Source organism: Miscanthus floridulus, chromosome 1, assembly GCF_019320115.1.
Source record: "Miscanthus floridulus cultivar M001 chromosome 1, ASM1932011v1, whole genome shotgun sequence".
In the NCBI taxonomy this organism is placed as follows: Eukaryota; Viridiplantae; Streptophyta; class Magnoliopsida; order Poales; family Poaceae; genus Miscanthus; species Miscanthus floridulus.
In genome coordinates, this window is record NC_089580.1 from 104,842,051 (window position 1) to 104,986,229 (window position 144,179).

The 144,179-nt window shown below is 44.9% G+C and overlaps 3 protein-coding genes, 1 long non-coding RNA gene, 1 other non-coding gene and 2 pseudogenes across 5 annotated transcripts; 4 read left to right on the forward strand and 3 right to left on the reverse strand.

Annotated features, from left to right (window-relative positions):
• Positions 1–12,292: 12,292 nt before the first annotated feature.
• On the reverse strand, positions 12,293–13,283 carry LOC136538443 (uncharacterized). Its single transcript, XR_010779352.1, has 3 exons — positions 13,146–13,283; positions 12,859–13,038; positions 12,293–12,734 (listed from the first exon to the last, which is right to left on the reverse strand). It is a non-coding gene; the product is annotated as an uncharacterized lncRNA (long non-coding RNA).
• Positions 13,284–17,279: 3,996 nt separating this feature from the next.
• Positions 17,280–17,387, forward strand: LOC136511273 (small nucleolar RNA R71). Its single transcript, XR_010772673.1, has one exon. It is a non-coding gene; the product is annotated as a small nucleolar RNA R71 (small nucleolar RNA).
• A 13,502-nt stretch (positions 17,388–30,889) lies between these two features.
• On the reverse strand, positions 30,890–34,465 carry LOC136460937 (uncharacterized; annotated as a pseudogene).
• A 12,865-nt stretch (positions 34,466–47,330) lies between these two features.
• LOC136538432 (alcohol dehydrogenase-like 4) lies at positions 47,331–53,073 on the forward strand. Its single transcript, XM_066530407.1, has 10 exons — positions 47,331–47,500; positions 47,609–47,745; positions 47,894–47,943; positions 49,898–50,241; positions 50,449–50,531; positions 50,639–50,714; positions 51,893–51,954; positions 52,097–52,192; positions 52,392–52,550; positions 52,767–53,073. Exons 1-10 carry the CDS (start codon positions 47,443–47,445, stop codon positions 52,881–52,883), a joined length of 1,182 nt encoding a protein of 393 aa, XP_066386504.1. The 5' UTR covers positions 47,331–47,442; the 3' UTR covers positions 52,884–53,073.
• Positions 53,074–54,090: 1,017 nt separating this feature from the next.
• Positions 54,091–79,805, reverse strand: LOC136460947 (tropinone reductase homolog At5g06060-like; annotated as a pseudogene).
• A 7,801-nt stretch (positions 79,806–87,606) lies between these two features.
• On the forward strand, positions 87,607–88,556 carry LOC136460956 (uncharacterized). Its single transcript, XM_066460467.1, has 3 exons — positions 87,607–87,852; positions 88,000–88,354; positions 88,444–88,556. Exons 1-3 carry the CDS (start codon positions 87,607–87,609, stop codon positions 88,554–88,556), a joined length of 714 nt encoding a protein of 237 aa, XP_066316564.1.
• A 43,946-nt stretch (positions 88,557–132,502) lies between these two features.
• LOC136490414 (small heat shock protein, chloroplastic-like) lies at positions 132,503–133,542 on the forward strand. Its single transcript, XM_066486767.1, has 2 exons — positions 132,503–132,788; positions 132,933–133,542. The coding sequence occupies exons 1-2, from the start codon at positions 132,581–132,583 to the stop codon at positions 133,364–133,366; spliced, it is 642 nt and encodes a 213-aa protein (XP_066342864.1). The 5' UTR covers positions 132,503–132,580; the 3' UTR covers positions 133,367–133,542.
• Positions 133,543–144,179: the final 10,637 nt, after the last annotated feature.

Below are 144,179 nucleotides of genomic sequence, written 5' to 3' on the forward strand. Positions count from 1 at the left end.
GCATGGATACTGTGACTTAGCTGTTGGAGATGAGAGGTGGAGGTTTAAAGAGGAAGACATGGGGCTGCATCCATTGGACCGGACACTGGGGTCGTGCGTACGGTCACCTCCTAGTAGTGCGCCTGATTGCCCCAAGAGAGTGTCATTTGAAGGCTCCAAAGAGAATATTGAGGTACTTGAAGCATACATAAAATATTGGTTTGTGGTATCCCAAAGGAGCTAAGTTTGAGTTAGTTGGTTATTCCGACTCGGATTATGCGGGATGCAAAATTGAAAGAAAGAGCACATCAGGCACATGTCAACTATTGGAAAGATCACTTGTATCTTGGTCATCAAAGAAGCAAAATAGTGTTGCACTTTTAACCGCCGAAGCCGAATACATATCCACCGGTAGTTATTGTGTACATATTCTTTAGATGAAGGCCACCTTGAATGACTTTGGAATCAAGTTCAAGAAAGTGCCATTGCAATGTGACAATGAGAGTCCAATCAAGCTAACCAACAATTCAATTCAACATGCAAGAACAAAGCATGTTGATGGCCGCCATCACTTCATAAGAGATCATCAACAAAAAGGGGACATTTGCATTGAGTGTGTGGGCACCAAAGATCAACTTGCCAACATATTCACCAAGCCACCTTATGAGAATAGGTTTTGCAAGCTAAGGAATGAGTTGAACATATTAGATTTCTCAAATATGTGTTGATGCTCCCCCCACTTATATGACATGCCTCTCCTTCGAGCAAACTAAGGTAAATGTTGATTGGCATGGCATACATCCTTTGCTAAGGATATGTTTAGTGCATCTAATCATTCATCACATTTAATAGTCTCATTTATGAAAATCAAATGAATTTGATGATTGTATGGTACCACTATTGCTTCCAATAGGAGAAGGTTTGTTGGGACCGGACTTTGCCTCGGGAAGTGACTAGACCCTAACCCTGCGTCCAGTCAAGGTGCACTGTGAAGGTGTGGCTCTCGGCTTTTGACTGGACTCGGTGAAGAAAAGTGATCAAACTCGGGCTAAACTCTGTTCAACATCTAGTCCTACTGATGTGGCATGTTGAGAAAGATGCAGAGAGGAACGAACTTTGGCCTACATCTGGCCACCCTTGACCAGACATGCTAGGTCATGAAAATGTTGTTTGGGACCTCTCGGTGTAAAAATGGGCGAGACCGAATTCTACATTGTAGAGCGTCCGATCATCTCTAACAGCACGTCTGATCTTTGCGTTGGTGTCATGGGCGCACGTGTGAGCAGACGCTAGGCAGTTGCATCTGGTCCTACTCTAGCGCGTCCGGTCGTCACTTAACCGCATGGGCACTATGACTTAGCCGTTGGAGATCAGTGGTGGATGTTCAAAATGGGGGACACATGGCTACATCAAGTGGACCGGACGCTAGGGTCGTGCGTCCGATCACCTCCTAGCAGTGCATCTGGTCGCCCTGAGTTTCAGTGAAGTGGAGGGGCAACGACTCTATTTTGTTTGCCCCTCTATAAAAGGCATGTGGCCGGCTCTTACTCACTCTCTTGGCCATTTCTATTGAGAATACATCCTAGTGAGCGTAGCCAAAACTCTCTAACTTACCTTTCTTGATTGGGTCATCATCTAGTGAGATTTGAGAGCATCCAAGTGTATTGCTTTCAGTGATTGCATCTAGAGGCACTTGATGATTGTGTTTCGCTATGGGATTCTCTTGTTACTCTTGGTGGTTGCCACCACCTAGACGGCTTGGTGCAGCGAGGATCATCGAGCAGAGGAAGGTGAATGTCTTCGGCTCTGATCATGGTGATTGTGAGGGGTTCTTGACCTTTCCCCAGTGGAGAGCTAAAAGATACTCTAGTGGATTGCTCATAGCTTGTGGATCCCTATCTTGTGTTGGTTGTGCGGCATCCGATTGCGGGTTAGGCGTGTGATGCCTATTGGCGTGTGAACCTCCAAGTGGGTAAATTTGTACAACGAGGGTATAGCTTACCGGCAAGCAAGTGAACCTCGAGGATAAATCATTGTGCCATCATTATCTCCAGGTTTCTTTTGTGATTGATCGATTGTCTCTTGCCACGGCGGTATAAACTTCACTACCTCTCTTGTATTTACATTCCTAGTGTAGCTAAGCTCTTTAGTGTAACTAGTTTTGAGAGCTACCTTATGTCTTTGTCTAGTGATTAGTGAGGCTCTTTGGTTAGTCTTTGAGAACTCACTAACTTAGAGAGTAGTGACTTAGCCTTTTGTGTGAATTTGAGATCATAGCAACTAGAATTATGGATAGGAGGCTTGCATTTTTAGTAGGCTAGCGCAATACTCGCTTCGCCATTTAATTGACTAAGCACTTGGCTTAAGTATTGTTGTAGAATTTTTAATAGGATATTCACCCCCTCTAGCTATTAGGACCTTTCAAGTGGTATCAGAGCTGTGGTCACCATAATTTGAGGCTTAACAACCTACAGTGTGAAAATGGCTCAAATCAACAACACCAAGAAGCCACCCTAATTTGATGACTCAAATTATCCATATTGGAAGGCAAAGATGACCACCTATATCAAGTCAATCAATAAAAAGGTGTGGAAGGTGGTGGAGACCAAATTTGAGGTAGCCGATTCAGAGAATCCCACCGTGGCCGAAGAAGTATTACTCCAAAACAATGGCATTGCTCTTAGTGCTATTCATGATGCTTTGGATAAGAGAACATTTGAGCAAATCAAGAACATTGAGATAGCTCATGATGCATGGAAGAAGTTAGAGAAATCATTCAAGGGCTCTCAAGCGATGAAGGGTCCTAAAGCTTACATTCTCAAAGAGAAATTTGCTAGCTTCAAGATGAAGAAAGATGAAAGTGTGCCCAAGATGTTTCATAGGCTTCAAGTGCTTGTGAATGATCTCAAAGCACTTAGAGAGGAGCTGAAGGACAAGGACTTCTCCTATAAGTTCTTGAGATGCTTACCATCATAATTTAGCACATTGGTCACTATTCTAGTGAGGAGTGGTTTGGACACCATGACACCAAACCAAGTGTTGGGAGATGCGATGATCGATGACACATATAGAGATGATAATGAGAAGGAAAAGAAGAAGAATGACAAGAAAGATGAGAAGAGGAATGATGTGGCATTCAAGGCTTCATCCTCCTCCAAGGGCAAGGCAAAGCAAGAAACATCAAGTGAAGATGAATGCTCAAGCTTTGATGAACATGATGATGAGAAGATGGCTTTCTTTGTGAAGAGATTTGACAAATTCATGGTGAAGAAGGGCTATCATTCAAGGAGGAAGAAGTCATCATCCAAGAACAAAGATAAAGTGAGAAGGTGCTTCAAGTACAATAGCAAGGACTATCTAGTTGCCAAATGCCCATACAATAGTGACAATGATGATGACAACAAGAAGAGCAAGAAGAAGGACAAGAAGGAAAAGAAAGAGAAAAATGACAAGATGACATTCAAGAAGAAGAAGAAGGGTGGTTCATATGTGGTCACTTAAGATAGTGATGCTTCCTCAAGTGATGATGATGATAGTGATGATGACAAGACTACCAAGAAGAAGGCTCTTGCAAGCATTGCTATCAATGAGAAGCCCTCACTCTTTGACACTCCATCGACATGCTTCATGGCTAAGGCCACTAATGTACAATCCAATGTTGAGTGTGATGAGAAACATGATAAAAGTGAAAATGAAAATGAAGATGATGAACCAACTAAAGATGAACTATTTGACATGTGTAGAAGATGCTAAAGAACATTTTGACATTAAGAGAAGGGAATGCAAAAGTTTGCGTAAGGAACTAAAAGCCCTTAAGCAAGCCTTTGATGAGTTCAATGCATCTCATGAGAGTCTAAAGGAAGACCATGAGGAGCTTGGAAAGGCTCACAAAAAGCTTAAAAAGCTCATTCATCTCTACTTAATGAGCAAAATAAGAAGAAGCATGTTGTAACATGTGAAGTGGGCTTAACTTGTGACATAATTGAAGAATCATTCTATAAGTCCATTATTGTTGGTCCCACTAACCCTTGTTGTAGCACTTCCACTTCTAGCTCATCTAGTAGTGATGGTTTCACTTGTGATGCCTCACTAATAGTTGAGAATGAGACACTCAAGAAGGAGGTCAATGAGCTCACTCGCGCCTTAGACAAGGCCTATGGTGGTGAGGACCGCTTGCTTATGTGCTTGGGTAGCCAAAGAGCATCTCTCTACAAAGAGAGATTGGGCTATACTCCTAAGAAATATAAGGCAGCCTTTGCTCCTCACAAGACTATTTTTGTGAAGAACAATGATCGGTTTTGCACTAGTTGCAAGCAAGTTGGTCACAAAGAGCATGATTGCAAGAACAAGAAATCACATGGTAATATATCCTCAATCAAGTTTGATTCTTGTTATTTGCTTACTAAGGGTGCTAATGGTGTGAAGGATAAGTTTGTTGGTACATCCTTGTTGGGCCCAAAGAACAAGGCCATTTGGGCGCCAAATAGCTTGGTAACTAACCTTCAAGGATCCAAGCAAGTTTAGATACCTAAAAAATTGATCTTTTTTATAGGTCAATTACAAAGCTGGAGGAAGGCATTGGGTCCTTGATAGCGGGTGCATTCAACACATGACTGGTGATGCAAAAATGTTCAACTCAATCAACAACAATGATAGCAATGGTTATGATAGTATCACATTTGGTGACAATGGCAAAGGCAAGGTCATGGGACTTGGTAAGATTGAAATATCCAATGACTTAATCATATCCAATGTGTTGCTAGTAGAGAGCTTGAACTTCAATTTGCTATCCGTGGCTCAATTGTGTGATCTTGGATTTAAGTGCATATTTGGAGTAGATGATGTAGAGATCATAAGTGTAGATGGCTCTAATTTGATCTTCAAAGGCTTTAGATATGAGAATCTATACTTGGTTGATTTCAATGCTAGTAAAACTCAATTGTCAACATGCTTGTTCACTAAGTCTAGTATGGGTTGGTTATGGCATAGAAGGCTTGGTCATGTTGGAATGAAACAATTGAATAGATTGTTAAGCATGATCTAGTTAGAGGCTTCAAAGATGTAGTGTTTGAGAAGGAAAAACTTTGTAGCTCTTGTCAAACCATAAAACAAGTTGGTAACACCCATCCTAAGAAGAGCATGATGAGCATTAGTAAACCATTTGAGTTATTGCACATGGATTTGTTTGGGCCAACACAATACACTAGCATCTATGGAAACAAATATGGCTTTGTGATAGTGAATGATTATACTAGATACACATGGGCATTCTTTCTAGTGGACAAGAGTGATGTGTTTACAACTTTTAAATCATTTGTCAAAGGCATTCACAATGAGTTTGAAACAACCATCAATAGAGTTAGAAGTGACAATGGTAGTGAGTTTAAGAACACAAGAATTGATAAGTTGCATGATGATTTTGGAATTAGACATCTATTCTCGGCCAAGTACACTCTATAATCAAATGACCTTATTGAGAGGAAGAATAGAACACTTATTGATATGGCAAGGTATATGCTTGATGAGTGCAAGTGAGTCAATCCTTTTGAGCCAAAGCAATCAACATGACTTGCTATTGTAGCAACTGCTTATATTGTCACACATTGAAGGAGAAGACACCTTATGAGCTCTTGAATGGTAGAAAGCCCAACATTGCATATTTTTAGGTTTTTGGCTGCAAATGCTACATATTGAAGAAAGGCACTAGAGTGAGCAAGTTTGACAAGAAATGTTATGAAGGATTCTTGCTTGGATACTCAACCACTAGCAAAGCATATAGAGTTTGGAATTTGGCAAGTGGTATTCTTGAGGAGGTTCATGATGTTGAATTTGATAAAACCAAGGGTTCCCAAGATGAGAATGAAAATCTTGATGATGTTAGAGGTATTCAACTTTCAAATGCCATAAAGAACATGGATATTGGTGAATTGAGACCTAGACAAGTGATAGATGAAGAAGATGATCAAGTGCAAGTGCTCTCTAACTCAAATGTGCAAGATGATACAAATCAAGCTAGTTCATCATCTCAAGTGCAAGATCAACAAGTGGCTAGTACATCATCTTAATCAAATGATCAAGCAAGTGCAAGCAATCAAGTTCCAATACTCCAACCCACCAATATTGCAAGAGATCATCCATTGGACACTATAATTAGAGATATTTCTAGAGGTGTACAAATAAGATCAAGATGGGCACCATTTTGTGAGCATTTCGCATTTGTATCATTCATTGAACCAAAGAACATAGAAGAATCTTTGAAAGATGTTGATTGGGTAAATGCCATGCATGAAGAGCTAAACAACTTCACAACAAATCAAGTATAGAAATTAGTTGAGAGGCCAAAGGGATACAATGTGATTGGAATCAAATGGGTCTTTCACAACAAGCATGATCAAGATGGGATAGTAGTAAGGAACAAAGCAAGATTGGTAGCATAAGGTTACACTCAAGTAGAGAATCTTGACTTTGGTGAAACATATGCCCCGGTTGCAAGATCGGAAGCAATTGGAATCTTGTTAGCCTATGCTTGTGCCCACAGCATCAAGCTCTATCAAATGGATGTCAAGAGTGCATTTCTCAATAGCTACATCAATGAAGAAGTATATGTTGAGCAACCTTCCGATTTTGAAGATGATAAGAAGCCCAAGCATGTCTACAAGTTGAAGAAAGCATTGCATGGTTTGAAGCAAGCACCTAGAGTATGGTATGAGAGGTTGAGGGATTTCCTACTCTCTAAGGGGTTCATTATGGGCAAGGTTGACACCACTGTTTCACCAAAAAGATTGGCAAGGACTTGTTTGTGTTTCAAATATATGTGGATGACATTATCTTTGAATCAACCAATCAAGACTATTGTGAAGAGTTTGGAAAGATGATGGCTAATGAGTTTGAGATGTCCATGATTGGAGAGTTGAGTTACTTCCTTGGTCTTCAAATCAAGCAAACGAAGAATGGTACATTTGTGAGTCAAGGCAAGTACATCAAAGACATGCTCAAGAAGTTTAGCATAAATGAAGCAAAGACAATTAGTACACCAATGAGAACAAATAGCAATTTGGATAGTGATGCAAGTGGCAACATGGTGGATCAAAAGTTGTATCGCTCTATGATTGGAAGCCTACTCTATGTGACCGCATCAAGGCCGGATGTCATGTTTACTGTGTGCATATGTATAAGATTTCAAGCCTCACCAAGAGAGAGTCATTTGAAGGCTACACAGAGAATATTGAGGTACTTAAAGTATACACAAAATGTTGGTTTGTGGTATCCCAAAGGAGCTAAGTTTGAGCTAGTTGGTTATTCTGACTCGGATTATGTGGGATGCAAAATTGAAAGAAAGAGCACATCGGGCACATGTCAACTATTGGGAAGATCACTTGTATCTTGGTCATCAAAGAAGAAAAATAGTGTTGCACTTTCAATCGCCAAAGCCGAATACATATCCGCCGGTAGTTGTTGTGTATAAATTCTTTAGATGAAGGCCATCTTGAATGACTTTGGAATCAAGTTCAAGAAAGTTCCATTGCTATGTGACAATGAGAGTGCAATCAAGATAATCAACAATTCGATTCAACATGCAAGAACAAAGCACATTAATGGCCACCATCACTTCATAAGATATCATCAACAAAAAGGGGACATTTGCATTGAGAGTGTGGGCAACGAAGATCAACTTGCCGACATATTCACCAAGCCACCTGATGAGAAGAGGTTTTGCAAGCTAAGAATGAGTTGAACATATTAGATTTCTCAAATATGTGTTGATGCTCCCCCCACTTATAAGGCATTCCTCTCCTTCAAGCAAACCAAGGTAAACGTTGATTGGCATGTCATACATCCTTTGCTAAGGATATGTTTAGTGCATCTAATTATTCCTCACATTTAATAGGCTCATTCATGAAAATTAAATGAATTTGATGATTGTATGGTACCACTATTGCTTCTATGCTTGACTTGATCTAGTGGTAACATATGTCATGTTTGTGAGCTTGTGATCCTAGTGTTTGATCAAGAAAATGAGCTAAAAGTGTTTAACTCAACATGGTCAAGATAACCGTTGAAATGAGGTGTGAAGAAGCTTGTCCTTATTTCAAACTGAGTTAAATATCTTTGGCAAGTGTTCTAGATTGAACCTAATTTGGAAAAATGATCCTCACCCTATTGATTGACATTGATAATTTTAACCTATCTAAATTTGAATCTTTGTGGTCATTGATGACAAAGAGGGAGAGAAACAAAGATAAAAGAGATAGGGGGAGAACTTGGGATAGTAAAGGGATCATATAAAATTTGAGCACACAAGTAGGGGGAGCAAGCTCATGAACTTGTATGATGTATTTGAATGTGCATTTACATAAGCTTGCTTGCATTTGTCAAGGTTCTATTGAATATACATGCTTGTGTGGTGTATGCTAGTTGTAGGATTGAATGATGAAATGAAAATCTAGCATGCACAGGATGATAGTTAGGTATGCCTTGCATTTAAGTTTCAAGTGGTACTAGAGCCTTGCTTATAGTGTTGATCTCACGGGGCATCTAGTTCTTTGTGTCTTGCAAGCGGTATCTAACTACAATGGTGCTAAGGATGCTATTATTGGTGCACTCTGATTGGTATCCCACTTCAAAGGTCCATCTCTTACACCTTAGCATCATTTGGTAGACATTACTTCCCCACTTTTCCTATCCATGCATATGTGCAAGCTTCAATCCAAACTCTTAGCACATATGTAGGGGGAGCTAATGCTACCAATTCATGTTCATGAAACTTATCCAAATCCTTTACACATGGTAAAAATGCTTGGGCAAGCAACATGGATTCAAAATGATTTTATTTCATATCTTTGTGAAAGGGTTGTCATCAATTACCAAAAAGGGAGAGATTGAAAGCTCTAGTTTGGTTTTGGTGAATTGATGAAACCCTAAGTGCTAACCTATTACTCTAAGTGATCATGAGATAGGGTAGCACATACCAAGTGGTGCAGCAAATGGATGAAGATCATGATGATGGTGGTAATGGACATGGTGATGATTAAGTGCTCGGGCTTGGAAAATAAGAAAGTGAAAAACAAAAAGGCTCAAGGCAAAGGTATATTTGATAGGAGCTTTTTGTTTTGGCACTCAAGACACCAAGTGGGTGTGAGTGTATTTAGGATAGATAGTCGTACTATTAAGAGGGCTAAAACTCGTATCGAAATGTGGTTATCAAAGTGCCACTAGATGTTCTAATTCATTGCATATGCATTTAGATTCTAGTGAGTGCTAACACCCTTGAAAATATTTTTGAAAATATGCTAACACACGTGCACAAGGTGTTACACTTGGTGGTTGGCTCATTTGAGCAAGGGTGGTGAAGTTTGGGGTCAAAAGAGGAAGGTTTGTTGGGACCGAACTTTGCCTTAGGAAGTGACCGGACCCTAACCATGCGTCCGATCAAGGTGTGCAGTGAAGGCATGGCTCTCGGCCTTTGATTGGACTCGGTGAAGAAAAGTGATCGGACTCGGGCTAAACATTGTTCAGCGTTCGGTCCTGCTGAAGTGGCGCGTTGAGAAAGAGGCAGAGAGGAATGGACATTGGCCTACGTCCGGTCACCCTTTACCGGACGTGCCAAGTAGTGAAAACATCGTTTTGGACCTCTCGGTGTGAAAACGTTGTTTTGGGCGAGACCGGACTCTACGTTGTAGAGCGTCCGATCGTCTCTAACAGCGCATCCGATCTTTGCATTGGTGGCATGGGCGCGCGCGCGAGCGGACGCTGGGCGGTTGCGTCTGGTCCTGCTCTGGCGCGTCTGGTCGTCACTTAACCGCATGGACACTGTGACTTAGCTGTTGGAGATCAGCGGTGGAGGTTCAAAATAGGGGACTCGTGGCTGCATCCAATGGACCGAGCACTAGGGTCATGTGTCTGATCACCTCCTAACAGCGCGTCCGGTCACCCCGAGTTTCGTTGAAGTGGAGGGGCAACGGCTCTATTTCGTTTGCCCCTCTATAAAAGGCATGTGGCCAGCTCTTGCTCACTCTCTTGGCCATTTCTATTGAGAATACATCCTAGTGAGCGTAGCCAAAACTCTCTAACTCACCTTGCTTGATTGGATCATCATCTAGTGAGATTTGAGGGCATCCAAGTGCATTGCTTTGAGTGATTGCATCTAGAGGCACGTGGTGATTGTGTTTCGCTGCAGGATTCGCTTGTTACTCTTGGTGGTTGCCACCACCTAGATGGCTTGGTGCAGCGAGGATCATCGAGCAGAGGAAGGTGAATGTCTCCGGCTCTGATCATAGTGATTGTGAGGGGTTCTTGACCTTTCCTCGGTGGAGAGCCAAAAGGTACTCTAGTGGATTGCTCGTAGCTTATGGATCTCCATCTTGTGTTGGTTGTGCGGCATCTGATTGCGGGTTAAGCGTGTGGTGCCTATTGGCGCATGAACCTCCAAGTGGGTGAATCGCCACAATAGGGACGTAGCTTGCTGGCATGTAAGTGCACCTCAGGGATAAATCATTGTGCCATAATTGTCTCTGGGTTTCTTTTGTGATTGATCGATTGTCTTTTGCCACGATAGTATAAACATCACCACCTCTCTTGTATTTACATTCCTAGTGTAGTTAAGCTCTTTAGTGTAACTAGTTTTGAGAGCTAGCTTATGTCTTGTCTAGTGATTAGTGATGCTCTTTTGTTAGTCTTTGAGAGCTCACTAACTTAGAGAGTAGTGACTTAGCGTCTAGTGTGAATTAGAGATCATAGCAACTAGAATTATGGATAGGAGGCTTGTATTTTTAGTAGGCTGGCGCTTCGCCGTTTAATTGACTAACCACTTAGCTTAATTGTTGTTGTAGAATTTTTAATAGGCTATTCATCCACCCTCTAGCCATTAGGACCTTTCAAAATGGTCTCTGGACTTTATTCAAAGAAAGACCAATGATCTCTGGTGATAAGGATTATGAATGCCAATTCTTTGCCAATCGAAGAGGCACCTCACTAATTATTCTGTGCTCCTACTTCGTCACAGGACCTCAATATAAACTAATTATTCTGCACTCCTACAAGAAGCACCTCTTGGTGTGCGAGAGTCCTCAAAGGAAGGTGCTTCCATGATTCGGATTCCATGAGGGCGATGAGGAAGAAGCATGCTAGCCAGACGTTGCGTGCTATTCTGGCGGGAAGAGAACCACTACAGTATGGTCTGATCATGTAATGCTCCGCATTTTCACTACCAAGGTAAAAATGCTGACTTAGGGGTTATTACCCGAAAAAGCGATGCCTTCTCGAATAATGACCCTAATCAAAGTTAGGACAAATATAATAACTACTCCATCACGTTATACTAGAAACTATGTGTATATTATATTTCTCCCGTGACTTCTGTAGATCAAGCGCTTGGTACATCATATCATCACAAGCTGTCTCTTTTCATCTGAAAGGGGAGGGTTAATAGCAAGAGTGAGTACAACGTATTCAGCAAGCATATAATAAATCAAATGAAATGCATTCCTAGCCATTTTGTTGATCACTTCTCAATCATAGATCATTTATTAAAAGTTGCACATTTTAGAAAATAAGTTAACAAATCTATTATCAACCTATAAGTGAGACGGAGCCTCCTATAGGCTTCCGTAGCCTCCGGTCTAAGAGACATGACGTGAATTCACGGTTTAACCCTGCGCAGGTTTGTATCATGTTACAGATGATTATCTTGACCAATTTTCCATCACACTTCCTTAGGTATAACTCATGGTCAAGATACCAGACTTTCCCCACTTCCGAATATTATATACATCCACATCTATCCACGTGCGCTAATATATGCGCCTAGGTATACTTCATCAACACCTGAATGGGGATTTATTTCATCACCCTAAACCTCTTCTCACTTACCATAAGGAGTATATATTTCATCACCCCAAACCTCTCCTCACTTACCATAAGGAGTATATAACAACATTCATGGGTACCGGACTCAGTCCATCCCAAACGAGTTCACTTGTCGACACGGTTTCATACGGTCAACATAATGAGTGAGAAGGGTTTGGTGCTTATATATTCATAGTCGATGTAGAGAGGGTTTGACCCACCCTAGTTTATCATCACATTCCATGAACTCTCTACACCGAATAATCAATTATCATCAATTAACCCTTGATGTAACGACCCACCATTTTAGCTCATAGCTAATCATAGCTAAGTGCACAGTAAAAGAGAACATCATTTACAACAAACCGGACAGTTGGCACACTTTGATATTAAAAAACACAAATCAATCCTTAATCCTTCATGGTGTTTAGGTACACTTGTAGACCAAGTTCACTCCAAAAGAAAAGGGTTCAGAAAACCATTCTTTACATATATATAAGTACACTAGAGTACACAAGACTAGCTACAGTTTCACCACTTGGTACAAGCGAGGTGTAGCCATGCCCTTCTGGAAGGAGGCTAGCCAATCCAGTGGCAGCAACTAGGCAATCACACTGTTAAGTCTTATCCAGTCAAAAAAACCCACACGCAGGGATGGAGGAGAGTAGTAGTGTTAGGCACCCAGTAGAAGTGAAAGGAGTTACATCCCCATCGAAGTAGTAAACCAGCTCCTGACTCTCTCCAGTCCCCACTCAAGGTTGAGGCCTATCAAAAATACCTCTATCCAATCCTTCCTTGAGGAATTCATCAACCATACACACTAGTACACCATGGCGATATGAGCAATCAGAGAGATCGGCATGGGAGGAGAAAAGGGAGCTGGCCAGGGGAGGAGATCAAGTAGTCACAATCTGCAGGAAGGAGTGAGTTGTATGCGATAATCAAAGTATAAGAGCTGAAGTAAACATTATCAAGGTGAAGTTCACATGCCTAGCTTAAACATTTTGTTTCAGTAGAAGAGCACAGAGTACTCACCTAAAGTGAAGGGAGAGGAGCACTCACTGTCCAGATGTAGAGGTTGTAGCCAGAGCTCGAAACAACGCATAGCTTGTTCCTGCAGCAGTATCGGGGCTTCTTGGTCCCACTGCAGCACCACAGCCTCTGTGCACGGCATCATGGTGGAGCAGCCCGCTGCCGGCGCCCCAACCTGTAGTCCTGCACGCATAAGAGAGGGAGAAATCAAGGGGAGATCGAAGCGGAAAATCAGTGCATAGTAGCTAGAATCCACATAGATTTGTTTTGGAGTAGGAATCTTTGAAAACCTCAACCATGGTTGCCGATCTGGAGAAGGGGAAAGGAAGCAGAGAGAGACGTAGAGAGACAGGGAGAAAGGGGAGTGCGTGTGTGTGTTCGTCACTGCCACCGGGTCTGTTGACCCTGCTAGCTGCTACGGCCTACCTATCTTATATTTGAACAGTGGAGATAAAAAAATACAGTTTAGCAGGCTACCTCCCAGGCTACCTAAATTTATTGGCCCCAACAAATTTTCTCTCTCACTACTTACATGTGTTGGGCCAACAAAAGTGCATACCTATTTTTCTCTTCATCTTTTTTCTCCCCACGCGCTCGGAGTCCCCCGACACCACCCGTGCCTGTGCCATGCCCTCGCTTGCACCGGCCCTCCCCGCCAGCAGCCCTCCCCGATAGCGGCTCTCCCCGTCACGCGGCCCTACCCGGCGGCGCTACTCCCTGGCGGCGCTCCTTCCTGCACACGAGCTTTTCTCTCTCTCCATGGTGGCCGTCAAACCTCTAGCTGGTGGCGCTCCAACCTGCGGATCTCCAAGCGACACCCCTCGACCACCCCTCGGCCATCCCCACCGTCGGTCCTCCAGCACGGCTTCTCCCCACCGGTGCGACGCCCAAGTCCCCACCCGTGCGCCGCCCTTCTCCTAATCTAGCGGGCGGCCCGTGAGGCAGCGTCGCCCTTCTCCAATCCACAGCTGGCGGCGGGCCATCCAGCACTCCTACTGCAGATGGCCGTCCTGTCGGCGGCCCATCGCCTCCCTGCTACTGCTTTGGTAGAGTTCGTCAATGCCAAAAGAAGGAAGTAAGGGGGTGACATGTTGGCTCCACATGTCATTGGCTGTTAAATTGAATTTGAGAACCACAATTTAAGTAGTACTGCTAGAGTTAGAAGCAAAATTTAAGTAATATTAAAATAGATGGGTACATTTAGATAGTCTGTTTTAGAAGAGATGCTTTTGCAGGGTACTAGTACTAGCACTAGCACACAGGAGTGTTGATTCTTCTTAAGTGCTTTGGTTCAGCTCACGTGTAAACAAAGGGTAGATTACAAGTGTTTGCTAACGATTAATAATGAACTAACTGCACGTGACTCACTATGTATAAATCACAGCACAGGCATATTTGAGATTATGCACTAATGAGTATCCTGGCCGTAGGATACGACACACGGCTTCATAGATAGACTATTTAAGTTTATTTACATGTATCTTTTTTTACTAAATACCAATGTATAAATATTACAATTACAGGAGTCAAGCTAAAACATTAGAAAGATATCTTAAAAGGTGACATCAATTCTGTATAGTAGGGAGTTTGCGGGTTTGCTCTCCCGACAGACGAGCTCTTCAGATCATGGACCGTGGAAGGCAGTGTGGGAGGTGGAGGTCCCACCTAAGGAGAGGGTGTTTTGTGGAGGGTACACCCATGAGTTTTTTTTTGCCTCCATATGGTCCGACACTGCCCTCGCCACCACCGTCGGACCAAGCCTCACGGTCCGATGCCTAACCCTAGGTGTTGGAAAGTAGCACTTTTCCAGCAGGTGGTATGGAGGGAGCCTTCGCCCGAATGGATGCCCTAGGCGAAGGTAGAAGGAGATAGTTGGGAGCCTTTGCCCGGACGGATGCCCCAGACGAAGGTAGAAGGATGTAGGTAGGCCCCAACACAATTAGAGTTTCATAAATGCATTCACCACCCACAAACAAGCTTCAGCTCTCCCCTTTTATAGGGCGCTACTAATTCAATCACCGGGAGAATACCAAAGGACAATAGACAACCAATGTTTTTCTCCCAAGGTTCACGTGCTTGCCGGCATGCTAGTCCGCGTTGTGTCGACCAACACTTGGTGATTCGGTGGCTAAGAGGTGTTGCACGAACCTCGTCCACACAATTGGACACCACAAGGACCTACCCATAAGTGAGGTAACTCAATGACACGAGCAATCCACTAGAGTTATCTTTCGGTGCTCCGCCGGGAAAGGCACAAGACCCCTCACAATCACTGTGATCAGAGCCGGAGACAATCACCAACCTCCGGTCGACGATCCTCGCTGCTTCAAGCCGTCTAGGTGGCAGCAACCACCAAGAGTAACAAGTGAATCTCACAGCGAAACACGAACACCGAGTGCCTCTATATGCAATCACTCAAGCAATGCACTTAGATTCTCTTCCAATCTCACAAAGATTTTGAATCAATGATGGAGATGAGTGAGAGGGCTTTGGCTAAGCTCATAAGGTTGCTATGTCAATGCAAATGTCCAAGAGAGTGAGCTTGAGCCGTCCATAGGGCTTAAATAGAGAGCCCCATGAATAGACCCGTTGGGCTCACAGAGCACCCCACTGTGCACTGACTGGACGCGTAGGTCTAGGTGACCGAACACACACCTCCCAGCTTCCGATCGCGCGATGCGCGCCACGTGGCCCCTCGGTTTGACCTCGTCCATGTGATCTCAATAGCTAGTTAGCTTCACGCCATGTGTTAAGTTGCGACCGGACACGCTGCTCAAAGTGACCAGACGCTCCATCACTGGAGTCTGGTCGTTTCCAGTAAGGTTCTAGAGACGGTTTTTCACGATCAGACGCGTTTGGGTCACGCTCGACTAGACTCGCCCAGCATCCAGTCACTCACCCTCTTCTCTATATGCCACCATATCAGCAGGACCGGACGCTGAACAGTGTTCAGCCAGAGTTCGATCACCTGCTTTCGGTCTCAGGCCGAGAGTAGCCCGAGCACTCCACTGATTTTTATAAATGACCGGACGCTGCTCCCCCGAGTCCGGTCACTATTTTGCAGTGACAAACACCTCCTTTACTTCACTAACTTCTCCACCCTTGCTCAAATATGTCAACCACCAAGTATATCACCTTGTGAACGTGTGTTAGCATATTTTCACAAACATTTTTAAGGGTGTTAGCTTTTCGCTAGATCCTAAATGCATATGCAATGAGTTTGAGCATCTAGTGGCACTTTGATATCCGTATTTCGATATGAGTTTCACCCCTCTTAATAGTATGACTATCGATCCTAAATGTGATCACACTCGCTAAGTGTCTCGATCACTAAACCAAAAAGCTCCTATAAATTTCACCTTGCCTTGAGCTTTTTGTTTTTCTCATTCTTCTTTTCCAAGTCCAAGCACTTGATCATTATCATGGCATCACCATCATCATATCATGATCTTCATTTGCTTCACCACTTGGAATGTGCCACTTATCTCATAATTACTTTGATAAACTAGGTTAGCACTTAGAGTTTCATCAATTCAGTAAAACCAAACTAGAGCTTTCAGATGTGAGGTCCAATGGCAATGGGGATGACAGGACTCCCTGGATCGCTCTTCTTTTCTGGCAAGATATAATTTATCCACCTTTCTGTCGATGGCTCCGTGTAGTAGAAAGTTGCATTGTGAATATCGACAAGATTTGTAGTTTTTAGATCTTCCGGTTGTCGCAGAATCTTACCTTTATTAGATGGAGGAATAACAGCTGCCAGCTAAGCTATTTGTGATTCTACCATTTTATTAAAGCTATGCTGGTTCTTAATGGCAGAAGCAAAGCTATCCATTCAATTATTTATATTTTCTAGAATTTTATCATTGGTAGCTACCTTTCTAGATAATCCCTCCATACATTTAGATTGGCCAGCAATTAATTCTCTCAAAGATGGTTGATTGAAATTATTATAATAGTTATCTTGATAATTATCTTGGTAGTTTGGCCTCTGTTGCTGATTGCATCATTAATTCAGTTGAGGACGATAGTAGTTATTGTTGACGAAGTTCATATCCTTATGAATTTTAGGGCAACTGTTCCCTAAATGCCTAGTATTTCCACACTCTTCATATGTCATGTGAGAATCATGAATGTGCATGACTTCTTGTTTCTCATTGGCTTGGTCTTCGAGCTTCTTCATGAGCAGGTCCATCTTGGCAGACAACATGTCTACCTCCTTGAGTTGATACATACCTCCACCTCTCTTGTGGGTCTGAACTCGTTCTTCGTTCCAACCTTGGTTGGAGGCCTTCTTCTCCACAAGAGCTATCGCAACTGGGAGTGTGAGTGACAGAAATGCACCTCCAACAGAAGCATCCATAGTCTCATGGGTACTATTGGTCAACCCGTGGTATAAAGTCTACATGAGTAGCCAATTCTCCATCCCATGATGAGGGCATTCTGATATGTAGTCTTGAAAATGTTCCCATGCCTCAGGGACAGATTCATCATGTTGCTGCTGAAAACTTAAATTCTCTCATGTAGAGCATTGATCTTGCCTATTGAAAGGTCCTAATGGCTAGAGGGGGATGAATAGCCAAATAAAAAATTCTACAACAACACTAAACAAAAAGGTTAGATAATTATGAGACGAAGCAAGTGTTGCGCTAGCCTACTCAAAATGCAAGCCACCTACCACAATTCTAGTTTAGATAGAATCTATTCACACAATAGCTATGACACTACCCTATGTTAGTGTGCTCTCAAAGACTAACTAAAGAGCCACACTAACCAAGCAAGCAAGCTCTCACAACTAGCTATACTAAAGAGCTTGACAGCTAGTTTGCGGTAATGTAAAGAGAGTGATCAAGAAGGTTATACCGTCGTATAGATGAAGGAACCAATCAATCACAAGGATGAATAACAATGAAGACCAATCACCTCAGAATCAATGATGAACACAATGATTTTTACTGAGGTTCACTTGCTTACCGGCAAGTTAGTCCTCGTTGTGGTGACTTACTCACTTGGAGGTTCACGCACTAATTGGCTTCACATGCCAAACCGTCAATAGGGTGCCGCACAACCAACACAAGATGAGGATCACACAAGCCACGAGCAATACACTAGAGTACCTTTTGGCTCTTCGCCGGGAAAAGGTCAAGAACCCCTCACAATCACCACAATCAGAGCCAGAGACAATCACCACTCTCCGCTCAATGATCCTCGCTGCTCCAAGCCATCTAGATGGCGGCAACCATCAAGAGTAACAAGCGAAATCCACAGCGAACCACGAACACCAAGTGCCTCTAGATGCAAACACTCAAGCAATGCACTTTGATTCTCTCCCAATCTCACAAAGATGATGAATCAATGATAGAGATGAGTGGGAGGGCTTTGGCTAAGTTTATAAGGTTGCTATGTCAATGCAAATGGCCAAAAGAGTGAGCTTGAACCAGCTATGGGGCTTAAATAGAAGCCCCTATGAAATAAAGTAGTTATACCCCTTCACTAGGCATAACGCAGGCTGACCAGACGCTGAGCCCCCAGTGACCTGTCACTCGCAGCCAGCCACGTGTCCTAACTTCAACGGTCGTCAGTCTTGACCAGACACTGCGCCTGAGTTGATCGGACGCTGAACACCCAGCGTCCGGTCGTTTACAGTAAGGTTCCAAAACTGACTTTTGTCGACCGGACGCGTTCGATCATGCTCGACCGGACCCTACTAGCGTCCGGTCTCACTATAACTTCTTACTGTGCTGACCGACAACACGACCGGACGCAGCCCTTCAGCGTCCGGTCACTTAGCGACCTAGCGTCCGGTCAGTTGACCGGCGCCAGCATCATTGCGATCAACTCCATTTCACCTCTAACTTCTTCACCCTTGCTCAAATGTGCCAACCACCATATGTATTACCTTGTGCATATGTGTTAGCATATTTTCACAAATATTTCCAAGGGTGTTAGTTCTCCACTAGATCCTAAATGCATATGCAATGAGTTAGAGCATCTAGTGGCACTTTGATAACCGTATTCCGATACGAGTTTCACTCCTCTTAATAGTACGGCTATTAAACGTAAATATAATCATACTCTCTAAGTGTCTTGATCATCAAAACAAAATAGATCTTATGGTTTATACCTTTGCCTTTAGCTTTTTGTTTTTCTCTTTCTTCTTTCTAAGTCCAAGCACTTGATGATGACCATGGCAACGTCTTTATCATGCTATGATCTTTGTTTGCTTCGCAACTAAGAGTGTGCTACCTATCTTATGATCACTTGATAAACTAGGTTAGCATTTAGGGTTTTATTAATTTACCAAAACTAAACTAGAGCTTTCAATCTTCCCCTTTTTGATAATTGATGACAACCCTTATACAAAGATATGAATTAAAATTTAATTGAATCCATGTTGCTTGTCCAAGCATATTTACCATGTGTAAAAGAATATGGACAAGTTTTATGAACCCTAAATGGTAGTAATTGCTCCCCCTACATATATGCTAAGAGTTTAGATTGTAGCTTGCACATATGCTTAGATAGGAAATATAGGAGTCAATATCTACTAAATGATGCTAAGGTATAAAAGATGGATCTTTTGAAGTGTGATACCAATCGAAGTGTACCTTTATACCATCTTTAGCACCATGGTTAGCTTTATATTTCTTGAAAACACTTGGAAATAAAATCATTAGATATCCTATGCATGCTAGTTTTTTATTTTATCAATCAAACCTCCAACTAGCATACATCACATAAGCATGGATATTGAAATTTAAAACTTGTGCCATGCAAGTAAACATATGAAATGCACATTCAAATGCACCATACAAGTTCATGAGCTTGCTCCCCCTACTTGTGTGCTAAAAATTTTCAATTGATTCCCTTTTCTTTTTTCATATCTCTCCTCTTATGTTGAGTTCTCCCCCTATCACTTGTATCTTTATTTATTTTCCCTTTGTCACTTATGTCTTTGTTTCTCTCCCCTTTCACTATCTTTTCACTTATCTTTGTTTCTCTCTCCCTTTGTCATTAATGACCACAAAGGCTTAGATAGTACTACTTGTAGAGTTGAGATTATCAAAGTCAATCAATAGGGTGAGAATCATTTACCCAAATTTGGTCTAATCTAGATCATTTACCAAAGATGTTTAACTCGGTTTGATCCAAGGATAAGCTTCTTCACACCTCCAAATAAGGATTATCTTGTACCATGTTGAGTTAAACACTTAGAGTTCATTCTCTAGATTAAACACTAGGTTTATAAGCCCACAAACATGTCATATGCTATCATTAGATCAAGTCAAGCATAGAAGCAATAGTAATACCATATAAACATCAAATTTATTTGATTTTCATGAATGAGCCTAATAAAATAGAACCACTTGAAAGGTCCTAATGATATTGAAAATATGACTAGATGCACTAACAATGTCCTTAGCAAGGATGTATGTCATGCCAATCAACTTTTATCTTAGATAGCTCGAAGGAGAGGCATGCCATATAAGTGGGGGTGCATCAACACATATTTGAGAAAACCAATATGTTCAACTTATTCCTTAGCTTGCAAAACCTTTTCTCATCCAATGACTTGGTGAATATATCGGTAAGTTGATCTTCGGTGCCTACACTCTCAATGCAAATGTTCTCTTTTTGTTGGTGATCTCTTATGAAATGGTGGCGGATATTAATGTGCTTTGTTCTTGCATGTTGAACCGGATTGTTGGTTAGCTTGATTGCACTCTCATTGTCACATAGCAATGGCATTTTCTTGAACTTGATTCCAAAGTCACTAAAAGTAGCCTTCATCCAAAGTACTTGTGCACAACAACTACCGGCGGATATGTATTCGGTTTCGGCGGTTGATAATGCAATACTATTTTGCTTCTTTGATGACCATGAAACAAGTGATCTTCCCAACAATTGACATATGTCTGAGGTGCTCTTCCTTTCAACCTTGCATCCCACATAATCCAAGTCGGAGTAACCAACTAACTCAAACTTTGCTCCTTTGGGATACCACAAACCAACATTTAGTGTATGCTTCAAGTACCTCAATATTCTCTTAGTAGCCTTTAAATGACTTTCTCTTGGTAAGGCTTGAAATCTTGCACACATGCATACACTAAACATGACATCCGGCCTTGATGCGGTCATATAGAGTAGGCTTTTAATCATAGACTGATACAACTTTAGATCCACCATGTTTCCACTTGCATCACTATCTAAGTTGCCATTGGTTTCCATTGGTGTGCTAATGACTTTGCTATCAATCATGCTAAACTTTTTTATCATGTTCTTGATGTACTTGCCTTGACTCACAAATGTACCATTCTTTAATTGCTTGATTTGAAGACCAAGGAAGTAACTCAATTATCTAATAATGGACATCTTAAACTCATTAGCCATCATCTTTCCAAACTCATCACAAAAGTCTTGATTGGTTGATCCAAATATGATATCATCAACATAGATTTGCAACACAAATAGATTTTTTCCAATCTTCTTGATGAAAAGAGTGGTGTCAACCTTACCCATTATAAACCTTTTAGAGAGTAGGAAATCCCTCAATCTCTCATACTATGCTCTAGGTGCTTGCTTTAACCCATACAATGCTTTCTTCAACTTGTACACATGGTTGGGCTTCTTGTCATCTTTAAAACTGGGAGGTTGCTCAACATATATTTCTTTATTGATGTAGCCATTGAGAAATGCACTCTTAACATCCATTTGATAGAGCTTGATGTTGTGGGCACAAGCATAGGCTAGCAAGATTCTAATTGCTTCCAATCTAGCAACCGGGGCATATGTTTCTCCAAAGTCAAGACCTTCAACTTGTGTATAGCCTTGTGCTACTAATCTTGCTTTGTTCTTTACAACTATCCCATCTTGATCTTGCTTATTTCTAAAGACCCATTTGGTTCCAATCACATTGTGTCCCTTTGGTCTTTCTAGTAACTCTTATACTTGATTTCTTGTGAAATTATTTAACTCTTCATACATAGCATTTACCCAATCAACATCCTTCAATGCTTCATCTATCTTCTTTAGTTCAATAGATGACATAAATGAGAAATGCTCACAAAAAGATGCCAATCTTGATCTTGTTTGTACACCTTTAGAAATATCACCAATGATAGTGTCTAATGGATGATCCCTTACAACATTGGTTGGTTGAAGTATTGGAACTTGATTGCTTGTACTTGCTTGATTATTAGGTTGAGATGATATACTAGCCACTTGATCTTGTTCATTGTCATGAGAGCCACTTGCACTAGCTTGATTTGTATCATCTTGTACATTTGAGTTAGAGAGCACTTGCACTTGATCATCTTCATCATCATTCACTTGCCTAGGCTTCAATTCACCAACATTCATGTTCTTCATGGCATTTAAAAGTTGAATGCCTCTAACATCTTCAAGTTCTCATTCTCTACTTATGAATCCTTGGTTTCATCAAATTCAACATCATGAACTTTCTCAAGAGTACCACTATCCAAATTCTAAACTCTATATGCTTTGCTTGTAGTGGAATAGCCAAGTAGGAATCCTTCATCATATTTCTTGTCAAACTTACCCAATCTTATGCTTTTCTTCAAGATATAGCATTTGCAACCAAAGACCTGAAAATATACAATGTTGGGCTTTCTACCATTCAAAAGCTCATATAGTGTCTTCTCTTTCAATCGGTGACAATAGAGGCGGTTGCTATAATAGCAAGCTGTGTTGATAGTTTTGGCCCAAAATGATTGACTCACATTGTACTCACTAAGCATAGACCTTGTCATATCAATGAGTGTTCTAGTTTTCCTCTCAACAAGGCCATTTGATTGAGGTGTATACTTGGCCGAGAATTGATGTCTAATTCCAAATTCATCACATAACTTATCAATTCTTGTGTTCTTGAACTCACTACCATTGTCACTTCTAACTCTTTTGATGGTTGTTTCAAACTCATTGTGAATGCCTTTGACAAATGATTTGAATGTTGTAAATACATCACTTTTGTCCACTAGAAAGAATACCCATGTGTATCTAGTGTAGTCATCCACTATCACAAAGCCATATTTATTACCACCGATACTAGTGTATTGTGTTGGCCTAAACAAATCCATGTGCAATAACTCAAATGCTTTACTAGTGCTCATCATACTTTTCTTAGGATGGGTGTTTTCAACTTGTTTGCCGGCTTGACAAGAGCTACAAAGTTTATCCTTCTCAAACACAACATCTTTCAAGCCTCTAACCAAGTCATGCTTAACCAATCTATTCAATTGTTTTATTCCAATATGACCAAGCCTTCTATGCCATAACCAACCTATGCTAGACTTAGTGAACAAGCATATAGATAATCTAGCTTCACTAGCATTGAAATCAACCAAGTATAGATTCTCATATCTAAAACCTTTGAAGATTAAGTTAGAGCCATCTACACTTATGATCTCTATATCATCTACTCCAAATATGCATTTGAATCCAAGATCACACAATTGAGCCACAGATAGCAAATTGAAGTTCAAGCTTTCTACTAGCAACACATTAGATATGCTCATGTCATTGGATATTGTAATCTTACCAAGCCCTTTGACCTTGCCTTTGCCATTGTCACCAAATGTGATACTATCATAACCATCATTGCCATTGATGTTGATTGAGTTGAATATTCTTTCATCACCGGTCATGTGTTGAGTGCACCCACTATCAAGAACCCAATGCCTTCCTCCGGCTTTGTAATTGACCTACAAAAGAAGATCAATTCTTTTTAGGTACCCAAACTTGTTTGGGTCCTTGAAGGTTAGTCACTATGCTCTTTGGTACCCAAATGGCTTTCTTCTTTGAGCCCATCCATGGTTTACCAATGAACTTAGCCTTCACACCATTTGTACCCCTAGTAAGCATATAGCATGAATCAAGCTTTATGAAGGATACATTAGCTTGTGATTTCTTGTTCATGCATTCATGCTCTTTATGACCAACTTACTTGCAACTAGTGCATAACTGAGCATTGTTCTTCATAAAACTAGTCTTGTGAGGAGCAAAGGCCGCTTTGCCTTTCTTGGGGGTATAGCCCAATCCTTCTTTATAGAGAGAAGCTCTTTGGCTACCCAAGCATATAAGCAAGTGGTCCTCACCACCATAAGCTTTAGCTAAGGTGTGAGTGAGCTTATTGATCTTCTTCTTGAGGTTCTCATTCTCAACCACTAGTGAGGTGTCACAAGTGAGATCATCACTACTAGATGATATAGAAGTGGAGGTGCTACAAGAAGGGTTAGTAGGAGCAACAATGATAGGCATGGATAGTGATTCATCAATTATATCATAAGTTAAACCTACATTACAAGTTTCAACATGCTTCTTTTTATTTTGCTCATCAAGCAAAGATGAATGAGCCTTTTTAAGCTTTTTGTGAGCTTTGCCAAGCTTCTCATTGGCTTCCTCTAGCCTCTCATGAGATGCATTGAGCTCATTAAAGGCTTGCTTAAGGTCCTTTAGTTCCTTACGTAAGCTTTTGCATTCCCTTCTCTTGATGTTAAAGTGTTCTCTAGCATCTTCTAGCATGTCAAATAATTCATCCTTAGTAGGTTCATCATTATCACTATCACTATTATTTTCATTTTCATGTTCATTTTCATCATGTTCTTCAATACTTTTATCATCACAAGATTATACCTTAGTGGTCTTAGCCATGAAGCATGATGAAGATTCGAAGAGAGAAGGCTTCTCATTTATAGCAATGCTTGCAAGAACCTTCTTCTTGGTGGTCTTGTTATCATCACTATCATCATCATCATCACTTGAGGAAGCATCACTATCCCAAGTCACTACATATGAACCACCCTTCTTCTTCTTGAATGCCATCTTGTCCTTCTCTTTCTTTTCCTTCTTGTCCTTCTTGTTCTTCTTGTTGTCATCATCATTGTCGCTATTGTATGGACATTGAGCAACAAGATGATCTTTGCTTCCACACTTGAAGCACCTTCTTGACTCTTCTTTGTTCTTGGATTAAGGCTTCTTTCTTCTAGCATGGTAGCCCTTCTTCACCATGAACTTGCCAAATCTCTTGACAAAGAGAGCCATCTTCTCATCATCATCATCATCCCAAGATTTATCTTCTTCACTTGATGTCTTTTGCTTAGCTTTGCCCTTGGATGATGTGGCTTTGAATGCCATGCTCTTCTTCTTGTCATCCTTCTTCTCATCTTTCTTCTTCTTCTTTTCTTCCTTCTCATCTTCATCTCTATAAGCATCATCGGTCATAATATCTCCCAAGATTTGGTTTGGTGTCATTGTGTTCAAACTAGTCCTTACTAGCAAGGTGATCAACATGCCAAATCTTACGGGTAAACATCTCAAGAACTTATTTGAGAAGTCTTTGTCCTCTATCTTCTCACCAAGTGCTTTGAGATCATTGACAATCACTTCCATTCGATGGAACATGTCCGGCACACTCTCATCTTCCTTCATCTTAAAGCTTGCAAACTTTTCTTTGAGAATATATGCCTTTGCACCCTTCATGGCTTGAGTGCCCTCAAATGACTCTTCCAACTTCTTCCATGCCTCATGAGCTCTCTCAATATTGTTGATTTGCTCAAAGGTTCTCTCATCCAAAGCATCATGGATGGCACTAAGAGCAATATCATTGTTTTGGAGAAGTATTTCTTCGACGGCGGTGGGAGCCTCTTCATCTTCTATCTCAATCTTTGTTTCTACCATTTTCCAAATCTTCGTATTGATTGACTTGATATACGGTGTCATATTAGCCTTCCAATAAAGATAATTTGAGCCATTAAATTGGGGTGGCTTCTTAGTGTTGTTGATTTGAGTCATTTTTACACCAAAGGTTGTTAAGCCTCAAATTACGGTGACCTCGTCTCTGATACCACTTGAAAGGTCCTAATGGCTAGAGGGAGATGAATAGCCTAATAAAAAATTCTACAACAATACTTAACAAAAAGGTTAGACAATTATGAGGCGAAGCAAGTGTTGTGCTAGCCTACTTAAAATGCAAGCCACCTACCACAATTCTAGTTTAGATAGAATCTATTCACACAATAGCTATGACACTACCCTATGTTAGTGTGCTCTCAAAGACTAACTAAAGAGCCACACCAACCAACCAAGCAAGCTCTCACAACTAGCTACACTAAAGAGCTCGACAACTAGTTTGTGATAATGTAAAGAGAGTGATCAAGAAGGTTATACCGTCGTGTAGATGAAGAAACCAATCAATCATAAGGATGAATAACAATGAAGACCAATCACCTCGGAATCAATGATGAACACAATGATTTTTACCGAGGTTCACTTGCTTAACGGCAAGCTAGTCCTCGTTGTGGTGATTCACTCACTTGGAGGTTTACGCGCTAATTGGCTTCACACACTAAACCCTCAATAGGGTGCCGCACAACTAATATAAGATGAGGATCACATAAGCCACGAGCAATGCACTAGAGTACATTTTGGCTCTCCACCGAGGAAAGGTCAAGAACCCCTCACAATCACCACAATCGGAGCCAGAGACAATCACCACTCTCTGCTCGATGATCCTCGCTGCTCCAAGCCGTCTAGGTGGTGGCAACCATCAAGAGTAACAAGTGAAATCCACAGCGAACCACGAACACCAAGTGCCTCTAGATGCAAACACTCAAGCAATGCACTTTGATTCTCTCCTAATCTCATAAAGATAATGAATCAATGATGGAGATGAGTGGAAGGGCTTTGGCTAAGCTCACAAGGTTGCTATATCAATACAAATGGCCAAGAGAGTGAGCTTGAACCGGCCATGGGGCTTAAATAGAAGCCCTCATGAAATAGAGCCATTATACCCCTTCACTGGGCATAACGCGGGCTGACCAGACGCTCCGGTCAGTTGACCGGACGCTGAGCCCCCAGCGTCCGGTCGCTCATAGCCAGCCACGTGTCCTGACTTCAATGGTCATCAGTCTTGACTAGACACTGTGCCTGAATTGACCGGACGCTGAACACCCAGCGTCCGGTCGTTTATAGTAAGGTTCCAAAACTGACTTTTGCCGACCTGACGCGTCCGGTCATGCTCGACCGGACCCTGCCAGCGTCCGGTCTCACTGTAACTTCTTACTGTGCTGACCGACAATATGACCAGACGTAGCCCTTCAGCGTCCGGTCAGTTGACCGACGCCAGCATCATTGCGACTAACTCCATTTCACCTCTAACTTCTTCACCCTTGCTCAAATGTGCCAACCACCAAGTGTATCACCTTGTGCACATGTGTTAGCATATTTTCACAAACATTGTCAAGGGTGTTAGTTCTCCACTAGATCCTAAATGCATATGCAATGAGTTAGAGCATCTAGTGGCACTTTGATAACCGCATTTCGATACGAGTTTCACTCCTCTTAATAGTACGGTTATCAAACCTAAATGTGATCATACTCTCTAAGTGTCTTGATCACCAAAACAAAATAGCTCTTATGGTTTATACCTTTGCCTTGAGCTTTTTATTTTTCTCTTTCTTCTTTCCAAGTCCAAGCAGTTGATCATCACCATGGTATCATCTTCATCATGCTATGATCTTTGTTTGCTTCACAACTTGGAGTGTGCTACCTATCTCATGATCACTTGATAAACTAGGTAAGCACTTAGGGTTTCATCAATTTACCAAAACCAAACTAGAGCTTTCACCTGTGGGAAAGAACTTTGCTAGGAAGGCAGTGGAGCAGTTATCCTATGTAGTATTTCTATCTTTGTTGACGTAGAACATTGCTTTGCCTTCCCCAAGAGTGAGAATGGGAAAAGGCGGAGTAATATGGCGTCTCTAGTCGCTCCTTTGATAGTGAAAGTGTTGTAGATCTCCAGAAAGTGTTGGAGATGAGCACTCGCATCTTCATGTGTCTTTCCACAAAACTGGCTTGCTTGCACCATATTGATGAGAGCTAGCTTGAGCTTGAATCCATTGTCTCCGACGTTAGTTGTTGGTCCAGTACGGATGTTGGTCATAGTTGGAACAGAGAATTCATGGAGAGTTTTGTTAGCCATGGCTTCAAATTCTGGTGTTAAGTTGTGCCTTATCTGGTTGTCTTCCAACTCTAAAGCTAAAACTTTCTTGAGTTTAGCCTTAGTTCTCCTAAGTAATGCTTCTGTATCATCAACGTAGTTTGTCGGAAGGTCAAAACCGGTCATACATTACCCCGCATAAGATACAAAAGTAGACAGAACAAGGGTAAACCTGTTTGAGCAGAGATCAATGGTTATCTCGATTACATCAATAAGTATAAGTTTATCAATACTTCCTTTGCCTAGCTACCTTCCCCGGCAACGGCACTATAAATGCTTGTTGATATTTATTAACTTGTCACTTGTTTTAATAGCCACCTATAAATTACTTACATCTCCTAACATTACTTTACTAGGTTGTCATCCCTAGTGATGGTGCCAGAGATGCTTGTTGGTGCTGTCTAGCATCACTACTAGAATGATACTAAGTAGTTCTTTATTTTCTTATGTGACTAGAAAGAATATATAGATATGAAAAGGGATCTATAAATGCACAGATAATATACCATTGTAGCACTTCACTCGAGAGTATTTTAGGTATCGTTATTTATATTTTTACCACAGGGAAGGTCTAGCATGGACATGTATTGATAACTTATATTATTGATGGAGAAGTAAACCATAACCAATGTTCTACTCATAACAGGGGTAAGTCATAGGATAAGAGATATATGATAAATATTGATCAATGACAAATCACTCAGAGTACTCCTTTCTATGGCAATAGCATGGTCAGGTAGAATATTAGAGGAATAATTCCTAAGTCATTCTTAATTACAAGTCAAAGCATACATTGATTAGTGCAATTACACCTAGCAATCACTGCTAAGATCATCTTTATATCTATATATAAGGGATATTTGATGAGGACATCGCCACGCTGGACACACCGACGCCATGGTCTTCCCCAAGTTTCAATTCATTCCCAACTCAGCTGCCACGTCACCCTCGGATTCAGCAGACACGTCGTCACTGTTTCGGTCATAACTTCCTCATACGACATCGAAACGGGCCGTTCTTGGATGCATTGGAAAGGGGACGACGACGCCGTCGTTTTGGATCTGGTCCCAGCTCTAGAAGGTCCGTGGATCATTCTATGTGACCACGGCAAGGTGCTGCGTCACCTATTTGGGCCAACTTGGCCATGTATCATGTCGGGCCTTAGGCCCAAGTTGTGGGCGCCCAACCCCTGGCCGTCCCCAACTCTAGGTCGAGTCTTAGACTATAAACACAGCCGCCGCCGCTGCTACACAATTGGGTTTTGTTTAGAGTTTAGTTTTCCATCGAGGAACTGAATCGTTCATTGTAACTGTGGTGACAAATCCTTTTACAGTGATCCAGGGCCTCCGTTCTTGATCTCCTCCATTGTGTCGATTAGTCCTTTGGAACCAAGTTCTTGAATCCTTTATTGATATTCGCGTCATTCATATTTGCAATTTCAGATTGCGTGTTTTACCTTCTTACTTGTGCTCTTCTATTCGCTTGCAGGAAAAGCCTTCTTGGTGAGGTCAATCAAGTTGTGCTTGGTTGATAACCAACGGAGCAGTGGTGTAACAGTTGCAGGGTTCGAATCGTGTCTGATTTGAAGCCAGATCGCCAACGTCGAGATCTCCACAAATCAAACTTACCGGCTACCTCTTGGAAGATCGGGCCTATACTCATCAATATTACTAAGGAAGATTAAGAACAGAGCTTGCTCTTCCTTCGTAACTAGACCCTACGTGCGTCTATATTTGGGGGTGGACTACAAAGGACTCAATAGGAGTGTCACATCTGCGATCTACCACATGACCCAGAATATAGGGTGTATTCATAGGTAAACAACGTATAAGCACCATGCTTACACAATGTCGACCGTCCACCCATGGTACCTTAGAGTGAGCGCTATACGAACTTATGCATGAACATGATGATAATCCAACTATACTAAGCATCACTACAAGGTTTTACCCTTGATGCAACGGCATAAAAGCGTTGCAATATACAAAAATGGTTACGATAGGTAAAATTGCAACACTTTTTTTCGTTGACAGACGTTGCCATAGTAACCGTGGCAAAAGGTTTGCCCAATGACTCATTTTGGTGTTGCAATAGGTTTTCCCCTATTGCAACACCAAGGAGTGTTGTTGCAACGCCATGTAGTGTTGCAACCCATAGTATAGGCAACCATGGTGAGTGTTGCAATACCTATTGCCACGTACCCAAAGCATGGTAATAGGTGCACTAGCAACGATATTGGGTGTTGCAATAGACCTTATTGCAACACATCAATAGCATTGCAATAGATGGACCCTCTATTGCCATGCTATCTCGGTGGTTGCTATAGGTGGAACTGTCTATTGTCATGATAAATATTTGGTTGCTAGAGGTAGCTACTCTATTGCAACGATAAATACTAGTTGCTATAGGTGAAACCATCTATTGCCACGATAAATATTTGGTTGCTAGAGGTAGTCTCTCTATTGCAACACTAAATATTATGGTTGCTATAGGTGCCTCCGTCTATTGCCATGGTAAATGTTTGGTTGCTAGAGGTTGCCTCTCTATTGCAACGATCAATACTAGTTGCGATTGTTGGACCCTCTATTGCCACGCTAACTATTGTGTTGCTACAGTTTGGAGACTCTATTGCAACGCCCACTATTTCATTGGTATGATGTTTTTTGCAACACCGTTTGTTTGTTGCTATATCATATATTGCAACGCCAAATTATTTTGTTGATAGTCCATATTGCAACGCTCTGTTTGCTTCAAACAATAATTGCATGCCGAACAATATATGATGAAAGAAGCATTTAGACATCCATTAAACCAAAATATGCTTTGTTCGTACAACTCATTAATGAAACCACATCCAATGTCAAACTTAGTTGATAACACACGCACAACAACGGAAACACATAAGGTATCTGACGCACAGTAGCTACTTTAAACAATTCAAAATGTAATAAGCTATGTGTAGCACTGTAGCAAATGTTGGCTTGACATTGACCATCCATCATCAGTTGTGCGCTCCACTCAAACTCTATCTTGCTCCTGAAACAATCATTAACATTGGTATATTCAGCAAACAGAAACTTAGTATTCAGCTAAGTATCATTTCACTTTACAGTAATAGGAACTAGGCAACTGAATCTGATTTAGAAATATTCACAGGTAGTGGAGTCAAAAATCACCTGTGCTTTGCCAGCTTGTTGATTCCTTTTGGATAATGCTCGTTTCTTAGCCGCAGCATCCCTCAATGATTTAGTAGTAGTAAAACTAACTGCCGTATCCCCTCCTTTATTTTGGCCAGTTTGAGTCTTATTCGCAACACTATTTCTAGTTGTGCGACCATTACTTGTACCTGCCGCTGTTGTAGCTTCGAGTTGTGTTTGTGGTGGGATGCTATCTTGGTTTTCCTGCAAATCAATAGATGGAGGGAAAATTATGCCTCAAAGGACTATCACATGACAACATTAAACACTCTTCAGTTCTCAAACTACATGCTGATGTGATATTTCTTCACTTTCTGTATTTACATTTTCTTCATCCATATTTGTTGTAGCAGTAACCTCTGCATTTTGTCCCCCATCTTTGTTAGCCTGCATTTCAATTTTGGTCAGAAAATCATGAGTGGAGTTTGAAACTACGAAAATGATGCATGGTTTGTAGCCGACTATTACCTGTTGTATTGATGCTTGTACATGTGTTGCTTGCATCATTGCCATAAACTCTTGCCTAAGAGCTTCTCTATCGGCCTCCCTTGCCTTCATTATTTGTTCCATCTGACGCCTATGTTCTTCCCTTTTGGCTTCCCTTTTAGCCTCTTGAGATTCTAATCTCTCTTGTAGCTTTGAAAATGCTTCGACAAGTGCCGATTCCTGACGCACTTGGTACTGGTAATCCTTAGACAGTAGTTGCCTTCTGGTTGGGTATTTTGCTAAGTATCCATTAGCATAGATCTTGGTTGATTTGTAGTTTCTTGTTTCATGGTAGGCTGACTAGAAAATCTTATTTTGCTCCACGTCTGAAATGATGAGTGCTTCTCCATCTGTTTCCGTCTCTGAAATTTTGCTGCATGCATTATCCTAACAAAGGAGGACAGTTGAAGTAGTTAATTGAAAATGATTTTGTAGGTGGTCACTTTGCATTAGTTAATAAGGTTTGTACAAACTGTTATATACTCACATAGACATCCCTAGATTCTTGGCTTGTCCATTGCCCATTCTTACTGTGCGTGATCATGAAAAGCTCCAAATCATTTGGCTCATCACCAGTTATTGGGTCCCTCTAATTAGGCAAGAATGTAACAAATTAGCGATATGTCAAAAGGTAAGGAAGCATGGTCATGTGCTTCTGAAGTTATTACCTTCTCAAAGCCACACTGAGAAAAAAGTCTTTGATCCTGCCCGATGGTGTACCTTTACATTCTGCCGATTCCGAGAATTCTTGCAACTAACCCTCTGCACAAGGAGTTGATTATAAAAAAATATTACAATGTACCGAAACATAGCCTTTATTTCATCAAGTGCAGATGACAAGAATAAAGTAAAGGTCATCAAACCTGAAAACTTATCTTACCAAAATACAAAACCAGATAGTGCCATTCAACAATGTCCAACTCTTCTGGCTTATGTCTCATTCTCTCCTCATAGGTGGTGTACGCCCCGTATGTAGCACTTAATGTTGCTCGCCATCCTTTGTAACGCTCATTAGCGATGGTCCATATTTTTTTCCTATTTTCTTCGTTATTCTCAATGTCCCACTTATCCTATTCAACATATAAAACATAAATTCTAGGTCACTTCTTAACTAATTTGGTAACAAAACTGTGTATGCTAGAAAAAATAAATTAGAAACTTACCATCATATCAGATACTATTGAATATTTGACATCTTGGTCAATATCCTTCTATGTTCTCACCCCAATGAGTGGTGCTTTTTTCCTTGTGTACACTACTATTTCATCAGTAAATGTGCATGCATTCTCACCTACAGCTCCTCCACGTGTAGAGAATTGGACTTTAAGCTTTTGACTACCCTACTTGGATCTCTTGTGGCTGGCTGCCAATCCTTTCATAGTACCTCATGCCTTCCTCTTTTGGGAGTCTTGTCCATCAAAACAATATACAGTGCAAGAGATTAAACAAAATCATTTACATAGGGAAAACTGAATTGAACATCAAAATAAAATCACAATAAGCATCACTTACTATCTCCCTGTGTTTTCTCACGCCGAGCATGTGATGGCTGGTTCAGAGGTGGTGTTGGATTGCTATCTTGACTTGAATTTAGTAAAACTATCTGATTTGTAGGGTTGTCATATGCACCTGCAGACAATAGGCCACAAGTGTAAACTATAAATGTATTGTGAAGGACTAATAATAAGTTGGTTGACATTTTGGGAAAAGAAGGTATATATTACTAATTTGATCTAGTTGTCCTTGCACCCTTAACCATTCTTTGTAAGTCTTGACTGTGTCATCCCTGTATATATCTTCAAAATCTACAAAACCCATGCTGCTATTAGTGATCTGGCCATTGCAATATAATATAATATAACAATTCATAATAGGGCAGCAACATAACTTACCCATGCCTTGGCCCTATCTATGCATATTTTTAAGCCACACCTTGTAATCATCAAGTGACTCATCTATGGAATGTTCACTATTTGATGCCACAGTTCTTGGCAATTTAATGTGTGTTATGTCCATAGTTCGATCTGTTATTTGATCCCTTGACAATACTAATCTGACCTCCCTCTCCTCTGCATTACTTGATATCATTGCATTTGCATCAACATCATATTCGATCTCATTTAGTGTTTCTATAGAGTTACCACTTCTCTTGTAGTATAAGTAGTCCCTGGTACCATACCCCAAATTTGATTTCATTGTTATTAAGTTACCAAATGTGAGGTCGTCCCTGGCTATTGTATACTGAGCAAATTGTTGTCCCCCTAGTGCCCCCTTGCAAGTGAAAGAAATAGTCCATGTTTGTTCCGAGCTGTCACAGAATGTAATGAGAAACATAAGCACACCCTAAACAATATTTAAAGAAGAAACAACTTGAGAATGGCAAATAATAATGTGTTCTTCATATTATTGAACCATCTCACTACCGTTTATTGAAGGATCTCACTATTATTGAAGTATTTTGTTGAATTCTAAATCATTACAGTAGCATCTAGACAGACATTGTGCCGTTACCTGTCGTCATCTTGAGTGGAACGCCAAAGGTTTTCTTGTGATTGGCTGCCATCACCTCCATCTTCATCGGTGGGAGGTGTCGCCGTCCTAGATGAAGGTGTTTGAAAAAGCGACATCGTCGCCCTGGGTCTAGACAATGAAGCAGATGTTGGCGTGTTGAACGCAGGTGACGTCGATTGAATCACCATTGATGCAATCTGCAGTCCAACTACATTGAACAAGTAAACTACATAGACACACAGGTACATGCATTACTCTTTCATAAGTGAAAAGTGAATAGATCAATGGCTTTAGGGTTACCGTAACTCTGACGAAGAGGAAGTCTAGGAGTCCTTGAGGTTTGAGCACTGGCGGTGGGGAGGCACGTCGCGGCGGCCTTCGAGTGCGGCTTGTCCTGCATCGGTGCCCCTCCAATGACGGCGTGACGGCGAAGACAAGCGGCGATGGTGGGTGCAGATCGGGAACCAAGTTGGAGGAGGGAAAGGAAAGAATTGGAGGAGATGGGGAGGATAATGAGGAAGTGGGGAGGTTAAGATTCGCTTTGTTCGCATAATGGGCGGGGTATTAGGCGGTAAATGGCTGCATGCGGGCGCCAAGCCAATTTTCGGCAAAAATTACAAAAAATATGTGGGAAAAGGGTGTGCCACTGACATGAGGGACCCACTTGTCAGCGCCAGGTTCATGGTGTTCATCTTTTTTATTTTGATTCATTGTAAAAACGTTAAATGTGTTTGGATTTCGCATTTCTTGTCCAAATCAGGTGAATCTTTTTTCCAATTTCTCGGAAAACCTTTTCCTTTCACGTGGTTTTATTTGCATTGTGTTACTCGACCCCTTTGTATTAACATTTTGTCATTTGCTTTACTATTTACGTACTCTACAATGAACATACCTTTTTCTAATGTGTCCAAGGTACCAGGGACTTATGAATAGGCAAGTTGGAATCTTGTTTGATCAAATGTGTATCATATAGGTGTATCATATATATGGCATATCATATAGGTGTATCATGTTCAATGTCACCTTCTTTGCCTTGAGGTGATTTCATGTGGGAGCTAAGACAATGTTTTAGTGCAAATTGGTAATCGATGTCCTCAAGGACAGGATTTATCGCACAAACCATCTTTTTGCAGCGTGACATCTTTACCTAGGTTTGGGTTCGTGACACCAAGATACACTTATCTTTGTATTTGTATTTGTGATAAACCAAGTTAGTCATATACACTTACCTTTGTATTTGTGATAGCATCCACTCCCTCATGCACATTGTGTTAGGACTTAAGAAAATATATATTGGAATTGTATAAACCTAAATTGGCAAAAAATTAGTACTATAAAACTTGTAAATTAAAAATGAAGGAATATAATTTGAAAGAAAATGCAAAAAAATGTGTTAGGTGTATCATATATATGGCATATCACATAGGTGTATCATGTTCAATGTCACCTTCTTTGCCTTGAGGTGATATCATGTGGGAGCTAAGACAATATTTCAGTGCAAATTGGTAATCGATGTCCTCAAGGACAGGATTTATCGCACAAACCATCTTTTTGCAGCATGACATCTTTACCTAGGTTTTGGTTCGTGACACCAAGATACACTTATCTTTGTATTTGTATTTGTGATAAACCAAGTTAGTGATATACACTTACCTTTGTATTTGTGATAGCATCCACTCCCTCATGCATATTGTGTTAGGACTTAAGAAAATATATATGGGAATTGTATAAACCTAAATTGGCAAAAAATTAGGACTAAAAAACTTGTAAATTAAAAATGAAGCAATATAAATTGAAAGAAAATGCAAAAAAATGTGTTGCATCCTTGAATCAAACCGAAGCCTACAAGTTCCAGAGCAGCGGACAAACTATTGAGCTATCACCTAATTTTGGTAAGTTTGAAGGAATTTATTCCTTTGAGTGATTATATGTCCCTGCTTTGCGTGTAGGCCCTTCAACTCCCCGGCCACACTGGTCGCGCGGTTCCCATGAAGAGCCACCGTTTTACCCGGTCCTTGGACTAGTCGTGGCCCTTCAGTTCCCCATGAAGAGACGCCGCGTTTACCCAGGACTCCATCGGCTACTCATGCTGGTTGCCAACATAGGCGCGCTCCATCTTTCGAGGGGTGCGAGTTATTGCACCATCAGTTCCACCCACCATCACGCCTATATAAGCCCGGCCCCCATGCATAGTTGGCCGCCATTGCACCACCGCGCGTCAAGAAAGCGAAGCACCCTTCCCATGCACACCTCGCCTTGGCCCTCGACCCGCCGCCACAAGGCCTCACCGCTTGAAGATAACATGGGCGATGTTGAACCCGTCATCCTCACATCGCCCCCTGATGCCTCCGCCAACGCCGTTGTCCGAGTCAGACCTCGAGGTGAACCTCGAGGATGATCCGAACTGTGAGACTGCATCAGAGGAGGAACTGGAACCTCTTCCAGTGGAGGAGGTCGTCTTCAACTCATTGGAGACGGATCGGAAGGAGGAGGAGGACCAGCGCCTCCACGCCATCACGCAGAAGGAGACCGACGACTACATCCTGAAGCACGTTGTTGAGATCTCCAAGGAGGAGGAGTGCTGCTGCCAGAAGGAGGAGGAGCACCGCAGCCAGGAGGAGGAGCGCCGCCGCTAGGAGGAGGAGCGCCACCATGAGGAGGAGGAGTGCTGCCGCCAGGAGGAGGAGACTGAGTGGCGTCTCACGATGGACGCAGAACGATGCTGACACAGGGCTGAGCGAAAGAAGCGAAGAGGAGCGCCGGTAGCAGGGTTGAAAAACCATGATTAATCTATGTCTTAGGTCGATGTAATAATTTACTGGTGCTAAAAAAACCATGTCATCGAATCCTTTGTTTGATCATCGTCACCTTGGGTTGATACTTGCATTGCATGACCTCGTTTTATTTGCTTACATATTGGATGATATGCTATGTGCCGGAGATCGAGGGACCAACAGGACTGTTGCTCTTCTAGATAATACCATGTTGCAGCATGTCTGTCACTTGACGCTCAATCTCTCAATCTCAGTTTTCAATATTGGAGCATAGTGATACGGCCTTATGAAGACTGGGTTGGCACCTTCAATAATTGGAATAGAGTGATCACATGAGCGAGGAGGAGGCAACTCAGTGGGCTCCTAAAATATAACATCAAACTCGTTGTCCTTCATAATATGGCATGCGAAAGCTATCTTCATAATTAAGGCTGATCTGTCATGTCCATCATCTACCCCTTTGAATGCATGTACACGTATGCCTATATGTCAACATGGTTACACATACATCTCCTCGTCTCCTCGTCTCCTCCACTTGTTCTTCAGTAGTTCCCAAGGCACCGGCAGCGGGGAATTCAGACTAATCTATCATGTCCACCATCTACCCCTTTGAATGCATGTGCACGTATGCCTATGAATGCATGTACACATACATCTCTCCGTCTCATCGTCTCCTCTGCTTGTTCTTCGGCAGTTCCCAAGGCACTAGGCGCGCTATGATGTTGCTTTGGATTTGTGGAAGTGGGTGAGATTTCATCATGTCATGCATGTGTTAGCTCCTAGGTAACCTGCAAATGTGTGTGTTGGTGCAGGTTTTTGTCACGTCTGCATCAGCTCCTGCGTTACAAACCCTTGGTCGTTGAGTTAAATTATGAAAGATTGATGATGGTGGAGGTGAGGAGTAGCATGGGTGACGCTCCATCCTTCATTGAGGCTGTGAGACGCCAGGTCAGGTGATCTTTTTTTAACGCCTGTTGCAAACTAAAATTTACCCCAAAAAAATTGGGCTTCGGATCACAAATTCTCATACATAGCGCGCCTATGCCAGAGGGGCTATCCACGAGAGCAACATGGGCCCTGCAAGCAGCGTAGCACATGGACGCAATTTTTTATCTATGACATAGAGTTCTCCTATTCTGGTTCGATTAAAACCCTTGCATCATCGATGCCACCTCCTCTCGCGATGTTTGGTGCCGAGCATCACTGTTGATCTAGTGCCCGTCTGACTCCTCCGCCCATTCGACTACTCCACTGCTCGTCCACCGCGGTTGGTGTGTCTCGTCATTGCAGAATAATGTCAGGTGATGATAGGAGTTGGATGCGCTTGCCTCATTCTTCAATTGAGTGGCAGGAGAATCTTCGAAATTTTTTGGACATCACATTTGGTGGCACATCGAGAGGTGGAACTTCTGCGTGTCCATGTCCTAGATGTGTATGCATGGCATATAGACCATGACCTCTGGTTTAGCTTCATTTGCTTCATAGAGGGTTTGATGAAAGCTTTATCAGGGAAGGGGAAGGTTTAGATGTGGGATTGCACAATGAAGACGCACCGGCAGCCGATGTAGAAGTACACAATGATGCACCACTACCAGCTGATGTAGAAGTAGACAACAAATTCGCACCACATGAAGTTGGAGTAGACAACGAAGAAGGCACACCGAGTGATGATGACCGTGGTGTCACTAATTTGGTTAGATCCCTAATCAGATGTGCTATACATGGAGAGATCAGAGATACTGATGACAATGAACAACCAAATGAACATGCGAAGATATTCTTCAAATTATTACAGGAGGCAGAAAAGAAATTATATCTAGGTTGCGAGGGTGCTACTAAGGTCTCTTTTATTGTGGAACTTTTTTAGGTTAAGTGCTTGTACGGTATTAGTAACAGAGCATTGGAGGGGGTACTTAATCTGTTCACAAGATTTTTTCCTAAAGGCCACTGTGTCCTGGACACAATGGAGAAAGTGCAAAGGGTGGTTCGAGATCTAGGCTTAGACTATGTAAAGATACACACCTGTGAGAAGGATTGTGTGTTATTTTGGAAGGAAAACGCAAATCTAGATACATGTCCCAAATGTGGCGAGTCTAGGTGGAAAACGACCAACGACGGTGCTCACAAGGACACTGCAGATGGTGATGCTGATACAACAAACAAGAAGCGTGTCCCACGTAAAATCCTATGGTACTTTCCTCTTACTCCTCGGCTACGAAGATTATATATGATAGAGAGCCCATCATCACTAATGCGATGGCATAAGGAAGAATTGGTCAATGATGGCAAAATGCATCACCCTGCTGACTCAAAGGCATGGAAGCATGTGGATAACAAGTATGGTTGGTTTGCAAAGGAAGCTCGTAATATTATGCTGGGTCTTGCTTCTGATGGCTTCAACCCCTTTGGCATGCAAAATGTTACATACACCACATGGCCTGTTATCCTCATCCCTTATAATTTGCCTCCTTGGTTGTTTGAGAAACAACCTTATTGGATTATGTCGATGTTGGTTCCTGGTCCAACATCTCCTGGAATGAATATTGATGTCTATTTGAGGCCCCTCATTGATGAGCTGAAGGATCTTTGGGAAAAGGGAATTGATACATGGGATGACAAGGTATAGAAGAATTTTAAACTACATGCTATTCTGCTTTGGACAATTAATGACTTTCCTGCATATGCGATGCTTTCTGGTTGGAGCACAAAAGGCAAATTTGCATGTCCATACTGCCACAAGGATACAAATTATTTGTGGTTGAGATTTGGAAAAAAGCACTGCTACATGGGACATCATCATTTTTTGCTGTCAGACCATCCTTGGCGCATGAACAAGATGAGCTTCAACAATGAGGTGGAAACCAGGGAGGCTCCAGTACCACTGTCTAGTCAACAGGTATTGGACCAGTATGAAACTTTTGATCAAGTGATATTCGGAAAGGTGACATCAAAAAAGAGGAAGCATGACGAAGATAAAAGATGGCACAATTGGAGGAAGAAGAGTATTTTTTGAGCTCCCTTACTGGTCTTCTTTGCTCATAAGGCATAATTTGGACGTGATGCACATTGAGAAAAACATATGCGAGAGCATATTGGGTACTTTGCTTGAAATTGAAGGTAAATGTAAGGACAACGAGAAGACCCGACTTGACATGGAATAGCTAGGGATAAGGCAAGATCAGCACCCTATCATTGACAATGATAATTATACCTTGCCACTAGCCTTGTACTTTTTAGATAAGGCTAACAAGTAAAGTTTATGCCAATTTCTACATGGAGTGAAGATGCCTGATGGGTTTAGCTCCAATATAAGGAGATGTGTTGACGCAAATGCATGTAAGGTGTCTGGACTAAAAACACATGACTACCATATTATTCTACAGAAATTGTTAACCTTAGTCGTCAGAAAGATTTTGCCTAAACAAGTTGTCATGCCATTGATTCAGCTTAGTAGGTTCTTCAGTGCACTTTGTTCAAAGGAGCTAGTGGAAGAAGATCTTAACAAACTTAGCAGTTCAATTAAAGAGACTCTTTGCTGGCTTGAGATGGTATTCCCACCTGTATTTTTGATATCATGATTCATTTGCCGGTTCATCTAGCTGAAGAGGCTAAACTTGGAGGGCCTGTGTGTTATAGATGGATGTATCTAGTTGAGAGGTATCTACGTACTGTTAAAGGCTATGTGAGAAACAAGGCGCACCCAGAAGGTTCAATAGCCGAGGGATACATAGCCGAGGAGTGCCTTACATTTTGCTCTAGATTCTTGGATGTCGACACCAAGCTAAATCGCGCTGATCGTCATGAAAGTACAACAGTGAATGAGCCGCCATCTGGTCTGAGCGTATTTGGAGAAATGGATTACAAGAGGAGAGGACAGACTACCGAGATATTTGGTGCAGATGAGGTTTGAAAGATGAGGCACTACATAATTAGTAACTGCGATGAAGCCAGACCATGGGTCGAGTAAGTTGCAATATACCATCATTAATTAATCTACTTTTTGTTTCTGACGTCAACTAATTAATTAATTGGCTATTTCAATGCAGCGAGCACATGGAAGAACTAAAAAAATAGTATAAGGAATCTTAATAAATGACACGAGGAGCACTTTGTAAGGTGGTTCAAGGGCAAGGTTAGTTCTATTTTTTATTTTTTTTATTCCATGTGATGGTTAGAACGATGTACTTATTAACTGGCATTTGTTTTCAAACTGTGTTTGCAGATCACCAAACTATACGAGAAAGGTGAAGCAAGTGAACTTATGTATGCCCTTTCTCAAGGACCGGACCATCGAGCTCATGTGTTCAATAGATGCTACATCAATAACTGGCTATTTCGAATGACTACCATTGAGAGAAACCTCGTCACACAAAATAGTGGTGTGCTTGTGAGGGGTGATGGTACTACTAGCAACATGACTTGGTATGGAGTGATTAGAAGAATGATCTCACTCGAGTTCCTTGTACAAAAAGAAGTTTTATTGTTTCAGTGTGATTGGTATGATGTGCCGGCTGCTAGTACCAGCAGAAGTAGAGGATATAGTAGGGATAAATATGGTGTTATCGATATCGATACTTCCAGGTTTAGATATTCAAATGAACCTTACATTCTGGCAACACAGGCCGAACCGGTGTTTTTTGTCAACCTCGTGAACAAGCTAGGATGGTCTAGTGTTGTTGTGGTCAGACCAAGAAATTTGTTTGCCATGCCAGAAGCAGAAATGAGGGTGACATGGAAGTCGATCTACTTGATGTGGGAATCCAAGACATGAATCTATTAGGCCTAAATGAGGATTTGTCAAATTGGACAAGACCAGACAAGGAAAACACAACTGGTGATGCCTCTATTATTAATCAGGTGCGTGGCGAAGCAGTTCTCAAACCAGATGATGCGGTCTTACTTGATGAGGATGATGATGCCGAAGATGACACCTACATTGACGATGGAGTTGTTGCACCAGTTGCGGTAGAAAGCATAAAAGATGATTTCTTTGTTTAAATACTTATCCTTTGTACAACAGTGATGTTTTTTCTAGATTTTTTTAAAACAATCTCATTGTCCGGGATAATGAATAGCTACAGTTGGTCTTTAAACTGTTATACTCATGTTTGTTTTCTATCATAAGCACAAATATCAGCAAGCTAGACAATTTTTTTGTTTGCTAAAATTGTCATTGAAGATGTGGATGGTTATCGTCCTTGTTGACATATGAAGTGAATTAGCCATCTTCATCATGTAAACAAGTAATATAAAGGTGGCTTAATGTCGAACACACCTTAGTAGCCCAGTGGTAGATGAGTGTTTGCTTGTACTTTAGTTCCTGGGATCAAATCCTCTGTGGAACATTTTTTTGTCAATAGAACACAATATTCAGAAATGCTTGGAGCATTTTATCTATTGCAACCATTTTGGTATATTGCAACACTTTTAGGCCGTTGCATCAATGGTAGTCTAATGCATGGAGCATTTTGTATATTGCAACCAATTTTGTATATTGCAACACTTTTAGGCCGTTGTATCAGCGGTAGCCTATAGCAACACAAAAAAAACCGTGGCAATATTAACATGATATTGCAACCATTTAGGATTGTAGTTGCAATAAGTACTTAACAATTGCAACACCACAAAAATTATTACAACCCCAGAAAACTGTGGCAATAGGAACATGCTATTGTATCCATTCGGAAATCTTGTTGCAATAACCATCCTAGCAATTGCAACACCATGGAACATTATTGCAACCCATAATAACCGTGGCAATAGTTACAAGCAAAAGCAACCAAATCCAATATTGTTGCAATAACAACAAGTAATTGCAACTCAAAAGTGCCATTGCAATAATGCCAACTAATTGCAACACAATTCTTAAATGGTTGCAGTAGCACAAGCCTGTTGCAACGACAAACCACACATATTGCAACAAATTTAGTCTGTTGCATTATAGGCACATATTGCAACCATTTTTTGAAAAGGTTTCAATACGACCCACCTATGGCAACCAAATTAGTGGTGTTGCAATCATGTGGTGTGGCATTAGAGGTAGAACCTTGTAGTGCATATAATCAAAGTAGACGATGAACATTATAATGAAGAACATAAATGAGATGAATACTGATATTGTCATAACAATTGTAGCTAGCATATAAAAGTAATCGAGATACAAAAGAGAGGGGGTACAAAGATTATACCAAACCACGCTCTTGACATGATTGGAATCCAATCAAAGCCTGCTTGCCTCTCTTTAGACCTAGCCTAAATAGCTATGCCATAGAATATGGTGGAGCTCTGAGGATGATTAGGGTTTCTGTCTTCTCAAATGACTTATCAAGGCCTTAGGGGGTGGCAGGGGCTGGTATATATAGGCCAGAGCATCCATCGTGAGCCCTTGGATCAAACTGACTTAAAGAATGGCAGAAATGCAACCTAGGAGGCGGTGGAGAACCGACATTGTGATGAGCACTGATGGGTGGCCCCCAGGGGCCAAGCGGCCTGTAGGTGGGGCCGGCTAGCAGTGCCTCGTGCCCCACCTTGGTGGAGAGTTTCCTGGAGTCTTCTAGAGTCTTCCCAAGTTGATTATATGGTGGAATTCCATGATTTCTTTTGACGAATAGGCCCCCCTTGATGGTTTTTTGGATATACCCTACAGAAAATACAGATTCACCAAAACTCATGGAATTTGTTAGTTTAAACCCCTAGACCTTGGTTGGTGATCATATTTATGCTCTTATACATGTTTTATTGATGGTTTATAATGGTTGTTAACTACCGTCAATAAGCTCTCCCAAGCTTAACCTTTGCTAGTCCCTTAGCAAAGCTAAACTCAACAATTTGGATCAGGAGTTTTAGGATTTTTGAAAACATTGCAGTAACTCCTTAAAAGTACACATGCGTTCAAACAAGAATTCTCCTCCAGATTAGAATAAACCAATCTGACTTTCAAACTTACCCATATTACCTTTAAGCATGGGGCTTCTTAGCCTTCACTTGGGTCTTGATTAATTAAAAGATAGAACAATCAAGTCAAGCACTATGTCTCAAGTTCTTTGCTCAACCATTATTCTGGAATTTTTATGGGTTTTCAAAATAAAATTGAGAGCATCCATTGTATGACACTCTCAAGGCTCTCAATATATGTGGTATTTGTGGATCGTCTTCAAGGCAATAGAGATGTTATGCCTTTCTTCCTACAACTAAAGCTTATGTGGAGCTCATAGGAGTGGAGAAAGCATGAAAGAGCATACTTGCAATACATATGTTGTAAAGTCAAACCTCGGATACAAAGAGAGTTGAGTCATACAATCAAATTAAGATGTGTATGTGTATGGATGTATGGTGGATATATATGTGGTGGTTAACCTAATTCTACTATGCTCCTTAAAAACATATCTCTCTTTTAAAATTGGAAACAATTTTGCAAGAAAACATGGGCTATCTTATTAATCTCTTCACTTTTTTAGGCGGGCATTGGAGTACCCATTGTTTTCAATATCCCAGACACTTGTTCATTTTTTCCACATCTCTTTTTTTCTTTCTTTTTTATGAATAACATTTGCATAGCCCAATGCTTCTTTTCTGCAACAAAATTTTTGAGAGACAGCAACAAGACCTTGGAGCATTTATTTGATAAATATCCTATAGGGCATATTTTTGGTGTTCACTCCCAATGTAGAAGTAAAATATTTTTGGGTGGATCTAGATGGATTGACATGTTTTTGCGCCTACCCCCAGTGTAGGAGTAATGCATATGTGGGTGGTGTGTATGTGATCTTGATTTTAAGAGCATGACAAACCTCTCATAAAAGTCAACAAAGCTTGACTAAACTCAATGCAAAAGCAAGTAACATATATGAGTGGAGGTTTTTCCTAGTCTAAATAACATATATGGCTTTGGAAGGAATTCAAGCTTATCATACAAGAGCTCATCATGTAATATTCTTATGTTTTTCAAAAGATAAATCTCCAGAACTTTAGTATCACTTGGAACAAGATAAACAGCAGCTCAGACCTTCTCATATCATATCTATCAATTACCTAGACTTAGATCAAGCATATGCTACCCACGAGTTTCAAGTTCAGAGTAAATTCTTATATCAAAACAGTCGTATACAAAACTTGGAAGAATTCAAGGCTGAAAACTAGGTACTTGAAAGGAATTACAACAGAGCAACTATTCATCATTTCTAATGTAAGAGATTATCTCATAGTCTTTTATTTATTGAGCTCTTTAGAATAGAAAACTAGACACACACTTTTTATTTTGTTTTAGTATGTTATGCCTCATGCCCCGCCTCGGTGGAGAGTCTCCTAGAGTCTTCTAGAGTCTTCCCAAGTTGAATACGCGGCGGAATTCTGTGATTTGTTTTGACGAATAGGCCCCCCTTGGCTGTTTTCTGGATATACCCTGCAGAAAATACAGATTCACCAAAACTCATGGAATTTGTTAGTTTTAACCCCTAGACCTTGGTTGGTGATCATATTTATGCCCATATACATGTTTTATTGACGGTTTATAATGATTATTAACTACTGTCAACAGCTTCAAATCTGAAGGATGCACTAATTATATTTATTTTGCCATGCAAGCAGGAGTGCCACATAGGAGGAGAACAACTATGTCATTTTCGTTATGTAAGTATGTACAGATCAGTATCTTTATTATGCAATTTATGTACCACTTATGTTAGGACATCTCAGTTCACAAAGTTATTATGTTAGCGTCCATTGTTATTGTAAAAAGTACTCTTATTTCTGGATGTGGTGCGTGGATGTAATGATTAGATCTGTATGCTGTGTATTTAGTAAGCTATTAAAGCCAAACTGAATTAGTATCATATTGTGAAAACTTGATACAATTCTGTCATCTCGGATATAAGCGCCGTTGATTGTTTTGTCATCACCGCCGCCGCACACCACTCACCGTTGGTGAAGCAAACGTCCAACACCGCTGCTAAATGTATGATGTGCCCGGGATCAAAAGTGATCACCCTTGAATCGTTTAGTAACTCAACACTGACTATATGATCATCATATGTGGATCGTACTGTAAGGCGACAATGACCATGACCTTTGAATAGACGGTCCATACACCCAAGCGAGGGTGATGCTCACCTCAACACAGACGTGTCGGCCGTTAAAGCGACATGAACCCTGTCTCACTGCACATAGTTGGGTCGTTGTGTAAGGCGACAGTGATGATGATCAATACACAAGCGGTTACGCCCAAGTGATGGTGATATTCACCTCGACACAGATGCATCGGACGTCAAAGCGACAGTGAACCTGCACTGCACACAGTCAGGTTGTGGTGCAAGGCGACGGTGATCATGACTAGTACATAGGCGGTTCATTGACCAATGTGACGGTGTTTAGTGTCTATCACAGTTGGCTATGAACTGATAGTGAGGACCTAGATTATCACTGTCGACCATTTACTACCGAGGCCGAAATCCAGCTATGATGGAGGGTTACTAACCGACTGTGATAGGTCTGTTGCAGTAGTGGCTCCTCGGGCCGGTCAGCCACGTGTCGCCACTGGCCGCTGCGTCGACCGCCGCTCTGGCCGACCATGCACTGTACCGATCCTCAGCCGGCCCCACGCCCACCCCCAACCCAGCCGGCCCTCCTGTAGAAGAGGAAGAAGAAGCTATGTATTTTTTGTTTTTTTATCCTAACGCGTGGGCCCATATTGGCAGTGAGATAGAGAGAGAGGTGAAGCTGTACCAAATACTTATGTGAATCCTAGATCCATGGTGGAGCTGCTCTACGGTAGATTCAGGTGAATCCCAGATTCAAATTTACTTTTTTTACACTAGTGGAGCTCTACCAAACAGGACCTTAGCAACACTCGTGGATGGATGTGAATAGTAGTGGTGGCTATGAAAGGAATCAGTTGGATAAGATAAAGTATAATAAAGGGCTGTAAGTAGGCTATATGCTAGGTGGAGGAGAGAGGAGAAGAGAGAGGAGAAAAGCAGGTTGTAAGTTTATAGCAGGCTTAGACATAAGAATCAAAAAACTTTGTGAGAGTGACAAGTGGGTCATGTATAAATAGTGAAAGGTTAACTACTATATATAAGTGAGCTGATGGATGAGCGGTAAAGATCTATACAGTCAGTATTAGTGGTAAACATCTATACAGTCAGTAGTAAGCTATATTATTAGCCTCTAAGAAGGGATATGGTTATTTGATGGAGGTATTTCGGTAAATTGATCAGCTATTAATTGATGTTAGCTAGGATTGCCGGCCGATAAGATCATTGTTAGGTAGGTGCTCAGCTAACAATTGGCTGGCACATTAACCTTGCTTGTATTTAGATCTACTCCAGAAATTTTTTAGCTATATATGTTAATTACATGGATCCAGCCAGGCTTATAGAAGCACATTGGAGGGCCCACCGCTCTTTTGACCATACAGTAAGTATAATAGAGCAACATGACAAGAGAAAAAAGATCATCTATGCCTGCAGGGCTGCAGGTTGTTAGGAGCGTAAATAGCTGGACACGCCGGCTGGCCACCTCACTAGAGCCAAGAAGACGATTTCCTGTCCCTGAAAGAAAAGAAAAAAAAAGGCATCAGGGGGAGAATCAGGACGAAGACGACGCCATGACGAACGGGAACGGCGGCGCCGGCGGCACCCGTGGGAAGGCCATCAAATGCAAAGGTGTTGTTGCCTGCGGCTTCTCTTTTTCATTTCCGCTCTTTTGCATCGACGGGGGCGCGGCTCGGTCGACATGCGTAGACTCGTAGTTGAGTTTTGGTCGTGATGCAGCGGCGGTGGCGTGGGGTCCCCGAGTGCCGCTGTCGCTGGAGGAGGTGGAGGTGGCGCCGCCTGGGCCTCTGGAGGTCCGCGTCAAGGTGCTCTTCACCTCCATCTGCCACACCGACCTCAGCGCCTGGAAGGGAGAGGTACATTATTCATTCTTCCATGTTCTTGGATTGGGATTTGATTTCTTTACTTTATCCCTCGACTAACCTACGTATTTCTTATTTATATGTGCTGCCATGTGACGACGGTGCTGTATGTCTGCTTGTTAATCTGTTATGGACGTCACAGAACAAGGCGCACCGCAAGTACCCTCGCATCTTGGGACATGAGGCAGCCGGGTGCGTAATTTTAATCCTCTTCTCCACTCATGCTCTTCGGTTTTTTTTTTTTTTTTTTCTCTTTAGCCGCCCCCTCTCCGTCCTCACATGACGTGAGTTCAGAAACTGAGCTTTACCGGAGTTTTGAGTCCTACAGTTGACTTCGGTGCCCATGTATTTCTTGTGAACACTTTACTGTCCAAAATTTTTATAGACAGGAGCATTTAAAAGGAGTTAATAGTGCACCTACTGAATGCCGTTACGTTTACTTCCTGGATTGGATGTCGGGGCTTGGTCTTGAATTTTAGCTTTCAAGGGTGAAAATATAAATTCACGTGTCTTCCAGGGTTGTTTTGTTACAATTTTCCAGTCTAATTTGGGGTTTTGGAGAAATAAGGTGCCATGAATTCTTGACTTCCTACCACGAATTTGCGTGTCCAATGGTCGTCAGCGCCCGCATGCACACGCCACTCCGACATGTGTGTGCCTGGCAGATTTGCACATAAATGAGCGAGCAAGCTTTGACCTTATCACAGTTATAGCAGTAGGATTATTAGGGAGGTGTTTGGTTTTTTTAGTCGTTCCTAAAATTCATATCACATCGAATGTTTAGATACTGATAAGGAGCATTAAATATAAATTAATTATAAAACCAATTACATAGATGGAGGCTAATTTGCGAGACGATTTTTTTTTAAACCTAATTAATCTGTCATTAGCATATGTTTACTATAGTACCACGTTGTCAAATCATGGACTAATTAGGCTTAAAAGATTCGTCTCGCAAATTAGTCGCAAGTTGTGCAATTAGTTTCATAATTAGTCTATATTTAATACTCCATGCATGTGTGCAAACATTCGATTTGACAGGAATTTTAGGAGACACTGCAGAAACCAAACAGCGCCTTAGCTTATTCAACTGTTTTAGCAAAGGTTCTGCTAACAAGTTTAACTTTTCTGCATATTTTTGAAGAAAATGTTTTAACAATGGTCTTTTCTCAGAAAATTGAGTTCTTTGGGAACTCCGGTCTTGGACTACAAATCTTGCAATTAATTTGTAGTTAATATGACGAGATTCTTTCATTGCCTCGCCTTTTAATTTGTGCACAACCCACAAGCTCTCTATGACCCTGAATAAATCAATTCCTAGATTTATTGAAAAAGCGTCAAGATTTATGACACTAAATTTAATTTGTATCATTAGGAACACTATGTGTTCATTAGGTGTCATAAACGCCGTTGTCCTTTTTAATAAATTTGATCAAATATAAAAAAAATTAACTTAAAACAATTTTAGTATTTAATTTATTTAGGGATAGGGCTAGTATATTTAGTAAAAACAGAAAATATTAGCGAGAAGCCAAGAAAGATCTATCTTGTTTTTAATAGTGTCTGGATCTTGGATCGATCGATCTATGCATGGCGAATAGGCTAACCACCGATTGCATATAGGCCCCGTTCGCTGGTCTGAACTTTGGCTGAAACTGGCTGAAAAACACTGTTCCGGCTGAATTGTTGTGAGAGAAAAACACTGTTCCGGCTAAAAAAACAAGCCGAACAAGCCAAACTTTAAGACAAGCGAACGGGGCCATAGAGCTAATAATTTATTGGCAATCAATTGGGCGTTGGCAGATGGAGAGGACCAACGCCAACGATGACCAGCTCTCACACATGCTTGGCATTGGGCTTTGGGATGGTCCGTCCGATGGCTCCATGGAAGGGAGATCTGATTCTCTGTCTCTTGGTTTGCCCCAGCAAGCTTTTCTTGTTATTTAATTAACGGGGGCGAAAAATAAACTTTATTGCAAATTCTCAAGAGTGAGATACTTTTAGTTTGATTCCTCAAAAAAAAAAAGACATACTTTTAGTTTGAAGTAATGAAACAGTAGATTCCACTCCGCCCACTCATTATTGTTGCTAGTGTTTTGACTAGTGTGATAGCTAGCAGCACTTGACTGACTTGCTTACATTACAGAGTGGTGGAGAGCGTGGGCGAAGGAGTAGAAGGTTTGGCACCTGGAGACCACGTAGTTCCGATCTTCACCGGGGAGTGCGAAAAATGCGTCTATTGCAAGTCCAACAAGACAAACGTCTGTGGAACCTACCGTGTGGATCCTTTCAAGACTACCATGGTCCATGACAATGGCACGAGGTTCTCCGTGGTGGACCGGTGGTCAGGCGTGCGGCAGCCGGTGTTCCACTTCCTCAACACCTCCACCTTCACCGAGTACACCGTGCTTGACGCGGCCTGCGCAGTCAAGATCAGCCCCAAGGCCCCGCTGGAGAAGATCTGCCTCCTCAGCTGCGGCATCACCACAGGTGGTCAAATTAACAACCAACTAACATCGTCCTCTAGTACTAGTATGCTTCATTAGTTAGTTGTGAAAATTAAATCCGTGGAATTATGCATGTTTGATACATCCATGCAAAGCAACGCAAATTTCACATGCAAGCAAAATACAAATGAGACCAGTTTTGCGGAACCATATATAATTTCCGTTTCTTCTATGTTTTTGGCATCAGCAGGAGTGGGAGCTGCGTGGAACAGTGCAGACGTTTCTGCTGGATCAACTGTTGCAGTGTTTGGACTCGGCGTTGTTGGTCTTGCTGTCAGTATATATGTTTTTCCCTCAACTTAATTACACAAGAATTTATTTACCTGACTAAGTTATATCTATCTGGATAACCATAAATCTGTTCATCTATTTTCTAATAGGTTGCTGAGGGTGCCAGGCTACGAGGGGCAGCTCGGATCATCGGCGTTGATGTAAACCCTGCAAAGTTCACCAAAGGTGCGTGCTAACTGCTGAGCCACGTCGTTTCCATTATTTCTCTCTTTTTGCACCCTTATTCTTCTTTAGCCATTTTCACAACCCTCTGGATCTAGCAAACAAAATGCCTGTGCACAGCATGACTTAGTGACTTGACACTTAGGTAAAGTCTCACGGGATGGTTCCTGTGTTTGCTTTTCAAACTGACAAAAACATGAAAGGGAGGAAAACTGGAGCTATGACTTGCCAACCATTTGAACTCGTCCCATCTACTGCTTACCCTTTTTGTTTTCTCGACATAAAGTTATTTTTCCTCATGTCTGAAATAAGGGAAGAAATTGGTTGCTGATTTCATGAATGAATATTCAATGCACCCGTGGTTAAAGAACATATATATGGAGAAGACAAAAGCAGAGTTACTCTACCGTGAAGGCAACATTTCTAGTACACTATTAAACAAAGGCGATTTTCTTTTGTTGATAATGTTAATTAAGTAGAAACATGCACATGCACCCACGGAACACATCTAGCCTGTCAATTTCAACAATCAGGATGTCATTTTCCATATGATGCAACCGGGAGCAAAACAGAACAAGTCTGGTTTTGCCACTAGCCTCACACAGAGCACCCATGCTATGTCTCAATCTCAATTGATCTGTTGATTTGTAAGAGGTACATTTTGTGTCCAGCAATGGAGTGATCTTTGAACAATTAATTGAAGTTTAAAAGAACAAAATGACATCAAAACTTTTACTATTAGAATTGCTGCTCAGCCTGATGACCTCTGCCCAAAAATTCTCCTAAAACGATCCATATGTAGAATTGTTGCTACCAATTGATGTAAAATTGCCAGCAGAATAAATCCCAAACACTTGGTGCGTGCTGTCAGTCAGCAGAAATAAGAAAATAATGTCCTTCTTGTGAATTGATTGGAGATTTGGAGGCTTGTACACCCACACCCCCGTCTCTTGATTGCTTTTTCTTCTTCTTTCAATAAACTGTGGTACATAGTGCACATCATCTTGATGATCAATAGTGTACAACTTGACGTGCTTGTTTGGAAATATGGAATTTTGGCGCCATCTCACTATTTTGAATGCAATGGCTTTCAATTTTGGAAGAGTACTAGTGCCATTGTCTACCGGAGAACATGTTTATGAGATTATCATACACTGACTGGAAATGAAATGTGTGTCCAGGTAAAGAGATGGGTGTCACTGACTTCGTCGAGTCTAAGGCTTGTGACAAACCAGTCCATGAGGTACATAAGCCATTTCTTTCTCCTTTTTGCAGTGAAAATGTTTGTCAGCCTTGTTATTCTGTATGATCACAAGAGAACACTAGTATCATCTGTATCTGTATATGACACTCTAGGGCCGGTACACTGAAAACTGATTGTGCAGGTGATCAGCGAGATGACGGATGGAGGTGTAGACTACAGCTTTGAGTGTACCGGGATCAATGATGTGCTGCGAGAGGCCTTCCTGTCCACGCATGATGTAAGTTGTGCTTTCCTGTTCCTTCCATTCTCATGTCTCCTTCCTTGCCAATACCGTCGCTAATTGGCCCACTAACAATATAGCCCGGCACATTATTTGGCCCAGTGAGACCCAAACCTGTTTTTTATCCTTTCGTCAGAACTCCTACTAAAAGTCTAAAACCATGTGTCACAAAAAAATAAAAATAAAAAATATGCAGGGTTGGGGCCTGACGGTGATGCTAGGGATCCATTCTACGCCCAAGATGGTGCCGCTGCACCCGATGGAGCTCTACGGCCGTCGGATCATCGGCTGCGTCTTCGGCGACTTCAAGGGCAAGTCCCAGCTGCCCGACTTCGTCGACAAGTGCGTCAACGGGGTACGTAGCTCGCTGACTGCGTGCATTTCCTCCCTAAAAATCGGGCTTTTTTACAAATTATTATCTTTTCATTTCTAATCTAATTAGCATCTCTGATCTCTGATCGACACTTTTCCTTCTGCAATAATTAAGAATGTTATTGTTCGGACGTACGAAACAGATGTCACCTAGTGTTGACTGCATGGTCAGTGTCTTACCTCTTGTTCAAATGTTCAGGAGGTCAATATAAACTTCGATGGGTTCATAACACACAAGATGCCATTCTCGGACATCAACAAAGCTTTCCAGTTACTGGAGGAAGGCAAGTCGCTGAGGTGCCTGCTCAATCTCTGATCGACCATACTTCAGGAACAGTTTTGATTTCAGTAGCAAAATAAATGTACAAGGAATGTTTTCCCTAGTACTCTTTCTGTACAATAGTTCTCATGTTCAGGTGTGTCTTGTAAAACGAATGCTACTTCTTTGAAGATAACAAAAGGACAATTATTCTGGATCGGGTATTGCTAATCGTTGTATCGCTGCTTCACTGCCGACCAGACCAACGTTCATGGTTTGAATATCAGGCAGCTTTGCTTGGCGCTCTACCGCTCCCAGTCCCAGGCCTATGATTCTGAGTGTCTGGAGCTCAGATCTGTGCCTTTGGCCCTAGAGCTATCTTGAAGGGCATCAACCAGACAACCCCTCACACAAGAACCACGCAAAGGATCACGGCTATATCCCAGTGTCTCACTAGTTCAAATTCACGGATCATTGCTTGGTTCAAACCCGGCAACACTACTAGAATTAAACCCAGTAGAGGGCAATCGACAGTGATGAAATTATCTACCACTGCCGGTTCATAGATTCGTTAGTGATAGGACCACTGCCACTACCCAGTTAAAACTAGACCTTTGAACAGTTGATCCTTCCATAATAAACAAAAAAATTCCCCACCAAATTGTTGATGTGTTTATGAGTACAAACCAAACTTTTTTTATTAAATCTAGAAAATCAATGGTCCAACTAATGAAACATTTGGGTAGTAAGAAAATTAAGCTATAATATGTTTATGATTAAAAAATTCTATAAACAGAAGAAAAAATCTATCAAAAATCTATTTTAATTATATATTGTCAGCGATCTATGTTTGCTCGTACAATAAATCTATCAAAATATGTTTGCTCGTACAATAAGTCTATTTTAGTGATCTATATTGCAAGAAAGGATACTTCCTCTGTGGCTAAGTTTTACAGGCTTCAACTTAATTTTCCAACCTTGAATCACTAATTCATCCAATAGTCGCATAAATAAATGTTATTCTAAATTCATTTAGATAACCATCTTAGTTATATTTTTAACAAAAAAAGGAATTCGATGTGTGAGTTTATCAAGCAATACAATTGCCGAGAGAGTGAAAATGTAAAAATACATTACTTTTAGGGCTTCAGTACCACAGATTAATTCATACTTCTTGTTCTTATAGAATACAATGTCTGGTTCATGCAGAATACAGAAAGGCTAGAGTGTAATTGTGCACCCTATACGGCTAGCTCTGTTTATTCTAACTTTGATGAATTTCATTAGCAGTGGTGGTTTCCACGACATCGAGGAACATATTTTCTTTCTGAGTTGGATAACACCCATTAATAGTCATGCCTCCATCAACTGAAATCGTTTGGCCTGTAATATACGTCGAACCAGGCATGCAAAGAAAAGCAACGATAGAAGATATTTCCTCTGGTTCTCCTGCACGCCTGAGTGGAGCTCGGCTCAAGATATTGTCCCTCAATTCCATGTTTGAAAAAACCTGCACAAATAAAGAAAACAAAATGACAGGCCTCATGTCTTTTCCTCAAGATATTGCAGGTCCTGTGTTACTGTGTGGCGGGAACATATGCATGTTGGCTACGAGAAGAAGATGAATTCAGCATATTCATACAAAACAACGAATTTCACATACAGGTACAGCTTAGCTATAGATTTAGCATTAGGAAGCAGGAAAAAATTTCGTACATCTGAAACAAGATTTTCTCGGTTTTGGATCCTTCACAATTAAAGTTGGGTTCCAAGTGAGATTTTGGGAGGATAAGTGGTTAGGATAGTCACCTCTGAAGGAACAATATCTTTGCTTATATATCATCGCTAGATACAAGCAAGATACTATAGCTAAGGGTTTTGGTACATCACCCCTAAACATTTCATGGAGGCGTGATTTGATTGGACCTAAATTAGTGGCTTGAAATGAACTTCTTTCACGCATTGCTAATATTAGACTTATACAAGAGAATGATGTGTTCAGTGGAGAACTTGGACCCCAAAGGGGAAGTTCTCGGTGAAATCCCATTATTAAGCTATAACTCACATGGAGGTTCCCAACTTAACATCGTTTGGAGGTTAAAGGCTTCACTGAAGATCAAAATCTTTCTTTCGTATCTTTGTAGAGGAGTGATTATAACAAACGGTGACTTAGCCAAATGCAATTGGCAGCGTAGTGAAAACTGTCGTTTTTGTCACAAAATGAGACAATTAAGCACAGGTTCATTGAATGTCATTTTTTGCCCATGCGGTTTAGAGCTGCATACATGTTGCTTTAAGCTTTTCTCAACCTTGTATTATTTATCATATGTTTGGGAGTTGGCTTCGGGGGTTTGGAAGAGAGGTAAAACCTTTAGTTCTGCTAGGGGCGGCAACTACTTGTTGATCGCTTTGGATATACAGAAATAATTTGGTGTTAGAAAAGTAACATGTTTATTCTCCTTTTTAGATGATACATTCAGTTATCCGTTGGCTCCGCACTTGGTTAAAGAAGCTTACTTACAGGCTTTGGTTGCAGCGGCATCGCAACGATTAGCGTAAGCGATCACGATGTTTTTCTCCCAGGCACATAGGTGGCGATCTAGTCTTAGAATTGATAGTCATTAGAGTGCCAGAATCTCCTTTATCTTTGTTTAGGCTGTGTGCTTTTATGTAGAGGCCAGAAGTGGGTTCACGATTTTTTATCAACCCGATGTAATGATTGTGAATTAATAAGAGCCTTCTTTTATAATAAAAAAAATCAGATTCTTCTATATTACAATTATGAATAAACATTGACTATTGGGATATAGTATATTTTTCAACTATTAAGGATTGGGTGACTTTGTTCAGTTAGTACATTTAGATAGTCCAGTTAGTTGAAATTATAAATCAAAACAACATAGCAACTGCAAACTATCACTAGAACTGAAATCTTTTGTCAATTGGGCAATGCAGCCTCAATCCAATAGTATAGAATCATCTAAATTCTATGCAAATATGTACAGTATATTTCGCTAAGAAAACATTCAAAACATAAATTTGTGCATAATAAAAGTGTATTTATTTTGTGCCAATTATATTTATAGCAACTTATACAAATATGGGTTCACTATATTGCAATAAAACCATATCTAACAGAAGTAACATTATCAAAGTTACTGCCAACTACAGAGTATAGTTATTTACTCTCCAACTGCACCAATGATAATATGTTGAAAGCTATGGCATATTCTGAAGGTACTATCAGTGTTATTCTAAACGCTAAACAGTCGGTCACCTACCGTTTAGCCCATTATTTGGGCAAAACGGGTGTTTAAACGGGAAAAACGGCCGTTTAAACGGTCAAACAACCGATTAAACGGAAACGGTGTACCACTGTGTAGCGTTTAAATGATGTGTAAACTGACTAAACAGCCATTTAGGTGAACAGTGGGTACTATGCAATGAAGCATATGTATGCAGACAATTCTATGATTATTATGTTAATGAAGGTCAGGTAATCTCAGAGGGAAGTGGTATAGACTATTTAAAGCTTATTGTAATATGCAGTAAGTAAATTTAAATATGAGATAATAATACAAATGTTTTTAATTGCTATAATAAACTCACTGATCTAGTCCAAAACATAATAAGATCAATTGACGTAGTGGCAAAGAGACCCTTACTCCTTCTGTAAGTGAAGTCGAGATGTACCCTGGCGCAATAGAGTTTATCCTTATGTTGTCTTTTGCCCACTCGCATGCTAAGTTCTTTGCTAATTGGTTCATGACAGCTAAAAATACGCGCAAACATAGTTATTCATGAAAGATGCACTGAACAAACGTTGCTCAAACATGAGATGCAAATATCAAAGAAACAACCTGTATATAGCAATGTATCTGTTACCTTTAGTCATTCCATAAATTGGTCCGCTAAATAAGGCTACCACTCCGGCAATTGAAGATATGAAAACATGCTGCCTGACCCAGAGGCTTTCAGAAGTGGATGTGAAAGTAGGGACAAATGATATGCAGGTTCAAGATTAGTGGCCATAACAATTGAATACACCTCTGCAGAATGCTCTATTGCTGATTTCCTAATGCATATCCCTGCATTGTTTACCTAGAAGATAGATATACGTGGTCAAATTATTCAGAACGTATAGTTATCGAGACGCACCATGTTCGCTGAAAATAGAAATGCATTGGTAACAAAATGGGAATACACGTATTGATGCTGAGAAAATTGGTCAAATTTCTTCCTTTAAATGTTGTTGTATGTTATATTCTACTCCTCGGTTCCAAATTATAAGTTGTTTTAGATTTTCTAGATACATGTATTTTACTATATATCTAGACATAATATATATCTATTTGAAAAGCCAGGACAACTTACAATTTGGAATAAAGGAAGTAGACAACAAGTGCTTCTTTTTTTTTATCTTTCTATAATTTTAATAAAACATATATATACAAACAATTTATGACAATTGTCTATGATAAGTTTTTGTACTTGTGTATATGAGAGTGAGTGTGTGTCGTCTATGTGTAACACCCTAAATTTTGAATTTTTTGGAAATAGAGCTAAAATGATTTAATTTGGAATTTTGTGCTCATGAAAATATAGAAAAAAATTTCTCATTTAATTAAAATTTATCATAAGGCTTAGCAAAATGTTTATGCAGATATGCCCTTGTATTTGATTGAGGGGTTTAAATTGCTTTTGCAAAAGGAATTAAAAATGGTTTTGAAGTAAAAGAAAAAGGAAATTTAAAAATAAAAGAATTTAAAAAGTTATAAACTTTATTTTTGAGAGCCTACTAAAATTTTCCATTTTTATTTGAATTGAAAAGAATATTTGAATTAATATTTAACTTGATTTGGTTCAAAGAAATTTAAACCATATTTGAACTGGGATTTGAAATAAGAAAAGAAATAGAAAAGGAAAAAAAAAAGAAAACTCTTCTCCTCTCTCTCCCTTTCGGCCTTCATGCCTAGCTCTCCATTTTTTTCCTTCCCGAGCCACTGCTTCTTCTCCCCAGTTTTTCCCCACGTGGGCCGAGCCGGCCCAAGTGCTCTCCCCCGTAGCCTGGCTCTCTCTCTGTTCCCGCGCGGCCTATCCCTCACCTTCTCCACTACGCGGCCCAGCAGTCATCCCAGGTCGGCCCAAGCCACGGCTCAGCCCCGCGCGCTCAGCCCAGTTCAGCAGCCAGCCGGCGCCGCGCGTCCCCTTCCTCTCTCCTGCGCTGACAGGTGGGGTTTCCCTGTCAGGTCTTCCTTCTACCTCGTCACCACGCCGGACTCTACCGCCACCGCCGAGAAATCCGTGCCCACGCTGACTCCGTCCTTGCGTTGGCGTGCGCAGCAAGTCCGCTCCGCCCCTCTTAAATAGTAGCCGCGCCCCACGCCGTTTTCCCTATCTTGCCATAGCCAGCCGCCCCGCCTAGAAGCTAGAGAGCAGCGCCACCGTACACCGCTGGGACTCCACCACCGACGCGCATCGACTCTGTGCCTTCTCTGCCGCTAGGAACCCTCTAGGTGAGGTCGCCTTGCTCCGCTCTTTCCACCCCGTGCCTTTTCCGTTCAAAACCGTGGCCGTAGGCCTTGAATCACGCTCGCCGCCGACCATGGCTTCCACCGCGCGGGGCACTGTAGCCGGCCAGCTCTCTCCTATTCCCCCGTGATCTAATCAGCGCCGTCCAAATTAGATCCGACGGTCGATATTTCATAATACCCCTTCACCGGTCAACATTGCAAAAGAGCCCCCCAGTTTTCTATTTTCGAACCCGCAGTCCATAGCACTTTTTCTAGAGTACGTTTTCTTCTTTAGAAAGCGTAGTTCGATCGGATTAGATCCAAAATACGTTTTCACTTATTTACAGATTTACCACTGATTTTGTTTTAGCCATAACTTCTCCGTTTTAACTCTGATTTGATCCGTTCAACTTGCGTTAGGTTCGTATTTATGTTGTTTACATGTTCATACTATTGTTAGATGTGATTTCAACTTTTAAAATTTGAGGTTAGATTTAATCTATTATTTTATTAAAGGAAATTTTATTTAACTCATATCTTCTACGTTTTAGCTCCGTTTTGACCCATTTAAGTTGCGTTAGATTCATAGCGACGAGATCTACGCGTTAGTAATAGTGGTTACCATGTCACTATTTCTGAAATTTCATGGTTTAAACTCTAATTTGAATAATAATTATGCAACAAGATTTTATAGATAAAATATAATTTGTTTTACTTTAGTTTTATAATTCAAATCTAAATTTGATTTAATTCAATTTATATAAGCTTCTATATAGTTAAAATAAATAAAGCCTATAGTTTTCTTTTCCGCGTATAAAGTAAATCTTTCGGTAGTTGTATCTTTCTAACTGTAGCTCCGATTAGTGTGCCTCTCACGTCTGTGTGTTCGTAGCGATGCGTAGAATTGTATTTCAAACTCTTTTTCTTATTTTTCTATGATTGGTGTACTGTTCTAATTTAGATTTGTTGTTTTCTTAGTGTATGATTGTATGGATGCTTGTGTGGTGCTTTATGATTACGTCCGGTCAGTAAGATATACGTGGTGATCAAGAAGAAGAAGAAGAACGTTGAAGATTAAAGCTTACCGAAGGATCGGTGTTTTAAGGCAAATATAGTATGAGATCTTCCTTGTTATTCTATATACCTTTAATCATTTAATTCATTCTGCATGTGTCTACCTTGATTACCACTAAGGATATCCTAGTCTTTTGCACTTGTACCTTGATACCTTTGGGTTATTATATTGGGTAGGTTTGCTAGTGCTCAACTATAACTATGATCTTGTAACTTGGCTAATGGTAAATGCAATAAACACTAAAAGATACTTTTTAACAACATGGAACAAGGGGGCTAGAGCATTGGGCTATTTTATGGTGCTCTAGATTCCTCTCCCTAAGGACTTATCTGTAAGTGATCATTCGGGACTTACAGTGTATTTGTGAGGGCTACATGGCTCTGGCTTTAGCTCAGTATGAGGACCTTTTCTAGCTTGTTAGTGGTTACCTTTATTGGCATAAGAATGGCTTGTTGAATCGGGTATAGTGCGGCCTCTGTCCCCTTGTGTATAGGCTGTGCGTGATTGCCATCGAGAAGGGGGGCTCTACATCTGTTTGTCGAGTGAATCTAATGGCCCTAACTTGTTAGACGAACCTTTAAAAGGCTTCATAGTGAACCCTGCCGACCTTCCTTGGTAGTGGGTCAAGAGGCTGATTACCTCGGATGAAAGGGTAAATCACGACTCACAGTGAAAGTGTACAACCTCTGCAGAGTGTAAAACTGGTATATCAGTCGTGCTCACGGTCACGAGCGGCCTTGGAACCCTTACGGAATAGATGATGAACACTAATGATACAGATGCTGAAGATGCTCATGAATGATTACTATTTATGCTATTCATTATTCATGTTTACCTGATCATGAGTTTATGGGCTTGTGATAAACTTGTTGCTACTCCTATGCTAAAATTATGACAATTAAAAGCTAATCGTAGTTAAACCAGTGTCAGCCTTTTGAGCCTCATGAACCCCATGTTATATTTGTTGAGTACGACATGTACTTACACTTGCTTTACTTTTCAAATATTTGAATGAAAATCCCGGATGGGTACCAGATTGCTAGAGTTTGGAAGAATTAGGCTTATGATCAACCAGTCAGTTGTCTCTATGGAATTGGAGTCTTCACCCGAAGATCGGAGTTGTCTTTCCGCTGTTTGCTATACAAGGTTATATTCTTTATACTAAGTATGTTATATATATTTATTGAGCATTGTCTTTTGATATTACCTTTATTTGTAGCTATATGTGAGATTTGACTTCCTGGGCTTACATATGGTATGTATCTGGTTTTGTTCTTAAAACCGGGTGCTACAAAGTGGTATCAGAGCAATGTTGACTATAGGACGTAGGCCTAGTAGAAACTAGTCGTTTTAAGGTTTAGAAGTTGCTACAAAAATCTTTGTTCTATGAATCTTGGTATTTTCTTCTTTACTATATCTATACCCTTGCTATTCATCTCTACCTTGGTGCTTTTATTTTGATGTCTTTATTCTCATCTTCACTCCTTGATTTGATATGCTTTTAGAACTATTCCTCATCACCTTCTTGCATAATCTGAAGATAAGTCTTAGGATTGTTATCCCTAGTACAATGAGAACGATAGTATCGCAAGTTGAGTCAATGATTGAATTATGCACCTTTAATGTTTGTTGAATTATCATTATGCTTATGACTGTTTTGAATCTATGTAATGATTGCAATGATCTTGTTGCGTGTTTCCACAATTTCATTTAGCTTATAGGCCTAAGGTATAAGGATTAGTGAGATAAATAGTCGAGTTTTGGTTTTCTTCTGTTTTCCCTTTCCTGTTTTTTCGGAGCAGTCTACACTCTTCAGCTTATATCTCTAATCTTAGATGACCAAAAATCATGAGAAAATTATGGACAATAGTAGACTTCAATATCTTTCCCCGAGCAAAAGAATCACCTTGATAGCTATTTTGGTTATGGAGTTATGAAAATCACAAGGCGATGCAACTGTGCTGTTTGGAATCTGGAGTAGTTTTTGTTGTGCACTATTTTTGACCAAGTTAACTGTAGAATTTGGAAAAGTGTTCTATAAGGAAGTTGTGGAGAATTTTATAAGCTTTCCAACGGTATAAGCTACAACTTCATTGGTGTTGGGTTCATAAACTCGGGGTCCCTCATAGACCGGCTTCCCAACAAAAGGCTCGGCCCAAGCAGACAACGAGCAACTCATAGGCCGGCCCAAGTATCTGAACAAACAGGTCAGGAGGGCGATTTAATCACTGACCGAAGGGTCTGTCTGAGGAGGAGCGGCACCCGTTTTCCGCCTCCGGCCCACCTTACCGACTGGAGCGCTCGCTCTGACTCTAGCTGATTCCGGACATCCTCTCCGACCGAAAGGCCTGGCCCAAGCACTACTTCTGACTCTGACCCCGCGTCTCCGACTGGGGTACGTAGAAGCCCTGCTCATCGCTCTTCTCCGACTAGCGCAACCAGAGCTGGCTAGGACCAACCGACCGGGGACGCCCGCCCGGAAAGGACCAGGGAACGAACGGAGAAAGCAAGGCAAGGCGCTCAAAGTCAAAACCACGATACCAGGGACCATACCATGTACACCTGCAGGAACAGTGCTCTGCAACCGCCCTGACACAAACAGTGTTGTAGGTGCCGACATTTTCCTCTACAGTATTGTGGGCGCCGATTGAACTCCCATACGGTAAGACCCCCACATGCCTCTGGGCATTGACAATGTTGTGGGCACCGGGATTTACCATACCGAGCGAACATGGTGAAACTTCTCACATGCCTCTAGGCATCAACAGTATTTACAGGTACCGACATCTGCCATACCCGAACAAAGACGACATAACCTCCCACATGCATCTAACATCCAATAGTGTTGTGGGCACCTACCATCATCCTATACCCACCGGCGTGGGCAACAAGACTTAGAAGCATATGTACTCTCTCCCTCTCACTTGTAAGGCCATCCCCTTCATCTATAAAAGGGGATGCACTCTCTCCCAAGAGACTCAGTTGATTCAAGTTCATACAAGTTAATCCAGATCGATCAAGTTCACTAGCTCACAACCACAGATCTGCCAGGTTTGGACCTCAAGCACACGCTTGAACACTTAGCTCATAGGGGAGCTCCTATCACTCTTGGCCCTTCTGACCAGAGCCGACCAGACCTCTCGTGTACCCCATCTTTTTCCTTCTTGTTTGTAACCCCACTGCAAACTTTGAGCACCTAGGCTCAGGAATAAAGTCACCGACCGACTCAAACTAGATGTAGGGCACGTTGCCTGAACCAGTATAAACCCTATGTCATTGAGTGCTAGGCTACCTCTGATCACAACGTATGATAAAACTACAAATATTTACTTGTTGGTCACTTTCTGCACCGATAGTTGGCGTCGTCCGTGGGGAAGACGCTATACGTTCAACACTTTTTTGGTCATCGGATGGCTCACTTTTCTGCCACCCTCGCCGTGGTGGGCTCTGGCGACTCGATTCGCTTTGGCTCACTGGAGTTTCCCATGCTCCCACCTGTTGGGATATGGGTTCCACCCGTCTTCGAGCCATCCTAGGCCTTCCTCCTCGATAGCCTAGACTTCATCGCCGATCGGCTTGGTGTACTACACCTCTGTGAGGAGGCACTCATTCTGGCACCCATCAGAGGGGCACCCTCCATTGACTCCAGGACACACGACTTCGAGAATGTGGCATCCGTGCTTCATTCCGAGCAAACTCTCTGCTCAAACCCTGCTGTAGGTAATGTACATATTGTTATTTACTTACTATTCTCTATCTTCCGCCGATTACCCAGAGGGACCCTGTTGTCCCCAACGCGACCGCCATATGACCAGTTCCCCTACGGCCTCACGTCTCCCGCGGACGCGTACGCCTAGAGGCTCCGAAGGATGCCAATGTCGCCCCCTCTCACATCTAAATTCATGTGGATGGCGAGCTACGCCCCCACCTATTTCCTCGACCTCATGGATGATAAATTTTGAGAATGACGGCTCCAGTATCGGCGATGTGGCGCCTAGCCACCGCCCGTCCCGGGAGTGCGCTATGGCAAACGCTCTGGGACAGCCACCGGCGGTAACACAGTCCTTGCAGACTCACGCCCCTCTAAATCCTCATGCGGAGACCCCCGAGCTCGCACGCGAGCACAGCGAGGAACCACGACAATAGTGGCTACACTAGCCACCGGCTACGCCAGCGTGCTCGGTGCACCACACTACGCCCTGTGCGCGTAGACAAACGAGCGGCGCCTAGGGGCACGCTCGTTGGGTCCAGCACAACACCATGGACAGCGGAAATGATCCCCCATAGTTTGCTTGGGCCAATCAGAACATCGCCGCTACGGCAATGCTTCTGCGTGGCTTGTCCGAGCTGAATGACCTTCACGAACAGGCGATCCATCAGAACCTCTAGGCACTAGTGGAGACCACCGTCGTTCAACAAGCAGAGAGCTCCATATCGCGACGCCGACTCATGGCCTCACTCCCCACTGAAGGAATGGGGATGCAACAGATGGGTCGCTCCAACCGCTCATCGCTACAACCACCGAGTGTGGCACAAAAGGTTGCACCCATGCCTCATCTTGACTTGGCAAATGCTCTGCACCGACTGCCTACATACGCATGGCTTGGGCCGAACCAAGATGCATGCAACGGCGACTGGAGTCTCAGCCCTGATGGCCTAGGACCACAAAACTTTGTCCAACGCCTCCAGCGAGCGCCGCTCCTGCCGCGCTCCAACGGAGGCCAGGGCAAAGGTAAGGCCAAGCACCAGGATCAGGATGAGGGCCCCTCCACGTAGAGGGGAAAAAAGAACATAAAGGATTGCCGCCGACCGGCCAACTCCACGTTGGTTGCCACAGCTGATCACGCGGGCACGCATCCCCAGTAGGACCCTCCGGGCCACTTCCATGAGCTCATGGAGAGCCCATGCACCAATCATGACTACCTCATCAAACACCTCTACAAGGATTGCTAGCTCCTCAAGCGCCTTCTATGGTAGGCCGATAGCCCAAAGGAAGAAAAAGGCGAAGAAGCAGCGATCGAGAAAGGGGGCGTAGCAGGCAAGGATCCGGATGACTAAAGGTTGAAGTGATCCGACCAGGCCTCTACCGACTGAAGGACAACAACGATGACATTCTCTCCGAACGCTTGGAACAACTATGTCATTTTTCTTCCCCTAAGCTTCAGTCTTACCATTGTTTACTTAGCGTATGCTCCTATAAAACACCCTGACCCAAACACTTTTTAGCCCGATGCGCTCGGGGGCTCCACTAGGGGACACTACTACCTATCTATTTTGTTTACTATCATATGGTGAAATTCCTTCCTACCTGATCAAAAGGGGAGTTCGTTCCTTTAATTTGTCTTACATAGCTTTGCTTTAAAATATTTCGACCAATCGTACCTCGCCTTTTCCTATGGTTACGAGCAGCTGAGCCTCACGGGCCATGCCCTGGGCTCCCAAGGTTGCAGCCTACGAGACAAACGAGCAGGTACGAGAAAGAAAGAATAAAAAACAAAATTATGCTAAGGGAAAACTAAGGAACAAAAGGGAACAAGCTTCCCCGAATGGAGTGACTCCGTCACAGAAAACGAAACCAACTGTAGTCATTAAGCACAAAGGAATGTTTACACGGGGGCTCCCCCATGAACTTAAACTTTTTATGTTCACTAAACTACTTATATTTTACAAGCTATTGGGTTAGCTTGGTGGCATCTGCTGTCAGTGCGACCAGCGAAGGCGTGGGCTGCTCACTCCTCGGTGGCACGACATTCGGCTCGGTCGAAGCCGGGGCGATTTCCACCTCCGACCTAGGCTCCGTACCATCCGCAGGCCGGGCAACGTCCTCCCCATGCATGCTTCTAGCCATGTCTTCACAACGAACGTCCATCACCCACTAAGCAAAGACTTGCTCTACCACTGATCTTGCGTGCGGCAGCAAGCTCTCCCTGATCAATTGGATATCCTCCATGCTCATGCCATCAGCATACCCACTGCAAATAGTAGCAAAGTCTAGGTTCGGATGATGTGTCGCCACCGAAGTCAACACCCCTGATGCTCCGTAGAACAGCCCGCTCATGATAAGGTCTCGGACCGCATCTAGGACCTCCGCCAGCTGGATGGCGGGCGCGCAAGTACTTGGCGCTGACCCGAAGACCTCCAAGACGACGAGCTAGGCAACGTTGTGGATCTAGTCAAGTTCCCCCTCGAGAGCATGTCACTCTTCACGGGACTTGGCCATCTCCTCTGCATTCTGGCTGAAAGTCACCTTGATTGTCTCCAGGTCCCACTCCAGCATCTTCACCCTTCTGCCTAGCTCTGAAAGAAGGGCGACAAGCTCAGAAATAGGCTAAAGGAAAAATCCAACACGACGAAAAATAGAAAAGGTATGTACCGATGCAGAAGTTCTCAAGGGTGGAGAATTCCTTTGCCTATTGGGCCACCTACTCGTGTAGCCAGGCGCTTGCCTCCTCCGTCCCCATCACCCAGCCCTGAAGCATGAGCACTTCATGGTCTGCCTCTGATCGGGCCTTCCGCGCCAACTCTAGGGCATTTCACTCTGACGCCAAGGTGCTCTGCTCCAACTCAAGGCTCTCTAGGGATTTCTAGAGCGCCACCTCGATGTCCACCAGGTATGTCCACAACTCCGCCTCAGTCTCTGCCTGGTGGGCCTTCACCACCTCAAGCCCCTGCTCGGCGACGGTCGCCCACTCTACTACACGCTGCCCCTCCACCCGTGCCACGATCACCTCGGCCGCCCAGTCCTAGGATTCACGGCGAGCGGACTCTAGCTGACACTCAAGCTCAGCTATCTAGGCATGCTCCATTCAGAGGAAGCGGGACTTGCGGGATGACATCCCCTTCAGACTCTATGAAAAACAAGCATGCTAAGGCAACCAACAAAAGATTCAGAGGTCAAGGACAAGTACGGGAAACTCACCTCCATGATAAGCTATAGGTCGACCTCGACTAACTACTGAGCGGACTTAACCCGCTCCTGGACGTCTTTGAGCTTCGCAGATAGGTTGGTGAGTTTGGACACCATGGCATGTCCTTGCTCCCCAAGGATGTCCCAGAGCTGACCCTCTTGCGAATCCTAAAGGATGAACCGTACCTCTGTCGGGTCCTCGTGGCAGGGCCACTCTAGGTCACCCTTCGGTAGCCCACTAGAGGGCCCCACCTCTGACCAAACCACCACCAGCTCCCGTGATGACGCCGGCGGCTCCACCATGACTTCTGCCTTGTCGTCAGATGGGATATCCACCACCTCGAGTGCGCAGGCCACTACCGGGCGTTCTGACTCCATCCTAGCCACATCTCCCTCCAGCACTTTCGGCTCTAACCGCAAGGGTGAGCCATGCAGCTCCCCGACCGGTGAGGCAGGAAGCTCGGTCTCCCTCTCCTCTTTTGCCGTGCTTGTGGAGGAGGGGCCATGAGAGTTACCTCTGACGTGACCTCCGCCGTCAGCACCGGGATCACTGCCAATGCCGCCGCCGCCGCTGCCACTGTACCAGCAATCGACCTGGGGGGCACCACCCCAAGAAGGGAAGGACTCACCACCGCTGCCCAGTTCCCCCCACCACTCGCCACGACACGCTGTAGTGTGGGCCTCTAAGCCTCCTGCATGGGAGTTGGGGCAATACTCAATCCCATCATCGCCCGGCCACTGACAAAAAAGGCAGGTGAGTCAAACTCCAAAATAGACTCAACAACAAAAGATCGAAAAGAAACAAAGGAAAACGTACCGAGAGGTGAGCGGTACGACTCTGAAGGCAAGATCTGACATCGATGGGCCTGTAGGACAAGGACCGCTCCTGGGCTACAACCCATGCCCCCTCAGTTTAGCTAGGGGCGGAGTCACCCCAACCAGCTCCTGCTCGGCCTGCAGGTTGCCATGACCCTCGGCTCAGGACTTCTCGACTGGAGCAGCTAGCGGGGCTTCCTCTAGTTGCGAGTCACGCAACGCACAAATGCTAGTCCGCTCCTCGGACCGCTCGGCTTGCTCAACTACGTTCGTGGCAAGCAGGGCTTCCTCTGGCTATGAGTCATGTGTTGGCACCGGTCCCTGTGACACACAAGTGCCAGTCCGCTCCTTGGACCGCCCGGCTTGCTTGGCCGTGTCCGCGGCAGGCGGCGCCGGGACCGGCGACGCCACCAAGGGGCGTGGTGACCATGTTTGCTTTGCCTCCCATTCACTGATGGCATCCATGCTCGCCGCATGCTTCCTCAGCCAGGGAACCACCGCACGCCACTCTGCCTCCTGCTCATCACCAGCGGATGTCGCCGTAGGGTCGCGATGCTCCGTCGAGGTCACAACGACCTCTCGACTTTCCTCCTCGGAGAAAACCATGTCATCCACATCCATGGGATCCTCTGACGTGAGCTTTGACTCGACATCATTCCTACATTCCCTGGCCTTCACGCACGGGGCGATCTCCTGCTCCTTCTCTTGCTTCTACTGAACCTCCCTATTCTCTTCTTCCTCCTAGCATCTGCCGCATCCTTCTAGGCTACCTACCAGGCCATGCCCTTCGGTCCCTTGGGAAGGTGCGGCTAGGACTTGTAAACTCCAAGCCCGAATGGAACGGGTGGCCTAAAATCAAAAAATAGGAAAAGCAGAGGAAGAATCACAAACAAAATAAAAGGGAGCATACCAGTCTAGACACGATCGTGGAGTTGAAAGGTGCAGGCTTCCCTTCGACCCTCTCTTTGGGCTTCAATTGCAGCACCTGGCCAAGCCGACTCTAGACCTCGTCATCCGGCAGCTCCTCCGGTGACGCATGGTCCGGGTCCGACGGGCCACTGTACATCCAGATCAGCCACGTCCTCTTCACCAACGGTGCAACACGGCGGCGATAGAGGGTGTGGAACACCTGCACCCCATCAAGACCGTGCCGTATGATCTTCCAGAGCTCCTCCTTGATGACCTCCACCTTCTTCTTCTCTTTACGAGCACAACCCTACTACCAACTATCCTGCTTCTCTGGGCTCCCACTGGTGAACACCGGGAATGGCGCCTCCGCCGAATTCCTGATGTAAAACCACTGCCCATGCCACCTCTAGTTGGAGTCATAGGGGATCTATGCGGGATACGAGCCTCCCGCACTCAGTTTCCTCTGTAGGGCGAAATCTCCCACCGGCACAATCTCGGCTGGATTCCGCCGTCAAGGCTCTCCTAGAGAACTGCCATCAGATGAAGTCCACGTGTGGCTCCATCCCGAGGAAAGCCTCACAGACGGTGATGAAGCCAGCAATGTGCAGCACCCCTGTTGGATTAAGGTGTTGTAGCTCCAGACCCCACTCATTGAGGAGCCCGAGCAGGAACCAGTGCGTGGGGTATCCTAACCCATGCTCATGGAAGGTGAGAAAGGACACCACCTTGTTAGGCCAAGGTTGCGGGAACTCCTCCCTCCTAGGAGCCCTCTAGTGCGCCACCTCCTTTGGTGGCAGGAACCCCTTCATGATGAAGGCCTTCAACACCGACTCCCTCACAGTGGACGACCTCCAGTCCAACATTTTGCTCCAAGATCACAAAAGGATTTGTGAGTTTCTTTTTCTCTTCTCCCTAGCTCTCTCCCCTTTCTTTCCTATAAACCACCGCAGCTCTCAAGAACACTCTTGACAAGAAGGAAGAGAAAAGGAGGCGGCAGATGAGGAATAGGCAAAAGAACAGAGCGAAAACCTTGTCCCTCCTCCTACTTAAGGAAAAGGGAACAGCAGCTAGGGGAGGGTGCGCCGATCGGGAAAGGCAAAACGATGGAGCAAAAAACCCTCTCTCTTTCCCATTTAATGCAGATGAGACGCACCCTGACCAATGAGACGTGGCCTACCCGACGGAATAGCTCCTGATCAGACAGGACGTGGCCTGGGTATGGCCCACCACTACCGCACGCCAGCCACTACCACATGCCAGTCATGAGAACCCAAGCGCGACTGCACGTAGGCGGCCCTCTACTTCCCCAGGCGGGACTTGGAAAAACCCAAAATGGGATCTCTGCCGGGAGAGACCATCGGGTTTTCTAAAAGTTGATCGAACAGCTCAGGAACACACATCGAGAGACAGGTAGGGAGCAAAGGGATGCCTCATGTAGGCCATGCCGACTTTATCAAGAACGACAAGCATGGGTCCCGGTCGGACATTTCCGACTATAGCTCTTCAAACACCGTCACTCGAGTCATCAAGGTAACACTACCAACCCATGCTATTTCTTTATTTAAATCATTTTCATACATCCATATGCACATTCATTCCATACACCCATGTTTCCCAGATGATTCAGGCCCTGAACCGCTTGGGGGCTCAAGAACTAAGCATCGCACGTCAAGCGAAATGCATCACAATGCTCCGTGTTGCGTCACAAAGCGGCAGTTGCCTCATTCAACATGAGCAACAATAGAGCCAGGGGAGAAAAACATAGATGAGCCCCATGCGGCCCTCGTCTAGTCTGGCAGACAGGGTCATCTCAACCTTCTCGTTCGATCCTGAACCTCTTGCCAAGCCCACAAAATCTCCATCGAGGAGAGGCCATTAGGCCACCCGGGTCGGTCTCTAGAACAACCCAGGCATCTACCGAGTTATAGGTAAAGGAGCAGTGGAATGTCACAAGAGGACTATACCGACCATGTCATGATTGATGGACCTAGATTCCACTCGATCATACCCATTAGCGAACTCACCGAGCGCGTCACTTGAGCCCGAGCGATCAGGACAAGCAACAAATCTCAGCCCCTCTGGTTGTGAGGAACCGAGGATAGGGTAACACACACAACTCACACCGACCCCTACTAAGGCCCAACAGGGCTCGGGGGCTCAAGACACAAAATGCCTAGGACTACGACCCTAAACTCGCTCCATCCGGTAATGCTTCTGACTACGCTCCAAACACCTAGGTCTATGACCCCAAACTCGTCCCATCCGGCTTTGCTCCAACTGCGCTCAAAACACCTAGGTCTACCACCCCGAACTCGCCCCATCTGGCTATGCTCCGAACACCTAGGTCTATGACCCCAAGCTCGCACCATCAGGATCTACGAGCTCCGGCTCACCTGATCCCAAACTAACTAAACTAACTGCCTCGGTTGCATGGGCTGCACCGAGGCCAGGATCCATGACTCTGACTCGCTCGATCCCATGGCATGCACCGATGCCAAGATTTGCAAGCTCTGTCTCGTTCGATCCCTAAAAAACTAACTACCTCGCCTGATCCCACGGCGCGCATCGACGCCAGGATCCACAGCTCCGTCTCACCCAATCCCTAAAAAACAACTAACCACCTCGGCTGCACAACGACGCCTTGGTTAAACAACTCTATCTCAACTAAAAAACACACACACATGTCTGCTAACAAACATGGAAAACCCCCCAGATGGTACTGTCCGAACCGCCCGGGGGATCGGGGGCTACACCCGCGGGTGCGCTCGCGCGCACCCGCCGTCAAGGCAAAAATCCCCTAGATGATTCTGCCTGAATCGCCTGGGGGATCAGGGGCTCTTGTCGGGTTCATAAACCCAGGGTCCCTCGCAGACCGGCTTCGCAACAAAAGGCTCAGCCCAAGCAGACAGCGAGCAACTCATAGGCCAGCCCAAGTATCTAAACAAGCAGGCTAGGAGGACGATACAATCACCGACCAAAGGGTCTGTCCGAGGAGGAGCGGCACCCGTTTTCCATCTCTGGCCCACCTCACCAACTGAAGCGCTCGTGCTGACTCCAGCCAGTTTCGGACAGCCTCTCCGACTAGAAGGCCTGGCCCAAGCACTACTTCTGACTCTGACCCCACATCTCCGACCGGGGTACGCAGAAGCCCTGCTCACCGCTCTTCTCTGGCTGGCCCAACCAGAGCCGACTGGGACCAACCGACTGGGGACGCCCACCTAGAAAGGACTAGAGAAGGAACAGAGAAAGCAAGGCAAGGCGCTCAAAGTCAAAACCATGATACCAAGGACCATACCCTATACACCTACAAGAATAGTACTCTGCAACCACAGAACCGCTAGGCTCGGACCTCAAGCACACGCTTGAACACTTAGCTCATAGGGGAGCTCTTATCGTTCTCGGCCCTTTCAACCAGAGCTAACCGAACCTCTCGTGCACCCCGTCTTTCTCCTTCTTGTTTGTAACCCCACTGCAAACTTTGAGCACCTGGGCTCAGGAATAAAGTCACTGACTGACTCAAACTGGACATAGGGCACGTTGCCTGAACTAGTATAAACCCTATGTCATTGAGTGCTAGGCCACCTCCAATCACAACGTATGGCAAAACTACAAATATTTACTTGTTGGTCACTTTCTGCACCGACAATTGGATTAACAGAATGAGAGTTACAGCTGTTTTACTACACTGTAGTTTTTCTACTCGCGAGGAAGTTCAGATTTCTTGTTCTTGCCCATACACAAGAGACTCATTGGGATGTCAAGATGTAATGATACTAGTTATCTCCTTGGAAGAAGGTGCAAGCTACCCTTCTTGTGTCCCCTAGTCTATCTTTTCTTAAGGGGGGTAGCCAAGTTGAAGAATTTGCAAGATGAAGTGTCCTATGTTCTAGTTTGCGCAGCAGAAGCATGGTGGTACCCAAAGATGTGAGAGAAACTTAGAGTTTCAATGAGGTTTGGTTAAAGATTAAACGAAGGTTTATCCAAGATCATCAAGATTTTGGTAGAGCTACCGGAGAAGTTTCCAAGTTAGTTTGGATCAAGAGACCTTAGCTAAGTGTCTGAAGAAGTCCAAAAAGAGGTTGAAGTAAAACCTATGTATTAGCTTTGCCAAATCAGGACAAGAGCTTCATATCTATAATGATGCACCTTGTCAAGGTGTGGGATGTGTCCTTATGCAAGAAGAAAAGAAGTGGCTTGTTCATTAAGTCAATTAAGAAAGCGTGAGTTGAACTACCTAACATGCATCTAGACTTATCCATTATGGAGCATGGAAGTACTATCTTTCTAGGAGTAAAAGTGACATCTAGGAGGATCACAAGAATTTATAGGACATCTTTACTAAGATGGTCTTGAGCTTGTGATATCCTCGTTAGAATAAAATTGATTATGTCTTGGAAAAGTGCTATCACTTGGAGAAGCAAAAGTCATGGCTGATGCCCTTAGCAACGGAGAATTGTGCTAAGAAGGTTTGGGTGACACCAAGGATTAAGAGTTGTATTCCTAGATCGAGCAACTTAGCCAAAAACATTAATGTTTTGAAGAATGGTGGTAGATTTTCCTTCTGACCAAGAGATTCGTATGGTTTCGTTAGAAGGTGAATATTTTAAGAAAAAGGAATTGATATTACAAACTAAAAAGGAAAGGTGGCCTAGTGATTGGAGATACCTGAGAGTTGTTGGAGTACGTGTCAAAATCTTGGAATCAGTTCAGAAGTTTCTTTGAGTAAGGTATGCAAAGTAACATAGAATCCTCACCAAGACGATGGAACTACACGATGAAGTAAAGAAGAGTCTAGAGACGAAGATTCATCTTAAGGGGGTAGAATTGTAACACCCTAAATTTTGAATTTTTTGAAATAGAGCTAAAATGATTTAATTTGGAATTTTATGCGCATGAAAATATAGAAAAATAAAATTTCTCATTTAATTAAAATTTATCATAAGGCTTAGCAACATGTTTGTGCATACATGCCATTGCATTTGATGTATTTGATTGAGTGGTTTAAATTGCTTTTGCAAAAGAAATTAAAAATGGTTTTGAAGTAAAAGAAAAAGAAAATTTGAAAATAAAAGAATTAAAAAAGTTATAAACTTTATTTTTGAAAGCCTACTAAAATTTTCCATTTTTATTTGAATTGAAAAGAATATTTGAATTAATATTTAACTTGATTTGGTTCAAAGAAATTTAAACCATATTTGAATTGGGATTTGAAATAAGAAAAGAAATAGAAAAAAAGAAAACTCTTCTCCCCTCTCTCCCTTTCGGCCTTCATGGCCCAGCTCTCCATTTTTTTCCTTCCCAGGCCACTGCTTCTTCTCCCTAGTTTTTCCCCACGTGGGCCGAGGCAGCCCAAGTGCTCTCCCCCTCAGCCCGGCTCTCTCTCTGTTCCCGCGCGGCCTATCCCTCCCCTTCTCCACTGCGCGGCCCAGCAGTCATCCCAGGTCGGCCCAAGCCACAGCTCAGCCCCGCGCGCTTGGCCCAGCTCAGCAGCCAGTCATGCCGCGCATCCCCTTCCTCTCTCCTGCGCTAATAGGTGGGGTGTCCCTGTCAGGTCTTTCTTCTACCTCGTCACCACGCCGGACTCTACCGCCGCCATCGAGAAATCCGTGCCCGCACCGACTCCGTCCTTGCGTTGGCGTGCACAGCAAGTCCACTCCGCCCCTCTTAAATAGCAGCCACGCCCCATGCCGTTTTCCCTATCTCATCGTAGCCAGTGGCCCCACCTAGAAGCTAGCAGCAGTGCCACCGTACACCGCCGGGACTCCACCACCGGCGCGCGTCAACTCTGTGCCTTCTCTGTCGTCGGGAACCCTCTAGGTGAGGTCGCCTTGCTCCGCTCTTCCACCCCGTGCCTTTTCCGTTCAAAACCATGGTTGTAGGCCTTGAATCACGCACGACGCCGAGTTCCTCGTCGCCGGCCATGGCTTCCACCGCGTCGGGCACTGTAGCAGGCCGATTCTCTCCTATTCCCCCCGTGATCTAATCAGCGCCGTCCAAATTAGATCCGACGGTCGATATTTCATAATACCCCTTCGCCGGTCAACATTGCAAAAGAGCCCCTCTAGTTTTCTATTTTCAAACCCGTAGTCCATAGCACTTTTTCTAGAGTACGTTTTCTTCTTTGGAAAGCGTAGTTCGATCGGATTAGATCCAAAATACGTTTTCACTTATTTACAGATTTGCCACTGATTTTGTTTTAGCCATAACTTCTCCGTTTTAACTCCGATTTGATCCATTCAACTTGCGTTAGGTTTGTATTTACGTTGTTTACATGTTCATACTACTGTTAGATGTGTTTTCAACTTTTAAAATTCGAGGTTAGATTTAATCTATTATTTTATTAAAGAAAATGTTGTTTAAATCATATCTTCTACGTTTTAGCTCCGTTTTGACCCATTTAAGTTGCGTTAGATTCATAGCGACGAGATCTATGCGTTAGTAATAGTGGTTACCATGTCACTATTTCTGAAATTTCATAGTTTAAACTCTAATTTGAATAATAATTATGCAATAGGATTTTATAGATAAAATATGATTTGTTTTACTTTAGTTTGATAATTCGAATCTAAATTTGATTTAATTCAATTTATATAAGCTTCTATATAGTTAAAATAAATGAAGCCTGTAGTTTTCTTTTCCACGTATAAAGCAAATCTTTCTGTAGTTATATCTTTCTAACCGTAGCTCTGATTAGCATACCTCTCGCGTCTGTGTGTTCGTAGCGATGCGTAGAATCGTATTTCAAACTCTTTTTCTTATTTTTCTATGATTGGTGTACTATTCTAATTTAGATTTATTATTTGCTTCATGTATGATTGTATGGATGCTTATGTGGTGCTTTATGATTACGTCCAGTCGGTGAGATATACGTGGTGATCAAGAAGAAGAAGAACGTTGAAGATTAAAGTTTACCGAAGGATCGATGTTTTAAGGCAAGTATAGCATGGGATCTTCCTTATTGTCCTATACACCTTTAATCATTTAATTCATACTGCATGTGTCTACCTTGACTACCACTAAGGATATCCTAGTCTTTTGCACTTGTACCTTGATACCTTTGGGTTGTTGCATTGGGTAGCTTTGCTAGTACTTAACTACAACCATGATCTTGTAACTTGACTAATGGTATATGCAATAAACACTAAAAGATACTTTTTAGCAATATGGAATAAGGGGACTAGAGCATTGGGCTATTTTTATGGTGCTCTAGATTCCTCTCCCTAAGGACTTATCTGTAAGTGATCATTCGGGACTTACAGTACAGCTGTGAGGGCTATATGGCTCTGGCTTTAGCTCAGTATGAGGACCTTTTCTAGCTTGTTAGTGGTTACCTTTATTGGTATAAGAATGGCTTGCCGAATCAGGTATAGTGCGGCCTCTGTCCCCTTGCGTATAGGCTGCACGTCATTGTGCCATCGAGAAGGGGGCTCTACATCTGTTTGCCGAGTGAATCTAATGGCCCTAACTTGTTAGACGAACCTTTGAAAGGCTTTATAGTGAACCCTGCTTACCTTTCTTGGTAGTGGGTCAAGAGGCTAATCACCTCAGGTGAAAGGGTAAATCACGACTCATAGTGAAAGTGTACAACCTCTACAGAGTGTAAAACTGGTATATCAGCCGTGCTCACGGTCACGAGCGGTCTTGGAACCCTTACAGAATAGATGATGAACACTAATGATATGGATGATGAAGATGCTCATTAATGATTACTGTTTATGCTATTCATTATTCATGTTTACCTGATCATGAGTTTATGGGTTTGTGATAAACTTGTTGCTACTCCTATGCTAAAATTATGACAATTAAAAGTTAATCGTAGTTAAACCAGTGTCAGCCTTTTGAGCCTCATGAACCCCATGTTATATTTGTTGAGTACGACATGTACTTACGCTTGCTTTACTTTTCAAATATTTGAATGAAAATCCCGAATGGGTACCTGATTGCTAGAGTTTGGAGAAATTAGGCTTGTGATCAACCAGTCAGTTGTCCCTATGGAATTGCAGTCTTCACTCGAAGATCGGAGTTGTCTTTCCGCTGTTTGCTATACAAGGTTATATTTTTATACTAAGTACGTTATATATATTGAGCATTGTCTTTTGATATTACCCTTATTTGTAGCTATATGTGAGATTTGACTTCCTGGGCTCACATATGGTGTGTATCTGGTTTTGTTCTTAAAACTGGGTGCTACACTATGTGTGTGAACCTCTTAGTTGTCTGTTTAGCAGGGGGTTCATAGATGGGGTTCATAGAGTTTTTGTATTTTGACATATGTGATTCATTTTGTTGTTCTCCATATTTAGATAGTGCTTCTTGACAATACTCATTTCCTCTTAACATATTAGCTGGTGTTGTCTTGGATGTTTTTGAAGTACTATACACTTTTTTAGGGGGTGCTTGGTTGTGGAATGAAGTGGTCCATCATCATCTCACCCTTTAGTTCTTTGTTTGGTTTATTGAATAAAATGAGTTGATCCATTGCCATCTCATTCCACACGAGCTAATAACTAATACTAGTATGAGGAATGAGGTACTATGCATATCACCCTATCTAGAATGGGTTGATGCCCTAAATCGAACATCCCATTGGGCTAATTTCATTTATGTAGCTATAAGTCTAGCACCGACACTTAATGACAAAAGTCACATTGGGGTAATTTCACTATCACTAGTAAACAAACTGAGTTAGTTAACCTATATTATTCCTAAACTCACAAATAGATCAAAATAGAAAACTATGTAGTAGTTTTAACTATCGACAATTCATAGTCTAGTTTCTACAAGAGAAATGTTTTGCTAAAATAATGAAATAGGTTTACTAACTTTAGAAAGGACAAGGGTAACATAGAGCTATTGGACTAATCTGAATGTGTCAATGAATGATTTATTGACATGAGTATTGACTAAAACATTATATTCATCTACATGATCACTTTTTTTACTTCTTAAATGTGCAGATAAGTTGCATGCCATTTCACTATAGAAGGGAGTAACCAGATGTACAACACCACAAACACTTCTACTGTGGAACAAGTTTAGTGTAAAATGTTAGCAAAAATTCAATGAAGACGCTCACATATACCCTATTAGAAACTAACGGAAATTTGGTGTTTTCTCTAGTTTTCATTCTATCTGGTCTAACTACTTTAGATGAAAATTTTCATGTAAAATGTTTTTGTTGAGCTTATTGGTCAATAGATATCTATTTCTAATATTTTGTTAATTGATTGAAATGCCACAGCTAAAGTTTTCAGTTTCAGCTGCTGAGTCCAAATTAATTTTCTAGTTGCAACTTGCCCCTGCCAATAGATTAGTCAGTCAATATTAGACTAGCAAACATGCACATGTGTTACATGGAACCCAATATGTTCCATCAATGGATGTGAGTTGTTCTAACTCATATGAACATGAGTCATAAATTCAGGTTATATATGGAATACAGAGGATGCTAAGGCAGTTTGATAAATAAAAAAAGCATGACCTAAGAAACACTTTGCTCTTTAATATTAGATATAATTGTAGATATAGATAAAGATTAATGAGACATCCTGTCATTTTATTTTTGGGCTTGTCCTTCATAATTTTCACAACATTCCTCGTGCTTTTGGACAAGACCTTGGCCTTTGTTAATAAAAACTCTCTGAGTAAATGAAATAAATTTTTGGATAGTGACTTTCTATGTCTTGTCTACTTTTCATTTTCCACATGGCGTCCAAGAAACAACTCTAACCACTACTTCACCTATTCCTATATTCTAATAAAAGTTTCTAACCATGTAAATTATATCATGGCATCTGCTTAAATTTATTAGTTGAAGTTAGGGCTCAATTGACACTTCCTAGCTAATGGATTTGTTGATGATAGAAAATGTCAGTCAGCTCAATTCACTTGTATTGGTTGGTTGAATGCATAAATTCACTCAGATTGGTTGGCCAAAAACTTTTCACTTGGAATTGATTTAGTTGGTCAAGTTCATTTCTTTGCTCGGCTTGATTGGTTAAAGGTATATTCACTCGCATTGGTCATCTAAGAACATGTGCTAACTTAATTACATCAAGCTATATGGACACCAAAGAGAAAAAGATAGGATTGCATTTCAAGCTATATCTTATTAATAGTCACCGAGGAAACCACCACCCGGCAACCCCGGATAGTCGCCCGGTCTCGTCGTCAAAATGCCAATGAAAATTTTCTTTGTAGCATAGAAAATACTATGTTTTCTAGGTAAATATTTTTACATATAAGAATCCTGTAGACTCTTAAAAGTTTCTCACTCCACCACTGTTAATAGTCGGTGTATAATATAAATCATTCAAGCATATATAAAAATTTAGGACCACCTAAACAGTGGCATGCATCCCTTTATGTTTCTTTAGGTAATGAGTCAATTTTAGTACTTCTAATTGAAAAGGAGCGGGATTTTGTGTTTGCCACAGAGTCATGAAAATATTGACTAACTTTAAAGGAAAGAGTAAACAACAACTATGACATAAAATGAACACATTATGAAAATATATTCTATGTTATATCTAGTGATACTAATTTGATATCATAAATATTGACGGGTTTTTTTTTTCTAGAAATTCGATCAAAATTTAAAAAGTTTGACTTAAGACAATTATATGCATCTATTTATTCAGAGACAATGGGAGTATATAATTTCCAAGACATTTGTTTGCTTTCCATTTTAAAACTTTTAGAAATATACATTGATTTTAATGTAGAAATAAACTATCTGAACTTATTTCACCTTAACTCTTTTTCTAGAGATATGTACGGTTGTATATTTACTCTATTTTAATTTATGCATATATATGTGCTAACTATAGATTGTAAGCGAGTGACATATGGAGGGACAATCGTTTCAGGTTTCACGATCAAATATCAGGTCTTCTCAGTTTCTAATTTGAATGCTGAAAGTTGTTTTTATTCAAAATTGAGTTTAATTGTGATTTTTTTTACTATGTACTAATTCTTTTTGGAATAACCTTTTATCAGTGTAATCACACTAGCACACTCACCAAACCAAGGCTCAACTCTTATCGTCCATGACACCTCAATATAGCTCTTACAGCTGAAACCACTTACTTTTGTCAAATTGTGAATAAAGATTTAATGTGGAGTCATACTTTCATAGACCTATTATTTACCTACTCTATATCTTTCATAGACACATGGTTAGTTTAGTTTGGATACGTATGAAAATGAAAAGAGAGCTGCTCACAAGGATGTCGAGCTTGCCACCGAATTGGTATGTGATGTCGCGGACCAAGCGCTCCCGCTGGTTTCTGACAGAGACATCGCAGACAGATCCGGTGACACGGCAGCCTCTTGCGTGCCAATCCTTGAGGCGCTCGTTAAGCTCCGCCTCGTCAAAGGTGCACGTGTGCACGGCCGTTCCCAGCGCCACCAGCTCCTCCACCACCGCTTGCCTACACACGCCACACGATACCCGTGGAAATTACTACTACTGGTACATCTCTGTGGGGACGAGACGAGGGAGTCGATCTTACCATTGGCTCCGATAATTTGGCTGAAAAAACAAACTAAAAAACTGTTTTAGTTAATTTATTATAAGAAAAAATATTATTTTAACTAAAAAAATAAACTAGAAAAAACGAATTATAAGAAAAGCGAATAGAGCCTGCCACGGGTGCCACCGGTGATGAGAGCCGTGACCATCTGCCCGAGGCCGCCGATGCAGCAGCCATGTCTTTGCTTGCTGGATAGTTTGATACCACCACATCCTCAGCATGCATATACAGGTGATATTATATATAGAAAAGGAAGTGAAGGTTGTTGTAAAATACTACTCTCAACAACCAATGAATTGCGCGAGACTGAGAGCCTATGCTATTGTTCGGTTTACTGTTCACCTACGGTTCAACTTCAATATACTATCCATTATTGTCCAGATATCTGAATTTCCAAGAAACTTAGAACCTCCGCTGCTGTTCGATGTACTATTCCTACCGTTCCATGTACTATTAATGTTGGTTCACGAGTGTTGTTTAAGTATTTTCTGCTATTCATGTATCCACTGTTTATATAGTAAAAAATACGTCTATTCAGCCTGTTCGTTTGACCGTGGCTTGTCGTAAACGATCGTAAATTTTCAGCCAGAATAGTATTTTTCTCTCACACAAACCAGCCAACAGTACTTCTTCACGAACCAGCCAACCGAACAGGCTGATTGGTAGCAGACGACTGCTACTATTTCCATGTTTTTAAGGTCACGCTTCCACTTTACCCACGCATAAGAAGTCCTACCCAATGCTTGCCAAGTTGCCATCAACTGGCCATAGCCCATAGCACGACAATAATACCAAGAAATGCTTTAACTTCACATGTTCAATGGTTATTCAAAAATATCAGCACATGAAAAAAGATTCATGCTCGACCTCCGCAAAGAAAAAATATTACAAATTCCTTGTACCGTTTGCAAACAAATTTACCAAAACATAAGCACACAGAAAGGAGATTGTCCATCTCCTACTCCACGTCTCCACCATCTCAAACGAAAAAAATATATAAAAAAGCCTCTAATCATGTGCAAACAATTTACATATCTTACCATGATATAGCAATCTTGATTTATCATAAAAAACATATCACCATCAATAATTAGAGGAGAGAGATGGCACCCCCTTCCTCCGCTCCGACGGCTGGCGCACCGCACCGCTGCCACCGGAGCCTCCTCCCGCCCAGACCACCCATCCAACAGCCACCACCAACACCAACACCAACACCATGCCCGCCACCACCACCGCACCTGCAACCGGTATCGGCCCCACGCCACAAAATCCCAGAACTCTGCTAGCGGCCCCAAACTGCACTACTCTGCCGCGACGGGAGCAAGCTCATGGGCGCGTCAAGTCCAAGGAGGCCAAGCCCGGAGTACAACTGCAGGAACATCTCCTCCGCAACTTCTACAACACCATCATCCCAGGTTCCATCTCTTCCTCGCCCCCCGCCTACATCTGGTTAACACCCACCTTCAGATCGCAAGTTCAATCTTTTCTTCGTCCACAACGCCGTGCACTACTGCCTGGTTGCTCCTCCGGGTCGCCTGTCTGTCCGTCGCGTCTCCGAGTGCATTTTTCATGTCCGAGTGTCGTGTCAGAATATTGCAAACTTGCTAGTCCTTCAGGGTCGCCTTTTCTTGGGGTTGACGGTGTTGCTCCTGCACTCGTCAATGGCGGTGGAGGAGCGCTTCCAGCGTCCATTCCTCTGGCTGAGGATTTAGCAGTTATTGCCCAACCACCTGAGTACCCCAACTCTGAACACGGACACAACCACTCGCCCGCGCTGGGCTCGACACGGTGTGAGGATCAGGACTAAAGTTCAGGAGGTGTCACGTCTGGTATCACATCGGGTGTTATATGGGATGTTTGGATACTAATAATAAAACTAATTACATAAGTCGTGACTAATTTACGAGACGAATCTATTAAGTCTAATTAATCCATAATGAACACATGTTTACTGTAGCACCACATTGTCAAATCATGGACTAATTAGACTTAATAGATTCGTCTCAAAAAATTAGTCTCAATTTATACAATTAGTTTATATTTAATACTTTAAAATAATGTCCAACATTCGATGTGACAAGAACTAAACTTTAGAAGTTGACCTTAACTGCTCCTTCTCACGGCCAACGGTTTACTCCAGTCTCACCTGGTACAGTTCTGCTGGAAGTCAGCTGCTGCCCACGCAGGGAGCAAATGAGCTTCTTGTTGCTACCGGCCCAACTGTCCCGCATTCACGCACACAGCTGGATGGTTTCAATGCTGCTCCTTCCACCGCGCCATTCAACCCCCAACCTTCAGGCCATTCTATCCCCAGCTGTCCCAAAAACCTCGCCTGCCAAGCCCCCAAAGCCTCTCACCCACACTAACGGGTGCTTCCGCTGCCTTGCAACTGACCACAAGGTCAGCGAGTGTCGGGATCCCATCTGCTGCCGCAATTGTCGAGGCTCGGGTCACCGGAGCCCAGAATGCAAGGTGCCGCTCGCCCGTGCCCTTGTTGCCTTCCGTCACCACGAACCCGCTGTCCCACTACCTGCCATGCGCCGCATCGACCACGCCGTGCTCTACTCTCCGCGCACTGCTAACATGTCCGCCCGCCCACCGTCAACCCCTCCCAGCTCTCTCCTTGGCCCATATGGGCCCTTCAACTGTGGCAATCAGCAGCCTCCGCAGCCCCACCACTTGAACCTTGAGTACCCGCCGCCAGCCTTACTGCGTCGCCCTACGCCCAGCAACAACAACAGCTGGCCCTCCCAGACCTCTTCAAACGCCCAACTGCTGGGGCTAGCCACCACCCTAGCTTAGCTGTTCACCAGGTGTCGGTGCGAAATTTGACCAACAAGTAAATATTTGTAGTTTTACCATTCGTTATGATCGGATGTGGCCTAGCAGTCAATGACACAAGATTTATACTGGTTCAGGCAACGTGCCCTACGTCCAGTTTCAGTTGATCGGTGACTTTATTCCTGAGCCCAGGTGCTCGAAGTTTGTTGTGGGGTTACAGACGAGTATGAATGAGAAGGGGGGTGTTAGAGGCCCGGTCGGACTCTGAACCGAGTGGCCGAGAGTGACGGACGCTCTGACGTGCGCTAAGTATTAGAGTGTATGTTCTGTGTCGCTATCGAGTGCTTGAGCTATTGAGCTATTCGAGTCCTCAGGTTGTAGAGTTCTCGAGTCGTCTAGCGTCCTTCTATTGGGAGAGAGCGCATCCCCTCTTATAGGTGAAGGGGATGGCCATACAAGTTAGAGAGAAAGGGAGAGAGTGCGTACTTGTGCTACCTAGTCTTGTTGCCCACGCTATCGGTATGAGATGGCTGCCAGCGTCCACAATATTGTTTATGCCCAGACATGTCTGGCAGGCTCTACCGTATTCGCCTGGTACGACAAACGATGGTGCCCACAACACTGTTTATGCTCTGACGCGTCTGGAAGGATGTAGAGTGTTCGTTTGTCATGGCCTGGTGGCACCATCCAATAGGTGCGCTGGGTATGGCAAGGTACGGTCATTGGTATTATGGTTGACTTGAGCGCCTTTATCTTATCTGCTCTGCCTGCGCCCTAGGCCCACACCGAGTGGGCGTCCTCGGTCCGTTGCTCCTAGGTGGCCCCGGTCGTGTCGGTCGAGAAAGAGCAGCGAGCAGAGGTCCGACGTATCCTCGATCGGAGAAAGGAGGTCGGACGAGGCGGACCCCGTGACCCAGAGGTCGGGCGAGGTGGAGCCCACGTCCTAGAGATTGGGCAAGGCGGAGCCCATGACCTAGAGGTCGGGTGAGGCAGAGCCCCCAACCCAGAGGTTGGCCCTTTCTATCCCTCACTCAAAAGGTGCTCGGAGTGGTTGTCGAACCCATCGGTGGGCCAACCTTCGAACTCCTGGGCCTAGATGGGCCATAGGAGCGTTTTTAGCTCCGTATCCCTCTTTCCTGTGATGGGACGTGGCCCGTTCGGGGAGGCCCTGGTCGGAGGTGCCGGTCAGGGAACGGATCGGGGTCTTGTCCTGTTATTGTGTATCTGGGCTGGCCCAGGTGTGTGCTATCGTTGCGCTGCCTGCTGGGCTGAGTTTTGTAGGAAAGCAGGTCCATTAGGGACCCCGGGTTTATGAACCCGATAGGAGCCCCTGAGCCCCTTTGGGACTTCTAGGAAGTCATGAAGGGGCTGTTATTGGAACTTCGGTGTTTTCCTCCTTGGTTTGTTGTACCGCGTAGGGTAACCAAATAGGATTTAGGCAGTCAACCTTCATTTGGAGGACTGGCAAAGGCCGTGGAGGTGCGCAAAGTGGATATAGGCACCCAACCTCCATGGGGAGGACTGGCGAAGGCCGCGGGGGCGCACCGGAGGGATATTGGCACCTAGCCCCTAAGGAGGAGACTCGCTGGTAATCTGTTTTTCACCGGGTGCGCACGAGCGCACCGGGTAGGTGTAGCCCCTGAGCCTGCAGCCGACTAGGGAGTCGGTCGAAGGCTGAGTATCTTGGTACTCTTTTTTGGGGTTGCGAACTCTTGTGTCTCTTCTGGTCGGGGTGTTCACCCATGTCCGTTCCAACCATAACCTATGCAGTCAGCTGGACTCCCAAGTCAGGGTCTGGTGGCCCAAGCCCCCAAGCCTTGTCAGGCTCGATAGGGGTCGGTCGAGTTTTGTGTGTCACCCATCCGTGGTTTCCATTACTAGAGGGGTTGAGCTAACGTCGCTTGCCTCGAGTGATGTGCCCAGTGAGCTCACTAACGGGCATGTCTGAGTGGAATCCAGGTCCATCATTCGTAACGGGGTCGACAAAGCCCTCATGTGGCATTCCACTGCTCCTTAACCCTCCTCCTGGTAGATCCCCAAGCTATTCCGAAGACCAACTCAGGTGGCCCACTGGCCTCCCCTCGATGGAGATTCTGTGGGCATGGCTCGAGGTATGCATCAAACAAGAAGGTCGAGATGACCCTATCTGCTTCTGAGTAGATCGGGCGAAGGCCGCTGGGGCTCATCTACATTTTCTCCCCTGGCTTTGTTTGACACGAGGCGACCTAGAGCCCTTCACGGGCCAGCCTTCGAACCCCAGTCGGTCGTCGCTCATATCGAATGAGATGACTACCACTTCGTGCCGTGACACGAAGCGTTGTGGTGCAACAATTGCATATGCAATGCTTGGATGTATGGGATGAATGTATGGATGAATGCATGCATAAGAATTGATGAATGAATGCTCATATACTGGGAAAGTAGAATGGGGGTTGTTAAAGTTACCTTGATGGCTTGAGTGACAGGTCCGGGGTGCTCCTATCGCATATGTTCGAGTGGGATCCGTATCCGTCATTCATGATGGGGTCGGCATAACCCGCAAGGGGCATCCCACTGCTCCTTACCTATCTCTCCGCAGCCGCCCAAGCCATCCGATCGACTCAAGTAACCCGTTGGCCTCTCCTCGATGGAGATTCCATCGGTGGGCCCCTCCAAACCCTGCCTGAGAAGGTGGAGGGTCATTTGCCTACGGTTGCGCCTAGTTTCCTGTGCCCAGGTTGCAGTAGTGGTGGGCCCTGCCCAGGCCATGCCCCATTAGCCAAGAGACATTTCATGAGGCAGTCCATGTCCCATCGGCCAGGGCCACATCCCACCGCACGCCTTTCCACATTAAAATAGGGGGAAAGGAGAGGGTTTTCCTCTCGTTCTTTCGCCTTTCTTCAACCGCTGCCATTTCTCCTTCCTTCTTTTCGCTAAGCCTATTCGTGTGCTGTGGCGGTTTCTAGGAGAAAGGAGGGTAGGGTGAGGGAGAGGAAAAACTCATAGATTCGTTCGTAAATCCGAGGTGCGATGTCGAACTAGACGCCTTCTAGTGTGGATGAGGAGGTGCTGGCCGCCTTCACCGAGAAGGGGCTGCTCCCATCGAAGGAGGTGGTGCATTGGAGGGCTCCTGCACCGAGGGAGGTTGTTCCGCAACCCCGGGCTGATGAGGTCATCTCCTGCCTTGCCTTCCATGAGCACGGGCTTAGGTATCCAGCGCATTGGTTCCTGTGCGGGCTCCTCACTGAGTGGGGCCTAGATTTCCAGCACCTCAACCCGACTGGGGTACTGCACATCACCAGCTTTGTCACCATCTGTGAGGCCTTCCTCGAGATGGAGCCACACATGGACATCTTCCGGCAGATTTTCAGCGGGCGAGCCTTGTCTGAGGGGAAGCCACCCAGAATCACATCGGTTGGGGGGTTTGCCCTACAGAAGAGGCCAAAGCCGTTGGTCCCCTACCCGCATACTCCCCCTATGACTCCAACCGGAGGTGGCATAGTGAGTGGTTCTACATTAGGAACCTAGCGGAGGCACCATTCCTGACGTTCACTAGGGAGAGGCCAGAGAGGAGGGAAAGCTGGTCATGGCATCCCGCCCATTGGCAGAACAAGCTAGAGATTATTGAGATGGATTTTCAGAGGCTTGTGCGACATGGCCTCGATGGGTTGTGGGTCTTCCATACCTTCTTCCGCCATTGGGTTGCCTTGTTGGTGGAGAGAACACGGCCGATGTGGGAATACTCTAGCCCGATGGATCCCAACCGTGCGTCACCGGAGGAGTTGTCAAAGGATGAAGTCTGGAGTCATCTCGATCAGGTGCTGTAGTTGAGGGATGAAGACTCCCTCAAAGGGACGCCCAGACCCTTCCATGCAGCAAAACAGTCCAATTTGGTATGCTTTTTCCCATGACCTTTTCCTTCTTATTTTGATGTTTGGATCGATTTTGAGTTGCCCATTTCGAAGGGACTCACAGGCTATAAATCCTGACCGCGTCTTCCGAGAGGGCCAGAAGGTGTGGTTCGGCAAGCAGCCTAGAGGGAGGTCACGCTTGCCAAGAAGAAGAAGAAAGCCGAGAAGGCCTGGAGGAGGTTTGATAAGGAGAAGGAGATCAATCGGTTGGTCTAAGGTGGAGAGAGCTAGAGCGACGTGGAGGCGGAGCTCCAGTCGGAGGAGCCCACGGAGATGGGTGATGACCCGAGTTCCTCAGAGGACAAGGAAGATAGGGGCATTGCTGTGACCTTGGTGGAGTGCCATAAGCCTGCTGCTACACCCATCCACGATGGGCGTGATACGGAGGTGCACGGCAACGTTCCTAAGTTGAGGAAGCATGCCGCAAGTGAAGACGCCGCCCTCGAACGAGAGGCAAAGCGGGCATGGTCGTCGCGCCCTTCGGAGGCATCGTCGGCTTCGCGGCCCCCTACTCCGAGTGTGGCGGAGCACGCCGGTTGGTCGGGGGGACGTGATCATTCCCCTATGTCTCTAGGGTCAACACATGTGTGCGGCCCCCAACAGGGAGATGCCCCGCCAGTTGCTCTAGTGGTTTTGCCATGAGCAAGCGGTCATGGCCATTCGCAAGCCGATCAGGGACCGGCTAGGTCGCCTCCTCCCTTGGTTGATGCTGGGGAGGCATGACCCCTGAGTGATCCTTGTCCGGTTGGCTCATCGTCAGCCAGTCAGGGCTTCAGGGTTCTACTACTTTCGTCTAGGTATGTATTCATGCTTCCTTTTGTCCTCATAGTTGAGTTTTTGAGTGTGACTAACCTACGCTTGTTTGACAGTGACTAGGGCTTGGTTGGACTCGGGATTTCCCTACCTCCCATGCAAGAAGAGTGGAGACCCAGCCTATAGTGGGTTACGACGAGCGGCGGGGGAAGTAGGTTGGTGGTGGTGCGACCTTCCTTAATGGGGGTTGCATCTTCTCGACCAGTCATGAGCATGGCGGTAGTGGTAGAGGTGGTGATGGCGGTGATCCCTGTGGTGACAATGGAGGCCAGGTCCCACCCTTGATGGTTGTGGATGAGGAGAGGAGGGTAGGTGGGCTCCCCATCTTGCCCAGCAGAGGAGCGCATGGTTCACGCACCTAGTCAGAGCTGGAGGGGTCCGGAGGAGCCATGGCTAGGATGGAGGTTGAGCAACCACTGACAAGCCATGGAGTCCTGGTGGCGGACATCCCCTTTGATGGTGAGGAGGATACTGGGGTGGAGCCGCCAGCCATGCCACCGTCCTAGGAGTTGGTGATGATATAGTCGTCGCTTGATACTATGATGGCTGGATCTTCTAGCATGTTGGGGGTGACCCACGAGCTGGTGTGGCCTTGCCCCGATGAGCTAGGAAAGGCTTGGTTCATCCTTCACGATGAGGAGGAGGTGAAGCTTTGGCACCTGCTCAGGGAGAGAGGGCTGTCGATGGAGTTCGATCTCGCCCTTACCAAGACGAGGCTCAAGGAGGCCTTGGAGAGGGTTGAGCTCATCCATCAGGCCATGAACGTGGACCTACCACACATTGCAGAGGTAAGTTTTCTATGTTCCTGGTATTGTTTTTGATTCCTTGGCATTTAAACAGTTGTCTCAGCATGCCTGCTTCTTGTCCCGTAGGACCTAGAGATGATGTCGATCCACAAGTCCTAGTTTCTCCTAGAGGGGCATGGTCGGATCTAGCAAGAAGCAGTGGTGTTGCAGCAGGTCGACGAGCTCAGGCACCAGCTGGAGTCCACCCGCCATGAGTCCCAAGACCAGGCAGCCGAGGCAATGGGAGCACAGGCAGCGAAGATGCGTGCAGTCGAGTGGGCAGCTGTTGCCGAGCAGAAACTCGACATGGCGAAGGCCCACTTGGTGGAGACCGAGATGGCACTCGAGAAGTCCCTAGAGGCTCTAGAAGCAGAGCGGAAGGCCCAGTCGGACACCGAGCGGGAGGTCATCATGCTCCAAAGGCAGATGCTTGGGGTAGAGGAGTCGAACACTTGGCTACTCAAGAGGGTGACCTGGCAAGAGGAAGGCCTCTCCATTCTCGAAAGTGCCTGGCTCAGTACGTACCTATTCTACCCTCGGTTGATGCCTTGAATTTTTCTTTTCCTTGCTCCTAAATTTGTCGTCCATTTCCAGAACTGGGTGGAAAGATCGGCTCTCTGGAGCAAGAGTTGGAGACGGTCAAAGTAGCGATCGGTCGGGGCGTGAAGGCGCTAGCCCAGTCCCTTGAGGAGCAACATGCTCTCTAGGGAGAGCTCAACCAGATTCGCAACATCACGTAGGTGGTGGTTTCCAAGGTGTTCGGATCGGGACCAAGCACTAGTACACCCGCCGTCCAACTAGTGGAGGTCCTGAATGAAGTTTGAGCGCTCATCTCTGATAGCTTGTTCTACGGGACGTCGGGGGTGCTGACCTCAATGGCGACCCACTACCCCGATCTAGATTTCACTACGATCTACAGAGGATATGCCAATGGGTGGAGCGTAGACGAGATCCATGCGCTGGGGGAAAGTTTGGTGCCTCATGCATAGATGGTTGTTGAGTAGGTCACCGCGCAGTGGGTGATGGAGGATCGCTATTCGACTGTGGCCATAGACGTGCACTGGGAAGATGTCGTCCAACCTATGGAGGCAGCAGAGGCTGGGTCGGAGGCGAGCATCATCCTAACCGCAATCGAGCTGAGCGTCGTCGTCCCGACTACAACCGAGCTGCCTTCATCCTCGCCAACCGCACCATTAGCCGATGCTGCCGAGGGGCCATAATATAGTTAGAGTAGAAATAGTCAGTTTATGTAAAAGATGAATTCATGGGGGAGCCCCCGTGTGAACAGTTATCATTCATAAATATTTTAAGTTCGTTTTTGTGATGAAATCACTTGTGAGGGGAAGCTTGTCCCATCCGCCCTTGTTTTATCCTTGCGTAGCTTTGTTTTTGTCCTTTTTTCGCACCTACCTGTTGACCCATAGGTTGCAACCTTAAGAACTTAGGTGTGGCCCGCAAGGCTCAGCTGCTTTTAACCATAGGTCGGGGCGGGGTGTGATCGATCGGGAGGCTAAAAGCGAAAGTTACGTAGGGTAATCAAAGGAACACAATGCCCTTTTGTTTGGGCAACGCCATTTTGTTAGGGTGAAAAGTGTTACTATATGATAGTAAAAAGGGGTGGTATCGCACCCCCCTAGAGCCCTCGAGCAACCTAGGCCAACAGTACTCGAGCTAGGGTGCTGTAGGAGCAAGCACTAGATGGAAATAAATGGTAAGACTGAGCTTTAGGGAAAGAAACAACGTAACTGTTTGATGTTCCATGTGTTGGTGAGAACATTGCCATTGTCGTCCTTCAGTCAGTAGGCACATGGTTAGATCACCTCATTCACTGTGTAGGGTCTTCCCCATGGTGGAGAGAGCTTATGTTTCTCCTTGGTTGACTGGGTCCTCTAGAGTACGAGATCACTGACCTCGAGGATCCTCCCCTTGATTTTTCTTTCATGGTACCTGCGGAGAGTTTGATGGTAACGAGCGGAGTGGATGATGGTCATCTCATGAGCCTCCTCAAGCAGGTCGACCGCATCCTACTGAGCCTCTTCGGCTCGGTCTCAGTCAAAGGCCTTTACTCTTGGGGCACCGTGATCGAGGTCAGAGGGCAATACTGCTTTGGCTCCATATGCGTGGAAGAAAGGGGTGAACCTATGGACTAGTTTGGGGTCATTCTTAGGCTCCAAAGGATTGTTGGGACCTCTGCAACCCATCGCCCAACATACTTTTTCAGTCGGTCGAAGATGCAGGGCTTGAGTCCTTGGAGGACCATGCCATTGGCCCGCTCAACCTGACCATTAGTACATGGGTGTCCAACCAAGGTCCAATCGATCCTAATGCCGTATCCATAACAGAAGTCTAGGAACTCCTTCCTGGTGAAGTTTGTTCCATGGTCGGTGATGATATAGTTAGGGACACCAAACTGATAGATGATGTCGAGGAAGAACTTGACCGCCTCTTTCGAGTAGATATTGGTGATGGGCTTCACCTCTATCCACTTGGTGAACTTGTCTACCACCACGAGTAGGTGAGTGAACCCACCCAGGGCCTTTTTGAGGGGTCTGACCATGTCGAGGCCCTAGACTACGAATGGCCCGGTGATGGGGATGGTCTAAAGTTCTAGCACCAGCAGAGGAGTCTACCGAGCGTAGAATTGGCATCCTTCACACCTGTGGACCACCTCCTCTGCATCTCGCAGCGCAGTGGGCTAGTAGAATCCTTGGCGAAAGGCTTTCCCGACTAGCAACCTTAGGGCCACGTGATGTCCATAGATTCCGACATTTACTTCAAGGAGAAGCTATTTCCCTTGGTCGGTCAGGATGCACTTTATGAGCACTCCCGACGGACTTCACTTGTAAAGTTCATTACTAATGGTGATGAACGTCTTGGCATGTTGAGCAATTCATTGTGCTTTAGTCCTTTTTAGTGGGAGAACGAGCAGTGGTGCTCTCTAGTCGATCGGATCGAGTGCCATCACGGCGATGTCGCCGGGCGACATTGCCATGGAGGCACCAAGGTCAGAGCCCCTGAGCACTCAGTCGGGGTCAGGGCACGTCAGGAGGTCGGAGCCCCCGAGTGTCAGATTGGTGTTGAAGCGCATCTGGGTCAGATCCCCTCGGATGTGGGCAGATGGCTCATGGAGGTCGTTTACAAAGACCCCATCGGCAAGCGGTTCCTGTCTGGCCGCTAATTTTATGAGGAAGTCAGCGGCATCGTTGTCCTTTTGAGGGACATGATACAGTTCGATCTCTTGGAACTTGTCATCGAGCTTGCGAACCTCTTGGTAGTACACCACCATGAGAGGGCTCTTGCAGGAGGACTCCTTCATGACTTGGTCGACGACAAACTCTGAGTCACCGTGGACATACACCCGCTTGGCACCAAGCTTGATGGTGATGCGTAGTCCATTAATGAGGGCCTCATACTCTGTGGCATTGTTCAAGGCTAAAAAAATGGAGATAGATCATGTAGCGGAGCCTACTCCCATCTAGGGAGATCAGAACCACTCCAGCCCTGAACCAGGTGCCATGACTGACCCATCAAAGTACATTGTCCAGTATTCATAGGTAACGTCCAGGGTCAGGAGCTAGACTTCTGTCCATTTGGTGATGAAGTTAGCAAGAGCTTGAGACTTAATAGCAGTATGGGGGACATACCTGATGTCATGGCCCTGAGCTTGAGAGCCCACTTGGAGATTCAGCTGGCGGCATCGCGGTTATGGATGACCTCCCTGAGTGGGTATGAGGTGACAACCATGACCTCATGGTTGGTGAAGTAGTGTAGGAGCTTTCGGGTCACCATCAGCATGGTGTATAGAAGCTTCTAAACCTGGGGGTAGTGAACTTTGGCATCAGTGAGTACCTCACCGATGAAGTACACTGGTCGTTGGACCTTTGGGGGGGGTGTCCTAACACCTCCCTCTCGACGACGAGGGTGGCACTCACAACGTGGTTGCTTGCCACGACATAGAGGAGGGATTCTCCCCGTTTAGAAGTGACAAGGATTGGTGCCGACGTTAGTGATGCTTTGAGGATTTCCAAAGCCTATTGTGCCTCCCGTGTACAAACGAATGCGTCTGTCTTCTTGAGAAGTTTATAGAGAGGCATCCCTCATTTGCCTAGTTGGGAGATGAACTGGCTCAGGGTGGCCAAACAGCCAGTGAGCCTCTGTACGCCCTTGACGTTACGTATTGGGCCCATGTTGGAGATGGTAGAGATTTTTTTGGGGATGGCTTCGATGTCGCATTCGGACATGATGTATCCAAGCAGCTTCCCCTTCAGGACCCCAAAAACATATTTTTTGGGATTCAATTTGACACTGAACCTTCGAAGGTTCACCAATGTTGTGGCCAAGTTTGCGATCAGGTCACTAGCTTGAGCCGTTTTTACCACTATGTCATCTACATAGACGGCGATTGTTGGTTTTAGCCGCTCGACCTGACCAGGTTGGTTGGGCAGATCAATTTGGTTGGCAAAGCATCGCTACATGCACTGTTGATAGGTGGCACCAGCATTCTTCAGACTAAAAGGCATGGTTACGTAACAGTACAAACCATACCGGGTGATGAATGAAGTCGTGACCTGGTTGGACTCTTTCATCGTGATTTGGTGGTAGCCTGGGTAGGCATCTAGGAAGGAGAGGATTTCGCACCCTGAGGTGGAGTCAACTATCTGATCTATGCATGGTAAAGGGAAGTGATCCTTTGGGCATGCCTTGTTGAGGCCAGTATAGTCAACACACATTCTCCACTTCCCATTCTTCTTTTTCACAAGAACAGGATGAGCTAGCCAGTCGGAGTGGTATACCTCTTTGATAAATCCGACTGCCAAAAGTTTGGCAATCTCCTCGCCTATGGCCCTGCACCTTTCGTTGTCAAAGCAATAGAGGCGTTGCTTGGTGGGCTTTGAGCCTAGGCCAACGCATAGTGCATGCTTGGTGACCTCCCTCGGTATGCCCGACATGTCACAAGGCTTCCACGTGAAGATGTCACGATTTGCGCGTAGGAAGTCGGTGAACTCACTTTCCTATTTGGTCGGTGGGGTCAATCTCCACCGCCTTGGTTTCCTCAGTCAGATGGAAGGCACTCGAGAGGTCAACCTGTTGTAGTCGGGGACTACTGGAGTCACCAAATTCCCAAGCTCTGGGAGCTCGGCGGAGTTGATGAGGGTAGTGGCGAGCTCGTAATGCTCATGGTTTGCACGTGTAGGCGTGCGAGAAGGTGCTACCTATGGTGATGATGCCATTCAGCCCTAGCATCTTTAGCTTGAGGTAGGCATAGTTGGGGATTGCCATGAACTTGGTGTAGCAATGCCACCCCCAAATGGCATGGTAGGACCCCAGAAAGTCCAATACCTCGAAGGATAGGACCTCCAAGCAGAAGTTGGCGCGGTCACCAAATGTGATGGGCAAGTTGATCTGCCCGAGTGGATACGCCTGCACCCCTAGGATCATGCCATGGAACGGAAAGCTTACTGAGCGGTGCTCCAACCAAGGGATGCGCATGGCGTTGAAGGTGTCAACGTAGAGAATGTTGAGGCCACTGCCTCCGTCCATCAGCACCTTGGTGAGGCGCTTCTTGTAGATGATGGGGTCAACGACGAGCGGGTAGTGACCCGATCGGGCGACGTGGGAAGGATGATCTCTCCGATCAAAAGTGTACGGGCAGTTCGACCAGCTAAGGAAAGAGGGGATGGCCGACTCGGCAGCGCTTGCCTCTCTGTAGCATACCTTGTGCTGGCGCTTAGAGTGGATAGCATCGGATCCCTCAAAGATCATGAGGCATTCCTCGGGGTTGGGGAAGCCGTCATCATCCTTGCCCACTACACCCCCTTTCTTGGCTGCCTCCTCCTTGCCTTTCCCTTCCTTTGGCTTGGTGGCTTGTCGTAGGAAGCGCTTGAGGAGCTCGCAGTCCTTGTAGAGGTGTTTAACGGGATAGGCATGGTTGGTGCATGGACTTTCCATGAGCTTGTCGAAGTGGTCGGTCTAGCCCTACTGGGGCTGCTGGCCCACTCGATCAGCCACAGCGACCAAAGCTGGGTTGGCCGGTCGGCGCCGATCCTTCTTGTTCTTTTTTGCCCCTTTGTGTGGAGGGGCACTCGCCTTGGTCCTCGCATTTGGCCTTGCCTCTGTCCCAACCGCCACTGAAGACCGCCCCAACTGCCTCCTCACTAGAGGCATGGTTCGTGGCGATGTCGAGCAGGTTGCGGGTGGAGAGGAACACGCTGATGACGTCCGTGTCAATGACATCAGGAAGGGAGTTGCACTACTTTGAGAACCTATGGATGTAATCCTGCAGGGACTCATTGGGCTCCTACTGGTAGCTCTTAAGGTCCTAGGAATTCCTAGGACAAACATACGTCCCCTAGAAATTTCTAATAAAGTCCCTCTTGAGATCCGCCCAGTCACGGATGCTGTCGGGGGGAAGGAATTCGAGCCATGCTGGAACATGCTCTCCCATGCAGATGGGGAGGTAAGCAGGCGAGCCGAAAGTCTTTGAGCCATATACTGGGGTTCATCTCCCCGGTGTATCTGGCAATGTTGGTGGGCGGTCGGAAGCGCTATGGGAATGGCGCTTTCTAGATGCGACAACCAAAGGCCCGTGGCCCCGGGCCATCTGGGCTAGGGCTCTAGTCGTTTGGCCGGCCACCATGCCTAGGGTGCATGTCCATGGGGGATGCAAAGCCATTCGATGGGCGTTATCATCGTGCCAGGCGTGGCGTCGATAGTTGATGATGCTATGAGCGTCATGGTTTGGCCTGAGCTATTCACGCATAGGTGGTTGGTGCGGAGCGGGCACCGAGATGGGCTGTGGTGCAGCCATGGCTTCCTGCTCCATGCCCGACAACTGCTGTAGTGAGTGGATGGAATGATTCAACTGGTGCGGCCCCAGTCCCTCGGTTGGGCAAGAGGCTGCGAGCCGGTGTCATGACGAGGAGCACTTCGCCTACTGAACGGCGGCGGTCTCCATCAGTGCCCAAAGGTTGCGGTGGATTGCTAGTTCCTATAGGTCGGCGGGCTCGGGGAGGCCACGCAGAAGCATCGCCACAGCAGCGATGTTCTAGCCAGCCCAAGCAAACTTAGGGGGTCGTTCCCTCCATCTAGAATGTAACGCTAGACCTGATGGGCATGATCTCGAGCGCCACTTGCCGGGTTACATGCATGTGGCGTAGCGTGCTGCGCTGAGCACACCAGCGTAGGTGGTGGCTGGCTCTACCGCCTTTGTTGTAACTCCTCGCCGTGCTCCTGCGCACGTGCTAGGGCCTTCGCACAGGGGTCCAAAGGGGTGTGAGTCTGCAAAGATCCTTCAGAGTCCCTGCACACGTGTCCATAGGGGACGCAAAGCCATAGGGGAACCAGTCGCACGACGGTCGCGGTGTGGACAATGGGGTCCCTCCGGAGAGTCGGCGGAAGGTGTTAAATAGTGAGTAAAGAATAATATGTACATCACTCACCGTGGGGTTTGAGCCCAGCATGGGCTCGAGGCGAAGCGCGAGTGTCTCGACGTTAAGGTCGTCGAGTAGCCCAGGGCCGGTGGAGGGCACTTCTCCTCTAGTGGATGCCGGGATGAGCGCCTCCTCGCGGAGGCGGAGTACGCCGAGCTTGTCGGCGACAAAGTCTAGACTCTCGAAGAGGAAGGTCTAGAGTGGCACAAAGACAGGAGGAGCCCACATCCCATCAAGTGGGAGCGTGGGAAACTCCAGTGAGCCGAAGCGAATCATATTGCTCGTGCCCGCCATGCCGAAGATGGTGGAAAGGTAGGCCATCCGATGACCAAAGCCATGAACGCACGGTGTCCTCCCCACGGACGGCGCCAACTGTCGGTGCGAAATTTGACCAACAAGTAAATATTTGTAGTTTTGCCGTGCGTTGTGATCGGATGTGGCCTAGCACTCAATGACACAAGATTTATACTGGTTCAGGCAACGTGCTCTACGTCCAGTTTCAGTCGGTCGGTGACTTTATTCCTGAGCCCAGGTGCTCGAAGTTTACTGTGGGGTTACAAATGGGTAGGAATGAGAAGGGGGTGTTAGAGGCCCGGTCGGACTCTGAACCGAGTGGCCGAGAGTGACGGACTCTCTAACGTGCGCTAAGTATTTGAGCGTATGCTTTGTGTTACTGTCGAGTTGTAGAGCTATTGAGCTATTCGAGTCCTTAGGTCGTCGAGTCCTCGAGTCATCTAGCGTCCTCCTATTGGGAGAGTGCACATCCCCTTTTATAGGTGAAGGGGATGGCCTTACAAGTCAGAGAGAAAGGAAGAGAGTGTGTACGTGTGCTACCTAGTCTTGTTACCCACGCTGTTGGGTACGAGATGGCTATCAGCGCCCACAATATTGTTTATGCCCAGACGCGTCTGGCAGGCTCTACCGTGTTCGCCTGGTACGGCAAACGACGGCGTCCACAATACTGTTTATGTTCTGACACGTCTGGAAGGTTGTAGAGTGTCCGTCTATCATGGCCTGGTGGCACCGTCCTGCAGGTGCGCTGGGTTTGGCAAGGTACGGTCCTCGGTATTGCGGTTGACTTGAGCGATTATCTTATCTGCTTCGCCTACGCCCTGGGCCCACTCTGAGCAGGCGTCCCAGGTCAGTTGCTCCCAGTTGACCCCGGCCGTGTCGGTCGGGAAAGAGCAGCGAGCAGAGGTCCAGCGTATCCTCAATTGGAGAAAGGAGGTCGGACGAGGTGGACCCCGTGACCCAGAGGTCGGACGAGGCGGAGCCCGTGACCCAGAGGTCGAGTGAGGCGGCGCCCTCGACCCAGAGGTCGGCCCTTTCTATCCCTCACTCTAGAGGTGTCTGGAGTGGTTGTCGAATCCATCGGTGGGCCAACCTTTGAACTATAGGTCTAGATGGGCTGTAGGAGCATTTTTAGCTCAGTATCCCTCTTTCCTATGACGGGACGTGGCCCATTCGGGGAGGCCCTGGTCGGAGGTGCCGGTCAGGGAACAGATCGGGGTCTTGGCCTGTTATTGTGTATCTAGGCCTGCCAAGGCGTGTGCTGTCATTGCGCTGCCTGTTGGGCCAAGTTTTGTAGGAAAGCGGGTCCATTGGGGACCCCAGGTTTATGAAACGTGCCATCCAACCCCAACCTTCAGGCCATTCTATCCCTAGCTGTCCCAAAACCCTCGCCTGCCAAGCCCCCAAAGCCTCTCACCTACACCAACTGGTGCTTCCGCTGCCTTGCGACTGACCACAAGGTCAGCGAGTGTCGGGATCCCATCTGCTGCCGCAACTCCCAGAATGCAAGGTGTCGCTCGCCCGTGCCCTCGCTGCCTTCTATCACCGCGAACCCGCTGCCCCCCTACCCGCCATGCGCCGCACCGGCCACACCGTGCTCTACTCTCCGCGCACTGCTAACCTGTCCACCCGCCCGCCGTCAACCCCTCCCAGCTCTCTCCTTGGCCCATATGGGCCCTTCAACTGTGGCAATCAGCAGCCTCCGCAGCCCCACCACTTGAACCTTGAGTACCCGCCGCCAGCCTTACTGCGTCGCCCTGCGCCCAGCAACAACAACTGCTCGCCCTCTCAGACCTCTTCAAACGTCCAACTTCTGGGGCTAGCCACCACCCTAGCTCAGCTGTTCTGAAAGGCTTGTCACTGTTCCTGCGATAGACCCTACACCTGCCTCCCCGGACAGTTTCACCTCTGCTAACCCAACCCCCTCACCGTTTGCCACAGCCCAGCAGACCGCACCTCCCTCTCCTCTGGCTGTCGTGGCACCAGCTCCAAGGCCGAGGGTGCGCGGCCACGCTGGCACCGGGCACCGTGCGTGCCTCAACGCCGGTTGTCATCAGGAGGCACAGTTCTTGCCTTGCAGCTAACGATAAGGAAAGCACGTTGATATGACAGATAAAGCTGTGAAGTAGAAGGCTCTCGAGAACGCCCTCTCAGCCTGCTGCCCGGCTTGCAGCTGCATGTCAAACGCCGGGGGATCCTATCCAGGAACAAGTTGCCAATTGCGATCCCTTACCTTCGCAAGCTGACCTGTGCTGCTGGCCTCGGCTGCTCAACTACGGCAGTTGTGGACGCCGTGTCGCCCTCTCCTATGTAACGTTAGTCTGTTCCTAGTTTGTTGGTCCAGCCGTGCAGTGTCTGTGCCTTAGCGCGTTCTGGACCTTGTCAGCTTGTCATGTTCAATTGTCAGTTATCCTCGCAGTGTCCCCAGTGTTTTTTCTTTTGCGTCCTGGTCTGAAGGCTTGCTGCCCTAAGGTGTCTCCGTTCAGATCTCTGTCATCATGGGATCGGACTCCTCTACGCTAGTCTGTTCCCGTGGAGTCTGTTCTCCTGTGTGAACGTGCAGCAGGTGAAGGCGACGTCGAAAAGAGCTTCCTATTGTTGCACTGTAGCATTTACAGGGACAGGCACCAAACGGCTCACTTGTTGCACTTTAGCCACAGCAGGGACAGATGCCAAAGTCAGCCCTGCTGTCACATCTAGTAACTGTAGCAGCATGGCAGCTTTACTAAAACTATATGGATAGAGTGCAAACTATAGTAAAGAGAGAGTTCAGATTTGTCATCTCCTATACAGAGCTCCGGTCAACGTTGGTGTCTCTGCTGTGTGTATGCTCTGTTCTGCCTTTCTTCTACTACCTCTAGCCATAGTGTGTGGTCGACAACGATAGTTCGTGGTCGACATCGCTAGTGAGTGCTCGGCAACACTAGCGAGTGGTAGGATATCTTCGTACCGGAGATCAAGGGGCTAATAAGTGGTATCGAAGCCGTACAAACGCCGTCGTCGGACTAACCGCTAGCGATAACGCACGGTTCGGAGATGGGCGACAGCAATGGCACTGTTGTGGCTACCCAACCATGACAGGAGGTCGTTGTTCGCATAGTGCGGGAGGTCAGCGGCACCAGTTGGCCGAAGCTGACTCGCACCAACTATGGAGAGTGGTCGGTGACCATAAAAGTCAATCTCAGGGCCCAACGGCTCTAGAATGTTGTTGACAAAGGCACCAACAATGAAGAAGATGACATGTCAGCGTTGAATGCTATCCTCGCTGCTGTACCGGCGGAGTATAGGGAGCCGTTGGGGACGAAGAGCTCTGCTAAGGAGGCATAGGAGGCTATTACGGCGATGCGCATCGGTTCCGACCGTGCAAAGAAGACGACGGCCCAGCTTCTGAAGCAGGAGTACGCCAGCCTCAAGTTCAAGGATGGTGAATCGGTGAAGGACTTCTCCCTCTGCCTATAGACACTCATCAGCAAGTTGAAGAGCCATGGTGTCACCATCGACGAAGAGGAGGTGGTCTCCAAGTACCTCCACTCTGTGCCAGCAAAGTACATCCAGATCGCTCTCTCCATAGAGACGATGCTGGACTTATCCACCCTCACCATTGATGATGTGGCAGGCCATCTACGGGCGATGGAGGAGCGCCAAGAACAGACGGCAGCAACGAAGGACAGTGGCAAACTGCTGCTGATAGAGGAGTAGTGGGCTGCTCGAAGGAACTCTGGGATAGCCTTCTCCAGCTACGATGGCGATGGCAAGCGCCACGACAAGGCTTCTTTAGAGAAGAAGAAGCATGTCGACCCCAACGCCTGTTGGCGTTGTGGGAAGACGGGCCATATGGCAGAACCGTCTAATCTAATGTCTCCCAGGAGTGCTTGTCTTCCATTATACCCTAAGCACCCAAAGAAGAACCCTAAATTACTCGGTTCCATCGGGCACACCCTAGGGGAGAACCCGAAAATCCACATTTTTACCATCAAGATCACCAATGAGAGAATAAAGCTTACACCATTCTAAACTATTGCTTACATCACTTTTAATACAATATTAGAGTATAATATTTATTAATATAATAGGGGAATAAAATCATATTATCAGAGTTATGAACAATTTAATTGAATAGCGGAATATAAACATGTGATCAAAATTATAGTGGAAATCAATATCTAATCATGACATGATGAAGTATTGATATATAAACTACGACAACAGATTATGATACTTTCATTTATAAAAGCATTTGGTGAGAGTTTATAAATAACAACTATGATCGTAGCGTAAAGGAATCCTCGCTGAGCCCATCAAAAGGTATCCACACACAAGGGTCAGCTCTAGCATCCACCTATCATCTGCAACAGGGGGAATAAATGATGAGTACAGGCCCGATCTTCCGAGAGGTAGCCGGTAAGTTCGATTTGTGGAGATCTCGACGTTGGCGATCCGGCTTCAAATCAAACACGATTCGAACCCTGCAACCGTTACACCACCGCTCCGTTGGTTATCAACCAAGCACAACTTGATTGACCTCGCCAAGAAGGCTTTTCCTACAAGCGAATCGAAGAGCACAAGCAAGAAGGTAAAACACGCAATCTGAAATTGCAAATATGAATGACGCGAATATCAATAGAGGGTTCAAAAACTCGGTTCCAAAGGACTAATCGACACAGTGGAGGAGATCAAGAACAGGGGCCCTGGATCACTGTAAAAGGATTTGTCACCACAGTTACAATGAACGATTCAGTTTCTCGAGGGAAAACTAAACTCTAAACAAAACCCAATTGTATAGCAGCGGCGGCGGCTGTGTTTATAGTCTAAGACTCGACCTAGGGTTGGGGACGGCCAGGGGTTGGGCGCCCACAACTTGGGCTTAAGGCCCGACACGATACATGGCCAAGTTGGCCCAAATAGGTGACACAGCACCTTGCCGTGGTCACACAGAATGATCCACGGACCTTCTGGAGCTGGGACCAGATCCAAAACGACGGCATCGTCGTCCCCTTTCCAACGCATCCAAGAACGGCCCGTTTCGATGTCGTATGAGGAAGTTATGACCAAAACAGTGACGACGTGTCTGCTGAATCCGAGGACGACGTGGCAGCTGAGTTGGAAACGAATTGCAACTTGGGGAAGACCATGGCGTCGGTGTGTCCAGCGTGGCGATGTCCTCATCAATAAAACCCTGAGTACTCAATTGTACTCAGCAAGACTTACCCGATAGGAGGAAAGAAAGACTCCAAGGATATGCAAGGCTATCTGGCTTGTGGGTTTATTGCATTTGTAGAAAGCATTACTAAGCGTGCGTCCTTATATTCGATTTTTATTAATAGCCGCATTGGTTCATTAACTAACCATTGGATGTAAGTACATGTACTACTTTCAAACATGTGGTAAGCAATCAGAGTTCCTTTTTCCATTCCATCTTTCATCTTTTAGTTCTTACTACGGTGCTAGACATGAAAACAAGCCGTACCGGATTGCCCGACAATTCGCGAATCAATGCCCCCAGCTAGGTACCCCGAAAACACACGCCCCGCTTGTACTCAAGGCACAAGCAGGACCAACCCATCACCCTCCTGTCCTAGGGTCCTAGGTCCCCGTCCAAACTGAAACTCCAAGCCTCTGCCCCTGAGTCCCAGACTCAGTGCGGTGTAAGGACATCCTCCACCAAAAAAAATCCTGACAGTCAGTCCAGAAAAGAGCCAGAACCCACGACAAGAGAGCAACAAGTCTTTCAAGCGCCCATACACAAGTATGTGCTCGGGATAATAAATATGTGACTTACCCACGATGCCTTATGCAACGATCGGTCCTTAACCGACACAGACAGGGAAAGCAGTGTAACCAAGCTATGCCCCGCGTCCACGGTGATAGAACCTCTTACACCCACCAATACCCAAACCATATCCCTGCCTGGTCACCATTTTCCTTTCCACCATTTATATATTCCAAGTGATAATAATCTAATAATATATTTCCTATCTCTCATGAGTGATAGCCATCACTCGACTTCTACCGGAGACCTGTAGCATAGCATTCTACACGATCATGTCATACTATTAAGACTCATAGGATAAAGATATATATGCAAGTGAGTTTCATTCAACTCCTTAAAACTTAATGCACAAATATAATTTAAACTGCAGAAAAGTAGGGGTTATGCACCAGGGCTTGCCTGGGTATGATTTATTAAAAAGTTAGTATCTACATCTTCATATCATCCACCATCATCTGAATAAAAAGCTCATTGCATCACTTCCTGGAGAGAGTACCATTACACCATCTTTGGATTCTCAATCATCCTTCAATCGATCCGTTGATTCATCATCGTACCTATATGATATGCATGCGATGCATTGCAAAGATGTAATTAATCAATTGCAATCGTGACTCGTAAAATATGACGTACGCCTCTCAAGTTAATGGCTAGTTCTAACAACGACCGTACTTAGCCTATATATACACGTTGTCTGATAAGGCGTTATTTTTCAATAATTATTTTAGTTATATAAATCACGGAGTTTCTTTATTCTATTCTAACAATTTAATCTTTATTCAAAATAGAGCATCATTATCTATCTAGAAAACTAATTATTCTGGAGCTACAAAAATTACAGTGAGTACCTAATATTGTTAGGAGCCTACTGTAAAAATTTTAGATCCAACACTATTACCAATTTACAACAACAATTCCTATAAGTTTATATTTTTATAATATTAAGGACCTTAAATTAATTCTATAGCTTCTAAGAATATTATCAAACTATATGAATAAAATATACTAGCAGGTAGATCAGGATTTTAGGAGACTAACAAAATTAGTTTCACCATTTTTGGACACCTATACAATTTTATTCTAACTCTATAATTTTCCTTGTAAGCTAAATTAGAAAACGCTCTACAAATCGAAAAGAGCCGGCGGCTTGGCTCGACCCGCAAATGCGTGCGGCCCGCTAGCCAGACGCGGCCCAGTGGCCAGGCAACGACCCAAGCGCGGGGACAGGGTGCGTGGCGGGGCGCATGGCCCAGGCGGGGTGCCGAATAGGCCGGCCCAGCGGGCGGCGCGGGCGGCCCAGGCGCGGCGCGGGCGGCCCAACAAGCCGGCCCACACGTGGCCTGCCCAACCGGCCAAGCGATTATGCAAAAATGACCCTGCGCATCTCCTTATTTAGTACACTACTATTCATATGGGTCACGTAATTTGCAATAAGAACCCTGGAATTACTCATCCCTTACCCCGGGGTCCCTCTCTTCATCTCCAAAATAGAGCATGGACGGGGAATCAATCCGTCGGCCCAATCGGCGGCTCGACGGCGGTGTAGGTGAAGCGAGGCGGCGCGGGGAAGTGCCGGCGGCTCCGGCCACAGCGAGGCAGCGCGGTGAGGTGGAGCTACGCAGACGCCGAGGTGCTGTGGCCGAGTGGGCTCAGGAAGATGGAGCTGAGACTGCAGGGCAGCGCAGCGGGATGACCCGGCAGCGGTCCATAGGCTTGGTGGTGTGGCGAGGAAAACGAGGCCGGGGGAATGGAGGCTCGGGTGAATTGGTTGGCGATGCGCGGCCTTAGCAGGTGCTGCGGGGCAGCGGCACCGGAGATGGAGCGGTGTGGCAACAGCTGCCCGGCATAGGAGGCTAGCAGAGGAACAGAGAGAGCGAGCGATCGGGAAGGACTAGCAGGAGCTAGGCACCGATGAGCAGCAGACCTGGCACGGGATCGAGGGGCGCGCGCTTACGCGTAGTGGCCGGGTGGCGGCATAGTCAGGCGGGTGCGGACGAACCGGCAATGCGGCTCGGGCAACGATGGCGACGACCGTGGAGCAGCAGGGAGCACCAGTGCTGGAGGAGCTACGCGCGGCTCATGGCAAGCAGAGGGAGGCGAGTGAGAAATCGGTCTGGCTGGTTTTGGCCTTAACGTGACGCGCCGCGACTGCGAAGAGGCGACACGGCACCGGCACCGGCACGGCATGGCCTAACTGGGCATCCTTGTCACAGTGGCCGGCACAGGAACGCACATGGCTGGTGTCGGTGCAGACAAGGCGTGCTGGCACGCCAGTGCATGCAGAGGCCGACAGACAGTGGCGCAGGCCACAGACACGCCAGGGGTTCGGCCAACCTTCTTTAAAGCGTTCTCTAGAAAAGGACATTAGGGAGAGAAATGGCGTACAGAGCACTGACATGGAGGCTGGATGGGACGGCGCAACGTGGGGCTTCATTGCGTTGCGAGGTGCAACAACTTTTTATTGGGTGGCGTACCGCAATTAGCTACCTAGCTAGCGTCGGCACCTTCCTACCGTGACATGAATGAACTGCATACTATACTGTCCAGCATGATGCAGTGTCCTCCATGTACATACTATGCGAGAACAGTCGAGTACTCGAGGTGTAGTCGTGTACATATATGTAGTGCCACGTGTGAAATGGATTCCTATATGAACAGGAAACAGAAACTGGAAAATGGTGGGCTCCTTGACAGAAAAATACAAAATACGAGCCGGTAGCAGGTGTCAGTCGGGTCTCTATAGTCTATGGGCTCACATACCAATGTGCAAGCGCGACCAAAAAGGACCACCGTCTCCGACCACAGTTGTAATCTATCCCCCTCTGTAGATAACAGTTAATAGAGACAGATAGAGCATTATAGTAGTATAATAACAGCCGCTAACCACACTGTGATGGATGGTGTGGCCGGCAGCGGCACACCTGCATGTGCACAGGGAAATGAAAAGACCCGCCATGGCAGGGACAGAGCCACGTGCTCCCTTCTGACTCCCTTGCGCGGTGGACTTGTTAAAAAAACGTGGGCTCCATTGCGTTACGAAAACTCTTCTACCTAGATGACCAAAACCACCAGCGGATGTAAAGACAGAGCAAAGTAGGTGCCAACCGGGCTGGAACGAGGCATGTGAATGCACGAGACGATTGTCAGGAAAAATAAATGAAACTGCTGCGCTCTCTCTCTCGTCAGTTTGTGCTTATCAAAATAAACTCATGAGCATATATATATATCGTTCTATTTATTAATAGATTTTTATTTTATTTATAGAAGTTGTTTTTCATGCTTAATCTAATAGAACAAACCTTTCGCTAGCATCGTCGTTCGATATTCCTAAATATCTTTACGCATTGAGTAATTCAACTGGGGCGTTGATTCGAGTCCACAAAACCGAGTGACCGGATTCACTCATCGCATCAAGTACGTTTTAAATAAAAAATCTAAGAAACTCGCTTCGAAAATTCATCTTAGGCCTAAAGCGCGGTGCTAAACAAGCTCATAATACCAGGGGTGTTACAGGCCATTGGGCATGGGAGTGCCCAAATCGCAAGCAGGAGAAGAAGGCTGAGGCTCATCTGGCGTAAGCTGATGATGATGATGATGAGGCCACTATCCTGATGGCAACGTTCTGTGCACAGCACGACATCGAGGCCGAGGAGAAGAAAGAGGTGACGATGGTGGAAGGACCTAGGAAGGCCCTAAAAGCTATCAACCTCGACAAACCACGCACCCAAGTCCACCTCGGACATGTGGGCGGCGAGCAGGAGCAGCGGTGGTATCTAGACTCTGGTGTCAGCAACCACATGATGGGCTCTAAGGTAGCCTTCTCTGAGCTCGACGATGATGTGACCGGTATGGTGAAGTTCGGTGATGGCTCACGGGTGGCAATCCAAGAGTGCAGCACCATCATCTTTAGGTGCCAGAACAGCGAGCACCGTGCGCTAACGGATGTATATTACATCCAACAGCTGCGTTCAAGCATCATCAGCATTGGCTAGCTGGATAAGCGTGGTAGCGAGGTACTGATCAAGGACAGGGTCCTCGAGATCAAGTTCTAGGAATAGTGACTTCTTGCCAAGGTAAAGAGGTACCAGAACCGGTTGTACCTGCTCAACCTAAAGGTAGAGCAGCCAGTGTGCCTAGCGGTAAGGAACACCGAGGAACCGTGGCTGTGGCATGCTCGGTTCGGGCATCTCAGCTTCGACGCGCTTGGTTGGCTGGAGAAGATGGTCCGAGGACTGCCTCACATTGAGCATGGAGGCGAGCTGTGTGATAGCTGTCTGGTCGGGAAGCAAAGGAGGCTGTCGTTCCCCAAGGCGGCCAAGTATCGTGCGGCGAACGCTCTCGTGCTCGTCCACGGTGACCTCTGCGAGCCAATCACGCTAGCCACAAATGGTGGTCGGCGGTACTTCCTCCTGCTCGTGGATGATTGCAGTCGCTACATGTGGCTGCAACTCCTAACGAGCAAGGACAAAGTGGCGGCGGCGATCAAGAAGTTCAAGATTCGTGCGAAGGTCGAGAGCAGTAAGAAGCTCCTCATGCTAAGAACTGATCGCGGTGGCGAATTCACTTCGGTGGTGTTTGCTGCATACTGCACGGATCAGGGTGTGGTATGACACCACACCACGCCGTACTCGCCACAGCAGAATGGCATGGTGGAGCGATGAAACCGGATGGTGGTCGGCATGGCTCAATCTATGATGAAAGCCAAAGGCATGCCAGCAAGGTTTTGAGGTGAGGCGGTGACTACGGTGGTATTCATCCTCAACCGCGCTCCCACCAAGGCCCTGAAGGGCAAGATGCCATTCGAGGCTTGGCATGTGCACAAGCTTAGCGTGTCCTTCCTCCGGACATTTGGCTGCATCGGCCACGTCAGGAAGACAAAGTCGATCCTCACCAAGCTAGAGGATAGGAGCATACCAATGGTGTTCCTAGGCTACACAGAGGGTACCAAGGCGTACCAGCTCTACGACCCACGCGGAGACAAGGTACTTATCTCACGCGACGTCATGTTCGACGAGAAGTTGGCTTGGGATTGGAACAGTCTAAGCATGGGGGAAGCTGGCGGCTTCACCAGCACCCTCGTCATTAAGCACTTGGTCATCCACAGTGGTGGAGATGCTAAGGAAGAGGTGTCGAGTACTCTGGGAGGGGTGCCAAGCACTCTAGCAACATATCCGAGCACTCTAGAAGGGATGCTGAGCACTCCGGGAGGGGTGCTGAGCACTCCAGGTGTGGAGCCAGGAGGTCCTACAGTTATGGCAACCACTCCAGGATGGGTGCTGAGCACTCCCATGGCGGAACCGAGAGGTCTTGCATTGGTGCCGACCACTGCAAGATGGGCACCGAGCACTCTGGGAGGGGTGCAGACCAGTCCAAGAGTAGTGCCGAGCACTACAAATGGGTTGCCGAGCACTCCAGGTGCAGTGCCGAGCATTCTGGCGAAACATGGAACTCCATCGACGCCGATCAGGTTTGTCTCACCTCAAAGTGACATCACTGAGTTCATGGATGCCTTCCACGAAGGTGAGGAGGTACGGTTCCGTAGGCTAGATGACATCATCAGTGGCACAGGGCCCTCAGGCCTAGTGGGTCGGCTGCTCAATGACTAAGAGCTGCTGCTCGTCAGTGCAGAGGAACCACCCACATTCACGCTGGTCGAGCGAGATGGAAATTGGTGACGAGCGATGCTAGTGGAGATGAAGGTGATCGAGGAAAACGAGACTTGGGAGCTCGTCGATCCACCTCCAGGATGTCATCCGATCAGTCTAAAGTGGGTGTACAAGGTCAAGCGAGATGAGTACGGCGCCATTGTCAAGCACAAGGCGCGCCTCGTGGCCCGAGGCTTTGTCTAGCGCGAGGGCATCGACTTCGAGGAAGTCTTTGCGCCGGTAGCGCACATGGAGTCTATCCGTTTGCTACTGGCTTTGGTAGTAGTAAAGGACTAGCGCGTCCATCACCTGGATGTAGAATTAGTCTTCCTCAACGGCGAGCTAGCGAAGACAGTCTTCGTTAGGCAACCTTCGGGTTTCGCCGTCAAAGGAGCTGAGCACAGGGTGCTCCAACTACACAAGGCGCTGTATGGGCTGCGGCAGGCTCCACGAGCGTGGAACGCCAAGCTTGACGCCACGCTGGGCGAGCTTGGGTTCCAGCGGTGCGCAACCGAGCATGCGCTCTACATGCGGCGATAGGTTAAGGAAGAGCTCATCGTCGGCGTGTATGTGGATGACTTGATCATCAATGGTGCGCGTGCAGAGGACATCGACAGCTTCAAGCGTGAGATGGTGGCTCGTTTTCGAATGAGCGATCTCGAGGCGCTCTCCTACTACCTCGGCATCGAGGTGAGATGGGGGAGGAGGCACTCACGCTCGGTCAGAGCATATATGCCACAAAGTTGTTGGAGCGGAGTGGCATGGCTGAGTGCAAGCCATGCGTGACTCCGATGGAGGAGCGGCTGAAGCTGACAAAGGCCAGTACTACGGCAAAGGTAGATACAACACTCTACCGGAGCATCGTCGGTGGTCTACGCTACCTAGTCCACACGAGGCTGGACATTGCGTTCGCCATGGGCTACGTCAGTCGCTTCATGGAGGATCACTAGGCTGCGGTGAAGCAGCTGTTGCGCTACATCAAGGGGATGGTGGACAAGGGATTGTCTTCCCCAAGACAGGTGGAAGCAGACTGTAGCTCACTGTGTTCAGCGATGCAGACATGGCAGGGGACATTGACGGATGACGGAGCACCTCTGGCATGCTCGTCTTACTCGGATCGGCTCCAATTTTATGGCTGTCGCTAAAACAGAAGGTGGTGGCGTTGTTTACGTGCAAGGCAGAGTACGTAGCGGCGGCCACAGCGCCGTGCCAAGTTGTGTGGCTACATCGGTAGCTGGGCGAGCTGACCGGTGCGGAAGCTCACCCACCAGCACTGATGGTGGACAACCAGCCCGCCATCGCCCTGGCGAAGAATCCGATTCTCCACGACCGGAGCATGCACATCGACGTGAAGTTCCACTTCCTCAGGAACTGTGTCGATGAAGGGCAGATCGTCATCGAGTTCGTCGAAACTGGTCGGCAACGTACGGACGTCCTCACCAAGCCGCTCGGTCGTCTTCGACTCACGGAGCTGAAGAAAATGATCGACATAGAGGGGGTTCAAGGGTAGCAGAAGGATTAAGAAACGAATTGTTAGATAATCTTCTGCATCTCTTGTGTGAATACGCAAGCAGGTGAAGGAGGCGCCGAAGAGGACTTCCTGCTATTGCACTGTAGCAGCTGCAGGGTAGGCGCCGAACGGCTTACCTGCCACACTGTAGCCACAGCAGGGGCAGGCGCCAAAGTCAGCCCGACTGTCATATCTAGTAACTGTAGCCGCATGGCAGCTGTACTAGGACTAGATTGATAGAGTTGTATATATAGTTTGCCACTGCAAACTATAGTAAAGGGAGGATTCAGATTTGCCATCTAGCTCCGACCAATGCTGGTGTCTCTGCTGTGTGTGTATGCTTTGTTCTTTCTCCCTTCTTTTACCTCTAGCCATAGTGTGTGGTCGGCAACGACAGTTTATGGTCGGCATCGTTAGTGAGTGTTCGGCAACACTAGCGAGTGGTCGGATATCTTTGTACCGGAGATCGAGGAGCTAACATAGTCTTGGTGGATCCTTGCTCGTAATGAATTCTGTGTCCAAATTTTTTTTGTTGCTGTCGTTGAACGTGCGTGGGCTTGGCGACCCGTACTAATGTACCATTGTGCGCAACGCGCTTAGACATGCAACCCCAACAATCATTTGTCTTCAAGAAACAAAACTAGCCGACTGCTCAATCTTCAAAGCAGCAACATTTCTCACCTGAGCATGTTGTCATCCTTCATTCTTTCTAATGCTACTGGGCCCGTGGTGGCATGCTGACAGCTGACAGCCTAGGACAGCAACTCCCTGTCACTTGTTACAAGTTCAGTCCCCAACGCCTACTGCCTCTCCATTACCTTCTCCTCTAACATGTCCGAGCACACCTTCTCGATCTATGCCCCGTCCGACCACAGAGATTCTGCTGCCTTCCTTTCACAGCTTGCTGAACTCGCCCCAACTTTCACTGGTCCTTGGCTCCTCGCCGGGGATTTCAACCTCATCCCTTCCTCGGCAGACAAAAACACTCATGTGTCCAACGCCTCCCTTATATCTGCCGTCAATGACACCATCAACTCCATGAACCTCATGGAGCTCCCCCTTAATGGATGTCGGTTCACTAGGTCCAATAAACGAAATAACCCTACTCTAGCTCGCCTTGACAGAATTTTCCACAACATCCCCTTTTGGTCAGCTTTTCCCCTCCTCAGATCTCCAAGGCCTAACCCGACTAACTTAAGATCATGTCCCCATTCTTGCAACTCTGTCCACGGATATTCCCAAATCAAACCACTTTCGCTTTGAAAATGCATGGCTGCTCCACCCTGGTTTCCTTCCTTTTGTACTCCCGGCTTGGCACCAGGTACGGACGCCAAACGATGCTGCTGGCAACCTCGCGCGTCGGCTTAAGTCGGTTCGAGCAGCAGCAAAGGTTTGGTCTAGGCGTAACAGGGAGCCACCGGCTATCATTCAAAACTGCAAATTCATTATTTTGTTGTTTGGCACTTTGGAAGAAGATCGCAGTTTGTCTCTGGATGAAATACAGGTTCGGTGCCAATGCTATGAACGGCTGGCTCTAGAACTAAAACAACGAGCAGCATACTGGAAACAGCGTGGTAAATTCAAAGTGGTTCGAGAAGGGGACAGTAACACGGCTTTCTTCCATGCACATGCATCCAAAAGGATGCGCAGGAACAACATCAAAAGCATAGTTGTCAATGGTGTACAAGTGACGCCAATCATTCAGTAAAGATTCAGGCTCTAACTGAACACTTTTAGAGGCATCGTGGGAGTACCCCCGGGAACTCTATCTGGCACTTCAGTTGCGATCAGCTCTACCAAGATCTGCCCAAGGTGAATGATGATCTCACAGGGCCGTTTACAGAACAGGAAGCTGTGACCGCAGTAAGAAATATGAATCGGTGCAGTGCCCCGGGTCCTGATGGGTTCGGTCCTAGCTTCTACTCAGCAACCTGGCACACGGTGACGGAGGAGGTACTGGGATTCCTTGCAGCTTTCTACGAAGACAGTCTACAACTTGAGAGAGTTAACAGGTCTCACATGGTACTGATTCCAAAGAAGGCAGACGCCAATACTGTTGATGCCTTTCGGCCAATTTGTCTTCAGAACTGCTGAGTTAAGATACTGTCAAAAATCCTGACAACAAGGCTTCAAACTCAGATAAAAAAAAAAAAAAAAAAAAAAAAAAAAAAAAAAAAAAAACTGTTGATCTTGACCAAACAGGCTTCATTAGAGGGCGATCAATCACTGAAAATTTTGTTTACGCGATGGAATTGGTGCAGTGCTGTCACAAAAGAAAATCCCCAACGCTAGTGATCAAGTTAGGCTTTGCAAAAGCGTTTGACAGAGTAAACTGGGATGCATTGGATACAGTCTTGCAGGCAAGAGGGTTTAGCACAACCTGGAGAAGGTGGATGAAACACATACTTCAGTCTTCTTGCTCGGCAGTCCTAGTAAACGGCTGCCAGGGCCGTGGATTGGCTGTCAGACGGGGACTGCGGCAGGGAGACTCGATATCGCCGTACCTTTTCATCCTTGTGGCTGATCTGCTCCACGTCCTCATCACGAAATCACAACTTGTGAGACATCCAATAGTGGAAGGAAAGAGTTGTCCAGTGTTGCAATACACAGATTATACATCGCTGCTTGTTAATGGGGAATTACTACAAGATGTCCAAAGCCTGAGGATGATGCTCGATCAATTTGCTAGTGCAACTGGGCTGATAAATCAATTATACTAAGAGTACGGGGTCCCTATCAATATGACTGAGGAAAATGTGTTGGAATGCATCTCAGCACTGGGGTGCCGAAGGGAAGGATTCCCCCAAACATATTTTGGTTTACCACTGTCCAATAATAAGCTCAGACTGTTAGCATTTGCCCCACAAATTGCAAAATGTGATAAGTATCTAGCAGGTTGGCAGTCCGCACTTCTCAACCAAATGGGTCAGGCAACACTTGTCAATACTGTTCTTGACAGCCAGCTAGTTTATGCCATGACTGCACTACTGATCCCTCCCGGAGTGATAGATCAGGTGGACAGGAGGTGCCGATCGTTCCTATGGTCCGGCACCCGAAATTCAAAAGGCGCCAAGAACCTGGTAGCTTGGGAACATGTCTGTGACACCAAGGCCAGTGGTGGCATAGGACTCAAAGACCTTGGCATTCAGAACACATGTTTGATGCTGAAAATGCTCCACAAGCTGCACTCCAGTAATGAATCATCTTGGGCCTGATGGGTTCAGCAGAACGCCTGCAATGCCTCCCTAAAAGGCAATCTCCAAGGTCACCACTGGGACAAATTGAGATCCTTGCTGCCTCTTTACCGAGCAATCACAACAGTAACCATAGCTGATGGGAAAACAACATCATTCTGGCATGATGTTTGGGATGCAGACGACTCCCTTGCGGAAAGGTTTCCAGAGCTATACACTCACTGTAAGAATCAAGAACTCACAGTGGCGCAGGCATATGATTGTGGGCTACAAAGATCTCTAACTACACGTGTGTCAAACGTGGCTGCGGGACAATTGGCGCAGATATCGGAGACTAAGGTGCAATATACCCTGACAGAGGGCAAGGACCGAAGGCGGAGTATGATGCTGAAGAAGAATGGCGAGCTTGATAGCTCACTGTTATATAATGCTCTGAAAACGGCACACTCAAACCCGGATGCCTGGGCCAAATTCATCTGGCACAACAAGGCACCTCCGCGAGTGAAGTTTTTTGCATGGTTACTATCACAAGGAAGGATCCAATGTAAAACAGTACTGAGGAAGAAAGGAGTTGTGGACAACACTACAGAGGAGACCCCTGCCCACATCATTTTTGGATGCAACTATGCAAGCCAATTTTGGGGAGCCATCAGAATACAGACTGAAGCAGATTGGCTTATCCAAGCAATCAAGGAGCTCCAGCCGCCGAACCACGTACCAGCAAAATACTTCACAACCTTCATACTGTTGTGCTGTTGGCATATTTGGAAACGGAGAAACAATGCGGCCTTCAGGAAAGACAGAACAGCGCTAAACACAGCTCTGGCTGCATGCAAATCTGAAGCCTACCTATGGGGAGCAAGGCTTCCGAGAGACGATAGGATCATACAGCTTTTTTTTTTTTCTGGTTTCAACCAGGACTTATCAGTCAGCCAATAGTGTTTTCCTTTCACAACAAACCAGCACTAGCCAAGCTTATCAACCCAAAAACCAACCAGCGAACAGGCTGATTGCTACAACTTGGTGTTGTGTGATCACCGATGCAATGTAAACCCAACACCGAAACAAAATGGTGTCCTTGTAAACTTATACGACCATTTAAGAGCCAACATCAATCAATGAATCAGGTGGGGGACTCTCTCCCCGTCCGTTGACTTATCAAAAAAAAAACATCAAGAAATTAAAAAAACACTTCCATCATATACACATGGATTGTACAAACATCTAAAACGATTCTCATTCTTCCATTGATATACTTGGCCAAATGGGTCAGGCCCGCGGAGCCAGCACTGGCACGACACTAAAAAGCACGGCCCGAGCACGACCCGTCCAAGCCTATCATGCCCGTGCCTGGCATGGCCCGATGATAGTGCCATGCTTGGGCCGTGACTTCGGCCCGCAGTGCCGGCCTAGACACGACACGGTTAATGGGCTGGCACTATATGGCCCGACCTATTTCCACCATTGGATGGACTCTCGATGAATTACAGCCATTGAATAAAAAGTATGAGGTATATAAGCACCACTCCCTCCCTCAAACCCTAACTTCTCTTCACCCTCTCCTCTCCTATCCGAGCACCAAGCGACGGCTTCTTCAGCACAGCGACTTCTTCACCGCGGCGACCCTCTCCTCTCCTATCTCTTCACCGCGCTCGGCTGCTGCGCGTGCGGTGGAGCGCTTGGCTGATGCGGCGCATGTCCGTGCGGTGGCCGCGCTCGGCAGCTGCAGCGCGCGTCCGCTCGGTGGAGCGCTCGACTGCGGCAACGCGCAGCCCTGTGGCGGCACTTAGCTGCGGGGGCGTCAATTCGCTCTTGGGCGGAGCCGGGCTTGTGGAAGCACGTCAGGTCACCGTGCCGACGAGCACAGCACGGCACGGCAAACAAGCTATAGGGTCGTGCCTGGGCCAAGACTTCGGCACAGCAGCACGATGCGGCACACCACGGCTACGGCACCGTGCCCAATAGTGCCATGCCTGGCCGGGCCGGGCCGTGCCGTGCGGCCCTGTTGGCCATGTATACCCATTGATAACTATTTCCAATCAAGCAAACAAAAAAAAGATGGTCCATCTCCTAACAGCACTCCACTGTCTTCTCTAACACGTTATATACACATAGTCCATATGTCAGGAAAATACATTCATTTTTGGCACACCAGCCAGCGTGCTCATCGTTCTAGTATTTTAGTATGGACAAATCAGTAGATCATATAGAAGCATGTGGGAGCAAATAAAAATAAAGTACATGGAAAAGGCTATAGAAAGCCCTACAGGTAGATGTAATGAGGTAAGGCCTAGAAGAAGAAGAAAAAGAGTTGAACTTTTGTATTAGAGTAAATTGCATCTAGAATACAAGAACTAGATTGGTGGGGCAAATTGGTTCACCAACTTGGTAATGACGGGGAGAAGGAGAAGAATAAAAGTTGAGCTTTTGTATTAGTGTAAATTGTGTCTGGAATACAAGAACTTTTTTTTATAATGAAGGAACACAAGAACTGGATGGATGGGTGCAAATTGGCACCAATTTGTAATCTATTGCAAGACCTTCACGTTTCAGCAGGGTTTTGAATTTCGGTATTGCAAAAATTTCAGCCACCACCGAAATTATAAAAATTCATGAAATTCGATCGAAATTTTTTAGAGACTAACACATGCAGAATACTTTTTAAAAAAAAAATAGATCTAAACAAATATTAGTATGATTTATGACTACACATCTATTAAATCGAAGAATACCTAATATGAACAATAACAAAATATGAGTCTAGAGTTATATAGCACACATATTAGTGTATTACAAAAAGTTTGGATTTTTATTTTGGTCACCACCGCAATTTACGAAAATTCGTTGAAATTTCGCTGAAATTTTGAACCCTGCATTTGAGCGCATGTACGGTCTAGATCTTGCAGTGGCACATATTTGTCCATGGTGAACAGTGATGTACAGTACTACAGAAATAAGTTTAATCACCGCCGGTTCTGAGACAACCGGTGGTGGTACTTATCACTGTCGGCTCATGTCTTGAGGGGTCCCTTCTGGGTGACCTACTGGCGGTGATAAACGTTTTCACCGCCGACCCGGTGTATGATCCGGTGGTGAATATAGTGCTAGTCTTCGCCGCCGTGTTGTTCGTCGAACCAGCGGTTGAACACTTTAGCACCGTCGGCTAATCATCCAGAGCACGACACATAAATAAACCGGCGGAGATAAAAAGTTTTGCCGCCGGTTCCAAGATGAAATGGCATACCACCGTTAGAGCCGGCGGTGAAATAAGCTAGCACCGTCAATTCGCCTTATGATCCAGAGGTGGAAATCGCAATGATTCGAAACACTGCATCGTCCCCCATGCTGGCGGTGATCAGCAGTTTCACTGTCAGTTTGTTCAGACACTAAATACCATATGCTTCGATCTGGCAGTACAAACATATATCACCGTCAGTTGTCCGTTTAACCCAGCCGTGGTACACAACGGGAAGAAGAAGACCCCATTTCTCTCCTCTTCTTCTCCACTCACTCAACTTCTTTGGCCATGGCTCCTCCCACCATTTTTGGTGACCGTTTGCTAGTGAAGGTTGTCCATTTTCAAAGAATGTTCTAAGGTTTGTAACAAACAACCCTTTTCGTGTAGCTCGCTTAGTTCCTGTGGTTAAATTATGTGGCAGAACCGCCAAATCTAATGCCTCCCAAGAGTACTCGTCTTACATTAGACACTAAGTACTCAAGGGAGAACACCAAATTACATGGTTCTGTTGGGCACATCCCAGGAGAGAACCCGAAAATCCATATTTTTCCATCAGGATTACAAATGAGAGAATAAAGCTTACAATAATTTAGCCATTTCTTATATCACTTTACATGCAGCATCAGAGTATAATATTTATTGTTATAACAACGGAATATAATCATGTGATCAGAGTTATAGCGGAAATAAATATATATTCCTGACATGATGAAGCATTGATATATAAACTGTGACAACAGATTATAACAATTCTATTTATAAAAATATTTAGTGAGAGTTATAAATAAAGACTATGATCGCAGCATAAAGAAAATCCTCTCTGAGCCCACCAGGAGGAATCCACATACAAAGGTCAGCTCTAGCATCCACCTGTCATATGCAACAGGGGGTAATAAAACCCTGAGAACTCAGCAAGACTTACCCGACAGGAGGAAAGAAAAGACTCCAAGGATATGCAAGGCTATCTAGCTTGTGGGTTTATTGCATCTGCAGGAAGCATTACTAAATGTATGTCCTTATATTTGATTCTTATTAGCAGATGCATTAGTTCATTAACTAACCATTTTACGTAAGCACACGTGCTACTTTCAAGCAGGTGGTAAGCAATCAGAATTCTTTTTACCATATTTCATTTTCCAGTTCTTACTACGATGTTAGAGTTTAGACAGGTCATACTAGAACGTCGGCGATTCGCGAATCAATGCCCCCAGCTGGGTACCCCGAAAAAACATGCCCCACTTGTACCCCAGGCACAAGCAGGACCAACCCACTACCCTCCTATCACGGGGTCCAGGTCCCCGTCCAAACTGGAACTCCAAGCCCCGTCCCTGAGTCCCGGACTCAGTGCGGTGTAAGGACCTCCTATCCAAAAACCACCCTGGCAGTCGGTCCGGAAAGAGCCAGAACCTATGACAAGAGAGTAACAAGTCTTCCAAGTGCCCATACCTAAGGGATAATAAGTCAGTGACTTGTCTATCGTCTAATGCAACGGCCGGTCCTTAACCGATATAGACAGGGAAAATAGTGTAATCAAGGTATGCCCCGTTGGACGCAGGACACAACCTCTTACACCCACCAATACCCAAACCATATCCCTGCTCGGTCACCATTTATCATCTTCACCATTTATATTTTCCAAGTGATAATAATACAGTAATAAATTTTCTATCTCTCGCGAGTAGCAGGCAATCACTCGACTTCTATAGGAGTCCTATAGCATAGCACTCTACACGATCATGTCATACTAGTAAGACTCATAGGATAAAGATATATATATATATGCAAGTGGGTTTCATTCAACTCCTTAAAACTTAATGCACAATTTGTAACACCTCTGGTGTTTTGACCTAGCACTAAAATTTGACATGTCATCATGTGCATTGCAAAGCATTCATAAAGTAGAAAATTTTGAATGCATTCACTAAAGAAGCTTTATTTCATAATGTTGTTATTTTATGTGATGTGATTCAAAACCCTAAATAAAGATCATGACCACAAGGGTCAAATTTCATGTGATCATGTGAGGCCATGTGTCATTTGACTCAAATAACCCTAATGGGCCATGTTACTGGTCAAAAATCAAAGTTAAAGCAAAAGGTAAACAAATCAAATTTGAATTCAAATTCAAATCATAAAAGTCCTTTTTGCCCCTTTTGTCTAATTCAAAATCCATGTGGATTTTGGGGTTGAGGAAAAAAGCAAAGTTGAAGATTATTTTATAAGGATCAACTTTGGTATTCAAAGTTTTTAAAGTTTACATATAAAATTTAGAGTAATTTTGAAATGATTAGGTACGGTCTGCTTGGGGAAAAGAGTAGGTCATGTAGGTGCGGTCTGCTTCGCAGAAGCTTTGCCGCCGGTGTGTTTTGCCGATCGGAGCAGACAGCGCCGCCGTGCGTCCTCTTTGGGTCACTGATGAGCGGGGCCTAGCTGTCAGTGAGAGAGAGGAAGAAGAACAGTGCGATTTTGGATTTTCTGAAATTGTAAATAGTGCTAAAACTTTGGGAATTTGTAGGAAAATAATAATAGCTCCAAAAATTCTAAAAATTTTTGTGTAGCTTCTGAACATGCTCTAGTATGGTTTAAAAATTTTAAACTTGAAATTTGAATAAAATTTTAATGTTCAAAAAATTCAGTCAATTAATTGATAAATGCAATTTCCATGATTTTTGTAGGCCACTGTATAATTCCAAAAATTATGAAATTTGTTTTGGTACACTAATTTGTCATGAGGAAGCTTACATAAAATTTTGAGGTCATTTGGAACAAGTTTGTTTTTGGGCTTATTTCCAAATTAATTCAAAAATAAATAAAAGCAAACCCTAAGTGTTTGATTAGTGTTGAAACTTGTTTTGGTCATGTTTTGTGACTAGTAGGGTTTCAAGATTCATTTGGTCAAGTCACATGTGTGGTTCTTGACGGTAGGATTGCAAGTTGGTTTTTGTTGGCTTACAACTGTACCGTGAAGGAAAATCGTATTCGGGGTGTTTTTATATTTCATATACCGTGAAAGCATCATGTTTACATTATCATCATGTTAAAGCATATGTTATCATTTCGTGTAGAATCCGAGAGTGAAACAATTCTAGTTGAGCAAGTTCTGGAAGAATCCCCGGTTGTCACGGGATTCGAAAAGTGTGGTACGGATCCGGAACCTGAGATCATCAACGAAGGCAAGCCCCGGTTTATGCATTAAACCCTTACCTTGCTTACTTTGAAAAGTTTATCACCTATGTTACTTATTGCATTAAGTTGATTAATTCAAATGTTACCTACTTGATGCATTGCCTACCTTGTTAATTGTTTACCATCCTTGAAGATGTTTTCATTTACAAAGGCGTAGAATGCTTAGTATGCTTTATGGTAGGCTTTCAAAGTAAAAGTTTTAATACAATCAAAGATTGCATATTGGCCAAAGAAAGAAAGAAGATAGAATGAACTAGAGACTAGTCGGGTGACTTATCTTGAATATTGGGTAACATTGCTGACTATGTCGCTTAAAGGCCACTCATTGTGGATCTTCTGAACGAGACACTTTGTAGTACTGGTCATATACTCCGATAAGCCTACTTTGGCTAATTTGATACTAAGACGAATGCCCACGCACTGGGAGTGGAGAGATGGCGGGAGTAGCGTGTACCCTCATGGCTGAATGTGGCCGGATTTGGGGTATGCTGTGCTCTCGGGTGGCGTGGAGACGGCTTAGTATAGGAGAATCCGGTAGTGAGGTTGATATATGCAAGATTAAGTTCTACATATGTCGTGTGATGAGGAATCCCCAGCTAGGACTTGAATCAATTTGAATTGCTGGTGCTCCGTGGATATGGAGACTCGATTCATTACAGAAGCAATGCAGGAATGGTGAATTACTAAAATATGAGAAAAGAATGGAATGAGAAGGAATGGAAGATGGGAAATGTACATTTAGTTGAGATAATGAACTAAAAGGACTTAGAGGTAAAACTTGAAAATCGGACAAGAATAGTAAGCTTTTGGCAAAGAACTTTGAACCTTGCTACATCCTTACCTTGTCCTAAACCCCCGCATCTCTAAAAGTATTACACCCCTTTACGTCGGGTTAGTCTTGTTGAGTACTTTTGTACTCAGGGTTTGTTAACCCTTATTGCAGGTGAGTCGCATGCGTAGGCTTGTTTTGGTCCCTGCTTTATGTTCGTGTTTGAAGTCAATGACGATGAGGAATGATGAATGGCCTTTGGACAAGACACTAGTTTGTATGATAAATAATGTTAATGTAATATTATCCCGCTACTATAGTTGTATGACACTTATGGTATTGTAAGTTTGAAAAACAACTGGTTTGTAAACTATGCTATCTTAAGACTTCCGCTATCTTTTACTCTGATGTATATATTTGAATAAACTATTGTAATCTGCAATGTCTGTGATTGGGATCCTGTTTGAAAAGAGAATTGTGGATAATTCGGGTTTCCCGAGGACACCCAACAGACCTATTGAGTTGTTGGGAACTCGTGTACGCTATCCGAGATCTGGTAAGACAATGATAGGTGCACATGGGTCCGATTTCTTAGGAGGTTCTACCACAGCTGGTACTAGAGCAGTTCCCATCTAAGATCAATGTAGGTTACTTTGGAAAAACCTTTAAATTGATTTGGATCAAAGAAAGTAAACTTGATATTTTAAAGTTCAAATTTCTTTCTTCTTACCTTTGATCTAGCCTTAATCTTGTCTTATTTGAAAGTTTGTGGCGGATAATATGCTTAGGTTTGTCCTATGTATTAAAAATCTAGTACTTATGATTATATAAATCTTTTGTACTTAGATTCATAAGATCAATTCACGCATCATGCTTGAGCATATTGCATAATAATTCCCCTTAATAGTGGTTGGGTAAGTAATGTCAATCACATTCTTGCTAACCTCCATTATCCTCAAGCTATTCTTATAGTCCTACCCTAAATTCTATAGGCTATGGCAAAGACCAAGAAAACCGCACGCAAGTCCACCGGACCTCATGGAGTTCCTTGTCACTAGTTGGCACCAAGAAACCACGAGCTTGGTGAAGGAAGTGCCAAGACCCTAGGAGCTGAAGGATCTTCAAGCAATCCTGCCAACATCGAGAACCTGAACAAGGAGCTCAACACTCTTCGTCGAGCTCATGCCAAAGATAAAGAAGAGCTAGCGGAAATGCAAAGGGGCATCACCATGACCATGGAGCTGCGGAATGAAGCCTAGACATGAGAGGATGCGGCCAATGAACGTGCCCATGAGTTGGAGTTCTACGTAGAAGGCCTGGAGATGGACAATGCCATTCTTCATGAGAATGTCCACCTGTTGTACGCTCAACTTCATCCTCCTCATGGGGATGGTGAAGTTATAGATGAAGAAATGATTGTAGATCCAGGGGAAGTCGAGAATGAAGAAGAGGAGGATCCTGAGGAGTTAGTGTACTTCTCAGATGAAGATGAGATTTCGTCCGATATGGGCACGGATGCCGAAGACTGAGAGCGGGGAGTAGTAATAGTTCCTTTACTACTTCCCTAGTAAACTAGGGTTGTCTTGTGGGATACAAGACATGTAATTTAAATAAGTAACCCTTTGTAGCAAGAAACCATTTAAATGCTTTCAAGAAAGAATAATGTAAGTAAACGTGTTTCTCTAACAGATGCCTCGTCCTATCACCTGAACTGGTGCTAGTGGCTCGCATGACGATGGTGAGTGCCCAAATCCTCCACCAATGCCTTCGACTATGGCGGATGCCATCGCCGTACTTGTCAATGCAACGGTAGAGAATGCTAGGTTGCTAAGGGAATTGGCGTAGAACCAACAGGCACCATACCCTAATCGTGGCCGTCGTAATAATGGAAATGATGAGTCCACCTATGTGGATTTTACTGACACACGTCCGCCTGTGTTCTCTAAGGCAGAAGAACCTTTAGAAGTTGACGATTGGCTTAGGACAATAGAGCAAAAGTTTGAGCTGATTCACTGTACCGAGATTCAGAAACCAAGGTTTGCGGCACAGCAACTCCAAGGAGCTACTGGTGCCTGGTGGGCAAATTTGGTAGCAGTACAGCCTACTGGTCACCAAATCAACTAGAGGGAGTTCAAGAATGCCTTTAGGGCACACTATATTCCAGACGGTGTGATGACCATGAAGTTAGAAGAGTTTTTGGCTCTTAAGCAAGGGGAGCACATGGTGATGCATTATGTTGGGCGCTTCAATCACCTGTCGCAGTATGCTATAGAGTATGTGAATACTGATAGGAAGAAGAAGAATCATTTTCTTAGAGGCCTGAACACTAAACTTCAGACCATGATGGCAACTTGTGGTAACACAACTTACCATGAGACAATCAATATTGCTATTGCTTCAGAGGAGAATTACCGCCGACACAAGGAGGCAAAGAAAAAGAAAATATCTGCTTTCGGATCATCAAGTGGCAAGCGTCAGAAGATAGTCTACCATCCTCAGAATCATGGCCATGCACCATTCCACCCACAACTAGGCCAAGGCAGGCAGCAAATCTTTATTCGCCCTGCAACTAATATGCCTTACCCTTATCAAGCACCGCAGCAACAAAATAATACAAATAATGCAAACCACAATGCTACTCCCCAGAATCACAATTATCCATGCTATAATTATGGTAAACCCAGACACTTTTCTCGAGAATGTCCATATCCCAGGAAGAACAATCCTGATGCACCCAAAGCCCCTGTTACTCAAGCTCAAAATCAGTACAAGGGCAATACTCAGAATAATCAAAAGGGTCAGACTGAGAAGAAAACTAGAAGAGTCTTCTATACTCAAGTGGAATCCATTCCAGAAGGAGAACCAGTAATGATGGGTATGTTTCCCATTGCTAAGCATCCTACAATTACCTTATTTGATTCTGGTGCATCCCATACATTCATCTATCGTACATTTGTTGTGAAGCATGGGATAGCTATTGGGGAAACAAAAGTACCATATCATATACAGTCGCCCGGGGGACGAATCTGTACAAGGGAGGTAGTTCAGCATGTACCTATTGATTTGGGAGGTTATGAGTTCCCTACCAATATGCTGATATTAAAGGATCAAGATATAGATGTGATCCTTGGTATGAACTGGTTAACTCAACACGGGGCTATCATAGATGTCCTGCGTAGAACCATAAGGGTAAATGCACCTGACAGCAAAACCCAACTTCTCATCCAACTTCCCTTTCCTAAGAGTACAATGGGAATAGTCTGTGCAACTAATGTTGAAGGAGCCAAGAAAGTTTTAGTGGTATGTGAGTTTACGGATGTCTTTCCCGATGATCTGCCTGGTCTGCCACCAGACCGAGATGTAGAGTTTAGAATTGATCTAAAACCAGGAACAGCGCCCGTATCCAGAAGAGCATATAGGATGCCACCCAAAGAACTAGCAGAATTAAAAATGCAACTACAAGAGTTGTTAGACAAGGGTTTCACTTAACCCAGTTCATCACCTTGGGGATGCCCTGCTATCTTCGTGAAGAAGAAGGACCAAACCTTAAGGTTATGTGTTGACTATCGGCCGTTAAATGAAGTCACCATAAAGAACAAATACCCCTTACCCTGAATTGATTTACTTTTTGATCAACTTGCGGGAGCTAAAGTGTTCTCAAAGATAGACTTGAGATCAGGCTATCACCAGATTAGGATCAGATGAGAAGATATGCCAAAGACAGCGTTTACTACCCGATATGGTCTATATGAGTATCTAGTCATGTCTTTTGGGCTGACCAATGCCCCAGCTCATTTCATGTACCTGATGAACTCAGTTTTCATGCCCGAGTTGGATAAGTTTGTAGTGGTATTCATTGATGACATCCTTATCTATTCTAAGAGCAAAGAGGAATATGCGAAACATCTCCGTATTGTTCTACAAAGATTAAGAGATCACCAACTATATGTCAAATTCAGCAAATGTGTGTTTTGGTTAGAGGAAGTACAATTTTTGGGTCATGTGCTATCTGCTGAAGGTATAGCTGTTGATCCAAGCAAGGTAGAAGAAGTCCTTAACTAGAAAGCGCCTACCACTGTTCATCAAGTTCATAGTTTTCTAGGGTTGGTAGGGTATTATCGTCGGTTCATCCCTGACTTCTCCAGAATTGCGAAGCTAATTACTGGACTGTTGAAAAATCAAACTAAGTTTATATGGTCAACAGAATGTGAGGAGGCCTTTCAGACATTGAAGAACTTGTTGACAACTACACCAGTATTAGCACAACCTGATATCAAGAGGCCATTTTATATCTATTATGATGCATCTAGAATTGGTATTGGTTGTGTTCTTATGCAAGAAGGCAGAGTCATAGCATACGCTTCCAGACAACTCAAGAAGCATGAAGAACATTATCCCACCCATGATCTTGAATTAGCCGCCGTTGTTCATGCACTCAAGATTTGGTGACATTATTTATTGGGTAGTATATGTCATATCTATACAGATCATAAAAGTTTGAAATACATCTTCACTCAGTCAGAGTTGAATATGAGGCAAAGAAGATGGTTGGAACTTATTAAAGATTATGATTTAGAAGTGCACTATCATCCGGGCAAGGCTAATATGGTTGCCGATGCCCTGAGTCGCAAGAGTCATTGTCATTGTCTGATTGTAGAACCTATGCAACGAATATTGTGTCAAGAGATGGAGCATATGAATTTACAAATCATAGAACAAGATTCCCTGTCCAATATTGCAATTGAATCCCCTATCAAAGATCAGATCATTGATGCTCAACGGAAAAGTAAGGGCATAGCCCATATTAAGGATAAAGTCAGATTTAGAAGACCAACATGTTTCAAGATCGATGAATCAGATGTCGTATGGTTCAAGGATAGATTGGTAGTACCCAAGAATCTGGAGCTGTCAGAGCAGATTCTGGATGAAGCTCATTCTACAAGATACTCCATTCATCCAGGTAGCAACAAAATGTATCATGATCTGAGAAAGAGATATTGGTGGACCAAAATGAAAATAGAAATAGCTCAATATGTAGCTAAGTGTGATATTTGTCAGAGAGTTAAAGCGGTTCATATAAAGACTGCAGGTCCATTACATTCATTGCCAGTTCCATCTTGGAAGTGGGAAGATATCTGTATGGACTTCATCGTGGGATTGCCTAGGACATCTACAGGCTACAATTCAATATGGGTTATTGTTGATCGCCTAACCAAGATAGCTCATTTCTTATCAGTTCGAGATAAATATCTAGCGGAGCAGTATGCAAAACTTTATCTTGATAGAATTTTTAGTCTGCATGGGGCACCTAAGACCATTGTCTCTGATAGAGGGTCATTGTTCATATCCAAGTTTTGGAAAAGTCTACATGAGTCTTTAGGAACTAAACTTATCCGTAGTTTTGCTTATCATCTACAAATAGATGGACAGACTGAAAGGGTAAATCAAATTCTTGAAGATATGTTGAGAGCATGTGTCCTTTCCTTTGGTGCTAAATGGAATGAATGCCTTCCCTTAGCTGAATTCTCATATAACAATAGCCATCAAGAGAGCATTAAAATGGCACCATTCGAAGCATTGTATGGTCATAGGTGCCAAACACCTTTAAATTGATCAGAAGCTGGAGAATGTTGGTTCTTTGGACCGGATGTGGTCAAGGAAGCTAAAGAGAAAGTTAAACTCATACAAGCCAATATGAAGGTAGCTCAATCCCGACAGAAAAGCTATGCTGATAAGAGGAGATGACCGCTAGAATTCAAAGTGGGAGATTATGTCTACCTCAAGGTATCACCAATGAAAGGAGTTCATCGTTTTGGGATTCAGGGAAAGTTGGTGCCCCATTATGTAGGTCCTTTTCAAATCCAACAATGGTGTGGACCTGTCGCCTATTGCGTCAAGCTACCAGATCACATGTCAGCGGTGCATGATATCTTTCATGTATCTCAGTTAAAGAAGTGTCTTCAAGTACCTAACCAAGAGATCGACTTTGGTGATGTAGAACTAGAACCTAATTTGACTTATGCCTAGTACCCTATTGGAGTCTTAGATCAGAAAGATCGAGTCACTCGAAGACGTACAATCAAATTCTACAAAGTACAATGGAATCAACACACTGAAGATGAAGCTACTTGGGAGTCCGAGGATTACTTAGAAGAGAACTTTCCTAACTTCTTCGCTTCTATCTAGTTGTAATACCTTGTCTATATTGTAACTTGTCTCGTTTGTCAGCAAAATGGAAAACCCCCTCACTAGCCTTTTGAATAAAGTTATGATGTGTTAGCTTGACACATTTCTTTTTCCATTACTTAGCCTTAAGTTTTAAATCTCGGGACGAGATTTCTTTAAGGGAGAAGGGTTGTAACACCTCTGGTGTTTTGACCTAGCACTAAAATTTGACATGTCATCATGTGCTTTTGCCTTTCTAAAAGCTGGGATCGGTTCGGGGAAAAGAGTAGGTCATGTAGGTGCGGTTTGCTTCGCCGAAGCTTCGCCGCCGGCATGTTTTGCCGATCGGAGCAGACAGCGCCACCGTGCGTCCTCTTTGGGTCATTGACGAGTGGGGCCTGGCTGTCAGTGAGAGAGAGGAAGAAGAACAATGCGATTTTGTATTTTCTGAAATTATGAATAGTGCTGAAACTTTGGGAATTTGTAGGAAAATAATAATAGCTCCAAAACTTCTAAAATTTTTTGTGTAGCTTCTGAACATGCTCTAGTATGGTTTAAAAATTTTAAACTTGAAATTTGAATAACATTTTAATGTTCAAAAAATTCAGTCAATTAATTGATAAATGAAATTTCCATGATTTTTGTAGGCCACTGTATAATTCCAAAAATTATGAAATTTGTTTTGGTACACTAATTTGTCATGAGGAAGCTTACATAAAATTTTGAGGTCATTTGGAACAAGTTCATTTTTGGGCTTATTTCCAAATTAATTCAAAAATAAATAAAAGCAAACCCTAAGTGTTTGATTAGTGTTGAAACTTGTTTTGGTCATGTTTTGTGACTAGTAGGGTTTCAAGATTCATTTGGTCAAGTCACATGTGTGGTTCTTGATGGTAGGATTGCAAGTTGGTTTTTGTTAGCTTGCAACTGTACCGTGAAGGAAAATCGTATTCGGGGTGTTTTTACATTTCATGTACCGTGAAAGCATCATGTTTACATTATCATCATGTTAAAGCATATGTTATCATTTCGTGTAGAATCCAAGAGTGAAACAATTCTAGTTGAGCAAGTTCTAAAAGAATCCCCGGTTGTCACGAGATTCGATAAGTGTGGTACGGATCCAGAACCTAAGATCATCAACGAAGGCAAGCCCCGGTTTATGCATTAAACTCTTACCTTGCTTAGTTTGAAAAGTTTATCACCTATGTTACTTATTGCATTAAGTTGATTAATTCAAATGTTACCTACTTGATGCATTGCCTACCTTGTTAATTGTTTACCATCCTTGAAGATGTTTTCATTTACAAAGGCGTAGAATGCTTAGTATGCTTTATGGTAGGCTTTCAAAGTAAAAGTTTTGATACAATCAAAGATGGTATACTGGCCAAAGAAAGAAAGAAGATAGAATGAACTAGAGACTAGTCAGGTGACTTATCTTGAATATTGGGTAACGTTGCCGACTATGTCGCTTAAAGGCCACTCATTGTGGATCTTCTGAATGAGACACTTTGTAGTACTGGTCACATACTTCGGTAAGCCTACTTAGGCTAATTTGATACTAAGACGAATACCCACGCACTGAGAGTGGAGAGATGGCGGGAGTAGCGTATACCCTCGTGGCTGGAATGTGGCCGAATTTGAGGTATGCTGTGCTCTCGGGTGGCGTGGAGATGGCTTAGTATAGGAGGATCTGGTAGTGAGGTTGATATATACAAGATTAAGTTCTACATATGTCGTGTGATGAGGAATCCCCAGCTGGGACTTGAATCAATTCGAATTGCCGGTGCTCCGCGGATATGGAGACTCGATTCATTACAGAAGCAATGCAGGACCGGTGAATTACTAAAATATGAGAAAAGAATGGAATGAGAAGGAATGGAAGATGGGAAATGTACATTTAGTTGAGATAATGAACTAAAAGGACTTAGAGGTAAAACTTGAAAATCGAACAAGAATAGTAAGCTTTTGGCAAAGAACTTTGAACCTTGCTACATCCTTACCTTGCCCTAAACCCCCACATCTCTAAAAGTATTACACCGCTTTACGTCGGGTTAGTCTTGTTGAGTACTTTTGTACTCAGGGTTTGTTAACCCTTGTTGCAGGTGAGTCGCATGCGCAGGCTTGTTTTGATCCCTGCTTCATGTCCGTGTTTGAAGTCAATGACGATGAGGAATGATGAATGGCCTTTGGATAAGGCACTAGTTTGTATGATAAATAATGTTAATGTAATATTATCCCGCTACTATGTTTGTATGACACTTATGGTTGTATGACACTTATGGTATTGTAAGTTTAAAAAACAACTAGTTTGTAAACTATGCTATCTTAAGACTTCCGCTATCTTTTACTCTGATGTATATATTTGAATAAACTGTTGTAATCTGCAATGTCTGTGATTGGGATCCTATTTGAAAAGAGAATCGTGGATGATTCGGGTTTCCCGAGGACACCCGACAGACCTGTTGAGTTGTTGGGAACTCGTGTACGCTATCCGAGGTCTGGTAAGACAACGATAGGTGCATGTGGGCCAATTTCTTAGGAGGTTCTGCCACACAATTATAATTTAAAGTGCAGAAAAGTAGAGGTTATGCACCAGGGCTTGCCTAGGTAAAATTTAATCAGAAGTTAGCATTCCATCATGGCGACCGATCTCCAAAAGCACCATTTCTCTAGCAACTCCCGATGACTCCGCAATCCATCAACGTCCCTATTATGATATGCAATGTGAAGCAATGCAAAGATGTAATTAATCAACTGCAATCATGACTCGTAATATATGATTTACGCCTCTCAAGTTAACGAGCTAGTCTTAACGATGACCGTACGTAGACTACATATCCATGTTGTCAAATAAGGCATTATTTCTCAACAAATATTTTTGTTATACAATTCCAGGATGTTTCTTTATTCTATCCTATCGATTTAATCTTTATTCAAAATAGGGTATCATTACCTATCTAGCAAACTAATTATTCTGGAGCTACAAAAATTATGGTGAGTACCTAATATTGCTAAAAACCAACTGTAAAAATTTCAGATCCAACACTATTACCAATTTATCAAGGAAATTCCTACAAGTTTACCTTTTCACAATATTAAGCATGTAAAAATAATTAGAGCAACCCTAAAAATATACCAAATCTATGTGAACAAAATATACTATTAGATAGATCATGATTTTAGGAACTCAACAAAACTAGTTTGGTATTTTTATGATTTTTTTATGATTTACTACGAATTTACAAGTTTACATCGTAAGCTAACTTAGAAATTGCTCTACAAATCGAAACGGACCGGCGTCAACAATTTCGGCCCAATGTAGAAATAGGCGCACGTGGTCCAGTGGCGCGGCTAGGCGCACAGCAGACCAAACCAGCGAGCGGCCTAGGTTGGTGGGGCGCACGCGCGGACGGCCTAGACAGACGCAGCACAAGGTCGGCCCAAGCACGTGGGCGCGAACAGTCCAGGCGGCAGGGTGGGGCGCGAGTGGCCCAGCAAACCAGGCAGGTGGCCCACCTGCGCGCGGCCAGCGGCCTAGCAGGCCGGCTCACACGCGGTTTGCGAGAAGGCCCCTAGGTTTTCCTCAATTTAACTCGTAGTACAAAAATACTATTAACCTGAGTCATGTATTTTGCAATAAGAACCCTGTAGAACTTTTCTACTTTGATTCTTACCCTTCTCACCTTTTCTCCTTCCTCAAAACAGAGCACGTCGCAGAGGCATCAGCCGGTGGCTGCGGCAACGACGCTGAGGGGCCGAGGAAGGCATGGCGGCGGCGGACAACCCGTCGACGAGCTGCACCAGGACCCGCGTGGCCTTGGGCTGACCACGGCAAGGCCCGAGCAGGCCCCCGACAGCTTGCTCGCGCGAGCCGTGGTGGCGGCAAGCGGGCTGTGGAGGCTCCGGACAGACGGATGGCAGCAACAGCGCTCCAGGCACAGCTGCTGTGCAGCGGCGGCATGTGCATACGAGGAGGAAGGCGCGGTCGGGGCGGATGAGCAGCGCGCGCGGGGCACGGCGCAACGCATTGGGACTGCGGCATGGGGAGGTGCACGGACCCAGGCGTGCTCGCGTGCACACGAAGGACCGGCAACGGCGGAAGCGGCCACAGCGGGGCGCGAGAGCCACGCGGGGCTCGGGAGGGGCAGCGCCATGTCTATGATCCAACGTGGCCGTGGGGACCCGCGCGTGCTCGCGTGCACATGCGACGGGCCAAGCAACGGCGGACACGGCCTTGATTCGGTCCCCGACGTGGTCGTCCGCGGGAGGCGCGGCAAGGCAAGGCGGTGCCGTGGTGGACGAGCGACGCCGACAAGGGGTGGCGCAGCAGTGGGACACAGCAGCAACGGCTCGGAGGTGGAGCGAGGAGCCATGCGTAGGCTCGGACGCGCCTGCGTGTGCGGTGGCCTGGTGACAGCGCAGCAGTGAGTGCTTGGTTAGCATTGAAAGGCACCGGTAGCAGTGGAAGATGGCTTTCTCTTTATTATTGTTGACTTGCCACGGCAGCATGGGCAGTGGGCAGTAGAGCTATGCGCGACATGGACGGCATCGCTTTGCAGTGATGGTGCATGCGAGCCACAGCGTGGTGGCCGGTCATCAAGCGAGGCAGCGAGCACAGCACCACAGCACAGAGTAGGAGCGACAAGAGTGGAGTCGGCATGAACAGAGCAGTGCATGGATGGGACGAGTCAACCTGGCTGGACGCACAGGCAGACAACGGTGCTGCGACCAGGACAAAAGCACGATGAGACAATGGAGGCAGACCATAGAGGCAAACAGCAGAGGCAGGCAAGCAGAAAAAAGAAAGAGCAAACGACTACTCGACAACGCGGCGCGACGCAAATAAATTGGATGACCGGTGGATTCAGAGCAGGGACACCACTGTATTCAAGCGGCTAGGACGGCAGTGTGGCAAGGACAGCAGCTGCAGCAGCAAGGACCCGAGAGATCAAGCAGCAGCTGAACGCAGGGGCATCGCATGGCTCTGCTGGCGCCTGCCTGCACGTGCTACGCAGATGTGAACAACGATACGTCGTCGGCACTCCAAAAGATCTAAATCCTATCGACTTTCATCACTAAACATTTCACGCGACAGCTCCTACTCCATAGCCAGCTATAGAACAAAAATATTAGGGTATTATGTAATTATTTTGCGCAAAACAAATCGCCACAAACAACGTTTTAAAATATAATTTCTGATTTTTAGCGTTGTCGCTAGAAGATGGTTTTTAGATTTTCAATTCGATCTTTGCGCCATCAGCAGTACCATGGAACAACATTTATTTGCCAAATTCACAGTTGCAGTTTCATCTACTAAACTTGCGCTCTGGACTTATTCAAGTACTAAACACAAGTTATATTTTATTTTGTTTAAAAAAATTACTTTTCATGATTAATCTAATAGAACAAACCGTTCGCTATCTATTTACTAAAATTGTTGTCCGACATTCCTAAATATTTTTGCGCAATGAATAATTTTACCTGGACGTTTATTCGAGTCCACAAAACTGAGTCACACTCGATTCCCTTATCACTTCAAATATGTTTTAAATCGAAAATCCGAGAAACTCGTTTCGAAAATTTTTCTTAGACCTAAATCTTGGTGCTAAACGAGCTCATAACACCAAAGGTGTTACAAATTATAACCGAAAATCACCCTTCTTCCTTTTAGAGTGCTTCTTGATTTTGGAGACTACTTCTGATTATTGATTGTTGCGCGCTGATCAAATTACCCTAAGGTCAATATGTATCCTGTAGTTTGATTATATTAAATTGAATGACACATTAGTATTAGTAGACCTATGTCACAAAAGTTGTTGAATGGATGTACTTCGAAACTATGTCTGCCTCATTCGTGGAAGGCATTAGGTCTTTTTGAATGCTGCCATGGTGTATGTAGCAAATAATATACGGAGTAAAGGATACATACACTGCTGGTGGATGGGCTGTGTTGCTCCCAATAAGGCCCTCCACGGTGTGGAGTAGAGCCAGAAAAAAAGTGAGTCTCACGGTGGATAAACAAGCATGGGTCTTCATAGTTACGGTGTGTAAAAAATTGGCGCCGAAGCTATCCAGGCATGCAACAATAGAGGTGCTGCCTATTGGCTTTCATCTGACACTAACATCTCTCCCCTCACGTACAGGATAGAAGAAATATTATTCGTTATTTGCAAGGCACCAAAGCTTCAACTTGCTCCGCTCCAGGATTTTCAGATGTTTGCGTTGGTAGCTGTGATATAGAGAGTGATGCCTGGAAGGGAGAGAATGTTTGGGCGTCACTCTAGAAGCACACTGTAGGGAGCATAATTAAAAATGGTGAGCTCCTGGAAGAGGGATATGGGAAATAATTGGTCTCTAGACCTTTGCAGGCAGAAGCACAAGCAGCCTGATGAGTTTTAGTCGAGTTTCTCAATTTGGAATCAGTCGAATTATACTTGAAACAAATGCAACAAATTAATATTTAGAAAGGCCTGATCAGAGATGGATAGGAGTGTGGATGGGTGCTTGTTCCGTTAGATTAGAAACTTCAGTAGCGAGTCTTTTGTGCTATGTGGAATCCGAGTATGTTCGAGATCATGGAACAAAGTGGTTAATCGCCTAGCTTTGTATGGGGCGAGAGCTGTTGCTCAGGGTAACTGCTTTGGTCTCTGGCGATCTGTCTGGAACCAATGGTTAATGGAAGACATGCTCTTCCTTGCAAAAATAATTTAGAGGCAGTTTGGATCCTTTCATTTTGAAGGAATTGGAATCTATTTAATGAACTAGGCTATTTGGTTTGAAATTTGACATTCCATAACCTTCCCAAGTTCATATATAAGCTTATCTTAAATTCATAGGGTGGTAGATGAAATTGATTCTATAGATCATCATGTTATGTTTCTACTCTCCAACTGTTCTTCAACTCTCTTCGCTACAATAGAAATGCTACATATAAATATCTTCCTTGTATGGATAACAATAATATACATATATATTTCATATACAACTATATTAGTTTAATTAATTTATGTCTAAATTATAATTATTAGAATAAATTCGATTCCATGATCCAAACGGGCCCAGCAAATTTGCGTACTGATGTGGTACACGCGTTATGCGTACACACCATGCAATTGCTTTTTCGCCAGTGTGTCCGAAGGAAGCAAGGAATCAACACATCTGTAATCTTATTTCTCGTGCCGGACCAAGATCTTGTACAATTAATTAGAATTTCCGGTTCAGTCTAGTCTAGACAACAAAACAAGCCTGGTATTGTTCTTTTCTCTGCCTTGCAACTACAAGATTGGCATCATTTGCAGCATTGGAAATCCCTTCAAGATAAAGCAACGTAGAAACCGCTTTATTCCTCTGATTCATGGACAAAGCAAAGGTAACCTTGTCAGTTGTTGTCTCTCTCTGTATTATCTTCCTATCTATAAATTTCTCTTCACAATCTTCTCCACCTCTCACACAAGACATCCCTACATCTTCTTGCTGATCTCAGTAGGGCTGAGCTATCTAGTGTTACACTGAAACCAGCCAGGAAGTAGGACAATGTCGACGGTCACTTCTTGCACCCTTCTGGGCCTCGGGTCCGCAGTGCGTCCGCCAGTCTATTCCTCCGGGAGACCAGCAGCGGTGGGGGTGGCTTCCCTTTCTTCCCAGAGGACGCCCCGGCCCCTTTCTGTGTGTTGTGCGACCAGCCAGAAAGGGGATCACAACCCAAAGACGGATTTGTATCCATTTAACATCCCTGCCTTCGGTGAGCTCGCTCGCCGATACATTTTCTTTTCTGGTTCAATGCATGCATGCGAATATATATCTTGCATTATAGTTAGTAGTGTATTTCAATCCAACACTACAAGGCATATTGTAACATGCGTCGGTATATATGGTGAAATGATAGTTCTGGTGCACCCGGTTTCACCACGTGAGGAACGGTGGCAGCTGCAGGAGGACGCCGAGAAGGTGAACCTGTGGTTCGAGGTGCCTGGGCAGTCCCAGTATGACCTCTCCGTGGAGATCGACGAGGACGTACTCGTCATCAAGAAGAAGGTCCATGTCATCGGTGGGGACGTGGGGCAGCGGAGCCCTGGCGGTGGCGTCACGGATTATGCTCCCCGGCAGCAGACCAGAAGGGGCGCCACGGCGACAGAAGCTACCAAGGAGGCGGCGGCACAGCAGGGCGGCGAGGTGATCTACGCCCGGATGCTCCTCCCGGCGGGGTACAGCAGGGAGGGCGTGGAGGCGGAGCTCAAGTCCGGCGTGCTCATGATCACTGTCGCCAAGATCAAGGAGCGGGCGCGCAGGAAGATCGACGTCAGCATTCAAGTCAAGTAGAAGCATGCATGCATGAATTGAAGGAGTGCTTTTGATTTGTGCGATGTCCAACAGGCTACTGCGCGCGGTCCGTCGATCTCGATCGCGTAGACCATATATGTATTATGTTCGTGGGCTTTGTGTTCCCATGTACTTCAATCAATAAAATAAAATGAGCACCGGCCTGTTGTTGTTCTTCACGCAAATACAAATATTGTTCCTTTTTTTGTGAGGAACCGACAAGCAATCTTTTTTCCCAGATATATGCTATTATATATTATACTCACAGCGTAAGAAACAGGCTAAGGATTATGAAAAAAAATGTTGTCATGGCCCTGCTGTACACTGCTGTACAAGTAGACCCAATCTTACAAGAGCACTTACCAAGATAGAGCACCCGCTGTCAACGGGAACACAGCTTACAATTGAAAGAATTGCACCTTAAATTTTAAATTAAATTGAGAGAAAAACTTCGGTTAAGTTGAGAAGCTAAACCTGGGTATACAAGTTTCACCATAAGAAACCCACTCCCTCCGTCCAAAAAAAAAAGCGCAATCCTAGCTTTGAACCTGGACAATTTTTTTTGGACGGAAGGAGTAACCAACAACAGAGTGTTTTTCCATTTTTCCAATAGACATGTTGATGGCAGAATTTCTCTTGAAGTGATGAAGACAAGTAGGTGACCAGTTTGATTATTGTGTTGTCCCGTATATGAGAGTTTCTTGCAAGATTTTTGCCCCCTCATCTATGTACCCATTGATTTAATTCTCAATAAGCATGATCAGCAACACCGAGTGGCACTTGATAACCGATTAAACCATGATTTTCCCCCCTTCATTGTACGGCTATCGATTCTAAATACACTCACACCCTCTATGATGTCTTGAACGTCAAAACAAAAACCTATTTGATACCTTTGCCTTGATCAACCTTAGGTTTTTATTTTTCTCTCTTCTTTTCAAGTTGGAGCTTGATCACCATCATCACATGTCCATCTTCATCTCCATAGACTTCATCTTGCTCCACCACTTGGCTTGGACCATCCTATCTTGTCTACACACCTAACTCAAGAATTAGTCCAATGGGTTTTATCAATTAGCCAAAACCAAACTAGGACTTTCAACCTTGCCAACACGGCCATGGGTGCAGCACTGCCCTACCACTCATGGCTGCCACAACCTAACAGAGTAGGGGAGGCATGATCACAACAATTCTAGATCTCCTATGTGCAGAGCAAGATCAAATGTAGCAGCGGCCTCAGATGGATCCAATAGGCGTTTGCCTACTCCTCTCTCTGCTTTTGACATTTGGATACATTGATGACCTCTACCCTCATCTCCCCTCGATCCCTTCTTTGCAGATATGGTCCAATCCAAACACGTAGAGATCGGGGATGACCATGAAGAGTGGCTCGCCTCGGGCGAGATGGTGCCTTGATTAGGCAAGAGAGAGGGGGTTGCTCTAGTGTGGTCATAGGCACTAGTTCAAGTAGGCACCATACATCTTCCTCAAACATTGTGCAAGGCATATGGGGCTATGGTGGTGTGCACAACTTGTGTTCTTGCATGAGTGGCATGCTGGTGCCGTTATCACTCATTGGGCAAGCAATGGGATTTTCTTAATTGGTTTTCTTAGATGGGCTAATGTCCCTACCTCTCCTATTTCCTATTAATTAAGGCGACTTCCTAGAGATGGGTGAGCGGCCTGCTCATAACATGTTATTTGCTTCCCTTTGTAAACCTTAATTTAGAAGTGTGCACTCATGCTAAGGGTTTAAGTTCTAAAGAATGAGTTATTCATGTAAGCTAAACTAGTTAGAATTCTTGTGATGGGACTTTACTAGCATGATAAAGGTTGACTAGCATAGTAATGTTTTATAGATATGGGCAAAATAGGTTAACCGAGACATGCACCATGCCTCCTCTGCTTCAACGTCTGTGTTGATCCTGATTTACAAAGACCATTGTGCATGAACACCACTTTTAATCCAAATAAAAAACAAAAAAACGCAGCCCCAAATGTGCAATCGAGCCTGGGCCTCGATCTAGGTCGCTGAGGCATCACCACGATGTCGATACGATCGAACACCACTGCCACACCGTCAATCCACATGCTGCTACCACGCCGTTGATATGCATGCCACTACCATGTCGTGCTTTGCCTCCTTGCCACCATGCCATCCTCTCTCTTCACCGTCAGACCATCCTCTACCTTCCTCTGCCCTCCTCCCCCCTCCCCCTGCCGCCGCCATGATGTCCTATCTCCCCGTACCCTCACCATCCATCCTGCCACACTTGTGAGGAGGACAACAGTGAGAGAAAATTTGAGAGGAAAGGAAATAGCTATCATCTTCCCACATTGGGGAGCGCCACCACATATCCTGGAGCTACATGTGGTGAGGAGAAGATTTGGCACCGCCTTTCACGAGATTCGCCTCAGCCTCAGCCCTAAGCGCTTTGGAGCCGCAGGTAGATGACCTTGGGTCATGAATAGCCAACATCGTGGGGGTTGGAGTTTGGCACCGTAGCATAACTGGAGAGGAGAATGCTGCCACTCGTTTTGGAGGAGGCTAGAAAAGGGGAGGGCCCTGAGTGCCACTGTCAGAGGGGAGCACCGCCGGTCTCAAGATCCACAGAGAGAGAGAGAGGTGGCGTGTGTGGCTGCTGATGGGAGGAACGAAGGTACAGAAGGTGGAGATCTACTATATGTGCTAGAGTTTGGTATGCAAGTGTGGCAGAACCGCCTAATCTAATGTCTCTCAGGAGTGCTCATCTTTCATTAGACACTAAGCACTCAAGGGGAACACTAAATTACATGGTCCCATCGGACACACCCCAGGGGAGAACCCAAAAATCCACATTTTCCATCAGGATCACAAATGAGAGAATAAAGCTTACAACATTTAACTATTTCTTACATCACTTTTAATACAACATCAGAGTATAATGTTTATTATTTAATAGCAAAATGTAATCATATTATCAGAGTTATGTGGAATATAACATGTTATCAGAATTACAGCGGAAATAAATATCTAGTCATGACATGATGAAATATTGGTATATAAACTATGGCAACAGGTTATAGAACTTTTATTTAGAAAAATATTTAGTGAGAGTTATAAATAAAAACTATGATCGCAGCGTAAAGGAAATTCTCTCTGAGCCCACCAGAAGAAATCCACACACACAGGTCAGCTCTAGCCTCCATCTATTACCAGCAATAGGGGGAAAATAAAATCCTAAGTACTCAATTGTACTCAGCAAGACTTACCCGACAGGAGGAAAGAAAAGACTCCAAGGATATGCAAGGCTATCTGGCATGTGGGTTTATTGCATCTGCAGAAGCAATACTAAAAGTGCGTCCTTATATTCAATTTTTATTAGCAGTGCATTAGTTCATTAACTAACCATTCTATGTAAGCATAGGTGCTACTTTCAAGTAGGTGGTAAGCAATCAGATTTCCTTTTTTTTATCTTTCATCTTTTAGTTCTTACTACGGTGCTAAACCGCAGACAAGTCATAACGGATTTCCTAGTGATTCGTGAATCAATGCCCCCAGCTAGGTACCTCAAAAACACATGCCCCACTTGTACCCTGGGCACAAGCAGGACCAACCCACTACCCTCCTGTCATGGGGTCCAGGTCCCCATCTAAACTAGGACTCCAAGCCTCTGCCCCTAAGTCCCGGACTTAGTGCGGTGCAAGGACCTCCTAACCCAAAAACCACCATGACAGTCGGTCCAAAAAGAGCTAGAACTCATGACAAGAGAGTAACAAGTCTTCCAAGTGCCCATACCCAAGTGTGTGCTTGGGATAATAAGTTTGTGACTTACCTAGAGTCTTATGCAACGACTGGCCCTTAACCGACACGGACAGGGAATGCAGTGCAACCAAGCTATGCCCCGTGGCCATAGGACACAACCTCTCACACCCACCACTACCCAAACTATTTTCCTACCCGGTCACCATTTTATATATTCCAAGTGATAATAATACAGTAATATATTTCCTATATCTCGCGAGTAACAGGCAATCACTCGACTTCTACCAGAGTCCTATAGCATAGCAATCTACACAATCCTGTCATACTAGTAAGACTCATGAGATATATATATATATATATATATATATATATATATATATATATATATATATATATATATATATGCAAGTGGGTTTCATTCAACTCCTTAAAACTTAATGCACAAATATAATTTAAAGTGCAGCAAAATAGGGGTTATGCACCGGATCTTGCCTGGGTAAGACTTAATCAGAAGTTAGCTTTCCATCATGGCGACATGATCTCTAAAAGCACAATTTCTCCAGCAACTCCCGATGACTCCTCGATCCATCGACGTTCCTATTATGATACGCAATGTGATGCAATGCAAAGACATAATTAATCGACTACAACCGTGACTCGTAAAATATAATTTACGTCTCTCAAATTAACGAGCTAGTTCTAATGACGACCGTACTTAGGCTACATATCCATGTTGTCGAATAAGACGTTATTCCCCAACCATTGTTTTAGTCATGAAACCCCAAGACATTTCTTTATCTATTTCATTGATTTAATATATATCCAGACTAGGGCTCAATAGTTAGCCTAGCAAACTAATTATTCTGGAGCTATAAAAATTACAGTGAGCAGCTAATAATATTAATAATTCACTGTAAAATTTTTAGAGTCAACACTATCACCGATTTATCATGAAAATTCCTACAAGTTCATCTTTTAGCAATATTAGGCACGTTAAAATAATTAAAGCAACCCTAGAAACATTTTAAAACTAATAAACTAATTATGCTAACAGATAGATCATGATTTTAGGAGCCTAACAAAATTGGTTTCATAATTTTTGGATTCTTATACCAGTTTATATTGATTTTATAATTTAACTAGAAACCTATATTAGAAAAGTATTTAAACAACGGAAAGGGCCGGAGGCAACCTTGTTGGCCCAGCAACTCTCACGACCCGCAGACATGCAGGCGGCCCAGTGGAAGTCGGCGGACCACGTAGACGCGCAGTGCGCGGCCCAGGCGCGGCGGCACAAGGCCGAACCAAGCACGCGGGCACGAATGGCCCAATACGGCGGGCGTGGCCCAATGTGGCGTGCACAAGTGGTCCAGGCGCACAGTCAATGGCAAGCTGGCCCAGTGCGCGGCCTGCCCCAAACTGGCCAAGCGATTTTTGCAAAAACATCCCTGCATTTACCTCTATTCAACTCGAGATCCACAGGCACTATTTAAATAAGTCACGTATTTTACAATAAGAACCCTGTACAAAATTTTTACTTGGATTCTTACCGCTCTCTCCCACTCCAAAAATAGAGCACAGGCAGAGGAGCTCCGGCCAGCGACCAATCCTGGACGGGAAGGCACGGCGGCGGCGGGAGACCCGCCACGGAGGGGCACGAAAGCCCGTGCAACCACGGGCTGGCCATGGCATGACCCGAGGCGGCGGCAATGGCACTGTGGTGGCGCCGGCCAGGCGGGCGGCTATGGCTCTAGCAACGTAGTGGGGCTGCGTTGTGAGGAGGAGCTACGCGAGGAGGTGCGTGGACTCGGGCACACACGTGCCCTCGCGAGATGGGGAACACATCGGCAACAGGGCGCAAAAGGCGCGACACGACGACGGAGCATGGGCGCTGGGCAACGGAGGTGGAACGGCATCGTGCGGGTCATGGTGGAGGTGAAACGGCTCAGCGGCATGTGCTTCACCGACTCCAGGTAGTAGGCTGGCCAGTGTGGATGACAGCAGGGCGCAGCAGCGGTCGAGCAGTGCGCGCTCGAGGTGCGCCAGTGGCGGCAATGGCGACTACGGTCCAGAGTGGGGAAGTAAGGGGCGGCGCGTGCTCAGGCACAGCGGGATGGCCAAGGCAGGGCACTGCGAGTGGTAGGCATGGGAGGACGGCGCAGCCCAGAGGAGGGGCGAGCAGGGCTGGGGCAGTTACTATAGGAAGGGAGGAGCAGCAACCTGAAGGAGAAAGATGAGCGACAGCAGCACTCCTCAATGGACTCGGTCACGGCGACGCCAAGGACAATCACGAGAGAGACCGAGAAATGAGAGATGGGGAGCAAAGGTGGGAAGGAGATAACAGCGGCTCGGTTACTCCTTAAACACAACGGCAGGACGGCCTGGCACAACGTGGCCGGCAGAGTCAGGCCAGGCAGCGATGCATCCCATCATCACTGCGACCGGGACCACGGTTACGTGCATCGCTATTCAAGATGATGTGACGACGCTGGCCAGAGTCGGCAGCAGCAGCAGGGCCGACAGCGGTGCAGCAGGCCAGGATGCGACGCGAGACGACAGGAGCACAGCATAGAGCAAGGCAGTGGCAGCGGCCAGGACTGGCCGACGGGCAGCCAACGGTCGAGAGTATGGAATGGCCTCTCGTACGTTTTTACAGCGAACCGAAAACAACTTATCAATACGACAATGGCTAGGCGTGCACACAGGCGTCCACGAGTGCGTTGTGTACGTGCGTGTGTTCTACCAAAATATATAAATAATTATGTAATTACAAATATGTCATTATTTCTTTATCACTACTATCCATACACACCTGCATATATTTATTGTATGTTTAAATGTATACTTATCTATAGAAATACACTTGTAAAGAAATAAGTTGGTACACTACCTTTAATTAATATAGCAATATGCTTATCAAAATGAATTACGTGAGTGTGTGTGTATATATATAGGGAGAGGCTATTTAGTAGCCGGCTACAAAATAAGTTATTTTGTAGCCACCTCCATTTACGATAATTTTATATACTAATTTACGATAATGTCAATATATATTTATGATAGTTGGGTTACTATAACATATGGGGATGTTTACCATAACGTTATAGTAAACCACTTAGCAAGGAGTTACTATAATCTCGTAAATTAACATAGTAATTATCGTAACTCAAAGTGGCTACAGAATGAGTTATTTTGTAGCCAGCTACACGATAATAGTTCTATACACACACACACACACACACACACACACACACATATATATATATATATATATATATATAACGCTTTACTAATTTAGACAATTAGCAACATCTAGGCACGAGAAAAGTTTTAACAAATCTTGAATTTAAATTAGATTCAAAAGCTATATATATCGTTCTATTTATTAATTTATTTTATTTCCTTCTATTTTTTAGTTCTCGTCTACTCTAATCTCGCTCTAATTTATTATTAACCAGTTAATAATTACATGTTTAGTGCTAAAAGGGCTCATGTAACATTGGAGGTATTACAACCAACCCCACTAAAAAGAATCTAATCCCGAGATTCGAAGCAAGAACCAGAAGAAGGGAAACGCGATTATATTTTGTAGATCAGAAATTACACGAAAGATTACACGACTCGAATACTCAACCAAACGGGGATTTAGGGATACATGGTTCAGAGCGACCTAATACAACCGAGACTTAATCTAGAAGGCGAGATAGACGAGGGCAATGGAGAAACAGCAGGAAGATGATTATCCAAATCATGGCGTATGTCCAACAGATCCAAAAATAGTCGATAGAAAAGTCAAACATCGCGAACCCTAAGATCGACTAACCAACGGTAGACTTGAACTTTTTCGAAAACTAGATCCTTTCTTCTTCTTCGATTACACCATCACCTCGGACTGATGAACCTAGTTCCTCAGATGATGACTGGATCTCGTAGCTCTACAACAAATGCGAGGGGAATGGAGATGAGGAAGAAGAGCAAGGACCAAGGGCATCTTATAGTGGCGAATGGGGGTGGGGCGCTACACACTAGAAGTGGAGGTGGTGTGAATGGAATACACAGACAGTCATGCTGTGGGGATAAGCATGACCATGGTGCGCTTCCTGCGTGAGCGGCAAATAGGATAAGGAGAGGAGAGGAGAGGAGAGGGGTCCGCTCGACGAGGCAGGCGTGCGGGTGACCATGTCCCCAAAAGAAGAAAGAAGGGAGGGGAAGGGGGTCCAGTATGGGGACGAAGGCAAGGGGGTCAAGAGCTGACCGGATGCCATGAAAAGGAAAAGCGCACAGTGCACAAGGACGGCGAGTGCGGCATGATGTCGCGGCCATGTGAAAATGGGGTGATATTGGGCCCAACACAGATGACATTCGCTGGGCACACAGCGAAATAACCCAACATGCATAGTGCGGTCAACTAAACACAGGGTTTGGGATATGACGTCCACTCAGGCTTTTGCAATTACTCCTGACTATCTACTACTAACTTTCCTTACTACTCTTTTTTCCTTTCCCTTTCTCGACCACATCCGTCTTTCCTATAGACTAAGACCATGTCATACGTTCTTCCTCCAAAACCACCTCCTCTTATGTACTGGAGAGAACACTATTTTATCAACCCATTGTGGATTTCCCGTTTGAACACCTGAATATTTCCAAGGAGAATATTTTGTAGCAAAAGCAGTATGGCGGTGTAACTTGACAAAGGTACTAGGTTAACAACCTCTATACCAGCGTGTGCCAAGCAGCGTCACCATGTGGCAGCTGTTCCACAGGGAGCCCTCGGTTTCGTCGTGGCACCATAAGCTATTAACCAGGCAACTACTACCAACTTACATGCCATGAAGGCGGTGGGGTCATAGACCACAGAGTAAGGGGAGTATTGCAAGGGAAGATTCAAACAATAAGGGTTCCCTTCACAACAAGGGACAAAGAATTCAAATCCAACAGCAGATTTGATTTAAAGAGATTCAAGTGTTCTACTGGGACATTCACAATTCGTTGATACAATGTCATATGTTCTCCAATCACAATTGGTTTGCTGATATTTGAATGGCAACTTCTCTTGTAATCCACCTAACATCGCCCTTGAAAACTTTAAGCACGTCTAAAGAAACTTAGGGTAGATGAACGCAATAAACACAACGAAATAAATAAAATGCTTGTTCCAACGATCTTATATGGGTACAACGTACAGGCATTCAGGCTCCCATTCACGACACAACATTCACCTTCCCTACAATGGATGATCCCAACAACTATGGACGAACAACAATGGCAAGACTACAATACCGGAGGACAGCGACGAAAAGCACTACTACTACGGGTACAGCATTCTAAGGCAACTAATCTACTCAAGACTACGCATCTTCCTTCCTGGGCTTGACGGATTCTTCTACCGCCCTAGCTATGGATCTGCCTCTTTTCTTGGCGCTGGCTGAGTGAGAAGAACCAAGGGTTCTACTTCTGATACTTTCGAGGGTGGAGGTGCTGGCAGACTGCAACACCGGTTTTTCTTCCTTCTGATGAATGGATAGGGATCCTGCCGTTCTGCTCCAGGTAGCAGGCTGGCTGGCACAGACGACAGCGGGGCGCGGCAGTGGTCGAGCAGCGCACGCTTGAGGTGCGGCAGCGGCAGCAATGGCGACTGTGGTCTAGAGTGGGGAAGGAAGGGGCGGCGTGTGCTCGGGCGCAGCGGGCCGGCCACGATAGGGCGCTGTAGGTGGGAGGCGCGGGAGGACGGCGCAGCCCAGAGGAGGGGCAAGCAGGGCTGGGGTAGCGACTGCAGGAAGGGGGGAGCAGCAGCCTGAAGGAGAAAGAGGAGCGGCAACAACACTCCTCAACGGACTCGGTCATGGCGATGCCAAAAGACAGAATCGCGAGAGAGACCGAGAAGTGAGAGATGGGGAGGAAAGGTGGGAAGGAGACAACAGCGGCTCGGTTACTTCTTAAACACGACGGCAGGATGGCCTGGCACAACGTGGCCGGCAGGTTCAGACCAGGCAGCGATGCATCCCATCATCACTGCGACTGGGACAACGGTTACATGCAGCGCCATTCAAGATGACGTGACAACGCTGGCTAGAGCCGGCAGCAGCGGCAAGGCCGGCAGCGGTGCAGCAGGCCAGGACGCGACGCGAGACGGCGGGAGCACAGTGCAGAGCGAGGCAGTGGCAGCGGCCAGGACTGGCCGGCGGGCAGCCAACGGTCGAGAGTATGGAATGACGTCACGTAGTTTTTACAACGAACCGAAAACAACTAACCAATATGATGATGGCTAGGCGTGCACACAGGCGTCCACGAGTGCGTTGTGTACATGCGTGTGTTCTACCAAAATATATAAATAATTATGTAATTACAAATATGTCATTATTTCTTTATCACTACTATCCATACACACATGCATATATTTATTGTATGTTTAAACGTATACTTATCTATAGAAATACACTCGGGAAGAAATAAGTTGGTACACTACTTTTAATTAATATAGCAACATGCTTACCAAAACGAAATACATGAGTGTGTGTGTGTCTATATATATATATATATATATATATATATATATATATATATATATATATATATATATATATATATATATATAACGGTTTACTAATTTAGACAATTAGCGTCATCTAGTCACGAGAAAAGTTTCGCATCATCTAGTCACGAGAAAAGTTTCAACAAAGCTCGAATTTAAATTAGATTCAAAAGCTATATATATATTAATGTATTTTATTTCCTTCTATTTTTGAGTTCTCGTCTACTCGAATCTCGCTATAATTTATTATTAACCGGTTAATAATTACATGTTTAGCGCTAAAAGGGCTCATGTAACACTGGAGGTGTTACGGCAGGACGAGTTGGGCCAGATGCGTTGAACTCAATTAATAGAGACAGGCCTCTTAAAAGGTCCACATCTAAAAATAGCCCTCATTTTCACTCAGAGGCGGTAGTGTCTATGAAATAGCCCTCTATTAATCTTGAGGCTTGTCTTCTAAAATCAAGTATGTAGTAGTGGTTAAGCTCAGGTTTCAGAGATGATGCCTTTCTCATAGCGCAGCAAGATGTTGT

Excerpts from the sequence above, each read along its gene's own strand:
- LOC136460956 (XM_066460467.1), top strand. The coding sequence starts at position 87,607 with ATGGCTGGATCTTCTAGCATGTTGGGGGTGACCCACGAGCTGGTGTGG. Across the intron at positions 87,853-87,999 it reads ACCTACCACACATTGCAGAG|CAAGAAGCAGTGGTGTTGCA; the intron begins GTAAGTTTTCTA and ends GGTCGGATCTAG. Across the intron at positions 88,355-88,443 it reads AGGCCTCTCCATTCTCGAAA|AACTGGGTGGAAAGATCGGC; the intron begins GTGCCTGGCTCA and ends GTCCATTTCCAG.
- LOC136538432 (XM_066530407.1), top strand. The coding sequence starts at position 47,443 with ATGACGAACGGGAACGGCGGCGCCGGCGGCACCCGTGGGAAGGCCATC. Across the intron at positions 47,746-47,893 it reads TCAGCGCCTGGAAGGGAGAG|AACAAGGCGCACCGCAAGTA; the intron begins GTACATTATTCA and ends TGGACGTCACAG. Across the intron at positions 52,193-52,391 it reads CCTTCCTGTCCACGCATGAT|GGTTGGGGCCTGACGGTGAT; the intron begins GTAAGTTGTGCT and ends AAAAATATGCAG.
- LOC136490414 (XM_066486767.1), top strand. The coding sequence starts at position 132,581 with ATGTCGACGGTCACTTCTTGCACCCTTCTGGGCCTCGGGTCCGCAGTG. Across the intron at positions 132,789-132,932 it reads ATTTAACATCCCTGCCTTCG|TTCTGGTGCACCCGGTTTCA; the intron begins GTGAGCTCGCTC and ends GTGAAATGATAG.